This window comes from Mauremys mutica, unplaced genomic scaffold, assembly GCF_020497125.1.
Source record: "Mauremys mutica isolate MM-2020 ecotype Southern unplaced genomic scaffold, ASM2049712v1 Super-Scaffold_100198, whole genome shotgun sequence".
Classification (NCBI taxonomy): Eukaryota; Metazoa; Chordata; order Testudines; family Geoemydidae; genus Mauremys; species Mauremys mutica.
The window spans coordinates 17,327-142,465 of record NW_025423285.1 but is presented as its reverse complement, the minus strand read 5'-3'; the positions used below and the strand labels follow the sequence as shown (position 1 = coordinate 142,465).

Genomic DNA, 125,139 nt, shown 5'->3' with positions numbered 1-125,139 from the left:
GGACAACGTCTTCTCATGGCCGAGGTGCCCAGCTGCCGGGACGTCATGGGCTAACTTCATGACAGCTCGTCGATGACACTGGGGAACGAGGAGCTGGGTCTGAGGCTCCCCTGTCCGGGGGTCCTTCTCCACCCGGTACAGGCGTTCCTGCCGTAACTCAAAGTGGGGCCATTGGGTGGCCTGGCGAGAGTCTATGATGGTGCCGTCGACGACGGCCACCTGTTCATACGGCCGCTTGAGGCTGGGGTCTTCCCGCTGGTCGCGGCAGAAGTCCGTCTGAAGGGGGGGTCCCTCTAGGGTCCCTGAAGTGGAGTCCCCTGACTCGTTCAGCTGCTCAGGGGGTTCGGACGGTTCCTCCTTGCCCTCTACGGCCTCCGGTAGCTTTCCTTCCCAGGCCAGCGTGATCGTCGGGCATTCCCCGGCGTGGCGGCGGAGGACATCCGAAAACTCGGGCCAGTCGCGGCCCAGCATCACTGGGTACGCCAGGCGCGGGGCGAGGCCCGCTACCATCAGTCGGGTGACCCCTTCTATTGTTAGCTGGGCCTGAGCACTGGGATACGGCCGAGTATCCCTGTGGATGCATTGCAACCGGATCGTTCCCAGGAGGGGGTCGGCCCGGGGCCCCAAGCTCTGGCGGACCAGTGTCTGACCGCAGCCAGAATCGATGAGAGCCACCGTTGGGGACCCCTCCAGGACCACGGGCACCGTGATTCTGGCAGCCTGGGGACGCCGGGTGCGGCCTTCCCCGGAGTAAACTTGGCCGAAGTGGCCCTCCATTGTCGGGCAGTCTCGGCGTAGGTGTCCATACTCCCCGCAGGAGAAGCAGGGTCCCAGGTCAGTTCGGCCTGGCTGGGGACATCTTCCTGCGGCCTCCCCCGGAGAGTCCCGCGTGGTCCCCCGCTTTACGGGAAGCGAGGTGGGCCCGGATCGCACCGGGGCCTCCGTGAGTCGGCCTCAGGGCTCGGGCCCCCAAGGGGACTCTCGGGAGTCCATCCGGGCCAGGGGGTCCCTCCTCTCAGGAGCGGGGCGACCCACCCCAGGGGTGGCGATTCGCGGGGCCGGGGCCACGGGGGCCTCCGCCGCAGAAAGTTCTCCATTAAGGAGACGGCAGTTGCCAGTGTCGAGGGCCGATGGCGGAGGACCCAGGCTCTCCCTCGTGGCGGGAGTATATGGAGGAACTGCTCCAACACTATTTGCTCCGTGAGTTCCTCGGGCGTTCGGGTCTCTGTTTGCAGCCACCGCTTACATGTCTCCCATAGTTCCTGGGCCACTATCCGGGGCCGGCCCCCTGTGGGGTAAGTCAAGCCCCTAAACTGCTGGCGAAAGGTCTCCGTGCTCACATCCAGGGCGTCCAGAATCACTGCTTTTACTTGGTGGTAATCTTGGGCGGCCTCCATAGACAGGCCCCGGTAGACCGTCTGGGCGGTCTCCGTTAGGTACGGGGCCAAGAGGGACGCCCACTGGTGCGGAGCCCACCCCGTGACGACGGCGACCCGCTCAAACGTTACCAGGAAGGCCTCTGGGTCATCACTGGGGCTCATCTTGGTCAGCCGGATGGGTGGGTTCGGCTGCGGTGCCCCCTCGGAGCCCTCCGGCTGGGGCTCCATGGGCCGGGGCAGTGCCGCGGCCATCTGGAAGTCCTGATGTCGCGTGGCCAGGTCTTGCATCAGCTGGTGCTGCTGGGCTCCCAGCTGTTCAACCAGCTGCTGCTGTTGCTGTTGCTGGGCGGCCTGCTGCTCTTGCTGTTGCCGGAGCTGGGCCGCCTGCTGTCGTTCCTGGCTTTCGGTCAGGAAGGCGAAGAGCTGAGACAGATCCATGTCTCGGGGTGGGGTTCGCTCCCCCCCAGGTCCCCTCTCAGAAGGATCGAGGGCCCGTGCCCACATATCTGGGCAAGGGTCCCTGGTCAGGTGCCACGTGTAAGGGTCTGTGTCCGGGTCCCCTTGTCAGGTGAGGGGTCGCTCTTCACCTTCGGGGTGCCTGGAAACCAGGCCGCCTCACTACAGGAGGCTGAGTAGCAGTTCAGTCTTACAGTCCACGCCCTAGATCAGGGCGGGGCAACAGGCAGTAGTCCTGGGCTCAGACCCTCAGGCAGGGGCTGAGCAAACACCCAGCAGTTCAGGGGCTCAGGCCCTCAGGCAGGGGCTGAGCGGCAGTTCAGTTTGTAGAGCCCAAGCCCTAGCTCAGGGCGGGGCAGCAACAGGTACAGGGCTCAGGCCCTCAGGCAGGGCTGAGCAGCAAACAGGTAAGTCCAGGCTTCTAAGCCTGAGCATTGGGGGTGAGGGGGAAACGGCCACCCGTGAGTGGGGGTGACAGGGGGGACGCAGGCCCACCCACTCCACCGCATCCCAGCCCGGGGCCCTAGCAGCGGCGGGGATCCGCTGTAGTCAGTGGGGATCCTGGCTGCAACACACTGACATAGGCTCAGGGTCGGCGGCAGCCAGACTGGGGTCAGCTATCCCCGGGCTACTTCCAATCTCCCCCTCCGTTGGTACCTGTATCGTCGTGGATTCGGCAGGGGGGTCCACCAGCATTGGCTCCTCAGGAGACGGGTGGACAGGTGGGCTCGACTCCTCCTCTGTGTACCGGGCTCGGGGCAGGCTCGGCCAGTCCTCCTCTGTGTACCGGGCCCGGGGTAGGCTCGGCCAGTCCTCCTCAGGGTACCGGGCTCGGGGCAGGCTCGATTCCTCCTCTGTGTACCGGGCTCGGGGCAGGCTCTGCCAGTTCTCCTCAAGGTACCGGGCTCGGGGCAGGCTCGACTCCTCCTCAGGGTACCGGGCTCGGGGCAGGCTCGGCCAGTCCTCCTCAGGGTACCGGGCTCGGGGCAGGCTTGGTTCAGCAGGAGCTCGGGCACCAGCGTCTGACCTCTCCAGCGGCCAGGGCGCAACTGAGCGCTGGGCCCGGGCCTTTATACTTCCTGTCCCGCCCCTTGACTTCCGGGGGGCAGGGACAGGCAGCGGTGGTTCCGCCCACTGAGGAGGCTGTTCTGGCTCGTCCCTCTCAGGTGCGGCTGGGAGCCAGGCCGCCTCACTACAGTATGTACACTCCTACATCCATTACAACACCCTCCAAACCCTTATTAAGTAATAGAAATACCCATAGTGTTAGTATACCCACCCCTATCTATTATTCACAGGATTACACATGTCATACAGGTTTCAGAGTAGCAGCCGTGTTAGTCTGTATCCGCAAAAAGAACAGGAGTACTTGTGGCACCTTAGAGACTAACAAATTTATTTTAGCATAAGCTTTCGTGAGCTACAGCTCACTTCTTCGGATGCATAGAATGGAACACACAGACAGGAGATATTTATACATACAGAGAACATGAAAAGGTGGAAGTATGCATACCAACTGGAAGAGTCTAATCAATTGAGAAGAGCTATCATCAGCAGGAGGAAAAAAAACTTTTGAAGTGATAATTGAGATGACCCATAGAAGGTGTGAGGAGAACTTAACATAGGGAAATAGATTCAATTATTGTAATGACCGAACCATTCCCGGTCTCTGTTTAAACCTAAGTTAATTATATCTAATTTGCATATTAATTCGAGTTCAGCAGTCTCTCTTTGGAGTCTGTTTTTGAAGTATTTTTGTTGCAAAATTGCCACCTTCAAGTCTGTCACTGAGTGGTTAGAGAGGTTGAAGTGTTCTCCCACTGGTTTTTGAATGTTATGATTCCTGATGCCAGATTTGTGTCCATTTATTCTTTTGCGTAGAGACTGTCCGGTTTGGCCAACGTACATGGCAGAGGAGCATTGCTGGCACATGATGGCATATATCACATTGGTAGATGTGCAGGTGAACAAGCTCCTGATGGCGTGGCTGATGTGATTAGGTTCTATGATGGTGTCACTTGAATAGATATGTGGACAGAGCTGGCATCGGGCTTTGTTGCAAGGATAGGTTCCTGGGTTAGTGTTTATGTTGTATGGTGTGCGGTTGCTGGTGAGTATTTGCTTCAGGTTTGGGGGCTGTCTGTAAGCGAGGACTGGCCTGTCTCCCAAGATCTGTGAGCGTGAGGGATCATCTTTAAGGATAGGTTGTAAATATTTGATGATGCGCTGGAGAGGTTTTAGTTGGGGGCTGTAGGTGATGGCTAGTGGCGTTTTGTTGTTTTTTTTATTGGGCCTGTCCTGTAGTAGGTGACTTCTGGGTACTCTTCTGGCTCTGTCAATTTGTTTTTTCACTTCAGCAGGTGGGTATTGTAGTTTTAAGAATGCTTGATAGAGATCTTGTAGGTGTTTATCTCTGTCAGAGGGATTGAAGCAAATACGGTTGTATCTTAGAGCTTGGCTGTAGGCAATGGATCGTGTGGTGTGTCGTGGATGGAAACTGGAGGCATGTAGGTAAGTATAGCGGTCAGTGGGTTTCCGGTATAGGGTGGTGTTTATGTGACCATCGTTTATTAGCACAGTAGTGTCTAGGAAATGGACTGCTTGTGTGGATTGGTTTAGACTGAGGTTGATGGTGGAATGGAAATTATTGAAATCATGGTGGAATTCCTCAAGGGCTTCCTTTCCATGGGTCCAGATGATGAAGATGTCATCAATGTAGCGTAAGTAGAGTAGGGGCGTTAGGGAACGAGAGCTAAGGAAGCGTTGTTCTAAGTCAGCCATAAAGATGTTGGCATACAGAGGCACTGCTATGGGTACCCGCTCCACCAAGCCTTTTAAAACTCTTGGATACAAGTTATCTGGACCTGCTGATTTAAACATGTCTAACGTTAATAGCTGCCGTTTAACGTCCTGGTGAGTTCTTGTTGGAATGGAAAGAGTGTCGTCGTCAACATCTTATGATATGAGTTACAGCATCTGTTTTTCTCCAAATCCAGGAGAGAAATATTGATTGAGGACTTTTACCTCTTCTGCATTATTTTTGATAATTCTGCCATTTCCATCTAGTAATTTACTGCTACCAATGTTAGGATTAATTTTGTACTTAATATACTTTTTAAAACTTCCTTCGTATTTCCATTGATTTCTTATAGCCAGTTTTCTACAATTCTGACCTTCTCACTTACACTCTTTACTATTGACTTCCCCTTTCTTCCATATATTTTATTTGGAGAGTGTTGGCATTCCTACCAGGGAGACACCAGCAGGGTCCAGAGACAGCCCCATCTCCTATATCAAGCTCTGGCTAGTAGGTATGTGATAAATGTGAAGACCCTGCCTCTGTCTGTCAGCTGGGAGAGACAAAGGTTCTCTCTTTCTACCCTCTGATGCCTCCTGGATGCTCTAGACAAGGTGGGGTGGGACTCTGTTAACATGTGCCTCGCGGAGCTTCCATTTACCTGGTGCTGCTGTTCTGTGAATAATGGGACTGTGAGTGGGGCAGCAGGTACTGAGTGTTGGACTCTTTCTCTTTCAGGGGCCGGTGACCTTCGAGGAGGTGGCTGTGTATTTCACCAGAGAGGAATGGGCTCTGCTGGACCCCACTCAGAGAGCCCTCTACAGGGATGTCATGCAGGAGAACTATGAGACGGTGGTCTTGCTGGGTGAGGAGTCCTGTCCCCTGGGTTATTAGAAGCTGTGGGGTCTCTAAAGAACCCGAGTAGTGATAACTTTATACCTTGATTTGTCATACAAGTTTTGACAAGTTTCCTTGCCCCCCTTTTTTGCCTTATCTCCCATACGTAAGTATCATTTTTGGACATGTGCCTTTTTGGTTCTTTCAGTCATTTTAAAATTGCATTGAGTGCATCCTTATTGGCTACATTAGCAACTACAGTAATAACTGTAGCTTTCATGCCTTTTCAATAGGAAAATATGCTGGCTGTAGAATTCTACATTGAGTAAATAGGGGTGTGACTCATGCCTGGCTTGTGTGACAGGCAGATGAGCTCCTCTTTTGATAGGAGATGCAGCTAAAGAAGTGAAGTTTTTTACCCACGAAAGCTGATGCCCAAATAAATCGGTTAGTCTTTAAGGTGCCACCACTGGACTCCTTGTTGTTTTTGATAGGAGAGCGTATAATGTTGACATTCAGGACCCCATGGGTGAAGGAAGAACAGAGCTGGGGGTGGGGAGGGGAAAGGGGGGAGTAGATAATTCTGGGGTGCCAGGACATGGAGAGGGGGTGTGCAGGGTTAGAGCTAAGAAGCAGCAGGGAGGAATGAGGTTGTGAGAGACGAGGAGGAAAGGCAAGAAGTTCCCAAGGTGCCGGGAGGTGGGAGAGTAATGGGACGAAGAGGAGGGGAGTGTGGAGGAAGGGCACCCAGGACGTGGGCTGGGTGGGTCAGTGGGAGGGAGGAGAGGTTTAGGGATCTGGAGCTGTGGGGAATCCCAGACCTTTAACCCCGAATCCCTATCCAAGCTTTAGAGCCTACACTCCGGTTTTATTTTTGTTCAGTTTCGCATCATTATACATTTTTTCCCTAAATATTATTATTTTAACTCTTGACCTCCCTCTCCCGCTCATTACTCCCCTCCCCATATAACCTCCCCATCTCTATGCACAGCGACCCTGGCCACCGATCCGGAGTCCTTGCTGCATCCTCCCTCCCATCGCCGGGCCGCTACCCAGGCACAAATGAGCACTTTGTTGATGATGTCACAGGGTGGTGGTGGAGCCTGTACAATGTTTATGCCTATAGGATGACGTATTGGGGTACAGCTTGTCCTTGTACATGGCCACTCACAGTGAATTGAGGGGATGAAATGTGGTGAAACACACAGAAACGTGATTTAATACAGACAGTTATAATGGAAATCATAGGCCAGGCTCAATACACGTAACAATTAGACTAGATAGTAAAGAGGGTCTTGCCCTGTGCATACTTACCAGTTATGGACACCGTTGGAATCAAAGATCAAGGGGCAAGGGAGCCCATCAGAAGGGAGGTCCTGCTTCCGTTGACCCTATCTCAGGGACCCAACAAAATGAAGAAATGGTCACTAGGAAAGGTAATTTATCCACTTTATTATGGTAATAGGATGGCTATGTACCATATCTGCTCCTTTACTCTGATTACAATAATGTCAATAGCTGCCCCAACCCATATGTGGCCTTTGGGAAGTCCATAATTTAGCATCAAGCATTAATACTCATGATTTACATCACTTAGTTATTAATAATTCCAATATATGAATGCGTCCAACTGCTGAGATACTGCATAGCAACCTAATTGCTAAAGCTCACCCCCGCTTTCAGAATCCTGTGGGTATTGCACCTGTTTGTGGTTACTCGTTAGTCTCTCAAAATCAGAGTGCAAAATATCTGACTTGGAATTCTCTCCTTAGGCCTATTCAGGTAAATCCCAGACTTCAGCATAACTACTCCCACAAAGCCTCCACCTAATATACGGCCCTTAACTGTAGCAAGCTTTGGCTATGTTTACACTACTGCAGTCAGTAGTATAAACAGTGCGACCTATGCTGTGCAACTCCAGGTAGGTGAATAAAGTAGCTGGAGTCAGCATACCTTAGATCGCGTTACCACAGGGTGTAAGCTGCAGGGGGTTGACTTACTTTACTCTTCTCATCTGGATAGAGTACAGGGGTCAACTGGAGAGCGATTTGCAGTCGATTTAGCAGGTGTTTAGTGCACCCGCTAAATCGACCATGGGTGGATCGATCTCAGAGCGTCGATCCCGCCTATAGTGTAGACCTGCATCACCTCCTTGCCCCTTCACGCATGTTCCAAGCTAATAAGCAATACTCTGATCATGACATTTTCCCTCTAGCAAGTATAAAATTGCCCACGAGACATGGTGGTCGTAGATGATAAAATCAGGTTGGAGTCAACAGGAGTGAGAGTTTGGAGAGTCTTGTCCCCACTCTCCCCATCTGCAGCAGCCACAAGCTGTCTTCCCTCCAGGCTCCTTGGATCTCTGGGCCTGTCCCTCCGGAGCTTGCATGGCCCAGTTCTTGTTTCTTACATTCTCCTTTTCCAGAAGAATTAGGGGCTGTTGCTCCTGAATTTTAGTGTTTAATTCCCCAGCCTTCTCCTCACACTGGGGGAGTTTAATTCTCCCTCCCATTACACCTGAGTCACTAGATTTCCTAATTCCCCAAAATCTGCTTTTGCGATGTCACAGTTCTGGGGTAGTGAAGCCTTTGACCTGCCTCCATGGTCTGCTCAAGCAATGGCCTCTCGGGTATTAGGCCTCTAGCCAGCCCCTCTCTGTGGGTGGGGACCCACATGCCTCTCCTGTTTGACCAGGGTGTGAGAATTGCAGCTTGTCCTCCACTGTGTTCACTGGACTAACATCCAGTTCCTGTGCTTTGCTTTCTCTCCAAGGGCTGTGAGCAGTGTGTGTGTGATAGAGGCAGGAATTTTGGTGATACTTCTATGATGCCAATATACACCTCAGTTTCCCTCTGTGGTTGGTATTGCTATGATTATAAAGAGGAGGAGACATGCGGTGTTTTGTCACGGAGCTGTCACGGGTGATATGAATGGGTCATTAAGGACAGGCTGGGACCAACGTATATCAATGGAATACCCGACAGAGACAAGGGAATAATTGTCACCTGTCCATGGGAGGATCTCAGCTTTGCTGAGTGTAGCATACATGGACTCATGATGTGCTTGGGAGCAGGAAGAACTGGGTTTGCAGACACAGGGAGCTCTACCGGAGCGAAGACAAACGGACAGGCAAAGTGAAAGGAAACAAAACTGTTTTTAACAGCAGCGTGGCTCAAGAGCATTGGCCAATATGGAGTATATTGTCTTCTTTGCTTCTCTGTCCTAATCTAAAGCCTTTCTAATGCTGTGTTTCAGTTCACTACTAAACCCTGCTATATTTTAACAGTCTGTCCAGTGTCACAGTGTCACGGAGTGTGGGGGAGTCAGGTCCTGCACCCCCGGACTTCCTGCCGATTCACCAGGACTCTCAGCCAGCCAGTAAAGCAGAAGGTTTATTTAGGCGACAGGAACACCGTCCAACACAGGTCTTGCAGGCACAGATAACAGGATCCCCCCGGTTAGGTCCATTTTGGGGCCTTACAGCCCCCCTCGGGGATCAGAGCCCTTTCTCCCTGCTCCCTTGTTTCCCCAGCCAACAACAGTCTGCCCAACCCCCTCTGGCCCCGCCTCTCTCCTCCGCTTCTTTCCCGGGCCAGGAGGTCACCTGACCCCTTTGTCTCCTACACCTTAGCCAGCACCTCTGCAGGGAGGGACCCGGCCATCCGTTGCTAGGAGACAGAGTGTCAGGCATTTGTGCTGCTAGAACTTAGGATCTGTTCCCAGCCCCCAGTAAGACCAGTCCCACTTCGTCACACACAGCAAAAACTTGCTGAGGTGCATTGAAGCTTGAATGAGGAACAGTCTCTGAACAGGAGTGTCGTTCAGCTGGGACCTGCTGGCAGAGCTCACAGGTTGAAATAGGAGTGTTGAATCCTGAGGCTCAGTCTCAAGTGTTGAAGCGACATGGTCTCTCCTTGTGGAAGAGTGGGACCCCTTGGGGGTCCGGCGCACTCCAGGGGAACCTCCCAAGGACTGTTTAAAAGCCAGGGCATCGCACAGATCCTGTGCATCCATGACACTGCGCCGGAGGTTAAGCCTTATGGGAAAAAGATATAAAACAAGAAAAGGATTTAAATGTGTATTTACCATTGCACCCTCATCAGTCCTCGTGGGAATCCCTCATCAGTTACGAAGTGTATTAAAACCTTCCTCTAAGGCTCACCTCTTGGTTATCAGGTCGTGTCAGTTTTGTTAGAGGGCTTTCCCTTCCCCCGCCCACTTCCCTGGTTCTTGTCACGCAGACAGCAAGCAGCGAAAGACCAGAAGTCTGAAGGGCAGATAGTGTGATGTTTATTGGGGTTATTTCCAAGCAAGCAGATTCCGAAGCCCTTCACACCAGTCGGGCTTATAGCTATTCGCCCAGAGAGTCTGTACCCCAGTGTCCCGTTCCCAGCTCTGAGGCTGCAGAGCGTTTACCCTGCGTCCCCCTTCCCAGCTCTGATGCCGCAGAGCCTTGCCTGTGTCCCTGTTCCCAATCCCCTCATTAATAAACCTGATTCCAATTTCCCTTCCCCCTCCTGTTTGACCCCAGTTTATATAGTCATATTCCCAGCTACACCTTAACCAATCATTTTACTGAAATGTAACTAACCAGTCCTAACATATTGTAACATAATTACCTAACCAATTATATCCTACTACCCTAATTAACTTACACCCAGCAAAATTAATTATACCGCAGGCAGAAACAATTAGAGAACCAGAGAAGTGGTGGACATAAAGATAAAACAATACAGAAATGAGGGTACCACAACCGTTGATAAGTGATTTCTTGCCAGACAGGATGCTATCAAACTAAATTTTCTTTAAGCATCTTAAGATCTGTTTCTTTATCTGGTGGTTCTACTCCTTCCCCCATTCTGTGCTTGTCTTCTCTAGTTAGATTGTAAATCATTTAGGGCATGGGCCATCTACTATTCTGTGTTTGTACTTTGCCTAGCACAATGGGGACCCACCGTTAGTTGGTGTTTAGGCACTAAGGTACTGCATATGATTTATAATAATAATAACTCTCCTGCCACTTTGAGCCAAGGAAGCCGGCCTTGGGACGTTACTGCTTAAAAATGAGCTGGGGTTAAAACCGTGGACTATTCTTTGTGACAAGTATCCCACAAATTCCACTGACCTCCCTTGTTTTCTTTTCCTGGCGTAGGGTTTCTAAATTTCAAACCTGATGTGATCTCACAGCTGGAACGAGGGGAAGAGCCGTGGGTCCCAGATCTCCAGAGCTCTGAGAAAGAAGTGCTCCCAAGAGCTGCCTGTACAGGTGAGGGATTGGTTAAACCAACTCAAAAACTCTCCATGAATACAGGAAACATTTGGGATGCCCTACAAAGACCTTGTGAGCTCTCCAAGTTCAGGATTGTTCCCTTCAGATGTGGAATCATTAGGCAGATGTCACTCATGGCTTCCCATCTATCCTGACTAACAACTGGCAGCAGATCCCTACCTGATCCCGCTTTCCCCTGCATGTTCTGGTGAGATGCAGACCAAAACTGATCCCTTCCTTTCTCCTCTGGGGAAGGGTGAGGGGAAAATCAGCTCCTGATAGGTTTGATCTCTCCCGCATATATTTTGGTTTGTTCATCCCTTTTTAAATTCCTGTCTCTGAGATTTCCTTTTTCTCAGGCACAGGGAGTGACCTGTGTCTGGATTCTCTGTCTCCCATCAGGTGATGGGATGGCGAGTGAAAATGAGGAGACACCCCAGCAGGAAGATGCTGAGCAAGTAGAACCACATGGGACGTTATCAGGAAGACCCAAAGGAAATGTTTCCGGGTGTTGTGCACTACCAGAAAAAGCAAAAGCCTGTGAGACTCAGCAGAGGCCAGAGGAAAACTTAAGTAGCCTCTCAGACCTTATTACACACGAGAGAATCAACTTGGAAGAGACACGTTACACATGGCATGAGTGTGGGAAAAGCTTCAATGAGAGCTCAGACCTTTTCACACATCAGGGAATCCACACAGGAGAGCTGCCCTACACATGCTCTGAGTGTGGGAAAAGCTTCAGTTGGAGCTCTACCCTTATCGCACACAGGAGAATCCACACAGGAGAGAGGCCATACACATGCTCTGAGTGCGGGAAAAGCTTCAGTCGCAGCTCTACCCTTATCGCACACAGGAGAATCCACACAGGAGAGAGGCCCTACACATGCTCTGAGTGTGGGAAAAGCTTCAATCAGAGCTCAAACCTTCTCGCACACAGGAGAATCCACACAGGAGAGATGCCCTACACATGCTCTGAGTGCGGGAAAAGCTTCAATCAGAGCTCACACCTTATCGCACATCAGAGAATCCACACCGGAGAGACGCCCTACACATGCTCTGAGTGTGGGAAAAGCTTCAGTCAGAGCTCAAACCTTATCAAACATTGTAGAATCCACACAGAAGAGATGCCCTACACATGCTCTGAGTGTGGGAAAAGCTTCAATCAGAGCTCAAACCTTATCGCACACAGGAGAATCCACACAGGAGAAACGCCTTACACATGCTCTGAGTGCGGGAAAAGCTTCAATTGGAGCTCAGACCTTATCGTACATCAGAGAATCCACACCGGAGAGACGCCCTACACATGCTCTGAGTGTGGGAAAAGCTTCAGTTGGAGCTCTACCCTTATCGCACACAGGAGAATCCACACAGGAGAGAGGCCATACACATGCTCTGAGTGCGGGAAAAGCTTCAGTCGCAGCTCTACCCTTATCGCACACAGGAGAATCCACACAGGAGAGAGGCCCTACACATGCTCTGAATGTGGGAAAAGCTTCAATCAGAGCTCAAACCTTCTCGCACACAGGAGAATCCACACAGGAGAGATGCCCTACACATGCTCTGAGTGCGGGAAAAGCTTCAATCAGAGCTCACACCTTATCGCACATCAGAGAATCCACACCGGAGAGACGCCCTACACATGCTCTGAGTGCGGGAAAAGCTTCAATTGGAGCTCAGACCTTATCGTACATCAGAGAATCCACACCGGAGAGACGCCCTACACATGCTCTGAGTGCGGGAAAAGCTTCAATCAGAGATCAAACCTTATTGCACATCAGAGAATCCACACCAGAGAGACGCCCTACACGTGCTCTGAGTGCGGGAAAAGCTTCAGTCGGAGCTCAAACCTTATTGCACATCAGAGAATCCACATGTGAGAGAGACCCTACACATGCTCTGAATGCGGGAAAAACTTCATTGAGTGCTCAGACCTTGTCAGACATGGTAGAATCCACAGTGGAGAGAGACTCTACACATGCTCTGCATTTGGGAAAAGCTTCAATCAGAGGTCATTCCCTATTAGATATCAGAAAATCCAAATGGGAGGGAACTGTAAGAAATGCCTTGATTAGGGCTGGCCAAAGATTTGTTTTTTAAAAAAATCACATTTGCTAATTCCAATATAGTGATCTTTGCACCATCTTCACGGTGGTCTCAGCTCCCCCAGATCACTTGCCTCCTTCTGCCTTTTGCAGCTCACCCTTGTTTGGGGTCAGTCCTGTGATCTTTTCTATCAACTCCTTTCCTTTTGACTCGTAGGAGCGTGTGTCCCTCCAGCCAGGAATGTTCATCAGCTCCAGGTCGGGGAGAGAGGGTTGATGCCAACAAGCTACCCTGAGGCAAAAGCTACCTGTGTCTTACATCCACTAGGACTGTACATGGAATTGGCTGCTCAAGTTAGTAATTTTGGTGTAAAAAGACAATTATAGTTGTAGAGCAGAAGCAGCCCAGGGAGTGAACCTAACAGGTAATGATCAAGTGATCTCTCTTCTGCCATCCATCTCCACCCTCTGACAAACAGGCTAGGGACACCATTCCTTACCCATCCTGGCTAATAGCCATTCATGGACTTAACCTCCATGAATTTATCCAGTTCTCTTTTAAACCCTGTTATAGTCCTAACGTTCACAACCTCCTCAGGCAAGAGGTTCCACAAGTTGACTATGCGCTGTGTGAAGAACTTCCTTTTATTTATTTTAAACCTGCTGCCCATTAATTTCATTTGGTGGCCCCTAGTTCTTGTATTATGGGAGTAAGTGAATAACTTGTCCTTATCTACTTTCTCCACATCACTCATGATTTTATATACCTCTATCATATTCTCCCTTAGTCTCCTCTTTTCCAAGCTGAAAAGTCCTAGCCTCTTTAATCTCTCCTCATATGGGACCCGTTCCAAACCTCTAATCATTTTAATTGCCCTTCTCTGAACCTTTTCTAATGCCAGTATATCTTTTTTGAGATGAGAAGACCACATCTGTACGTAGTATTCAAGATGTGGGCGTACCATGGAGTTATATAAGGGCAATAATATATCCTCCGTCTTTTATTCTCTATCCCCTTTTTAATGATTCCTAACATCCTGTTTGCTTTTTTGATTGCCTCTGCACACTGCGTGGACATCTTCAGAGAACTATCCATGATGACTCCAAGATCTTTTTCCTGACTCGTAGCTAAATTAGCCCCCATTATATTGTATGTATAATTGGGGTTATTTTTTCCAATGTGCATTACTTTACATTTATCCACATTAAATTTCATTTGCCATTTTGTTGCCCAATCACTTAGTTGTGTGAACTCTTTTTGAAGTTCTTCACAGTCTCCTTTGGTCTTAACAATCTTGAGCAATTTAGTGTCATCTGCAAACTTTGCCACCTCACTTTTTACCCCTTTCTCCAGATCATTTATGAATAAGGTGAATAGGATTGATCCTAGGACTGACCTTTGGGGAACACCACTAGTTACCCCTCTCCATTCTGAGAATTTACCATTAATTCCTACCCTTTGTTCCCTGTCCTTTAACCAGTTCTCAATCCATGAAAGGACCTTCCCTTTTATCCCATGACAACTTAATTTACGTAAGAGCCTTTGGCGAGGGACCTTGTCAAAGGCTTTCTGGAAATCTAAGTACACTATGTCCGCTGGATCCCCCTTGTCCACATGTTTGTTGATCCCTTCAAAGAACTCTAACAGATTAGTAAGACACCATTTCCCTTTACAGAAACCATGTTGACTTTTGCCCAACAATTTATGTTCTTCTATTTGTCTGACAATTTTATTCTATTTATTGTTTCAACTAATTTCCCCAGAACTGACGTTAGACTTACTGGTCTGTAATTGCCGGGATCACCTCTAGAGCGCTTTCTAAATATTGACATTACATTAGCTATCTTCCAGTCATTGAGTACAGAAGCCGATTTAAAGGACAGGTTACAAACCATAGTTAATAGTTCTGCAACTTCACATTTGAGTTCTTTCAGAACTCTTGGGTGAACGCTGTCTGGTTCCTGTGACTTGTTACAGTTAAATTTATCAATTAATTCCAAAACCTCTTCTAGTGACACTTCAGTCTGTGACAGTGCCTCAGATTTGTCACCTACAAAAGCCAGCTCAGGTTTGGGAATCTCCCTAACATCCTCAGCCGTGAAGACTGACACAAAGAATCCATTTAGTTTCTCCTCAATGACTTTATCATCTTTAAGAGCTCCTTTTGTATGTCGATCATCAAGGGGCCCCACTGGTTGTTTAGCAGGCTTTCTGCTTCTGATATACTTAAAAAACATTTTATTACCTTGTGAGTTTTTGGCTAGCCGTTCTTCAAACTCCTCTTTGGCTTTTCTTATTAAATTTTTCACTTAATTTGGCAGTGTTTATGCTCCTTTCTATTTACCTCACTAGGGTTTGACTTCCACTTTTTAAAAGATGCCTTTTTATCTCTCATTGCTTCTTTTACATGGTTGCTAAGCCCCGGTGGCTCTTTTTTAGTTCTTTTACTGTTTTTCTTAATTTGGAGTATACATATAAGTTGGTCTGTGTAGTGGGGCGGACTGCCCCACTCCCTGTGAGAGTGGGCTGTGGCAGGCCAGGGCGCCTGCATAGACAGGGAGCCAATCAGAAAAGGGCTTATTGTGAGCCAATCAGGGCCCAGTTTGGAGACAGCCAATCAGGGCCAGGCTCAAACATATATAAAGGCTGCGCAGGAAGGGAGCAGTCAGTCTGTCCTTGGCCTTTGAGAGGGGAAGGTCAGTCTCCAAGGGTGGAGACTAGCACCACGGACAGCGCAGTGCTGGCCTGGGCTCGGGGAGGCTAGAGAGCTTGAGCCTGTAGCCTGCCAGGCTGCAGGCCCTGAAAGGAAGGGCCTAGCGGGTGCAAGGAGCCATAGGGGAAGTGGCCCAGGGAAACAGACAGCGGAGGGGAGAGAAGGACAGCGAGGCTGACGCCAGAGAGTCCCTGGGCTGGGACCCAGAGTAGAGGGTGACCCTGGGTCCCCCCGCTTCCTCCTTGCAGTACACCCAGCCAATGGCCGTAGGGAGCGGCCATTGTACTACCCCAGATCCCTGACAAGAGGGATTGGACTCAGAGGGCGGTTGGACAGAGTGGCTGGGGTGTAGGATTGCTGATCACCGACCCCCGGAAGCGGGCGCAGATGGACTAAGGGGCACTGCCGAAGTGCAGTGGCCTCGAAGAGGACGCCGCTGAGCAGGCAGCAATGCGGGTCCAGAGACAGCAACAGAGGGCAGAACGATGGACGGGACACCACCAGGAGGGGGCGCTCCACTGGACAGAGCTAATTCCCGGAGTCACCAGTGGGAGGGGCCAGGTCGTGAGTCCCAACCCGTTACAGTCCTCTATTATGGTGTCTTTAAAAAGCATCCATGCAGCTTGCAGGGATTTCACTTTAGTCACTGTACCTTTTAATTTCTGTTTAACTAACCCCCTCATTTTTGCATAGTTCTCCTTTTTTAAATTAAATGCCACAGTGTTGGGCTATTGAGATGTTCTTCCCACCACAGGGATGTTAAATGTTATTATCTTATGCAGTTTATTTTGAGCAACTGCAGTTAGTTGGGAGAGTCCACATGGGCAGAGTTTCCCCTCCTGAGGTAGGTCTCGGTTAGATAAACAGTTAAAGCAAGCATTTATACCTTTTGTGACATACAGTAATGAGCAACAACTGCGTTTTGTTTGTACATATTCCTTTCTGATCTCTTACTTCTCTCAGCAATTTCTGCTACAGTCTGCATTCTATTCTTATCTAACACAAGGTCGAAAACCAGCATCTCTTCCAGTTCTTTTCCACTCGCCCAGGCCCTGCTTGGAAGTCTCGCGTTATTAGCTGTTAGTTAGCCTGGTAAATATCAAAATAAGGAGAAAACACAGTTATACAAAGCAAAATGAAATCACAAACAGAGATGGCATTGGAAATACAAAAATAAAAAAGGGAAATGCAATTCCCATCACTTTATCATGTCTGGGCCATTCCTGTAGCGAGAGCACCTGCTAAGGTCCCTGTGTGCTTACGAGAAACCTGGAGGAACTCGTACCACAGCCTGAACATGAAACTCAACTGCTCCCAGGTGCCACAGGAAAACCCTTTCCCTGCTGTGACGTTGCACTCCATGTGATTTTATGAAAATATGCTAATGAGTGTGAATATAATGTAACTGGAATATGCTTCATGCAAAAGGTCTCTTGTACAGTATCATTAAAAAGCTTATAATCTACTGTGTGTTCATCCTATTTGTATGAACCGATCATTCCTGTATCTGAAACTAGAAATATGAACTATAACTCTGAGGTCCTGTTGTAATGATGCCATTAGTAGTGGTTTGGACTCTTGAATGCTTCCATTAACCAGGACAATTGACCGGAGATGGCTCTGTCCTGCACCATCTGTGAGTCAGGCCCAGAAGAATGAAGGCTTGGAGTCTCACAGGACATATGACCATGTCCCCTGGTAAAGGAATCCATCTTAAACCTGGGGCTTTTCCCCAGAAGAGAGACAAAAGATTCCTGCCTTGTACCAAAGCTGTATAAGGGGGTGAAACAGAAGAAAGGTGGCTGCAGTCATGAGAAATCCCTTAGCTACCACCTGAGCTGGAACACGGACTATACCAGGTGAAAAGATTGGGCCCAGACTAGAAATAAGTCTAGTCTGCAAACGAAGTTTATTGGAAGATCTCTGAGGGTGAGATTTTTATCTGTATTAGGCTTAGACTTGCATGTTTTTGTTTTATTTTGCTCTATGGAGAATAAAAACTCCACATAGAAGAAAAAGTTAATGCCCTAGAAAAGTCTCTCTGTGTGGGTGAGATGGGTGGGAGGGTGTCTAGAAACCACTCTCCTCTAGTTTCTTTTCTCTGATTTCCTGTAGAAAATCTGAAGCCGGGAGCAAAAAACCTCATCTTCTCTGAGGTTTGACCTCAGGCCCTTCAGATTATGAGACTGACACACTGCCAACTGCGCTAAGAAGGCTTGGAAAAACTTTAGGCTCAGTGCATATAGGACCCTTCTACAGCAGTGACTGGGGTAGGGAAAGAGCCAGGGATGTGCTGGAAGACGCAGGGAGCTCTGGTGACCAGAGACTTTTCCTGGCAGCTTTCACAGCAGCAAGGAAATCAATTCATGCTGCCAGTGAACAATCTACTGGAACTAATGGCAGCACAGGGGGGATGTTTCCAAGCTATGCACCTACTTCCACATTTTAGAACTTACTCTCCTTTTCCTAGGAAGGGCACTTTCCATGTGAATTAAGCAAGGCAAGTTGGGGAAACTACACAAGTAATAGAAACCAGGGCGCCAGATAAGGCTTGAATTCATAACCCCAGCAGTATCCTCATCTGCGCTAACCAGTTGCACCACTGCAGGTGCTTGTTAGACAAAGGTGGGAAGCAGGCAGTTATCAGTCTCTGGGGTTCACACCTTTGCCTGGAAATTGAAAAGCTGATGCATCAAACCTAACTCAAGATGCGGCTTTTCAGCCATAAGACTCCAAGACATTTTAACAGGAAGAAAATCTCCTCGATTCTTGTTTAGCCCCATTTGACTTCTTCTGCCTGTCTTCTCCCCCCCTGCCAGTCTCTTTCCTTCCCCACTGGGGCCGCGCAGAGAGTAGTCCCAGTCAGTCTCTGTCACAGAGTCTGTATCCCATAAAAGGAGGGAGGGGTCGCTCCAAAACACTGATAATGGGGCGGGGAGTGGTGTGTGGTTAGCGGGAGAAAGGATGGAGATCTAATGGTGGGTCCCACAGAGATCCCCCCAGATTGGGGAGATCCCCTGCTGCCCCCATCAGCCAGCTGTGGGAAGAACAACTCGATATTGCTTGGGGAAGCCACCTTTAAAAACACAAGTGTAACATGCTAGTTACATTTTAATAAGACCAAAGCCGTCTCAAATCCAGGGTCACAATCATTGGAATGATTTTGCCTTGATATTTTAGCAGCCGCAGACACAAAGCGAGTCAAATTACAGTTTCCGTTTGGAGTCAGTGCGCACACAAGAATCCGGAGGCTTTTAATTCCTTTGGTTCTGCCGCCATTTCATTTGTCTCCTGTTCCAAGATTTATCCTTGTGCAAAGCAACGTTACGCCCTGGGGAGTGTCCCACTCCCTGGTCCTGCCTGCCGCCCCTGGGCAATTAAAAAGGGCCTGGGAACCCCCGCCACCACCGCCAGCAGCACAAGGGGACTAAGGCACTTTCCTGCCCGCCCTCGCTCTGTGAGGCATGCCACTTGCGGAAACGCCTGGCACATCCTTGCGGCCCCTGGGGTGGGAGGGGTCTCTACGCTCTGCTCCCTCCTCGAGTGCCAACTCTGTCAACTGTGGGAATGGGAGCTGCGGGGGTGGAGTCTGCGGGCAGCGGCGCGCAGAGACACCCCCGGCCCTCCTGCTTAGGGGCTGCTGCTGGGGTGGGGTGGGGTGTGGGTTGCTTTTGGAAGATGCCCAAGGTCAATGCTGCACCCCTCACCATCTCCTGCACCCCCAACCCCCTGCCTCAACCCAGACCCCACACCCAAACTCCTTCCAAGACCCTGCACCCCAACCCCCTGACTGAGCCCAGACCCTGCACCCAAACTCTCTCCCAGAGCCCAGCCCCTCTCCCTCCCACACCCAAACTCTCCCCCAGAGCCATAGGCAGGTGTGTGGGGGGGATGGGGCAGGACTTGGTCCCATTCTGGGCACTACCAAAAATTATACAAACCTGCCGCCCCTGTCCAGCCCAACCTTCTGCTGATGCACCTCAGCCCACATCCCTGCAGGGTTTGAAGCTTCCATTGCTTAAATTCCAGGACGCTGAGGGATTTCAGCTTCACTTTGCCCACAGGGAACTTTCACCCCACTCCCAACCAGGTTCTTGTCCATGGGATCACTGTAGGGGGGCTGGGTCCCTCAGTGTCTTTTCTCTCTTTGTGACAGGCCAGGGTGCAATAACTGGGGCATCTGAGCACCCAGGACCTTCTGTGGGGCTGCCATTCCCCTTCCCCTTCTGTGGTCTCATCAGTCATTGATTCCAGCCTTTTTTCTATCCATCGTCAGCACTATCCCAAGCAAGCTGCACTCACCTCAAAAAGACAAAAAGGTCCTGTGGGACCTTACAGAGTAACAGACATATTGGAGCATAAGCTTTCGTGGGTGAATCCCCACTTCATCAGATGAATGTAGTGGAAATTTCCAGGGGCAGGTATAAATATGCAGGCAAGAATCAGTCTAGAGATAAGGAGGTTAGTTCAATCAGGGAGGATGAGACCCTCTTCTAGCAGTTGAGGTGTGAACACCAAGGGAGGAGAAACTGCTTTTGTAGTTGGCTAGCCAGGCACAGAATTCCCACTACATTCATCTGACTAAGTGGGGGTTCACCCACGAAAGCTTATGCTCCTGTACGTCTGTTAGTCTATAAGGTGCCACAGGACTCTGTCTCTTTTTACAGATCCAGACTAACACGGCTGCCCCTGTGATACTCAAAAAGACAGTGTCCCCTGTTGGGTGTAAATCACTGACCTCTCTCCTCTCTGAGCACTGACTGCCCCTCTGTTTCCTCTGTGCAGATGGGACCTCTGTTTCCTCTGTTTCCAGTCTGTGCAGATGGGACCTTTCCCTCCAGTGCTGGAGGATTCGCCCTTCTCATCTACCCTTCTCCCAAGCAGCACAGCGGGTGGGAATCTTAAATGTACCAATGTGACTTAGGAGCAGAAACCGCCCCAGACCTACCATGCAATTGGCACTTGCCCCTCACTGAGCAGGACTGAAACTGGTACAGGGAGATTGCAGGGCCACATCCCCTCTGGGCATCAGCAAAGCAGCAGGGTGAAAAAACAAACCTGGAGAGGCTGGGGATTAAACCCAGGGCCTCATACATGCAAAGCATGTGCTCTACCACTGAGCTACATCCTGAGTTGAACTGCTCGGTGTAAATCACTGACCTGTCTCCTCTCTGAGGGTATGGCTACACTTGCAAATTTGCAGTGCTGCAGCAGGGTGTGAAAAAACACCCTCTGCAGCGCTGCAAATTGCGGCGCTACAAAGCGCCAGTGTAGTCAAAGCCCCAGCGCTGGGAGCCCGGCTCCCAGCGCTGTCCGTTATTCCCCACAGGGAGTTGGAGTACGGACAGCGCTGGGAGAGCTTTCTCCCAGTGCTGGGGCTTTGACTACACTTAGCGCTTCAAAGCGCTGCCGCGGCAGCGCTTTGAAGTGCTAATGTAGCCATAGCCTGAGCACTGACTGCCCCTGTGTTTCCTTGCCTCTCAGTCTGTTAGTTGTTCATAGGGGTCACTTTGCAGCAGAGCCAGATTCTATGTGGGGGGCAGAGGGAGTTTGTGCCCTGGACTCAGGGTACAGAGACACACTCAGCCCTTTCCCCTGCATTGGGTGGGGGGTGCTCCCCCCCCCCCCGCTGCAATGTCATGGTGGGGGACGCTGTGAGCAGCTCAACACCTCACCCTGGCAGCAGAAGTGGGGTGGGGAGTTCTAGGTGTTTCCACCTGCCTGTGAAGTCCAGCTTTCCCCAGCACATTCATTGTGGTGCAATTGGGTCATTGTTTCCATGGCTGCACAGCAAAGAATCACTCCCAGTTTCCCTTCTATCTGCAGCAGGATTAGCCTGTGTCAGTGGTTAATGAGGTGGATCTAGTTGTAGATTGTTATTCACTCCCCGCCTTGACAATTCACACAGTCCCTTTCCTACTCAAATCCCCAGCACCTCGGTGATCCTGATAGCAGGGGTAGGGTCCTGAGACTTTCAGGGTCCTTTTTCCCCTCCACCTGGAGTGAACTCAGCTTTTCCCCCATCCCAGACAATCCATGAAATAACAACAGGGGCATAAAGAAAGAGGGGAGGGAACATCTCACGGCCAAGGCTGGATGTACCCAGGGGCCCCAACTCATCCATTGTTTCCATGGAATTTGGCCCCCTGCTTTGCACAAGGGACAGAGAAAGATCTTGCTGTTCCTGTGTCTGTGCAAGGAAAATTGTGCGTCTGTATGAAAGAGAGGAAGGAAATGGCCCCATGGTGGGACAATATCCTGAGGATTAAGACCTAAGAATTCAGGCTGAGAACTGATATAATTCCACTCATCTGTGATTTAACAAATTGTCTTCCATGGAGCAGGGCCAGATCCAGCATTTTTGCCACCCCAAGTGGGAAAAAATGTATAAAAGCCACAATCAGGGGCAGCTCCACCGCTGCTGCTTTTGGCAGCAAGTCTTTCCCTCCAAGAGGGCTGAATTGCCACCAAAGAGCCTGACACACCTCCCCTTTCCATTGGTCACCCCAGGCACCTGCTTGCTGCACTCCTGCCAGCCCTGCCATGGAGACACTGGGAAGATGCGGGACTCAGGAAAAAGCCATGGATTTGTTTACATTGCAAGTGAAGAATAACTGATTTGTTTTTGGTTTAAAGTCACTCTTCCTTGACTGGCAATTGAACCCAGGCCTTGGCAGTGAAATTGCCAAATCCTAACCACTAGACCACCAGGGAGGTGATGATAATTTTTGTCTCGCTTATGCTACACTTTCTTAGGCTACTTTCTCGCCACTTTCTGAAACTGCTCCATTGTCCATTCCCTGAGGGGCTAAGAGCAGAGAACCCCTGTGCTCAGGGTCACAACCTGAGCCCAACCCAAGCCACTGAAACAAACTCAAATGGTGCTTCCTCCAGCAGAATCACAGAGCAGCACAAAGAAAACCCATCAGGAGCAATCCTCCTCTGCCTTCATTTACCCCATCGCAACCCTCTCAGCAGCCGACTCTTGCAGGAAGGACACTGAGCTGATAGGAGCTCTGGCACAGAAACCAAGGGACGGGTGTTGCTCCCCCTCGCTGTGAGCTAAGCACAGTCTGACTCCATGTAATGGGGCTCTGAGCTTTGCCATGTTGTGAGTTCTGTGTCCTCAACAAGCAACCACAGTGCCGAATCCCCCGGACCCTTCTGCTGTGGTGATTGCACAACAATCCAGAAATTCTGTCCTCTCTATAATCTTAGGCAGATCATGTTTCTTCCTCTCTCTGAGCTCTGTAGACATTTGAACAGAGGCAATATGTAGATCTGCCACTAAGCCATGTTGCCTTTCACCTTGAGCAAGGCAGCAACCAGCAGCATACAGGTGGAAGGCTATGAAATCCGGTTCTCCTCAGAACCCTTCAGCAGCTAGACTTCAGGCATGGAAGAGGCTACTGATCCTTCTCTCCAGGTGGTTAATTCTGAAGACTAGTCTATAGAGCTGGGTGAATGTTTTTTGGATGAATATTTTATTTACTGAAATGTTTTGGTGGCCCAAAAAAGATTTTTTAGTTTTTTTTAGTTTTGTTTCAACAAGAAAACTGAAAAAAAAATTCATCTTGGAGCAACTGAACTATTATTATTATTATGTAGGTTAGGCTAGCTAGCAAGCAAGGAAATAAATGATTTTCCCAGCTCTACTTGTATGAAAAGTCCACAATGGGAACATACGTATGCTCTGTTCTCAGGCCGTTTGATTTTCACTTGGTCTCCAAAACCCATCTGAGCATGATGAAATATCAATTGAGGAGACAAGTGAAGCTATGTATTGAAAAGCTTCTTTCCCTGACGAAATCAAATCAGGGTCGTGGTGGTGAAAGCGCTGAAACCTACTGAATAGACTAGACCACCAGAGAGGTAACAGTGGATGTTTTTTATCACCCGTAGGAAGCTTTCTCTGGCTCCTCTGTCTAATTTTAGAATCTGGTCTATTCTCCATTGCCCTGAGAGGATAAGAACGGAGGGTGAAGGATCCCCTGTGCTCAGGGTCACAAACTGAGCCCAACCAAAGGCTTTGACACAAACTCAAATGACGCTTCAGCTTCCTCCACAAGGATCACCAGAGTAACACAAACAAACCCCAAGAAGAACAATCCTCTTCTGCTTTCATTTAGGCCCATCGCCACCCTCTCCACTTCTTCTTCCTACCACTAGAGGCTCTTCCAGGAAAACCCATGGAGCCAATACTAACTCTTTCCTAGAAGCCCAGGAGGGGTTTTGATACCACCTCACATGAGCTGACAGGAGTTAGATTCTGTGTAACGGAGCCCTTAGCTTTGCCTGCTCCCCAGCCTTGCTCTCCTGAGGCTCTTAGGCAGGAAATGTCTCTTCCTGTCTCTGAGCTTTAGTAGAACAGGAAGTGAGGTCAAATTGACATTTCCATCCTCTGAGAGTGAGGGAGAATTTTCTCCTCTTCTAGCCTAGCTAAGAGAGGGGAAAATAACCCTTCAGGAGCTGACTGTCCCCCTTCAGCCATCTTTAGCGTCTCTACTTCTTCCTACATTGGCTCCAGCTCTGCACTGGGCATATAAGTACTTCGGTGTCATATCCCTCCCAGCCCTTTTTATTGTCATGGAGATTGTTTCAGGCTGCGGACGGAGTCAGCTCTCTGCCTATCGACTGGATCACACTGTCTTCATTTCTTGTATATTTCTCTAACTCCTCGTTACTGCATTTGTGATGATTTATAAAAACCAGCCTGAGAGTAAAACAAGATGGCAATAAAAATCAATATACTGTGCTAAAAATACCAAGGGAACAGTAAGGAGATTTGTAGCTCAGAGCTTGCGTTAACATCGTTTGAAGACATGCAAGATGATGAGGGTTCAAAAATATGATGGGAAAATGTTATTTAAAAAGGGGAAAGTGATGTTGTATGTTAAAAGGAGGGTTTAGAGAGTTCCAATTATTATGTTCTGATTCCTCACACCCCAACCCTGCCTAGCCAGGAGAGTAGCGGAAATGTGATCATCAGTCAATAGATTTCTCTGACATGAAAAGGATACATGAGGCTGTTTGTAGTTAGCTCAACATAAATAAAAGTGAGGGGGAAACTGCTGGCTGGGAGCTAAATATGCAGGACAAAGGGTTGGGATTCTTCTATGCTCAGGTTTGTTATGGAGTTGGCAGTCTCCCAAATGATGGTCTGTTCCTTCCCTCAAAATGCCGGCTAAGCCTCTCCTTTTGAATGTAAAGTTCCATGAAAGGAAAAAAATAATGAGGAAGAAAGCATAGAAGCTATGGATCTAGTTAAGAAAGGACTTGGAGTGATAAAGGACCAAAGGAGAGAAAGCAACACTGTTTCTGCCTGGTTTTGAACCAAGGACTTTTTGCATGTTAGATAAATGTGATCACCACTACACTACAGAAACCAGTTGCTAGCAGCTTTGGGGCCCTTTTCAAGGACTTTCTCAGTAACTGCTAAGCCAGCTGATTTGCCTTTGAAGAACAGGGAAACAAAGGGCATCAAGAACTTACGTTTTTTGGATGACTCAAGAAAAGGGAGTAGCATTGTCCCCCTCGGGTAGCCCCTGTTCAATTCCAGGTCAGAAAACAAAACTCTTCTGCAAGAATATCCAGAAAATATTGTGTTTCACTTCACTTCAGAAGTACAGTTGTGTGGCAATTAAATTATGACCCTAAAGTTTCATAAAAGCAAAGAACGCTAAACAAAATAGTGTGGGAAATACGGATGTATCTGAGAAAATGGCTTGGAATGAAGAAAGACAAAAATTGATCGGTCAAGAGAACAGGCCCTGTTCCCCCTGGTTTGGAGCTTCTCTCACAACTACTGGAATAGAAAAGCTAAGCAAATGGGGTTCTATTGTTGCAAAGGAGATTGAAGTGAGGCCATTTTCTCCAGATAGAAGAAAATTTTCATGTCAGGAGTGGGATTTGAAACCACATCTCTATGCAGAGACCAGAACATCCAAGAGATAGGAAAAAAAGAGCCTTCAAACTAGCACGTTAGACCAGTCCACCATCTTAACACTACAAAAAACATGACTTATCAACCCTAGTTTTCATTAATATTTGATGAACTCTTTAGGGAGGTCAAGATGGCACATCTCTTTCAACTACTAGAGACCTTCTACAGCACAGCTGATTTTTAGACACACTCACCCAGACCTCAAGTTACACGTTTCCTGGTGCTCCATGAGTTCTGTGGTGTTGGAATCTCCCTGCTCACGTTTTAAGTGAACAAAAGATGGGTGCTGGCATTCTGAGAAAGTAATGGTGAACCTCAAAATCCTGCCCTGGGGGCCAGAAAGTTAAGCAACCAGCACCCACAACCTCTACCATGATAGCATCCTGTCTGGGAACAACTTACTTATCAATAGCTGGGGTGTGAAATCCTCATTTCTTTGTTGTTCTATCACTGTAGTCCCCACTTTCCTATTGCTTGTCTGTATAATCTCTGTCTGGTTCTGTGACTGTTTCTGTCTGCTGTATAATTAATTTGTTGGGTGTAAACCAACTAAGGTGATGGGGTATAATTGGTTAGATAATCATGTTACAATATGTTAGGATTGGTTAGTTAAATTTCAGTAAAATGATTGGTTAAGGCATAGCTAAGCAGAACTCAAGTTTTACAATATAGTCTGCAGTCAATCAGGAAGTAAGTGGGGGGGAATGGGAATGGGAATGGGGGTAGGGGAATTGGAATTATGTTTTGCTAATGGGGGGGAATAGGAACAGGGAATTGGAACAGGGACACAGGCAAAGCTCTGTGGTGTCAGAGCTGGGAAGGGGGACACTGAGGAAGGAAATTGGAATCATTGCTTGCTGGAAGTTTACCCCAATAAACATAGAATTGTTTGCACTTTTGAACTTCATGTATTGCTGCTCTCTGGTCATGCGAGAAGGACCAGGGAATGGGAGGGTGATGGGATAAACCCTCTAACAGGTACGTCTTTCAGGGTGTGAGAAACCTCAGAACCAGTATAATTAAGCTGACCTAAGCCATGGTTAGATAGTGCTAAATGAAAGGAAAGATTGTTCTGTCAATGTAGCTTATTACAGGGATGGAAAACCCCTCCCCTCACTCTAGCAACTGTCTTCTCCACAGTGCTACAGCAGCATTTTAAGTGTAGACAGCCTCAGAATGAGACCAGATTTGGCTCTGTGGAGGCTCAGGCACTAACACAACAGCAATGACAATACACTAATGCTTTCACAGTTGGCAAGATTCAAAACTGCTTGGGGAGACCTCAATGGGTTTCTAGTCTATCACTTTAACCACTCGGCCACAACTACTTAATATATGGCTGATTTACTACACAATGACTCTGTTCTCACTGAATTGTCACTTCAAATGGCTCAGACCAGCTTCCCCAGCACACTCACGGCTGTGCATTAGTGTAAGTGTGTCCTTATCTGAACAGCGAGAGTTCCTGCCCATTTCCCTTCCAGCTGGAGCATGATTAGAATGTGTTTGTGGTTAACGACATTGCTGTAGATTGTGGTTCATTCCCCATACTGACAATTCAGACAGTCTGTTTCCCATTCGAATCTCCACCATATCATTCCAGTAGCCGGGGGCAGGATTTTTCTGGGGCACTGAAATGTTTCAGGGGATTGATGCGTGAGCTCAGCCTTGCATTCCATCCCTGATGTTTCATGGACTAACAACAGCAGCAGAAAGAAAGACCCGAGCCAATATCTCCCTGGCAGGGATGCAGGTGGCCATGTCCCCTCTGTCTGAACATCGCCATTGCAGGAGAGAGGGGTTCACTGGAATCGAATGCCCTGGCTCAGACAAGAGACACAGGGAGGTTTTGCTGTGCATGGATCCATGCAAAGGAAATTGTGTCTCTGTGTGAAAATGGGGAGGGAAATGAAACACCCACATGGTGGTGTCTAAGGCAGAAGGGACCCCTATAGGATTAGAACAGGATAAGTTCTCAAGCAGCATGTTTCTTACTTTGCCCATCTGTCAATTTTGATTATTATCGATGGAAATATTTTGCCATTGGGTCGTGTGTTTCCACAGAAATTGACATTTACCAACAAATACGTAATTCTTCCAGTCCTGCTGAGTCTGCCAGTGGTGAGTTTAGAAGGACAGAGTCACTCTTCCCACTCCCCATGCCAGGCCTGTGCTCTCCAGAGTGTCAACTTCCCATACAGCTGGCATCCTTCCCTGATCTCCCTTCAGATGTCTATCCCCCATCCCCACTTCTGGGATCCCCTCTGAACACTGTCCAACTCCCCTGCTGCCCAGATCCCTTCCCATTCCTTTGATTTCCTGCCTCCCCTCTGAGCAAAAGCTCTAGATTGTTCCTACACTGGGAATTGAATCCAGGCTGCCTGCATGAAAACACCAGGAATCCTGGCCACTAGACCATATGGGACTTGCACAAACAGCAATCCATTTACACATTCACTAACACATTCACATATTCACATTCATTAACATTTAAAAGTAGCCATTCAAAAAACTTCAAAAACAGACTTCAAAGAGAATTTGCAGAGTTACAATTTATTTACAAACTTAACACCATTAATTTGAGCTTGAATAGGGATTGGGAGTGGCTGGCTCACCACAAAAGCAATGTTCCCTCTCTTGGTATTGACACCTCCCTATCAATTATTGGGGGTGGACCGCATCCGCCCTGACTGAATTGGCCTTCAGCACTGGTTCTCCCCTTGTAAGGTAACTTCCTTCACTTCATGTTCCGATAAATATTTATGCCTGTAGCTGCAATTTTCACCCCATGCATCTGAAGAAGTGGGTTTTTGACCCATGGACGCTTATGCCCAAATAAATTTGTTAGTCCTTACGGTGCCACCAGACTCCTCGCTGTTTTCGTGAAGTAAAAGCAAAACGCATTCTGAGCTGATCTTAACCCTTTCAATGCCCTTACAAACTTAGATGCTTCTCACCACAGGCTGGCTGGTTGCTTTTCAGCCAGGCTCTCCCCTTTGATCAGCGCTTCAGTCGCTTGGTGTAGGCGGAGCTGGAAGAGAGAGATAAAGCATAGTGAATGTCTCTCCTTTTATCATGTCCTTTCTTCCCTCTTGGCTTTGCCCCCCCACCTTCAGAGTCAGGTTAGCAGCACTGCGTCTCTCCAAGCAAGGCTGAGCAATTCCCCTCGTGTGGCCTTCGTGCAGGTGAGTCATTGCGTTGTAGCTCCCTTGCTGGACAATGGCTGTTGATGGGTTGTTTGACACCCTGTCTGGGCGTTGGTTACTTTCCTTGCTGTTGCCACTGGGGAGCTAATATCTGGCTGATTCCCCCAACTTAGGGTATGGCTACACTGGCGATTTGCAGCGCTGGAAAGCCTCTACCAGCGCTGCAATTAGTAAGTGGCCACACCTGCAAGGCACTTCCAGCGCTGCAACTCCCTGGCTGCAGCGCTGGCCGAACACCCCTCTCGGCATGGGGAATAAGGATTCCAGCGCTGGTGCTGCAGCGCTGGTCATCAAGTGTGGCCACACACCAGCGCTGTGATTGGCCTCCAGGGAATAAGGTGTATCCCAGAATGCCTGTTCAGCCACTCTGCTCATCAGGTCAGAAACTCTACTTCCCTGGCCTCAGGTGACCCGCCCTTTAAATGCCCCGGGAATTTTAAAAATCCCCTTCCTGTTTGCTCAGCCAGGTTTGGAATGCAATCAGTGAATCTTTACAGGTGACCATGCCTCCACGTGGCAAACGAGCCCCAGCATGGAGAAATGGCGAGCTGATGGACCTCATCAGTGTTTGGGGGGAGGAATCTGTCCAGGCACAGCTGCGCTCTAGCTGTAAGAATTATGATACCTTTGCCCAGGTATCGAGAGCCATGATGGAAAGGGGCCATGAGCGTGACACGGTGCAGTGCAGGGTAAAAGTAAAGGAGCTGCGGAGTGCCTATTGCAAAGCACGCGAGGGAAACCGCAGATCCGGCAGTGCCCCCACGACCTGCCGGTTTTACAAGGAGCTGGATTTGATTTATGGGGGTGACCCCTCTGTAAATCCAAGGACCACGATGGACAGTTCAGAGCCGGTAGAGGAGGGGGAGAGGAAGGGGGAGGCAGACAGTGAGGCTACTGTGGTGGGGGAAGCCAGCCCGGAGGAGGCATGCAGTCAGGAGCTCTTCTCAAGCCAGGAGGAAGCTAGCCAGTCGCAGCCCCTGGAACTTGCTGCAGAAGAATCACAGGAGCAGGTCCCAGGTAAGCAGCTTTTATTGCAATGCAAAGGTTTTGGGAGAGGAGGGGGATGGTATGGCTGCATGCCTGCATGCCTAGACATGGAATATCCCATTGATGTGGTCTATCACGTCGCAGTAATCTGCCTCTGTAATCTCTTCAAAAGTTTCTGCAAGAGCATAGGCAATGCGCGTGACCAAGTTTAAAGGGAGAGCCATTGTGGTCCCTGTCCCATTCAGGCTAACGCGTCCGCGCCACTGTTCCAGGACGGGTGGGGGAACCATGCTTGCACAGAGGCACGCTGCATACGGACCCGGGCGGAATCCGCATTGTTGTAGGAGACCCTCCCTTGCTTCTTTGGTAACCCGCAGAAGGGAGATATCTTCCAGTATTAACTCCTGTGGGAAATGGAGGGAGTGTTTCAGTGCTGGTTTCCCCAACTGCATAGCGCGGCAGGCAGTAACCCGAGGGTTAACAAAGCCCCGAAACAGGCAGCCTAGCCATGAAGCAAGAAGCACCCTGCTCGAGCACACCGCGGAAGGCAACCCCAGGGTTAATTCCTGAGGGAGATGGAGGTGCTGCGTTTAACAAATCAGCAGCACCCTGCTCGAGCACACCGCGGAAGGCAACCCCAGGGTTAATTCCTGAGGGAGATGGAGGTGCTGCGTTTAACAAAGCACCAGCACCCTGCTCGAGCACACCGCAGAAGGAAAGCCCAGGGTTAATTCCTGAGGGAGATGGAAGTGCTGCGTTTAACAAAGCACCAGCACCCTGCTCGAGCACACCGTGGAAGGAAAGCCCAGGGTTAATTCCTGAGGGAGATGGAAGTGCTGCGTTTAACAAAGCACCAGCACCCTGCTCGAGCACACCGCGGAAGGAAAGCCCAGGGTTAATTCCTGAGGGAGATGGAAGTGCTGCGTTTAACAAATCAGCAGCACCCTGCCCGAGCACACCGCGAAAGGCAACCCCAGGGTTAAGTACCATTACCATTTCTGGGAGGCTGTGAATTCTCCAGCAGTTGCTGAAATGTGTGAGGAATGCTTGTGAGACTGTAAAATAACTTCAGATTATACACAATGGAAGCTCTCTTAAAATGTATCATTTGCTGCATTTTTACAGTGACCTTGAGTAGTCCTGGGCCAGTCTTATCAGTGACTGAAAGAAAGCTGCAAAACCTGAGGAGGAAACCGAACAAGAGCAAAGAAGAACTGTTGAAGTCAGTAATGAACCAGTGTGCAACAGAGAATAAAAATGCGCAGGAATGGAGAGAAAAGATCCATCACTGGAGGCAAACAGAAAGCAGGAGAAAGGCGTTGACGCTGAAGAAAACCACGAGGCAGCTTATAAACCTCATTGCGCGCCAAAAAGACTGTATGCAGTCAATGGTAGCAATGCAGGCAGAGCACTACCGTGCCAAACCCCCACCCTCCCAAACCTCTTTCCCCTATGCACCAATGTCAGCTCCAAGTCCCGTTCCCCAGCATCCAGGTTCTTACCTACACCATCACCAGCTGCCCCCGACACCTGTACGGTCACCTATGAGCCCAGAGAACTATGACCCTTACCCTCTGCACTCAACCCCCATCACCATGCAACAGTACAATCCTGAGGTGCACAGCACTCCTGGCAGTACATATGCAAAACCATGAATGTACAGTTCAACAACCAACCCCCCTGCCCGTGTACTTCCTTTTTTTTAAATAAATGATTTCTTTGATTATGAATCAGTTTTTATTATTGCATAAAGTGAAAGATAACAAACCCCAATGAAAACACAGGTAACAAACATCAAGGAAAACACAGCCACTTAAAAGCACTGTAACCAGTGCACGTCACTCCTGGTCAAGGCAAAAAAACATTACTGTTGGCTTTCAGTCTCAAATTTCTCCCTCAAGGCATCCCTAATCCTTGTTGCCCTGTGGTGGGCGTCTCTAGTAGCCCTGCTGTCTGGCTGTGCAAATTCAGCCTCCAGGAGTTGCACCTCGTTGGTCCATGCCTGGCTGAATGCTTCACCCTTCCCTTCACAAATATTATGGAGGGTACAGCACGCGGATAGAACCGCAGGGATGCTGCTTTCCCCCAAATCTAGCTTCCCATACAGACATCTCCAGCGAGCTTTTAAACGGCCAAAAGCACACTCCACAGTCATTCGGCATCGGCTCAGCCTGTAGTTGAAACGGTCCTGGCTCCTGTTCAGCTTCCCTGTATATGGTTTCATGAGCCAAGGCATTAATGGGTAAGCGGGGTCCCCAAGGATCACAATGGGCATTTCAACGTCCCTTACTGTTATCTTTCGGTCTGGGAAAAATGTACCTTCCTGCATCTTCCTGAACAGGCCACTGTTCCGAAAGATGCGTGCATCATGCACTTTCCCAGGCCAGCCTGTGTAAATATCAATGAAACAACCACGGTGATCCACAAGCGCCTGGAGAACCATAGAGAAATACCCCTTGCGATTAATGTACTCGTAGGCTAGGTGGGGTGGTGCCAGAATAGGAATATGCGTCCCATCTATTGCCCCTCCACAGTTAGGGAAACCCATTTCTGAAAAGCCATCCACAATGTCCTGCACGTTCCCCACAGTCACGGTTCTCCTCAGCAGGATGCGATTAATGGCCCTGCAAACTTGCATCAACACGATTCCAACGGTCGATTTTCCCACCCCAAACTGGTTCCCGACCGACCGGTAGCTGTCTGGAGTTGCCAGCTTCCAGATTGCAATAGCCACCCGCTTTTCCACCGTCAGGGCAGCTCTCAATCTTGTGTCCTTGCGCCGCAGAGTGGGGGCGAGCTCAGCACACAGTCCCATGAAAGTGGCTTTTCTCATACGAAAGTTCTGCAGCCACTGCTCGTCATCCCAGACTTCCATGACAATGTGATCCCACCACTCACTGCTTGTCTCACGAGCCCAAAAGCGGCGTTCCACGGTGCTGAGCATTTCCGTTACCGCCACAAGCATTTTCATGTCACCCGCTTTAGGAAAATCCATATCATCATCGGACTCCTCACTGTCACTTTGGAGCTGAAGGAGGAATAGCTCAACTGCCAAACGTGATGTGCTGGCGACAGTCAGCAGCAAATTCCTCAGCAGCTCAGGCTCCATTTCACAGCGTGCTGAACTGACAATGGCAAGAAACGTGGACGGCGAAACTGAGACTGCTGGGAAGTGAAGCGATGCACCACGGGGCGTTGGAACAGGAAGCGGAATGACCCACACACTTCCTTCCCCTTCCCACAATACTCAGCGCCAAAACGGCGCCAAAACGGGATGAGGTGCTCTGTGGGATAGCTGCCCACAATGCACCTCTCAGTACAGCGCTGGAAATGCTGCCAATGTGGCCACACTGCAGCGCTGGTAGCTGTCAGTGTGGCCACACTGCAGCGCTGGCCCTGCACAGCTGGACAACCAGCGCTGCAAACTACCAGCGCTGCAACTCGTCAGTGTAGCCATACCCTTACAGCCTAGTGACAACCACACTACACAATTCTCATAACGTCATACGCATGAATGGTATACATAGATGGGTAGAGAAATGACTTGCAGCAGATCATATCCTTTCCCCTGATACCTTACAAGTCATGCTTTATATGTAAGATCACGATTATATGAAAATGAGGAATATGGGGGTTACAGCCCGCTCCCCCAAAGGTCTAGAATGTCACACTGAGATTCGATTTTCATTTCTTATGTAACCAACTTTGACCTCTCTGCCTAACACTTATAATCACTTACAGTCTATCTTTCTGTAGTTAATAAACTTATTTTAATGTTTTACACTGACTTGTGAAATTGTCCAAAGTGCTTGGGAAAGCTGCTCAGATTTAAAAGGCTGGTGTATGTTCACTTTTTTTTTGAGAAAGTGGCGAATTAATTAATAAGCTTGCACTTTTTAAGAGGTTTTGAGCAGTGTAAGATGGTACATTTCTGAGGTGCAAGGCTGAGGGCTGGGGAGATATTCTGGTGTCTCTCTATGTATAATTGAGGAGTGGCTTATAGAACATTCATGCTACTTAGTTGGGTGCATTGCTGCATGTTGTTGGCTGAGTGATCACAGCACATGGAGGGGGTTTTGCTGCTTGTCACTAGTGCAGCATTGTAAGATACAGCCCAGGCTGGAGAAATAAGAGGACAGAGCAGTCCTACTGTTTGGGTTTGTACCCCACAGATCCCACCACACAGAGACTCTCCTATGACCAGCCGTGGTAATATTGTGCTTAGTGCCTTGTAGCTCCAAGAGCTGCAGATGCAAGATGAGTTACAGCGACCTTGATCTTGTTTCCATGTTTATCCGATGCCTCTTTTCTACACTTGTCAGCAAAAAGACACGTTTCTTTTGCAAGCATTTGTATGGCTAGCCAGAGTCGGGCTTCTCCATTAACAAAAAAGATCGACCAAAAGGTGACAAGAGGAGGCACGTTCAGCAAGACAGCACTGGATGCTGGACCTGCTTTTTATCCAGCAGGTCTCTTGGCAAGCTCTGAAATAACAGTAGCTCCAGGTCCCATCAGGGCTGCCCAGATGGTGGAGTAAGTGGGGCAATTTGCCCTGGTCCCCGCAGGGGCCCCAACAAGAGTTTTTTGGGGCTCTTGGAGTGGGGTCCTTCACTAACTCCGGGAGCTCTGGAAAACTCTCGTGGGGTCCGGGCCTCCGGAGATTCTTCCACTCTGGGTCTTCGGCGGCAATTCGGCGGCGGGGGGTCCTTCATGAATGAAAAGTGACTTCATTGAAGTGTTGAAGTGCCTTAATGGAGAGAAAAAATTGGGTATGAAAGGGCTCTTGAATCTCGCAGAGAAAGGCATAACAAGACCCAATGGCTGGAAGGTGAAAAGAGACAAATTCATATTACAACTAAGGCACAAATATTCAACAGCGAGGATGATTCACCACAGGAACAAGCTACCAAGGAAAGTGGTGGATTCTCCATCTCCTGATGTCATTCAATGAAGACTAGATGCCTTTCTGGAATGTGTTTGCTCAAAAAGTATCTATTGTGTCATACAGGAGGCCTGTGATATGCAGGGGGTCAGATTAGCTGCTCTAATGGTCTCTTCTGACCATAAAGTCGAATAATTTCTGAAAAACGGAGTGTAGCATTGGGATCAGCGTCTGATATTTTCCTGTCTAGCCGGCTTGCTTCCTAGAACGAACGCTCCTGGAGTGGAGTGATCCACAGGGAGTAGCTCAAACCTCCAAAGTGCCTGGCCAGGGGCAGGACATTAGCACAGCAAGGGAGGGGTGTGGCAGTGACATCACAAAGGCTTTTTGCAGGACCTCAGACTATTGGTCAAAGGTGGTGGGGAGGTGGTGACCTCACAGAGAGATGCTGACTTCAGCCAGGCAGGACAGGGGTGAGGGGCCAGGGAAACCTCAGAGACCCCTGTGGCTTTGCTTCAGCAAGTCTCCTTCTCCAGGTCTCTCTCTGAGGACTGAGAGAGTATTTGGGTTCAGGTATGTGAGCGCCAGGAGGAACCTCTTTCGAGTTTTCTCCTTCCCTTTTAGTGATTTTACTAGAAAACAGCCGTCCCTGTTTAGAAGGTAAGAGCCTCCTGGAGGGAAAGGGTGTCATGGGGGTGTCACAGTTCAGATGCCGGTGCCTCCCCCAATGTAAGGAAGTTCCTGCCACCCTGCTCTGTGTTCGCAGTGTGGGAGAGAGCAGCATCCACGGCAGTGATTTGCTCCTGGCTGCCAGAGCAGAGCAGCAGGCTCAGCTGTCAGAACTTCCCAGAGCGATGAAAGGGGAGGGGCCTATGGCTCTGTAGCAGGAATGCAGGGCAGCCGAGTTCACGGCAGGCATTGTGGGATACTGGAGGAGGCCAGTTATGGTGATATAATGAACAGCAGCGTCTACTCTGTCACTTTAAGTTTGCTGCAAAAAGCTCTAGCCCTGTCATCGAAGTCGTTTTATTTTGTCACCAAAACAGGGCTGTTTTGTCGCCAGACGTGGCATTGCAGTGTGTGCACCAGCCACAAGCTGCTGACCGAGGGAGCGTTGTGTGTTTTTCACACACCTGAGCAATATAATTCTGCTGAAACAACTTTGTAGTGCAGACCTGGCCAAAGATTGACTCACACACAACTTGCAAGGAAAACCTCACCTGCTCCTCTGCTTTGCAGAATCCAAACACAAGTAAAGCTTGTTAGGCCCCTGTAAAGAGGGCAGGGAGTCAGGTGTGGGCAGGGCCGGCTCTGGCTTTTTTGCCACCCAAGCAAAAAAAAATGGGGTGGGGCCACCGGAGCAACAAAACAGGGGGGAAAGAACGGCACGGGTGGAGCGGCAAAGCGGGGGTGTGGGGGGGGGATACGGCACGGCTGAAGCAGCAAAGCGGGGGGGGACTCGACGTGGCTGGAGTGGCAAAGTGGCGGGGGACAACACAAAAATGGTGGGGCTGGAGCAGCAAAGCTGGGGGGGAGGGACACGGCACAGCTGGAGCAGCAAAGTGGGGGGCAGGGGACAACACAAAAACGGTGGGGCTGGAGCAGCAAAGCAGCGGGGTGGGGGGAAAACAACGGCGCAGCCGGCAAAGCAGGGGAAAAACAAAATAAAAAACCCCACAGGGCGGCCGGAGCCAGGGGACTCCCTGTGCTGCAGAGTGCGCACCCGGTCTAGTGGGGGGGAAGGGGAGGGAACGGGGGGAGAGAGAAGGGGGGTGGCCAGCGCTTCAGCGGGGCACTCACCACGCGGCCCCGACCGCCGCACCGCCTGGCACCCTCACTCCTTCTCTAGACTAACCAGTCCTAATATACTGTAACATGGTTATATTCCACCACCTTCATTGGTTTACACCCAACAAAATGAATTATACAGCAGACAGAAACAATCACAGACCCAGACAGAGGCCATGCAAATAAACATACAAAACAATACAGAAGTGAGGCTTTCACAACTACATCTATACAGACATAAGGGTTTTCCAGCTGCGTCTATTGATAAGTGAGTTCTTGCCAGACAGGATGCTACCAAACTAAGTTTCCCTTTCTCTGGAGGTGACAGGAATATCAGGACAGGATTGTGTCCCTAACAGCCCAATAGCACCTTATTTCAATGTGACTAGTTGGGAATGTGAGGATGTGACCATACACTTCCCACCTTATGGCTGCCTTTGCTGCTTAGCCGAAGAACCAGGCCTCAGACTGTCACAGTAAGAGAAGGCCATTACACAGACAGACAGTGATTTTTTATTCTCTCTTTTATATATTTATAACTAGCTAAGTGATAAAAATACACCTAAATTCTTAAAGTACAGGCCTTTGCAGACAGGCCCGAATCTCTGTATCCTAACAGTCCTCGAGGTCAGGCAGCCTCTGGGTAAGGGGTTGGGGACTCAGATCCTTCCACTGGCCAATTCCACCAGGGTCGTGTATAAACCAGGTAAGTTTGCCACAATAGCCAGACCAGATGCCCCCTTTACACACTTGTGCTCTGTCCTCATTGCTTCTCTGTCTCTCTTCCCCTCATCTCTGCTGCTCCTGCTCTGGGCTTTCTCAGCACCTGGCCCCACAGCACTTCCTGGAGGCCAGAGACTGTGCTTTCTGCACCTGCAGCCTCTCTCCTGATTGCTAAGGAAAGGAACCTTTCCAGGAAATGGCCACAGCTTCTGGGAATCCCTGTGTAGCTGTGAACAGAATTTGGCTCCTGGTACACAAGGCAACTTAAAAGCTGAGTGCTTAGACAGGGGCTTGAACCCTGGACCCTCAGATTAAGAGCCTGATGCTCTACCAATTGAGCTACCTGGGCTTGTTGAAACTGTCTTCACTGTTCAGCACACGAGTGAGCAGGCAGGCAAAAGAGAGGCAAAAAAAGTCCCAGCAACCCCTCCTCTTTTTCTGCACAGCCAGTGCCTGTCAGCAGGATTCCTCCTCCTCCTCAGGGAGACTAAATCTCCGCACCTAGACAGCTGGTCTGTCTGCTGCACCCCAATCCCCCATGCCTGAGCCTCCCTGCCAAAGCCCTGCACCTGGCTCCAGAGAATTAAGTCTCACGTGTCGCTGGGAACTTGACTTCTTGTGCCCAGAGAGTCTCGGCCCCCCTCAGTAGATGACCTGAGAAACACAGTGTCCGGCTTTTCCAAATAAGAGCTTAGACCCCCTCATCATGTGGCCTAAAGGATAAGGCATCTCCCTGTGGATCGGATGATTCAGGATTTGAGTCCCCTCATGGTTGTGCTCACTTTGTGCTGCAAGTCCTGCTCCCTTCAGGGCTGGAACCTCTTCTTGGCCGCTCAGGCCAATGCTCTGGCTTCAGCTAGAGCCCCGGGAAGGACTTGGGGGGTGGGCGTCACAAAGGCTGGGGCATGAGCCCCAGGTGCTTCCAGTCTCGCCTTTGCCCTTCCTGACTTGCCAAAGAAACTGGGCGGCCCCACTGCCAAAGTGAGCACCTGGAGTGGGAACCCTAAGAGGCCCCACCAAGGGGCTGGCCCTGCTTTCCTACCATCTTCTGATGTTGGCCACAGAGCATCAGCAGCTGCCCTGAGGGTGGCCTCCAGTGGGGGTTTGGCATGCCAGGGAGCAGCCTGGCCAGGTATCTATCTGCTGGCCACATACAGGCATGGTTCTCCCCTCCTCTTGCCCTGACCTCTGTTACTCTGAGGCTTTTAAGCCTGCCCTTGGAGCCATCAACACCAGCTGCCTCTGCTCTAGGTGCCCAGAGGAGGAGAGGTGTGCTGGGCTCCAGCCTGAAACTCTTCCTCTTCCTGACTATGAAGCCTGGCCCTGGCACTGCTTTCTTCAAGCGCCAGGTGGGCAAGAGGAACAGCACAGTGGCAAGTGCCAGACTTGTGGGCACCAGGTGAAGCCGTGAGAATCCCAACCCTCAGGTGTCAGTAGCCAGCTCTAGAGCCCTGACCCACTGCAGCCGTCCCACCCAGAGCCTGAGTGGAAAGACTTGTTCTTGTACAACAGGAGGCAGGGAAGTTGAGCACTGGGAGCTCCAGGGCTTTACCACAAGCCAACACAACGTCTAACTGAGATTTGAACTTAGATTGCAGGATTCAGAGTCCTGAGTGCTGCCCGTTATACCATGGGACCAACTTGTGCTGCTTTCTCTGCACATTGGTGACTCTCACGGGGCTGGCTCATGTAAGGGACTGTTGGCCCCTTACTAAAACTTAGTAGGGGGTATGGTTGGCTAGTTCCCAGTCCCAATAGAAGGGTGAAGGGCCAATGGGAAATCAGGCCCCTGAGACTGACAGTCCCCAGGGGCAATGGGGAGAGGCCAAAGCTCCAAGTTAGCCACACTGACAGGCCAGGCAGTGTAATGAGGGAATCACCAGGCCAGGGGGTCCCATCCTCCGTGGGAGCTGGAACTGCCTGGGCCAGAGTGGGGCGGAGCTAAGGAGAGAGCAGGAGCCCGAGAAGAGCCGGGGAGCAGAGCTGCACAGGTGTAGTGCCAGAAACTGCTCCCTGTAGGACTTTGCTACCTGTAGCAGTTACTGACACCTGAGGTTGTTCTTATTTGCTGGCTTGTCCTAATTGGCTAAAACTTGACAGTGGTGGGGGATGGAAGCATAAAGTCTTCGTCCTCCAAACGACCCTGCCTGGTGTCCATCTGTATCTATTACCTCTTAATACCGAATTGTAAAAAATAGAGTGAGGTCATTTAAACATCATTTATTTTGCAGCTTCATTTACTGTGCTAACAATGTAGCATCCTGACACCGATACTTCTGCCCGCGTGCCCTGTGGGTTGGATTCATTTTAGTGGGACATGGGACATGTGGAGGATAATTTAAACTCTTAATTTCCTTATGGTTTCCCTGCAATATACGTCTCTGCTGGTGCGATTTCTGACCATTGCACATCTATTGTATTTATTACAATAGCACAAGTAAGTCACACAAGTGACATAGTCTAGGGGCTTGGCTACACTCAGGGCCAACTTTAGGAAGTGCGGGGCCCAATTTGAAGTTTTGACAGGGCCCCGGCAGGAATGACTTAAAAAAAAACACTTAAAAAAACCACCTTTTATTTCTTACATGTATTATTTACATGTATTATTTACTTTCCATGACTAGATACATAATAACAAAATTATATATTACATACATTACATCATATTGTATATTGCTCTTTTCTTACTCCCACTTGGTACTTTCTACCAATATCTCTTGATCTCTTGCCCATATTGATAGAAGTCACCACATTCTAAAAGAATATTAATTATAGATTTTCATTTTCATATTAGGAAAATAATTTATGTTTTGATAATTGTACAACTGATTTTCTTCAATAATGTTTATTTTATGCCCCCTCCTTCCCCCCAGCACCGCCCGGCCCCATGGAAACACTGCCCACATCTGCACCGCTTGCCTCGCAGAAACAAACCCTCCTTCCTCAAACCCCGTCAAAACAGCTGTGGGCCAAAGAGGAAGGTTTGAGGGGGAGGGGGGAGAAATGGTACACATAGGCAAAAAGAAGTATTCCATTCTATGCATCCGAAGAAGTGGGCTGTAGCCCATGAAAGCTCATGCTGAAATAAATTTGTTAGTCTCTAAGGTGCCACAAGTACTCCTGTTCTTTTTGCAGATACAGACTAACACGGCTGCTAATCTGAAACCTGGCACACTTAGGGTGACCAGATCACAGCAGTAAAATAGGACCCGCCCCCTCCCAGCTGAGCCCCACCATCACACCCCTCTTCACCCCCTAGCCCCCCGCTGGCTTGCTGCATCCCTGCTAGTCAGTCCCCCAGCCACCACTTGCCTCCTTTCACTTTCTTCCTCCCCTGCCAGAAACCCCCTGTGCCCACCCCTAGAACCCCTGCTGGCTCACTGCTCGCCCCTTTGCCCACCCGCCACCTGCCCACCCGCTTGCCCCTGACTCGCCACTGCACCTCCCCGTCCCCCGAGTATATAGCCTCATTCAAAGACCCAGGGTCACTATATTACTGCACACAGCAGTCAATCAATGCAGTTGTAGATAAATCTCTGCATTATGCATTTTTGTATAACTTTTATATGACTTTGTATTGAACCTTGGTAGTATGTTATAGCAGGCCCCTAAGGTAGTATAATTAAGGTAAAAGAAAAATGTCTTTTTGCTAGAAGTAGAATAAGATCTTTCCCCCACTTTGTAATCAGTTGCCCTGTTGAATGGATGAGGTGTGAATGAGGAAGGTGTGGAAGGCAGCACCTCCAGACAGCTGCAACCCTTGGAGAGGGGCTGGGAGCCAGACCAAGGAGCTTTGCCCAGGGCTGAGTGGGACAGAGTTTGGGTGCTGCGTGCAGGCTCTGGGCTGGGGCACGGGGTGGGGTGGAGGAAGGGTGGAGGGGTGCAGGCTCTGGGAGGGAGTGCAGAGGGCTGGGTGCAGGCTCTGGGACAGAGTTTGGGGGCTGGAAGGGGGTGCTGGGGGGAAGGGACTGCCATGTGGCTTCCTTCCTCCCCTGATGCCCCTCACCATAGCCTCAGTGGGGGATGGAGCTGCCCCTTGCCCAGTGTTTGCAGGAGTGGTGGCTGGGGGGAAACCCAGTCAAACTCTGGTTTTACTCTTTCGTTGATGGGTCATTTTAACCCATTACACACCCTTTCCTGCCTCTCTCACCCCGCTTTTCTACTGGACTTGTTTGGTCTTTTCGGTGGAGCCAGATGAAAACCACAAGCCCCAGCGAGAGCAACAGGCTGGAAGACTAGACTGAACCCACCACCCAGCCTAGTCCATCCCAGAGCCCAGAACTGAGGGCAAATGTCCCCTCACCACCAGGCCACCTTCCACTCCTGGCCTCTCCCAGCGCTGCCAATGATTCTGTGTGGCTGCATCGGGTGGGATTTCAAGTGGACCCCTCAACCCCCCGCTAAATTCACCCCTGTTTTGCGACCACTCTGCATCAAGAGCACCTTCCTTCCCTGCCCTAGAGCTGCTGGATGGCTAGAAAGCTGAGCTGGGCATTTGATTGATCTAGAATATTATCATGCCCCCCCCCCAAAACCTTAATATCCACAAAGCTTTTGGGGGGGGCTATTCCCCCCCCAAGCCGGTCTATTTCATTGTTGCAGGGCAAATGAAGGAGCCATGGTTTAATGGAAATATTCAGCCCCTACAGTGATCTTGCAGCAGGGAAAGCAGAGTTGATGGGAAGGGAACTGGTCTGGATAGGAGCCCCAGTCCCCTTCCTTTGCAAAATAATTTGGAGAGGGGAATCTGATCACTCAGTGCCTCAGTTTCCCCTCCTGCGGGGGGGGGAGGGGAGATAAAAGTCTGCCGTGTTGCAGACCTTTCACATTCTCCCCTCTTGATGTATTTGGTTTCCTCCTCCAAACCTCCCTCTCTCTCTCACCTGGAGTTCACAGCACTAAGTACCAGCTCGGGGCTTTTTTCCTGGGTTACATGATCCCAAGACTTTAGTTTTGAAACAGACACAGGAAGGCAGCGACTCACCCTCAAACAGCAACACCACCAAAACCACAAAACCAGCCCAATATTACAACCCTCCGGGGAATCACAGGGTCAAACACTCACCGCTGGAAGCCCCAGCAGCTGTCTGAGATTCCTGTCTCCCACCAGACCAGAAGCTCCCTCGGTGTCTCCTCCAGGTGAGAGCTGGGGGAGGAAGGCTGTGAAGCACATGTGCCTTCTCCCCCCTCCCCACTTCCCCCTCATGACCTGCAAGTACAGCCAGGGCTGCCTCAGCCCTCTGCCAGCCAGCGTCTCTCGTTGCCTAGCAACAACAGCTGCTGCTTCCGGGAGACGCAGAGTTTGCTTCCAGGAGAGACGCTGCCAGTGCAGGGCCCCATTCTGGGAAATCTGGCAAATCGGCCTAAGGCAGGCCCTGATCAGCGACAGGCCAGTAGGAGCTGGGAAAAGAAAGCCATCATGTTTCTGCCTGGTTTCGAACCAAGAACTTTTTGCGTGTAAGGCAAACGTGATAACCACTACACTACAAAAACTCTGTCACAGGACTCTGCCCCTCCCTTTATAAGAACATAAGAATGGCCATACTGGGTCAGACCAAAGGTCCATCCAACCCTGCATCCTGTCTACCAACAGTGGCCAATGCCAGGTGCCCCAGAGGGACTGAACCTAACAGGTAATGAGCAAGTGATCTCTCTCCTGCCATCCATCTCTACCCTCTGACAAACAGAGGCTAGGGACACCATTCTTTACCCATCCTGGCTAATAGCCATTCATGGACTTAACCCCCATTAATTTATCTGCAAAAAGAAAGAGGAGTACTTGTGGCACCTTAGAGACTAACAAATTTATTTGAGCATAAGCTTTTGTGGGCTAAAACCCACTTCATTGGATGCATGCAGTGGAAAATGCAGCAGGAAGATATATATATATATACACAGAGAACATGAAAAAATGGGTGTTGCCATACACACTATAACGAGAGTGAGCAGTTAAGGTGAGCTATTATCAGCAGGAGAAAAAACCTTTTGTAGTGATTATCGGGATGGTCCATTTCCAACAGTTGACAGGAAGGTGTGAGTAACAGTAGAGGGACAAATAAACATGGGGAAATAGTTTGACTTTGTGTAATGACCCATCCACTCCCAGTCTTTATTCAAGCCTAATTTAATGGTGTCCACTTTGCAAATTAATTCCAATTCACTAGTCTCTCATTGGAGTCTGTTTTTGAAGGTTATTTGTTGTAATATTGCGACTTTTAGGTCTATCATCGAATGACCAGGGAGATTGAAGTGTTCTCCGACTGGTTTTTGAATGATATAATTCTTGACATGTGATTTGTGTCCATTTATTATTTTGCATAGATACTGTCTGGTTTGGCCAATGTACATGGCAGAGGGGCATTGCTGGCACATAATAGCATATATCACATTGGTAGATATGCAGGTGAATGAGCCTCTGATAGTGTGGCTGATGTGATTAGGTCCTATAATGGTGTCTCCTGAATAGATATGTGGACAGAGTTGGCAACAGGCTTTGTTGCAAGGATAGGTTCCTGGGTTAGTGTTTTTGTTGTGTGGTTGCTGGTAAGTATTTGCTTCAGATTGGAGGGATGTCTGTAAGCAAGGACTGGCCTGTCTCCCAAGATCTGTGAGAGTGAGGGATCGTCCTTCAGGATAGGTTGTAGATTCTTGATGATGCACTGGAGAGGTTTCAGTTGGAGGCTGAAGGTGACGGCTAGTGGAGTTCTGTTACTTTCTTTGTTGGGCCTGTCCTGGAGTAGGTGACTTCTGGGTACTCTTCTGGCTCTGTCAATCTGTTTCTTCACTTCAGCAGGTGGGTATTGTAGTTGTAAGAACACTTGATAGAGATCTTGTAGGTGTTTGTCTCCATCTGAGGGGTTGGAGCAAATGCGGTTGTATCTTAAGCCTGGTCTACACTAGGCGTTTAAACCGGTTTTAGGAGCGTAAAACCGATTTAACGCCACACCCGTCCACACTGAGAGGCCCTTATATCGGTATAAAGGGCTCTTTAAACTGGTTTCTGTACTCCTCCCTAACGAGAGGAGTAGCGCTAGTATTGGAATTACCATTTCGGATTAGGGTTAGTGTGGCCGCAGATCGATGGTATTGGCCTCCGGGCGGTATCCCACAGTGCACCACTGACCGCTCTGGACAGCAATCTGAACTCGGATGCAGTGGCCAGGTGGACAGGAAAAGCCCCGCGAACTTTTGAATATTTCCTGTTTGCCTAGCGTGGAGCTCAGATCAGCACGTGTGGCGATGCAGTTAAAAATCAAAATAAAGAAAGAGCTCCCGCATGGACCATGCGGACGTGATCGCTGTAAGGGCAGGCAAATCTGTTCTATCAGCGCTCCGTTACAGAAGACGAAATTCAAAATCATTTTTAAAAAATCTCCAGACAGATGCCATAGCAGGGGCTCAGCGCACTGCTGCGTGACAAGCGTAACGGGAAGCCAAAGAATCAAATGGACGCTCATGGATTGGAGGACTCAAGCTATCCCACAGTTCCTGCAGTCTCTGAAAAGCATTTGCATTCTTGGCTGAGCTCCAAATGCTTCTAGGGTCAAAAACAGTGTCCGCGGTGGGTCAGGGCATAGCTAGGCAATTTACGCACCCCCCCACCCACCCCCAGAAGTGAAAGGGAAAACAATCCTCTCTTGACTCTTTTACATGTCACCCTATCTTCACTGAATGCTGCAGATAGACGCGATGGTGCAGCACTCAACACCAACATCCTTGCTCCCGCCACGCTATGGCTGACTGATGGTACAATACGACTGGTATCCGTCCTCGTCATCAGCCTATTGGCACATGGGGCAGTGCAAAAGGACTGGTAACCATGCTGACTAGCATCTGTTAGGTCGATCAAGGGCGCCTGGTCCTAATTTTTCCTGGTAGATGGTGCAATATGGCTGATAACCATCGTCATCATAGCAACAGGGGGCTGAGCTCCATCAGCCCCCACCCTTCATGTGTAAAGAAAAGATTCAAGTGTCCCTGAACTAGCAGAGGGATGCTGGGCTCCTCTCCTCCACACTCCTTACTGTCCTGTCTGGACTATCATAGCAGCTGGAGGCTGCCTTCCACTCATATCTCACTAACAAGTCACTGTGTCTTATTCCTGCATTCTTTATTACTTCATCACACAAGTGGGGGGACAATGCTACGGTAGCCCAGGAAGGCTGAGGGAAGAACGGAATCAACAGGTGGGGTTGTTGCAGGAGCATCTCCTGTGAATAGCATACAGCTCATAATTTCTGCAGGATCTGACACAGAGCAGCTGTGCTCTCTGGTTCTCTGATACAGTGGTTCTCTAGTACACTTGCCCATATTCTAGGCAGGACTGATTCTATTTTTAGATACCAAAAAGGAGGAATTGATTCAGGGAGTCATTCCCAATTTTGGCTTTTGCGCCCCTGGCTAAGAGCAGCCAGGGACACTTATGACAGCAGCAAATGGAACAGTGCAAAAGGACTGGTAGCCACAATCATCTTATTACCAATTTATGGTATGGTAGATGGTACAATATGGCTGATAACCATCTCTGCTATCATGCAAAAGCAAAAGCATGCTGCTGTGTAGCGCTGCTGAATCGCCTCTGTCAGCGGCATCTAGTACACATACGGTGACAGTCACAAAAGGCGAAACAGGCTCCATGATTGCCATGCTATGGCATCTTCCAGGGCAATCCAGGGAAAAAAGGCATGAAATGCTTGTCTGCCGTTGCTTTCCCAGCGGAAGGAGTGACTGACGACATTTACCCAGAACCACCCGCGACAATGATTTTTGCCGCATCAGGCACTGGGATCTCAACCCGGAAATTCAAAGGGGCGGGGGAGGCTGCGGGAACTATGGGATAGCTGTGGAGTAGCTACCCACAGTGCAATGCTCCAGAAATCGACGCTAGCCTCGGACCGTGGACGCACACCACCGATTTAATGTGTTTAGTGTGGCCGCGCACACTCGATTTTATACAATCTGTTTTGTTAAACCGGTTTATGTAAATTCGGAATAATCCCGTAGTGTAGACGTACCCTCAGATTAAGAGTCTGATGCTCTGCCAACTGAGGTAGCCAGGCTCACACAGGAAAACTGCAAATTGGTGCAGAGGTGAAGCTAGTCAAGAAAAAGCAAGCAGGAAACAATAGGGGAAACCTGCTGCTCTCTCTCTCTTCTCAGCCCTGGCCTGGCCTGGTATTAGTGCTGGTTAAAAAGAGGGGAAAATATCGGCATCTACCAGCCTTTCATAGCTGTACAAGACTCAGGCACAATACAGAGGTGCCCATCTGCAAGTGCCGAATGGTTGGATTGGCTAACGCAGCCTGTAGACATCCAGGGCACACTGGGATATAGAGCCAAGTGTCCATCACCATCATCATTTCAAAGGGATAATGATAATGATGGGAAGGTTCACAATTGACTCTGTAGTTGCATACAAAGGTGCATGTTTGGCAATTACATTGGGAAATTCTGGCTCCTTCTCAGGCTCAGGTTGGCCACTCTGGTCTAGATGTAGAAGTTACAACATTTAAACTTGAAAGAGGGGCCAATTTCCCCATCATTTCCCACCTTTACATCCAAACACGATGACTTTCTGAATGAACCCTCCTCGTTCAGCCAGAAGATCTTGGGCTGGGTGTAGGAGTCACTGGGTAAAATTCTCTGGACTCTGTTCTGAATCAGGTCAAAGCAGAGGTACCTAGTGATCTAGTCTGGCTATAAAATCTATATATCAACACCAAATATGGTGTGAAATTAATCCTCAGAAACGGCTGTTCCTCACCCAGACCCCAGCAAAGGGCTCTCCAAGGAAGGGGGCTGTTGAGGAAGGAAAGATGAAAGATGTCCTCTCCCTGGAGGGACTGGGCTCTGCGCTTTGGACAGAAAGGAGGGGAAGGAAATGGCCACACGATGGCAGCGGAACCTAAGAAATGAAACACAACAGGCTTCTGAGCACGTTGCTTCCGAACAGTGAATGAACGTGACTCCGGGACCATGAAAAGCCAAAAAGCCGTTTCTTTCTATGAACGGGAGAAAAGAGTTCCAATCATTCCTGCCCGTTTACTTTTGAATTATTTTACATTATAAAGAAAATTGTAACAAAATTAGTCTGAACTTGAGCTGCCTGTTATTAAAAGCTGGTTCCCCAATTCAGTTCCAACTGCCCTGCTAGAAACACCCCCAGGTCCCTGCTCACCCCAGGAAGAGGAAAAAGAGAAACCCCCACTGGGCACTGCCCTTGGCTCCAGGCTGCTGTCCCGGGGTGCGGGTGGGGACTGATTGTTTGCTGCTGAGGAGGGAGCCAGTAGAGGCCTCTGGTGCTCTGCTCCTAGCACCTGCCCGGCCCAGACTGTCCTCTGCCTCAGCTGCTGCTCCCGGCCTGCTCTAGAGTCAAACACGCAGGGCCCCCAGGGGAACAGAGGCTGGGACAGGGCAGCAGCCTAGGCTGGGCTGGGAAGATGCTGGGAGTTCTCGTTCCCTGAGAACTGGCCTGGCTCCCTTCTCAACAGCAAACAAATCAATTCCACGTCCCCTCCCCAGAAAAACCAGCCTGGGAGCCAAGGGCAGCAGGGGACGATTCCTTCCAGTTCCCACCGAGGCAGGAGAGAAGCCAGGGTGTTTCTAGCAGAGCTTATGGAACTGACCTGGGGAAACCAGCCTTTAATAACAGGCAGTTCCAGTTTAAGCTAAGTGTTTTTAACGATTTCTACAACATGAAATAACCCTTCAATCGTAGTGTCACCATCCATAAAATTGCTTCAGCCTTACAGGTTCCCAAGTGCAAAACTAAACATCTCTTCAAACACAAGGGAGTGGAGATCAGTCAGTGTTCAGAGTCATCCCACATAAAGGAACCATATTGTGATACATACTGGCCCCATCATGTGGCCATCACCTTTCCCTCCTCTCTTCTTAAAAGTTTTAGTATTTTGCACAGAAACTTTCTTCCCTCAGGAGAGACCTGGGAACCAGGACTGCCAGCCAGACAAACACCTTTAAGAGGAGGCATAATCTATCAAAAAATGATCTCCCTTCTTCTGTTCAGTGGCAGCCTGAAATGCTACTTATCCTGGCGGAGCTGGAGGATTGAAAGCAGCTACATGAAGCCCCTGTGTAGCTCACAGGAATGAACACAAACACTCCCTTGTATCTGAAAAGATGTTTAGTTTTACCCTTGGTAAACTACAAGACTAAAGGGAAAGGCAGTGATGGTGTCAGATATAAAGAGTGAAACACGAAACAATCATCATAGTTATGCCTATATTGACTGCAAAATCTTTCTATATTCTTCTTATTATCATCAGTGTATTATTTTCTCTGTCATCTAGACATTGACTAGAGCTTGACCAAGAAATTTGGATCTTGACAAAATATTCACCTACGCCTCTTTAAGGTAATGGACTTGACACCCACTCGGGTGTCTCCACGCAGGTTCAAGTACTAACAACAGTGGCACCTTACAGCCATAGATTTTAATCAGGGCAATACATTGATACAAATTCCTGTTAAATCATTTCTCAGCCAGAGTCCATCACCCACATTCCTTAGGGCATTGGGCCACCATGCAGACGTTTCATTTCCCGCCTAAATTTCACACAGAGACACAATTTCCTTTGCACAGATCCATGAACAGCAAAACCTCCCTGTGTCTCTTGTCTGAGCCAGTGCATTCAATTGTATTGAAACCTTCTCTCCTGCAATGGCGATGGTCAGACAGAGGGGACATGGCCACCTTCACCTCTGACAGTGAGATATTGGCTCAGCTCTTTCTTTCTGCTGCTGTTGTTAGTCCATGAAACATCAAGGGTGGAATGCAAGTCTGAGTTCATGCACCAATCCCCTGAAACATTTCAGTGCCCCAGAGAAATCCTGACCCCTGCTATTGCAATGATATGGTGGAGATTCGAATAGTCGCAGTGTAGAAGGAGCCTGAGGGTGTTTATTTGTGAGCTAAGGTTCCCTGTCTGACATTTGCCTTCTTTCCTGGTTCGTTATGTCTCCAGTGAGCAAACCGGAGCTGTCACAAGGCTGGTTAAATGCTGCTTTTTAGACCAGAGAGCTGGGGTTGATTTAGCATGCTGCCGCCATCAGCTGGTCAGAGTAACCAGGGTGGGAGGGTGGAATTTAGGATTCTCCCACCAAGGGGAGCTGCTGTTGGACTCCTCTAGTGGGGGAGAGTCTGAAAAAGTTTCTCAGCTCCCAGAGACGGGGCAAACAAGCTGGTGCCACACACACATTTTCACAGGGAATCAGGCCCCCTGGGGAAAAACTCAAAAGAAGCCCAGGCCCAGGAGTGTCAGAGAAGGGAATCACTGTTTTCCTTAAGAGGTGGGTTCGGGAAACCTGCAGGTTCTTAGATCCCTCCAGCGCCTGATAGAACCATTTGTGGGGAAGGTCTGGGGAAGCCGAGGAGGACAAGGAAAGGGAAAAAGGGCTGGCAGCTGTTGTGTAATCCCCATGGTCCCAAGCAGAAGGATCTGGAGGGGTCAGCACTGTGGTTGCTTGTTGAGGACACAGAACTCACAAGATGGTGTTGGAAAATCATAGTGCTAATGAAGCCTTTCCGTATTAGGCCTGAGTAAACCAAAGTTATGTTATGCTTGTCCAAACTGTGTTGGAAAGCTTACAGAACTCATTAGACTGAAGGCCGTGTATCTACCTAAGTCAGCTATTTCGCTTATCAGTTTTGTTTGGCTCCCCAAGTATATGTTGGCTCCCCAAGTGTATGCAGCTGCGTTCACATGTATGCATCCAAAGTATCTAGTACAAAGGGTCAACGGATGTATCTTGTGTCCCCTTCAGAATGACAAATGTATCCTCAACAGATGTATCTTGTAGCCCCCACAAAATGATATATGTATCCTGCGTACCCAATTATCCCCTAATAGATACATGTACAGGGTCTATAGGTCAACCAAATGACGTAGACAAACGTAGGCTAAGTTGTTTGTTTCGGGGTATAAAGGTAAGCCCATCTGGCCATGTAAGGTGTGTCTCTTTCTCTGGCACTAGCCGAGAGGAACACCCGCTCAGCTGACCGATCAATAAAGGGTGTGGTACTTGTCTTCCTGTCTCCGTGCCTCCTTGGTGTAATTAGGTAAGCTCCAGGGGGAAACGAGCCCTTTTGGCTAACAAATGGCGACCACGAAGGGACTTCTCTCCCTGTTGGGGGCGCTGACCGGCGGCCGAGGACGGCTCAGGAGAGTGGCCACCTTGAGCTATTGGTTTGCTCGAGCTCCGAGTCGCTGCAATCGACCGGGACGGCTGCGCCCCCTCCATAGAGAACTCCAAATGACACGGAGGCAGGACAGTACCAGAAGAGGGGAGTCCACCTGCCGGACGCGGCCACTCCGGGCGTGGTAAGTGCGTTACCTCCTGGGTTTGAGGATTAACGCCCCCGAAGAGTGAGGGTTGGGACCTTGGGCCCCTAACGGTAAAGGAACCCACAAATAGGAAGGTGTGTGGGTAAAAGCTTTCTGGTTAAGGTACCTAGGTTCAGACACGGCTAATGAATAATTCCATTAACTCCACGAGTCCGTGGGCCGTGCTGAACAATTACTGGGACTTAGAGCAGCCCCAGGGCTGGCTTTTCTTTTTGGTAGGGGTACTTTTGTTTCTTGTTCTATTGGTATGCTGGAAGCCAAAACTGTAACCGGGTCTAGGAGCGTGTGAACCCATCTTCTCTTCCCCCCCCTTCTTTTCCATGTGGGTAAGGGATAGTCTAAACATTCCACCTCACCCCCTAAGGGTACCCCAGCATATTATATGTACGTACATTATGGTTCTAAAACCTGCAGGTATTTAGAGAATTGGAATCTTTATACGCGTGAAGATCCATCTAAACAATGCCCATTAAAAGGTACCTTTAATCTAGATAAGATCATATATCTCAGAGGAGCTTTTAATCACCAAAGAAAAGCCTCTGACACAGTGTGAGCAATTTGTCTAGAAACGGGTTAATTTAAAACTCAGCTTCGCCCAGAGATAAAAAGAGAAAGTTGTTTTATGCTCAAGGTCAAGCAAACCAAAGGCAGTACAAGTTACAGAACTGAGATTACATTTGCAAAGCTTAACTGTTTGGTGAGATCCAACAGTCTGACTTTGTGACGGATGCCGGTGCTGGTGTGGCTTGGTGACACTGGAGAAGCCACAGGTAGCTGACCTGGACTGGAATCTCTGAAAGAGACACCGCAGGAGATTCCAGGGTGTAAAAGAACAGCCCTCCCAAGAGCGGAAGCATGTTGGAAATTCTGAACAAGCTGTATACAGGATAATCTCCCGTCCACCTATTCCCCTTTTCTGAATGTTATATACAGACGTGGCCAGTCTGGATATGTGTAAGTATGGGGCATTTATATTTTTCTTGAGTGATGTGGGAGGATTCCCAACACTCTCCATTGTTGTTTTATTATTTTTAATGAAGCTTTAAAATTTGGTTATATGGTGTGCTTTCTCTATCCACCCCCCCCTCCACCGTCCTGCAGTGTCAGTTTGATCACCTGACATGAGGGATAATTGGTAACAGAAATTTGTCACAGTTTGGTGAGCAATAGAGAATGGGGGAACCCTGTAGAATTTACACCATCTATTTGTTTTACCCTTGTTGTTTTATTTGGTTCTGTTGGTGTTATATGTTGAGGATTGCATAATTAAAGGTGTGCCCATTCTCAGCTGCAGTAAGTCTGAGAACTGGAGAAGGGCTTAGCATTCCTCTCTCCACCCTGGTTGACCAGGAAGGGTGGCAGGTGGATCTACCCCCAGTCATAGCAGGACTGGGCAATAGAGTAGTTGGAGAAAAGGAACAAAATGTGTATTTGATAACTAGAATTAAGCAATTAAGAGCATAGATCATGAACCAGGCAGCAACTCAAACCTGCGCCCAGGGCAAGTTGCAGGCCTTGAGACAGGACTTCCAGTTAGAAAAGGAAGCCCTGGCTAAGCAAGTACCAGTCCTTCAGGGACTTGTTAAAATGTAACCATTCGTGCTCAGCATATGCCGTAACAGCAGTGTGTTTGCTACAAGAGGCAATTAAATAGTTAACGCCAGTGGGCCATGCGTTTTGCCCAGGTGGCAAGCCTCACGAGGGAGGACTCGGGTCGTCTTGTGAATAAAATGTTTTAGGAAAAAAAACCAGAAGGGTGGGGGCAGAAGCCCATGAAAGAAACGGTTCAGCGCAAAAAAAAAAAAAAAAAAAAAAAGGATCGGGCCCAGGCGGGCAGGCAACAGACAGAGAGCTTGGAGAACAGGTTGGAAACTTTTGAGGGTCTAGTGGAAGTAAGAAGTAAGTGAGTGTAAGCATGGGGATTTCAAATACTCATAAGGATATTTGGAATGGTGATTTGAATTGGTAAGTGGCTGTTGGGAGCCAAGCAAGTGATATAAGGAAAGAGCAAGTGATTTGAAGGAGAGTGAAAAGTTAACTCTGTAGTTGCTGGAGGGAATAGTAGTTGAACTTTGTAAAAATGCTAAAGAGAAAAGTTCTTGGTGTTTTTTTTTAAATGTTTGTAAATAAATTCAGGCAAAGAAATTATTAGATTGCAATCATTTGGCTATGAACAATTTTGTTGAATTAGCTAAAAAAATGTATACAGTGCTATGTAAATGAAAATTTATTAGGCTCTAAGGCACTATAAGTGGTGATGTTTTCTTTCAGTGTTTAAAAGCAGGAGTTAAAAGTAAAAAGCAAGCCAGAAAGCATCTGTATTAATGCAAATTATCTAACTGATAAGGTAAAAGCCACTGAAACCTAGGCTGCCTATAACATATATACAAGAAAATATGGGGTAATTCCCCTGTTTTGCCTAAAATCAACAAGGGTATTTGTATATTTTAAGCAATAATTGACTGCCCAGAAGGGGTAGACCTCTGTTTTTGTCTTTCAGATAATCAAAGAAAACTAATGCCAGCTAAACAGCATACAACATACCATGATTTACTGGCAGAGTAAAAATTATGTTTTGTGTTCTATGTTCTGTCTTGTGGTGTCTGTCTCGTGGTCAGAATTGTTGTGTTTAATATTTTCATGGGATGGTCTGGTTTGAAATAAAGCAGAAGGCTTGAATTGAAATGCAGATATTTGTTTTGTTCAACTTAAAATACAAAGTGTTTGGATACATCAGAAAAATGTGATATACTAAAGTCTTATGTATTTTCTTAAGTAAGAGAAAAAAACTGCATTGGCCAAATTGCATACTAACAGTCTTTGGAAGCAAGGACATAAAAAGTTAACCCACTCCCCATATTGTACATGGGATCCTTCTGGCTACCTCAGATTTCTAGCCAGAGGGCTGGGGATGGTGGGAAGCTATTGGACTAGAGGTTGTATTGAATCAACTCATCAAAGTGGGTGTGCTTGTCCTGGCTTGTTGTTCCAAAGCTCTCTAATAAGGTTATTTTAGTAGAAGGGTATATGTGGCATACATTAAATAATAAGACTAATGTACTGTATAACAGCAATGTGTATGTGTTCATTGTTAACAAAAGGTGTATAAGTAAAAAGTAAAAGTTTCCTTTGTAGGTTAAAAAAGGAAGCCAAAAAGGGGAAAAGGAAAAAGAACGAGTTAAATGAGAAAAACTTTAACTAGCAAGCTCAGTCCAAAAAAAAAAAAAAAAAAGAAAAATACACTGACTTCGTTCAAGGACACTTGGCTAACAACCAGAAAAGGGGGGCTTGAATATGCCCAACCAGCTGTACAATCTGCAAAGACACTAATGCAATGTGTTAGGTTTCCTTTTTACACAGGTAAAGACGCACTACCCGAAGACCCTAGCAGCCCTGCCACTCCATGGAACCTGGAGACCGGATCAATGTACAGGTCCACCAACAAAAGATTGCTTTGGCTCCACGCTGGAAAGGCCCTTATTGAGTCCTGCTGATTACCAACACCGCTGTGAAGTGCCAAAGACTGACTGCCTGGACCCATGATTCTCACTGCAAAAAGACCCGTCCACATCAGGAGAACTCTCCTATATGATTAGCCTATTCCTTCTTCTAGCTCCACTGTGCCTTCTGGACAGCAGGGAAAAAGGACAAGGTGACGTGCTAGCTAACCTCTCCCTTGTCTGCTGACAGACCTACTGTGCCTTTGAACTTTTCTAGAAGAATCAAAAACCATTACAGGGTGATGTGCTGATAATCTCTCCCCTGTAGAATGCTAAACTACAATTGTTTTGGGAAAGGAGAAGGAATGCTCACTCCACTGACATTGCCAAAGTCCAGGAATTCCTGACTAAAAAGGACATTGAGAACTGACCCTGGTAAAGAAACAAAAATTCTACACTGGCAGGAAGAAACTTGTGGGATCCTGTTTGGAAATGTGGTATTAATTGAATTTTGGGGTTTATTCTACAGGCTGCGCCCTGTGTTTTGGATAAATCCTTTAGTATGTATTGCCCTCCCTAATTGGATTTTAAATGACATTGCCTTTATCCAGTTTTCAGATCACTTTTACATACCCAGATTGCTCACAAGGGGCTGCCATTAGATTAGCACAACAAAAAGCCTGGGTTATTTCCTATAGAAGGAAAGGGAATTGACCAGATCCCTGTGGGCTGGGGCTAACACTGTAACAGCCATTTGGAATATTCTTAAAGGCCAAGAACATAATAAGAAATTGGGCCGACTAGAAAGGGCCACTAGCCTTATTTTTTTAAGCTCAGCTATCTTAAGTACAGGCTGGAGCTGGTGAGTTACATGTCATTTCCACCCTTAGTTCTATGACCCAGAAGTTACTGACAGAAATGGTGTTAAATATCACTAAGACTGGGAAGGCATTGCAGTGGGATCTAGTATGTTTAGAAATCCAGGATTTCCTGAATGACCAGCTGATGGCCATTTGGAGTAATCTTGAGTACCAGACTTGACCCACTGCCCTTACAGACATATCAGGAGTACCATCTGATCTGTGGTCATGAAGACATACTTGGACACTTTCTGGGTGGAAGTGTGTACATTTACAGTGCTCCTTCCAAGCATTTGGACCGGTTAGGGTGTGGGCTCCCACATACCGAATCCTGCTGGGTCCATGGGAAGGATGCATGTGGGACTTAATACCCCCTCGTTATTAACCCCAGCTCCCTAGAGCTTAATTGCTTTTTTTTGTTGACCTCAAAGTGTGAGAAAACTCAGCCAAAAGGTTTGGTGAGTATTCTCAAAGGGGGGAGTTGTTGGAAAATCATAGTGCTAATGAAGCCTTTCCGTATTAGGCCTGAGTAAACCAAAGTTATGTTATGCTTGTCCAAACTGTGTTGGAAAGCTTACAGAACTCATTAGACTGAAGGCCGTGTATCTACCTAAGTCAGCTATTTCGCTTATCAGTTTTGTTTGGCTCCCCAAGTATATGTTGGCTCCCCAAGTGTATGCAGCTGCGTTCACATGTATGCATCCAAAGTATCTAGTACAAAGGGTCAACGGATGTATCTTGTGTCCCCTTCAGAATGACAAATGTATCCTCAACAGATGTATCTTGTAGCCCCCACAAAATGATATATGTATCCTGCGTACCCAATTATCCCCTAATAGATACATGTACAGGGTCTATAGGTCAACCAAATGACGTAGACAAACGTAGGCTAAGTTGTTTGTTTCGGGGTATAAAGGTAAGCCCATCTGGCCATGTAAGGTGTGTCTCTTTCTCTGGCACTAGCCGAGAGGAACACCCGCTCAGCTGACCGATCAATAAAGGGTGTGGTACTTGTCTTCCTGTCTCCGTGCCTCCTTGGTGTAATTAGGTAAGCTCCAGGGGGAAACGAGCCCTTTTGGCTAACAATGGCAAAGCTCAGAGCCCCGTTACACAGAGTCAGAATGTGATCAGCTCACACCCAGGGGGAGCAACACCCCTTCCTTGGTCTCTATGTCAGGGCTAGTATCAGCTCAGTGTCCTTCCCGCAAGAGTCGGCTGCTGAGAGGGTTGCAATGGGGTAAATGAAGGCAGAGGAGGATTGTTCCTGATGGGTTTTCTTTGTGTTGCTCTGTGATCCTGCTGGAGGAAGCTGAAGCATGATTTGAGTTTTTTTCAGTGGCTTGGGCTGGGCTGAGGTTGTGACCCTGAGCACAGGGGTTCTCTGCTCTTAGCCCCTCAGGACAATGGAGCAGCTTCAGAAATTGGCTAGAAAATAGCCTAAGAAAGTGTAACAGAAGTGAAAAGAAAAATAACATTATTACCTCCCTGGTGGTCTAGGGGTTAGGATTTGGCATTTTCACTGCCACGGCCTGGGTTCAATTCCCAGTCAGGGAAAAGTGACTTTAAACCAAAACTGCTTCAGTTATTCTTCACTTGCAATGTAAATAAATCCACTTTTTTATCCTAATTCTCCCATCTTCCCAGGCCTTGTCTACACTACAAGACTATTTCGAATCAACTTAGTTCGAATTTGTGGATTCGACCTTATGAAGTCGAATTTGTGTATCCATACTAAATACACTAATTCGAATTTCTGAGTCCACATTCACGGGGCCAGCGTCGACTTTGGAAGCGGTGCACTGTGGGAAGCTATCCCACAGTTCCCGCAGTCCCCGCTGCCAGTGGAATGCTGGGTAGAGCCCCCAATGCCTGCTGGGGGAAAAAATGTGTCGAGGGTGGTTTTGGGTAACTGTCGTCATTGAACCGTCAATCACGCCCTCTCTCCTTGAAAGCGCCTGCGGGCAATCTGTTCGTGCACTTTTCTGGTCAGTGACAGCGCGGACGCCACAGCACTGCAAGCACGGAGCCCGCTGCGATCATCGCCGTTTTCTCCTCCTCGCACTTTATCGTCCACGTCTTCCACAGTCAGCTGCTGAGAAATTGGGCTACTTTTCAATGGTGCTGCAAGCACTGGGGGACCATAGGGGACGTTTTACAAACATCAACGTCGGGTGGCCGGGCAAGGTTCATGATGCGTGTGTTTTCAGGAACTGTGGGCTGCTCAGACGCCTGCAGGAAGGTAGTTTCTTCCCGGACCACGAAATAACTGTTATGGATGTGCAGATGCCTATAGTCATCCTCGGGGACCCAGCCTGCCCGCTAATGCACTTGCTCATGAAGCCCTATACAGGCGCCTGGGACAGCGACAAGGAACTCTTCAAATACCAGCGAGCAGCGAGCGGCGTGACCTGTGACTGTTCAGTTTCTTTACAGAGAAGCTGAACCTGCCCCTGTTTCTTTACCCAGTTACTGTTGACTCTCCTCTTCGGTTACATACCCCGTTCACCCCGTTACCCCCACTTCCAGCACACGTGTAAAAATAAAATACATGTCCCATTATTACTTAACAAAGGTTTCTTTATTCATGACTTTTCGTGAAATTGTTGAAACTGGGACGCAGGCTGTGCTGGGTAGGGTGTGCGGTGATGTAAAGACCACCTCTAAACTCAAGGAATGACAGGCTCCTGCTCCTAGAGCGGTCCGCAGTGCCGGAATGCTTCTTTCAACGGAGCCTGCCATCCCTCTTTATGGAATTCTGTGTGCGGGCGGATATGTGACCTTGTGGTGGAGGAGGATGGATACAGATTCCTCAGCTGCGTGACTCAGTGGTCCAGGACAAGGACCGCTGTATAAGATCTGTAACCGCCCTCCCCCGATGCAAAGTCACATCTCCCCCGCCCACACAGATCCTGGAAACCACCTCCAAAAACCGACCAGGTTGCCTACTGACTGCACCGTGTGTGTGACCCGCTGCTGATCCTGCCCCCGTGTCTGTACCCTGGGAAAGGTGACTGTCCTATGCAATTAACCACCCCCTTCCCCACGCCCCCCATTCGAACACAGTCTTCTTTGAAAAAACATAACGGAAACAGTAATTAACAGCAAAGCATTTTTATTAATTAAGTAGACAGTTAGGGGATGGGACTGGGATTGGGACTACTGTGAGTCTGGAAGTGAAGGACTTCGGCAAATATAGGGTATGAGAGCTTTTGGGTACTTGAGCACTGTGCTGTGGTGTATTGACAGTATTCACGTCCCCGGCCGCCCCTCCTCCTGATTATTTTTGGTGAGGGGGGGATGGGACTTTGTGGCGGGGGAGTGCGGTTGCAGATACACTGCAGGGTGTCTCTGTCCTCCTGCGGTCCTGCAGAACATCCACAAGGCGCCTGAGCGTGTCCGTTTGCTCCCTCACTAGTCCAAGCATTGTTTCAGTCGCCTGCTTGTCTTCCTCACGCCACCTCTCCTCCCGTTCGCTGTGTGAGCGCTGGCACAGAGAGACGGTCTCCCTCCACTGGCTCTGCTGGTCCGCCTCTGCTAGGTAGCAGCCCATACGTTCCTCGAACATCTTGTCCCTTGTCTTTTTCTTTCGCCGCCTAATCTTTGCCAGCCTCTGCGAGGGGGATGCTGTGGCAGGTCTGGAGACAGTGGAAGCTGTGAGATGGGAAACAGGGAGTGAATTCCTTGCAAAGATACATTTTTGCGAACAATTAACTGAGTCTAGGCTGTCTCTGTGAATTCTGGGTTGAGACCCCTGTGCCTGCTGGGGCACAAATCATTTTCGCGGTGGATTCTGGGTAAATGTCGCCAGTCATTCCTTCCTCCGGGAAAGCAACGGCAGACAATCATTTCAAGCCCGTTTTCCCAGAATTGCCCTGGCATATGCCATAGCGTGGCAACCATGGACACTGTTTTGCCTTTTGTGTATGTCACCGTATGTGTACTAGATGCCGCTGACAGAGGCGGGCAAGCAGCGCTACACAGCAGCATGCTTTTGCTTTTGCATGACAGCAGAGATGGTTACCAGCCATATTATACCATCAACCATACCATAAATTGGTAATAAGAGGGTAATAAGATGGACATGGTTACCTGTCCTTTTGCACTGCCCCATTTGGTGCTGTCATAAGTGCCCCTGGCCGAGCAGCCAGGGGTGCAAAAGCAAAAATTGGGAATGACTCCCTGAGTCAATCCCCCCTTTTTGGTATCTAAAAATAGAATCAGTCCTGCTTAGATTATGGGCAAGTGTACTAGAGAACCACTGTATCATAGAACCAGAGAGCACAGCTGCTCTGTGTCTGATCCTGCATAAATTATGAGCTGTATGCTATTCACAGGGGGTGCTCCTGCAACAACACCACCTGTTCATTCCGTTCTTACCCCAGCCTTCCTGGGCTACCATACCATTGTCCCCCCACTTGTCTGATGAAGTAATAAAGAATGCAGGAATAAGACACAGTGACTTGTTTGTGAGAAATGAGTGGAAGGAAGCCTCCAGCTGCAATGATAGTCCAGGCAGGACATTAAGGAGTGTGGATGAAGGAGCCCATCATCCCTCTGCTAGTCCAGGGGCAATTGAATCTTTTATTTACAATGAAGGGTGGGGGCTAATGGAGCTCAGCCCCCTGTTGCAATGATGAGGACGGTTACCAACCATATTGTACCATCAGCCATCAAAAATTAGGGACAGGCGCCCTTGATTGACCTTACTGATACTAGTCGGCATGGTTACCAGCCCTTTTGCACTGCCCCATGTGCCAATAGGCTGATGATGAGGATGGATTTCCATCTTATTGTACCATCAGCCATCCATAGCGTGGGGGGAGCAAGGATGTTGGTGTTGAGTGCTGCACCATCGCGTCTATCTGCAGCATTCAGTAAAGATAGGGTGACGTAAAAAAGTCAACAGAGGATTGTTTTCACTTCTGGTGGTGGGTGGGGTGTGTGCGCAAATTGCCGAACTATGCCCTGACCCACCGCAGACACTGTGTTTGACCCTAGAAGCATTTGGAGCTCATCCAAGAATGCAAAAACTTTTCGGAGACAGCAGAAACTGTGGGATACCTTGTGTCCTCATTCCCCCCTCCCTCCATGAGCGTCCATTATATTCTTTGGCTTTCCGTTACGCTCGTCACGCAGCTGCGTCCTGAGTCTGTGCTATGCCGTCTGTCCGTAGATTTCTTAAAAATACTTTGGACCAGGCCTAAAATTACAGTAATTACCCTAATTAGATGCAGGAGTCTCCGAGCGAGATCACCCTGAGGAGGGTCACTGAAGGAGATAGAGTGCGCATGCTGTGTGAAAGCTAGCACGAACCAGGGCCCGATGCAGCCGTGCTCGGGGAGGCAGTGCTCCCTGAGTTCCTCATGAAAGCCTCGCGCGGAAAACTGTGCTACCCCGGAGCACCCAATAAGGCAGCTCTCCCCAGGAACCTCCTGCTGATGCTTTTCGATTAACGCAAGGAGAGCTTCGTGGAGATCTCCAAGGATGATTTCTGTTCTATCCCCATATCTAGAGAGACCTCCTTTTCACACAGTTAAGATTCCTGTTATATTAAGAATAAAAGTTAACATGGTTAAAGCACTTACCGACTGCTCCTTCCCCTGATTCACGGTCCGGGTTAATGGCCGGGGAGGGTTGTTGGGGGATCTCCGTGACGGTGATGAATAGATCCTGGCTGTCGGGGAAACCAGCGTTGTAAGCGCTCTCGCCTGCCTCGTCCTCCACAAACCCTTCCTCATCTTCCCCGTCCGCGAACATCACCGAGGAACTGGCCGTCGACACTGTCCCATCGTCAGAGTCCACGGTCACTGGTGGGGCAGTGTTGGCAGGCTCCGTAGCGTCCGTTTGCCGCTTTGATTTTTTGGTAGCCTTGTCTGGGGTCCTTGATTTTCACACGGTGCTGCGTTGCATCCCGCCTGTATCCTCTGTCTCTCATGGCTTTGGAGACCTTCTCGTAGGTCTTCGCATTCCCTGTTTTGGAGCGCAGCTCCGAAAGCACAGACTCCTCGCCCCACACACCGATCAGATCGAAGAGTTCCCAGTCAGTCTATGCTGGGTCCCTCTTTCTATTTACAGATAACATGAACTCCTCTGCTGGAGAGCTCTGCATCGTTGCAGGTGCTGCGGAGCTCGCCCCGATGTCCAGCCAGGACGTCAGATTCAAAGTGCCCAGACAGGAAAATGAATTCAAATTTTCCCGGGTCATTTCCTGTGTGGCTGGTCAGAGAATCCAAGCTCGGACTGCTGTCCAGAGCGTCAACAGAGTGGTGCACTGTGGGATAGCTCCCGGAGCTACTAAGTTTGATTTGCATCCACACCTAGCCTAATTCGAGCTAGCCATGTCGAATTTAGCGTTACTCCACCTGCCGGGGTGGAGTACCAAATTCGAACTAAAGAGCCCTCTAGTTCGAATTAAATGGCTTCCTGGTGTGGACGGTTGAGCGGTTAGTTCGAATTAACGCTGCTAAATTCGAATTACAGTCCTAGTGTAGACCAGGCCTTAGTCTATAAGGTGCCACAGGATTCTTTGCTGCTTCTACAGAACCAGACTAACACGGCTACCCCTCTGACACATCTTAAACCTGGGGCTCTTCCTCAGGAGAGAGACAAAAGATTCCTGCCTTGTACCAAAGCTGTATAAGGGGGTGGAACTGAACAAACATGGCTGCAGTCATGAGACATCCCCCAGCTACCACCTGAGCTGGAACAAGGGCTATACCAGGTGAAAAGATTGGGCCCAGACAAGAAATAAGTTTAGTCTTTGCCTCTCAGTCTGTGCAGATGGGACCTTTCCCTCCAGTGCTGGAGGATTCTCCCTTCTCATCTACCCTTGTCCCAAGCAGCACAGCAGGTGGGAATCTTACATGTACAGAGGAGCAGAAACCCCACCCACACCTTGCATGCAATTGGCACTTGCCTCTCACCAAGCAGGATTGAAGTTCCTGCAGGGAGACACCTGCTCTGGGCATGAGCAAAGCAGCAGGGTGAAAAGAACCTGGAGATGCAGGGGATTGAACCCAGGACCTCATACATGCAAAGCATGTGCTCTACCACTGAGCTACATCCCCAGATGGGCTGTGTGTGCTATAGGTTACACTCAGAGCCCTCCTGTTTCCAGAGCACCTAGTGGCCTAAAAGCAGCATGAGGGACACATTCCCTGCTCTGAGGGCCAAACCTGCTGTCCTGGAGGCTGTTAGTTCTTAGGGGTCACTTTGCAGCAGGGCCAGATTCGATGTGTGGGGCAGAGAGAGTGGGTGCCCTGGACTCCGGGTGCAGAGATACACTCAGCCCTCTCCCCTGCATTGGGTGGGGGGTGCTGCTACCCTCTGCTGGAAGGAAATGTGTCGGGGCGTGGGCACTGTGAGTCGCTCAACACCTGACCCTGGTGGCAGCAGTGCTGTGGGGAGCTCCAGGTGTTTCTAGGATCTGCTCTTTCTACCTGCCTGTGAAGTCCAGCTTTCCCCAGCACATTCACTGTGGTGCAATTGGGTCACTGTTTCCATGTCTGAACAGCAAAGAATCACTCCCAGTTTCCCTTCTATCGGCAGCAGGATTAGCCTGTGTCAGTGGTTAATGAGGTGGCTCTTGTTGTAAATTGTTATTCATTCCCCACCTTGACAATACACACCATCCCTTTCCCATACAGATTCCCAGCACCTCAGTGATCCTGGTAGCAGGGGTTGGAGCCTGAGACTTTCACCGTTTTTTCCCCCTCCACCTGGAGTGAACTCAGCTTTTCCCCCATCCCAGACAATCCATGAAATAACACCAGGGGCATAAAGAAAGAGGGGAGGGAACATCTCAAGGTCAAGGCTGGATGTGCCCAGGGCCCCCAACTCATCCATTGTTTCCATGGAATTTGGCCCCTGCTTTGCACAAGGGATAGAGAAAGATAATAATTGGAGATATACCAATCTCCTAGAACTGAAAGGGACCTTGAAAGGTCGTTGAGTCCAGCCCCCTGCCTTCACTAGCAGGACCAATTTTTTGCCCCAGATCCCTAAGTGGCCTCCTCAAGGATTGAACTCACAACCCTGGGTTTAGCAGGCCAATGCTCAAACCACTGAGCTATCCCTCCCCCCATACTGAGCTATCCCTCCCCCCAACAGATCTTGCTGTTCCTGTGTCTGTGCAAATAAAATTGTGCTTCCCTAGGAAAGAGAGGTGCGAAATGGCCCCATGATGGGACAATATCCTCAGGATTGAGACCTAAGGACTCAGGCTGAGAACTGATTTAACCCCCCTCATCTGGGATTTAACAAATTCTCTTCCATGGAGACACTGGGAACTTGTGACATTGATCCATACTCTGGGGGTTCGGGCTGCTTTAACTCTTGGTAAAAACATGAACTTGATTCCAAGAAGGGAGAGAGGAGAAGCCTGAAGCTGACTTTAGTCCCAGCCTGGGGTCTCCTGAATGGTGGGAAACATCCTTGGATGCTACCCAGGGACAGCAGCTACTGGCGACATACCAGGGCTGGGATGTGAGGGGAATGTTGCCTGGACTTTATCATACAGGCCCCATCCTGCTTCTCAGAGCCCACAGGCGAGAATCTAGAGAAGGGTGAGTCATTTCTCAGCTGCATTCTCAGGAGAAGCCGGTAGCCGTCCTTGACCAGAGACCCAGGAGAGCAACCACGGCAGTTCTGCGGAGAGCTCTGGCTGCCAGGGGGTCCAGCTAGGAGAGGGAGTGCTGGGGGCTCTGCAGTTTTTGCAGTGGGGCTGTCTCAGGAGTCACAGGTGGCTTTGTTGGGGGGGTGGGGAAGTAGGGACTACAGGATGTGAGGCTGGCTGAAATGAACCTGCACAAAAAACCACCCCCTTTGCTCCAGCTAAGGCCCTACTTTGGCCGCTCCCCTTTCATAAAAATCTCCATATCTGCCCTGGCTCTCAGAAACCCCTTTCTCCCATGGGTATTTTCACAGTTTCTTCCTTTTTTCATGGTCTCGTACAAATATTTTTGCCATGGAAATGATCAAGTACATTTAACATGAGAAAAACAATCAAACAACACATCTGTATCTCCTTCCCCAAGCATGGTGTGTCTCAATTTATCTACTGAAAAGTCTAGGCAGACAGAGTCACCCCTATCTTACTTAGGGGAGGGATAGCTCAGTGGTTTGCTTATTAACTTACTAAATGCAGGGTTGTGAGTTTAATTATTGAGGAGGGCACTTAGGAATCTGGGGCAAAATCAGTCCTCAGTCCTGCTAGTGAAGGCAGGGGGCTGGACTCAATGGTCCCTTCCAGTTAGACCCAGGACTTGCACCCAGCAGTTCTTGGGGCCGTGGGACAGAACTGAGCTCCACTGGCAGCAGTGAGGGAGGACGGTTGGGACTGAGCTGTCTGGGGAATATTTTAATCCTTATCTAATTTTCAGAGGATTAAATCAATGCAGCTTCCACTTCTCCGTCTCTCCCAAGGAAATGATGTTTCTGTGCAAAGTACCCAGACCTTTTAACAATAAGAAGTGAAATGAAATGGCCACATGATGGCAACAGAACCTAAGAAACGTGTTAGTCTCTAAGGTGCCACACGTACTCCTGTTCTTTTTGAGGATACAGAAGAACATGGCTGCTCCTCTGAAACCGAAGAGATGAGAAGCCATGTTCTTGTTCAATATGCATTGAAGCTGGAAAGGGAGATGTTTTCTCTTTGATGTCTAGGCCCCCAACTCTAATCCACTAGACACCCCTTTCCTCCCACAGCCAGGACTAGAACCCCACAGTCATGAGTATTAGCCCCCAACCCTGCTCCCAAAGAGAAGGTCTGCAATCCCTGTGCTGTCCCCTCACCTCCCTGCTTGTGCTGCACTTGAAACTCAGTGAAGTTTCCTTGAGCAGTTTTGACACTCCCAGGAAGGGTATCAGAGGGGTAGCCGTGTTAGTCTGGATCTGTAAAAGCAGCAAAGAATCCTGTGGCACCTTATAGACTAACAAGAGTGGAAATTTCCAGGGGCAGGTATATATAAGCAAACAAGAAGCAAGCTAGAGATAACGAGGTTAGATCAATCAGGGAGGATCAGGCCCTGTTCTAGCAGTTGAGGGGTGCAATTTTAGGAGCAGGTTCCAAATAGTGCGATTAACCAGCCAGAAGGGGCAGCAGATGTCAATGTAGGAGCCATTGAAATAACTCTGCACTTACTTAGATGCAGACATAACAAGCTCTATGGCTGGTAAACTTACAGAGACTCTGCTCCTGCTCATGAACTAGCAGCACATGACCTCTAATCAGCTGCCATTCGAATGCATCTGAAAGTTACAAGGAACAACGATCTGTGTTAAAGGAAGGCTGCCATTTATTAAAGCCCCAGTTGATGCCGTGTGCAGAAACAGAGGATTGAATGTGTAACAGGGAGTTTGTCCACCCCCAGTAGAGTTTTCAGTTCCAATGGCAACTTACTTACCAAATGTAATACAGACTAGTCCATGCCTCCCAAGTGGATGTGGTTCTTGTTCTTCTGCACATTGTAGCCCATGGAGGCCAAGGACCTGCAAATGTGTCTTCATGTGCCTTTGTTTAGTTGATGAAAACAAACCTAGACACTTAGAGGATTGGAACTGATTTCAGCTGGGGGACATGTTTGCTAGGTTTTTATGCATTTGCACAGGAAAACATTGAGTGTGTCCATTCATTTCAGGGATCCCTATTTAGCGGAGCTCCTGAAAATAAAATTACTTTTACTGAAGGACCAAGTTTGTGAGGGGGCACTTGGATTTGAACCAAGAACCACTTAATCTGCAGTCAAACACTCTACCACTGAGCTATACCCCCATGACATTTGCAAAGGCAAGTCAGTGACCTTAAGGATTTTGAAGGACGGGCTCTGCCTCAGAGAGCTCCTTTTCTATTCCCAGGCCTGGTCTACACTACGCGTTTAAACCGGTTTTAGGAGCGTTAAACCGATTTAACACCACACCCGTCCACACTAAGATGCCCTTCATATCGATATAAAGGGCTCTTTAAATCGATTTCTGTACTCCTCCCTAATGATAGGATTAGCGCTAATATCTGGATTAACATATCGGAATATGGTTAGTGTGGCCGCAAATTGACGGTATTGGCCTCCGGGCGGTATCCCACAGTGCACCACTGTGACCACTCTGGACAGCATTCTGAACTCGGATGCGCTGGCCCCGCGAACTTTTGAAATTCATTTCCTGCTTCCCCAGCGTGGAGAGCTCATCAGCACAGGTGACCACGCACAGCTCATCTGCACAGGTAACAATGCAGTCTCCTGAGAATCGAAAAAGAGCTCCAGCATGGACTGCACGGGAGGTACTGGATCTGATCGCTATATGGGGAGAGGATTCAGTGCTAACAGAACTGCGTTCCAAAAGATGAAATGAAAAAGTATTTGAAAGAATTGCAAAGTCTATGCTGGATAAAGGCCACAGCAGGGACTCAGTGCAGTGCAGAGTGAAAGTTAAGGAGCTCAGACAAGCCTACCAGAAAACCAAAGAAGCAAACGGAAAGTCCGTTGCAGGGCCAAAAACATGCTGCTTCTACGCTGAGTTGCATGCAATTTTAGGGGGCTGCGCCACAAGTACCCCACCCCTGTCCTTGGATTCCGACGTGGGGGTTGTAATCGTCATGGCTGAGGATTATGCAGACGGGGAAGAATACGATGAGGAAGCTGACTGAGACGACCTTGCAGAAAGCACACCGCACTCCATTAGCCCCAACAGCCAGGAGCTTTTCCTGACCCAGACAGAATTAGCCTCCCAGCCCTCCCAAGCAACTACAGACAATGAAGCCATGGAAGGGACCTCTGGTGAGTGTACCTTTGCAAATATCAAACATTGTTGTTTAAGCAAGCGTTTTTTAATGATTGATTTGCCCTGAGGACGTGGAATGCATTCACATCCAGTAAAGTTACTTAGAAAAGTTTGTTAACATGTCTGGGGATTGAGTGGAAATCCTCCAGGGACATCTCGATGAAGCGCTCCTGGAGGTACAATATCTTGGTTAAGGATCTGGAGGATTCTGTCTGATTTACCGTCTTCCCAGCTACCCGTCCAAGTTAAAGACCTAGCCCAGTATCCTGTCTGCCGACAGCGGCCAATGCCTGTATAACAACCCTCACCATGTTCCATATCCTCCTCACCCAGATGTGTAAGAACGCGTGGGGGGAGGCTCCTTGCACCCGCCCACTCCACCCCCGTGGACAGCCCAACCAGAAGGCTGTCGTTAATGTGAAATTTTTTTAATGGTCTTCTCCATCCTTCCTATCCTCCTCCCAAACCACACCCTTACTTCTCTCCCTCTTTTTATAATGAATTAATAAAGAATTCATAATTTTTAAATGAGAGTGACTTTATTTGCATAAGTAAGCTGTACTCGAAGGGGGAGGGTGAGTTGCTTACAGGGAATGAGTCAATCAAGGGGGTTGGGTGTTCATCAACAAACACAGCAGTCACACTGTACCCTGGCCATTGATGAAGCTCGTTTTCAAAGCTTCTCTGATGCGCACCGCTTTCTGGTGTGCTCTTCTAATCTCCCTGGTGTCTGGCTGCGCGTAATCAGTGGCCAGGTGATTTGCCTCAGCCTCCCACCCCGCCATAAATGTCTCCCCCTTACTCTCACAGAGATTGTGGAGAATACAGCAAGCAGCAATAACATAGGGGACATTGGTTTGGCTGAGGTCTGAGCGAGTCAGTAATGTGCGCCAGCGTGCCTTTAAACGGCCAAATGCACATTCCACCACCATTCTGCACTTGCTCAGCCTGTAATTGAACAGATCCTGACCACTGTCCAGGCTGCCTGTGTATGGCTTCATGAGCCATGGCATCAAGGGGTAGGCTGGGTCCCCCAGGATAACGACAGGCATTTCAACATCCCCAACTGTTATTTTCTGGTCTGGGAAGTAATTCCCTTGCTGCAGCCGTTTAAACAGAGTAGTGCTTCTGAATACGCGAGTGTCATGAACCCTCCCTGGCCATCCCACGTGGATGTTTGTGAAACGTGCCTTGTGATCCACCAGTGCTTGCAGCACCATTGAAAAGTACCCCTTCCGGTTTACGTACTGGGTGCCCTGGCGCTGCGGTGCCAAGATAGGGATATGGGTTCCATCTATCGCCCCCCCACAGTTAGGGAATCCCAGTGCAGCAAAGCCATCCACTATGGCCTGCTCGTTTCCCAGAGTCACAACCTTTCGTAGCAGCAGCTTAGTGATTGCTTTGGCTACTTGCATCACAGCAGCCCCCACAGTAGATTTTCCAACTCCAAATTGATTCCCAACTGACCGGTAGCTGTCTGGCGCTGCAAGCTTCCACAGGGCTATCGCCACTCAATTCTCCACTGCGAGGGCTGCTCTCATCTTGGTATTATGGCGTTTCAGGGCAGGGGCAAGCAAGTCACAAAGTTCCATGAAAGTGCCCTTACGCATGTGAAAGTTTCGCAGCCACTGGGAATCGTCCCACACCTGCAACACAATGGGGTCCCACCAGTCAGTGCTTGTTTCCCGGGCCCAAAATCGGCGTTCAATGGATAGAATATGCCCCATTACCATCAGGATCTCCAAAGCGCAGGGGCCCGCAGTTTGAGAGAATTCTGTGTCTACGTCCTCATCACTGTCATCGCCGCGCTGCCGTATCCGCCTCCTCCTAGCCTTGGTTTGAAGGTCCTGGTTCAGCATAGACTGCACGAGAGTGCGCGAGGTGTTTAAAACATCCACGATTGCGGTATTGAGCTGAGCAGGGTCCATGCTTGCTGTGCTATGGCGTCTGCACAGTTCACCAAGCAAAAAAGGCGCGAAACGCTTGTCTGCTGCTTTCAGGGAGGGAGGGGTGGGGCTGTACCCAGAACCACCCGCGACAATGATTTTTGCCCCATCAGGCACTGGGATCTCAACCCAGAATTCCAAAGGGTGGGGGAGACTGCAGGAACTGTGGGATAGCTACGGGATGGCTACCCACAGTGCAACGCTCCGGAAATCGACGCTAGCCTTGGAACATGGACGCACACTGCCGAATTAATGTGCGTTGTCTGGCCGCATGCAATCGACTTTATACAATCTGTTTTACAAAACCGGTTTATGTAAATTTGGAATAATCCCGTAGTGTAGACGTACCCAAACATGGCTACCCCTCTGATACTAGTCTCTTTAATCTCTCCTCATATGGGACCCATTCCAAACCCTAATAAGTTTAGTGCTCTTCTCTGAACCTTTTCTAGTGCCAGTATATCTTTTTTGAGATGAGGAGACCACATTTGTATGCAGTATTCAAAAGTGGGTGTACCATGGATATATATAAGGGCAATAAGATATTCTCCATCTTATTCTCTATCCTTTTTTTAATGATTCCTAACATACTGTTTCCTTTTTTAATTACCGCTGCACCCGGTGTGGTTGTCTTCAGAGAGCTATCCATGATGACTCCAAGATCTCCTTCCTGATTAGTTGTAGCTAGCCATTCACAGAATTCCCACTCCATTCATCTGACGAAGTGGGGATTCACCCATGAAAGCTTATGCTCCTATATGTCTGTTAGTCTGTAAGGTGCCACAGGACTCTGTCGCTTTTTACAGATCCAGACTAACACAGCTACCCCTGTGATACTCAAAAAGACAGCGTCCCCTGGTGGGTGTAAATCACTGACCTCTCTCCTCTCTGAGCACTGACTGCCCCTCTGTTTCCTTGCCTCTCAGTCTGAGCAGATGGGACCTTTCCCTCCAGCGCTGGAGGATTCGCCCTTCTCATCTACCCTTGTCCCAAGCAGCACAGCGGGTGGGAATCTTACATGTACCAATGTGACTTTGGAGCAGAACCTCCCCCCCGGACCTTCCATGCAATTGGCACTTGCCCCTCACTGAGCAGGATTGAAACTCCTGCAGGGAGACTGGTGGGTCACATCCCCTCTGGGCATGAGCAAAGCAGCAGGGTGAAAAAATAAACATTGAGAGGCTGGGGATTGAACCCAGGACATAATACATGCAAAGCATGCACTCTATTACTGAGCTACATCCCCAGATGGCCTATATGTCACAGTCAGAGCCTTCCTGTTCCCAGCAAATCCAGTGGCCTAAAAGCTTCATGAGAAGCCCATTCCCCTCTCTGAGGGTCAATCCTGCTCTCCTGGAGCTTACTTGTTCATAGGGGTCACTTTGCAGCAGGGCCAGATTCGATGTGTGGGGCAGAGAGAGTGGGTGTCCTGGACTCAGGGTGCAGAGATATACTCAGCCCTCTCCCCAGCATTGGGTGGGGGGTGCTGCCACCCCATGCTGGAAGGTCATGGTGGGGGGGTGTGTGCTGGGAGTAGCTCAACATCTCACCCTGGTGGCAGAAATGGTGTGCGGGACTCCAGGTATTTCTAGGATCCACTATTTCCACCTGCCTGTGAAGTCCAGCTTTCCCCGGCACATTCACTGCGGTGCAATTGGGTCACTGTTTCCATGGCTGAACAGCAAAGAATAACTCCCAGTTTCCCTTCTATCTGCAGCAGGATTAGCCTGTGTCAGTGGTTAATGAGGTGGATCTAGTTGTAGATTGTTATTCATTCCCCACCTTGACAATTCACACAGTCCCTTTCCCATGCAGATTCCCAGCACCTCAGTGATCCTGGTAGCAGGGGTTGGGGCCTGAGATTTTCAGGGTCCTTTTTCCCCTCCACCTGGAGTGAACTCAGCTTTTCCTCCATCCCAGACAATCCATGAAATAACACCAGGGGCATAAAGAAAGAGGGGAGGGAACATCTCACAGCCAGGGCTGGATGTGCCCAGGGTCCCTGGCTTGACCATTGTTTCCATGGAATTTGGCCCCTGCTTTGCACAAGGGACAGAGAAAGATCTTGCTGTTCCTGTGTCTGTGCAAAGAAATTGTGTTTCCCTAGGAAAGAGAGGCGGGAAATGGCCCCATGATGGGACAATATCCTCAGGATAAAGACCTAAGGACTCAGGCTGAGAACTGATATAATTCCACTCATCTGGGATTTAACAAATTGTCTTCCATGGAGCAGGACCAGTTCCAGCGTTTTTGCCACGCCAAACAGAGACAAAAAAAAACAAAAAAAAAGCTGCAATCGGCCCCAGCTCTACCTCTGCCACTTTTGGTGGCAAGTCCTTTCCTCTGAGAGGGCTGAATTGCTGCTGAAGCCTCCCCTCTCTATTGACTGCCCCAGGGACCTGCTTGTTGCGCTGGTGCCTGGAGCCAGCCATGCCATGGAGACACTGGGAAGATGGGGAATCAAGAAAATAACATGGATTTGTTTACATTGCAAGTGAAGAATAACTGAAGCATTTTTGCTATAAAGTCACTTTTCCCTGACTGGGAATTGAACCCAGGCCTTGGCAGTGAAAGTGCCAAATCCTAACCACTAGACCACCAGGGAAGTGATGATAGGAGCTGTCTCACTTATGCTACACTTTCTTAGGCTACTTTCTATCCAATTTCTGAAGCTGCTCCATTATCCACTCCCTAAGGGGCTAAGAGCAGAGAGTGCAGGAACCCCTGTGCTCAGGGTCACAACCTGAGCTCAACCCAAGCCACTGAAACAAACTCAAATGACGCTTCGTCCAGCAGGATCACAGAGCCACACAAAAAAACCCCATGAGGAACTATCCTCCTCTGCCTTCATTTACCCCATCGCAACCCTCTCAGCAGCTGGCTCTTGCAGGAAGGACTCTGAGCTGATAGGAGCTCTGGCATAGAGACCAAGGGAGGGGAGTTGCTCCCCCTGGGTGTGAGCTGATCACAGTCTGACTCCCTGTAATGGGGCTCTGAGCTTTGCCATCTTGTGAGTTCTGAGTGCTGAGCCCCCCGGACCCTTCTGCTGGGAGCATGGGGATTGCACAACAGCTGCGAGCCCTTTTCCCGTCTCCTTGTCCTCCTCGGCTTCCCCAGACCTTCCCCACAAATGGTTCTATCAGGTGCTGGAGGGATCTAAGGACCTGCAAGTTTCCCTCACCCATCTCCTAAAGCAAACAGTGATTCCCTTCTCTGACACTCCTGGGCCTGAGCTTCTTTTGAGTTTTTCCCCAGGGGACCTGATTCCCTGTGAAAATGTGTGTGTGGGGAACTGGCTTGTCTGCCCCCTCTCTGGGAGCCGAGAAACTTTTTCAGACTCTCCCCCACTAGATGAGTCCAACAGCACCTCCCACTGGTGGGAGAATCCTAAATTCCATCCTCCCACCATGGTTACTCTGACCAGCTGATGGCGACAGCATGCTAAATCAACCCCAGCTCTCTAGGCTAGAGAGCAGCATCTAACCAGCCTTGTGACAGCTCCGGTTTGCTCGCTGGAGACATAACGAACCAGGAAAGAAGGCAAATGTCAGACAGGGAACCTCAGCTCCAGAAATAAATGCCCTCAGGCTCCTTCTACACTGCGACTGGGCAATTGACTGACTTCAAATCTGGCTAACCCAGTTGGTAGAGTGTGAAACTCTTAATCCTGCCATCATGAATTTAGCCCCATATTGGGCAGCAGCAACAGCCCTTAGGTGTTACTCTTCTGCTTATAGTCACAGCCCAGAATGAAAGTGCCGCACCCTGGGATAGGTTTTGCAGCAAGACAAGATAGCACATTAGCCAATGGTTAACAGGTTATATAATGTCTCCGCCCATTGTCTCAAATTAGCAAGTTAACATTTAATGAATACTTTGATAAACTGTTAGTATAAAATATCTATGTTGAATTCTGATCTGGGGTCCATAGGAATGGAGCAACTCCTTTGATTGTCCAACAGGCACATTCCTAGGGGTTAAAGCAAAGACCCAGTGAAAGTATATGGCAATAAAAATTGTTTTCTGTGTGTCTTAAGGCAGGTATTGGTCCCTGGGAAGGGAGGTGGAAGGTTGCCATATCTTATACTGACATGTGCCAACTTCTCATAAACTCAAGGTTGGATCTGTGGGAAGAACGTCTCCCTACAGAGGAGACTAACACAATACGAACAGGGATTCTTTGTTCAATCTGCAACTCTGAATAAGACACAATTATTTAGTTCTTAGCTCCAACACCTATCTTAGCAAGCAAGGCTTTCTGGTTACCCAGCTTTCTCTTAGCTGGTCACGATTTGCTAGGCCTCTGGTCTCTTGACCATACTCTGGACTTAGGGTCTGGAAAAGAGCTGGCACAATCCAAAGACCAGGTTGTTATACAAAATGCACATGGATTTTAACCCTTCACATCCAGTAATGGCAAAGTATAGCTGATGGTCCTTAATTGGGTGATCCACAGGGAGTAGCTCAAACCTCCAAAATGCCTGGCCAGGGGCAGGAAGTTTTTGGTTCAGGCTTGTAGCAGTGATGGAATAAACTGCAGGTTCAAATCAAGTCTCTGGAGTCCATCCATAGCTGGGATGGGTCATTCAGTCCTTTGTACAGAGCTTCAGTTTGTAGCAAAGTCCCTCCAGAGATATGAAGCAGGATTGAAGACAAGATGGAAATGAGGCATCAGCGTTTTATAGTCTCTTGCCATGTGGTCTATGCTTTCTTTGTCCCAAGGACACTCTATCCAGCATGTGGCATAAAAACACCTGAGTTCTGTCCATAGGCAGGTCCCTGCATACCCTGCTGAGTCACAAGGTGTATCTGCCTTCTCTCAATGGGTCAGTTGTATAGCTGATGGTCCTTAATTGGGTGATCCACAGGGAGTAGCTCAAACCTCCAAAGTGCCTGGGCAGGGGCAGGACGTTAGCACAGCAAAGGAGGGGTGTGGCAGTGACATCACAAAGGCCTTTTGCAGGACCTCAGACTATTGGTCAAAGGTGGTGGGGAGGTGGTGACCTCACAGAGAGATGCTGACATCAGCCAGGCAGGACAGGGACGAGGGGCCAGGGAAACCTCAGAGACCCCTGTGGCTTTGCTTCAGCAAGTCTCCTTCTCCAGGTCTCTCTTTGAGGACTGAGAGAGTATTCGGGTTCACGTACGTGAGCGCCAGGAGGAACCTCTTTTGAGTTTTCTCCTTCTCTTTTAGTGATTTTACTAGAAAACAGCCGTCCCTGTTTAGAAGGTAAGAGCCTCCTCGAGGTTTGAAACCTGTTCAGTCTGATCCATCTGGTGACAGTTGAATTCTAGGCATGGAAAACACGAGCTTAAGGAGGCAGAATTTTATTCCGCACCTGGGATTTTGTACCTTAGAATCACTGGGGACATTAGGGTTTGTCCTTTTAGTTTCACCTTTTCCTCCATCCATCCCTTCCTCCAGTGATGAGCTGCCAAATTTTTAACAACGGGTTCCCTCCTCCCTCCAAAATTTTAACAACGGGTTCCCTCCTTCCCCCCCCCTCCGGGGGGGGTGTCGTGCCCCATCCAACCCCTCATGTTCCTTGACACACACACTCCGAGACCCCTGACCCATCCCCCCCTTCCCTGTCCCCTGACTAACCCCTTGCCGCCCCACCCAACCCCTCCTCTCATTCTCAATGACCCCCCAGAACCCCTACCCCATCCAACCACCCCTTCTCTCTGTCCCTGAGTGCCCCCACCACCTCATCCAACCCTGCTCTTTCCTGACTGCTCCCCCGGACCCTTGCCCCCATTCAATCCCCCTGGTCCCTGCCCTCTGACCCCCCCACCCCCAAACTCCCCTACCCTCTCTCCAACACCCCCTCCCTGCCCTCCCTGCCCCCTTACCGCGCTGCCTGGACGTGCCGGGGGGGCGGGTGGCCGGGCAGGGTCGCGGCCGGGAACACGCGGGGGGGGGGGGGACGCGGCCAGGAAGGCCGGTGAGGGTCGGGCGGGGACCCGGGGACGGGGGGGCAGGGCCGCGAACGCGGGGCCGGGAACGCAGGGGGGGACCCGGGGCGGGGGGGGGCCGGGCAGGGTCGCGCCCGGGGACGCGGCCAGGGAGGGTCGGGCGGGGACCCGGGGCCGGGCAGGGTCGCGGCCGGGAATGCGGGGGGGGGGACCCGGGGACGGTAGGTGGGGGCACGGCAGGGACGGGGGGGGGTGCGGCCGGAGCCGGGCGGCCGGGGAGGGGTTTGGGGGGAGTCGGGGACGCGGGCCGGGCAGGGTCGCGGCCGGGGAGGCGGGGACGGGCCGCGGCCAGGGACCGGCCGGGGCACACGCCCCCGTTTCCTACCTTAGGGTCGTCTTCCTGGGCCGGGGAAGCCTGCCTGCTTCTCAGCCCTCCCAGGCTTCCCGCGCGAACAGCTGATTCGCGGGAAGCCGTGGGGGAGGAGAAGCAAGGAGGAGCTTCATGGCAGGAGGTGGAGGCAGAATTTGCAACTGTTCGCGCGAACTGTTTGCTAAAATTAGACGCCGGACAGAGAACTTTAGCAAGCGGTTCGCTGTCCGGCGTCTAATTTTAGCAAACGGTTCGCGCGAACCGTTGCGAACCGTCTGCAGCTCACCCCTGCCTTCCTCCTTTCTCTTTGTCTCTTGCTTCTTTTGTCCTTTCTCCTGTTCCCCTCCCAACACCAGGAGGGGTGTGTGTGTGTGTGTTGCGGGGGAGCAGTGTGGTTTTTCCCCGTGTAGCCAGCACCAGACCTGACACCATCCCCAGCTCTGCCCCCTTCCTGCCACTGCGATCCCATGTCACCTCCTGACCCTGGCTGGGTGCCCCTGGCCCCTCCTAGCAGGGGGCTGTGCAGGGAGATGCAGGGGGGTCTCCTTGCAACCATGAGTGGGTGTCTGGTGGGTGCCGTCACCTCCGACAGAGACCCCCAAGAGACTCACTAGCTTCCTCCTCACTTGCTCCTACTTTCTGACTGGCGGGGGGCGGGGATTCCATGATGTGAGAGCCTGTGGAGGGAGGGGTTTGAATCACGAGTCTGGAGTGGCAGGGCAACCCCCTCCCCCAGTCAGATTCTGCTAGGGGACTGGTCTGGGATCTGTAGGGAGGGAGACACAGGAAAAATCAGCTGCTACTATGGAACCCAGGAGTCCTGGCTCCCGGTCCCCCTGCTCTCACCTCTAGACCCCCCTCTGCTCCCAGAGCCAGGGATAGAACCCAGAGCTCCTGGCACCCAGCCCCCTCCCTGCTCTGACCACTAGACCCCACTCCTCTTTTAGGGTCACTGCCTCTTCTATCCACCCACCCCACCTGTCCATCCCTTTGCTGCAGGTTTTTGGGGTGTCACCCCTGCTCTGCACTCCCCCAGTGCAGCCCAAGGCCTTTCCTCCCCTCAACCACACATCCTCTCCCCCTTGTGCTGGATCATCTGCTTGTCCCCCTGCCCCCTCTCGGGGTGCGCTGTGCGGCCTGGCTGGGGATTGTGCAATGGCCCAGCACCAGGCAACGCAGAACGTAAACCACAAGCCCTGCCCTGCCCCACCGCACTGGAGCTGCCTTCCAGGTGCATTGGAGCCCAGTGCCCTGAACCTCTGCCCTCCTGGCCCACAAGGGGTGAGCTGCAGTCACCACCATGCTCTGCAGCAGAGAGAAGGGTCAAGCCAACCAGCCCATTTAGGATGGAGGAATCAACACCCTTTTTTCTGCACAGCCACTGACCATCAGCAGGATTCCTCCTCCCTCCTGTGCCTCAGTGCAACTAAATCTCCACACCTAGACAGCCGGTCCGTCCGCTGCACCCCAGTTCCCCATGCCTGAGCCTCCCTGCCAAAGCCCTGCACCTGGCTCCAGAGAATTAAGTCTCACATCTCGCTGGGAACTCAACTTCTTCTGCCCAGAGAGTCTCAACCCCTCTCAGTAGATGACCCGAGTCTAGAAACACAGTGTCCGTCTTCTCTAAAGAAGTACTTGGAGAGTTTTTCCTTGTGTGACCACGTGGCCTAATGGATAAAGCATCTGACTTTGGATCAAATGATTGAGAGTTCAAGACCTTTTGTGGTTGTGCTTGTGCAGTTTTACTTTGGGCTGAAAGTCCTGCTCCCTTCAGGGCTGGAACCTCTTCTTGGCCGCTCAGGCCAATGCTCTGGCTTCAGCTAGAGCCCCGGGAAGGAGTTGGGGGCTGGGTGTCACAAAGGCTGGGGCATGAGCCCCAGGCACTTCCAGTCTCGCCTTTGCCCTTCCTGACTTGCCAAAGACAATGGACGGCTGCCCGGGCTAGGGTGAGGAGCAGTTTCTCTCTGTCCCTGTGCTTGAGGGGGTTTGCTACATAGCACCTTGGGAGCCAGGGTGTTTCTCTGCTTCTCCCCAGCTGGGGAAAAGCCTCTTGGGGTAAAATCTCCTGCCCCACTGCAAAAGTGAGCACCTTGAGTGGGAACAGTAAGAGGCCCCACCAGGGGGGCTGGCCCTGCTTTCCTACCATCTTCTGATGTTGGCCACAGCGCATCAGCAGCAGTCTCACAGGCTGGTCTGTGGGTGGCCTTCAGTGGTGGTTTGGCATGGCAGGGAGCAGGCTGGCTAGAGGTCTTTGTCACTGTCTGCTGGCCACGCATAGGCATGGTCAGTGGTGAGCTGGAGTCGGTTCGCACTGGTTCGTAGGAACCGGTTGTTAAATTTAGAAACCCTTTTAGAACCGGTTGTTCCAGGACAACTGGTTCTAAAAAAGCTTTTAAATTTAACAAAAGTGCAGGCAGCTGTCCACCCGGCTCCGGCCCCAGCTCACGTCCCTCTCCTCCCCTGAACACTCTGCCCTCCTTCTCCTTCCCCTTCCCTGCTTCCTGTGAATCAGATGTTCGGGGAGGTCAGAGGGCAGGGAACAGGGGGATTGAATGAGGGCAAGGGTCCCAGGGGGACAGTCACAAAGGAGCAGGGGTTGGATGAGGTGATGGGGGGCAGTCAGGGACAGAGAGAAGGGATGGTTGGATGGGGCAAGAGTCCCAGGGGGCCATCAGGAGTGAGAGGAGGGGTTGGATGGGGTGGCAGGGGGCAGTCAGTGGACAGGGAAGGGGGGTCAATGGGTCAGGGGTCCGCAGGGGGGCATTGGATGGGGCATGACTCCCTGTGGGGGCACGACCCCCTCATGGGGTGAGGAGGAGGGAACCTGTTGTTAATATTTTGGCACCTCATCACTGGGCATGGTCCTCTCCTCCTCTGAACAGCCAGAGTTAGTCTGTGCTTAGAAAGCAGAGACACGGGAGACTCAAGACAAGGGGGTGAGAAAGATTGAGAAAGGACCTATGAAGACAGCAGCCCACACTACAGGGACACTGCCTGGTTAAGGGATGTGGAGGCAATTGAAATGTGCTTGGGAGCATGGTGATGAGGGATTGAAAAAATGTTGGATTCAGTGAAAGATGAGACCAAATGAGGGAAGCTGAATGGCAGCTCCACATAGGGTCATTGTGATCAAACACCCCACCCATGGGCACCTCGAACTGTGCTAGACACAGAGAAAAGGCAAAGAGGGATCCAGCCCCCGAGTGACCCTCTTCTGGGAGAAGAGCCCCTGGATAATTAGGAGGTGGGTTGGGAATGGAGTGGAAGGTCCCTCAGGACGAGAAGAGATGAAGGCCTCAGAGCTGGGGACACTAGGCAATACGAGTGAAAGGGCTTCACACCCTCCAGCAGCAACAGCTGAGGGCTGCAGGTTCGGACTGAGATCCCTGGGGAATGTCTCCATCCTCATCTGGTTTTGGTTTAGATTTAAACAATGATGCAGCCTCTGCTCCTGAGCAAAACCACCGGAACCTCGGTAGAAGTGGGGGAGCCACACAGCCCTGCCCTTCTCCATGGCCCCAACTCTCCTCTTCCCCTGGAGGCCCTGCCCCCAAGCCACGACAGACGCTGAAGCAGGGCCATGGTAAAAGCCACCTAGGGAGCCCAAGCCACTATGGGGAGCTCCAAACCCTTCACCTGCCCTGGGCTAGGGGCCGGGGTGCTGAAGAGCCTGTGGTCATCAGCTGAGGCAGCCAGGAATGCAGCTATGAGACAGCCCAAAGGAGGGAAGGCATCTCTAGCTGGACTCTCAGGTGCAATAGCATGGGGCCATCTGGACCAAAGATCTCCCTTGAGCGGGCATTAGTAACCCAGCAGGAGGGAAAAGAGAGACTTTTGTGCAATTGGGATGCTGAGCAGTAGGGCCTCTGGGGCTTCGTAGCAATACGACGCAGCTCCAGCAGGTCCTGCCAAGCTCTGAACTGGGACTGTGAGAGTCAGAGTCCCAAGGGCCGACCATCACCCCATGGGTCCAGCGGGCTGGGGGCTTTCTGCAGAACACCTGTGACCTCTAGTATTCACAGGGCAGCCTTGTCCACTGCGCTCCTTGGTTCTCTCCAGCTGTTCCCTCCCTCGAGACCCTGTCTCCTCCCCCATCTCTAATTCTCATCTCTGCTCTCACCCCACCCCCTTTGTTTGCTCAGGGACCTAGCCCCACCTTGCCGTGTTGTCCACTATCCCGTTTACCCTTCCAGATCAGCTGGGCCAGGAGCACATTCCCAGGGGGTTCTCCCCTAGGCAGAGAGCAGTGACGGCTGGTGTGTCCTCACGGGAAACCAGCTCCCAGAAACAGAGCCAGGAGCTGGTCCCAGCGCATCCCCCATCCGCTGCGAGGAGAGAAAATCACCCCCAGCCCAAGGCCTAGCTGCAAAGCGCTTGCTGAATTACAGGCTGTCTTGGAAGGCCACTGCACTAGGCTGGGCCCACAAATCCATCTCCCCAGCCACAGGGGGACGTCAGTGCCATCGAACTCAGAGCCGTGGGGAAGGAAGCAGACAGGGTTAAACCCTGTGGTGCTTATGGCCACCACATGCATTGGCCTCCCCTCAGACAGGGGATTTATTGGCCCTGGATCACCTGCACCCCATAGCCTGGATCTCTGACACCCCCAGACCCAACGGGGGAGCTGCTGTTGCAGCCCCTCTGGGGAAGAAGTAGGAGCCACACTCGCCAGTGGCAATAGTCCAGAGGTGGCCACAGACTCTGTGACGCAGGAAGATGGGGGCTTGGCTCTGCATCGCCCCGAGCAGGAAGAACAGAGGCTGAGGGGGGCACAAGAAGGGGCCAAGGTGACAAACAGGAACAGGGGAGATTTTTCTTCTTGTTGCAATTCATCAAAATCTCATCCCTGAAAAGCTCCAGGAGGAGGAAGCTCAGCCCACCAACCACTCAGTGAGCTACATAGATACAGGGCCGTCCTTACCCAGACGCAAACTACGCAGCTGTGTAGGGCGCCAGGAAATCTGAGGCACCAAATTGCTCCAAATTTCCTGGTGCCCTATGCAGCTGCGTACTGCTCCAGCGGCGAACTCGATCCCCCGGCTGGCTGAGCTGGCCACGAAAGCTGCCCCTGCCTCTGCTCTGCCTCTTCCCCAAAGCCCCCCCCCACTGCTCTGCCCCCACCCCCCTCTTCCCACCCCTGCTCCACCCCATCCCCCCCCACTCCGCCCCTTCCCCTGAGCTACACCCCGGTGGAGGGCAGAAGGGATCAGGCGCACCCGGCACTCACCGGGCAGTGGGAAGTGGAACGACCTGGCCCCAGCCTGCTCTGCTCCACCAGCTCCCAGCCGCGCCGCTGGTGAGTGCTGGGGGGTGTTTTCCTCCCACCCCCCCAACTTCCAAGGCTGGGAGCAGAGTGCAGCAGGCTGGGGCCGGATCACTCCATTTCCCGCCGCCCCGTGAGTGTGGGGTCGGGCCTGCCCTGCAATTACCGGGCGACGGGAACAGGGCCGTCCTTAGGATTTCTGGTGCCCTAGGCGAGATTATTAAACTGGTGCCCCTGTGCCTGATCTGCTCTTAGCAACACAAATATAAGCATACAGTATTGGAAAACTTGCCCCATTCACGTTATTAAAACCAGTTTAACTTAATGAAGCACACTGTAATGCTGATGCACTAGCACTAAAGAAGTAGCAATATAGAAAAAATTCTGATTTGACAGAATGATGCAAATAATATAATTTTTTTAATTTGTCAAAATTTTATTGGAAATTTATATGAAGAGGTATTGAAACAAAGATTTTTTTTTTAATTAAAAGCAATCTTTTTGGCTTTTTTGGCTGCAAAATCAGTTTAACAAGCTGAGTTTCCAAAGAGTGGGAAAATATAACCCTAGTTTTACTGGTAGATAAAGCACAAAGTGACCAAAATGAAGTCAGCACAGAATCATCTCATCTAGATTAAGGCAGCACAGAAATGTTACAGAAGTCCTATTGTACCTTATTTTTGTTTGGAAAGACATTAGCAATAGCAGCACATTCACATGATAAAATACATGATAAATCACTGCCTCTAAAGTTCCATCAAAAACTAACATTTTCACAGCTCTAGCATGATCTGCTGTACAGATTCTTCACAAGGAAGTGTCCCTGGCCTTTTTAACTCATATTAACTATGTATTTACTTTATGAAAGTTGGAGAAAACATTGTGAAAACGTAAAACATTGGCTGCCCAACTTCTGGGCTGGCAAAAGCTATACTGACTCACAGGAAAAAAAAATGAAGGAGAATCGTAGTACAACATATGGTCAGTCTATACCAGGGGTCGGCAACCTTTCAGAAGTGGTGTGCCAAGTTCACTGTAATTTAAGGTTTCTCGTGCCAGTAATACATTTTAATGTTTGTAGAAGGTCTCTCTCTATGTCTATATTATATAAATAAACTATTTTTATTATCTGAGGTCCTGGCCACCGGTCCTGCTCAGGCCACTGCCAGCTGAGAAAATGAAACCCCAGACCGGCAGCGGACTGAGCGGGACTGGTGGCTGGAACCCTAGACAAGGATCCCAGGCCCTGCTCAGCCCGCTGCTGGTCTGGGGTTCTGACCACCAACTCCTGCCAGCCAGGATCCCAGCCGCCAACCCCCCTCAGCTCGCTACCAGCCTGGGATTCTGCTCACCCAGGCTGGCAGGAGGCAGAGTGGGGCTGGCGGCTGGGCTCCTGACTGGCAAGGGGCCGGCAGCTGGAACCCTGGAGTAGCAGTAGGCTGAGTGTTGCCGGCACCCCAGACTGGCAGCAGACTGAGCCACTCAACCCCCCACCAGTCCTGCTCAGCCAGCTGCCGGCTGAGTGAATGGAACCCCAGGCTGACAGCAGGTTGAATGGTTCAGCCAGGGTATCAGCCGCCAGCCTGCTCAGCCTGCTGCCAGCCTGGGGTTCCTTGGGGGTCCCCAGGCCAGCAGCAGGTGCTGAGTGGGGCTGGCGGCCGGTATCCCAGCTGGCAATAGGGCAGCAGCCGGAACCCCAGAGCAGTGATGGGCTGAGCCGCTCAGCCTGCCGCTGCGTACCATCAAAAATCAGCTCACCTGCCACCTCTGGTGCATATGCCATAGGTTGCCGACCCCTGCTCTATACACTAGTAAGGAGATGAGCACATTACAGTTGTTGGAGGGCTCTTATCAGGAGTAACAGGCTATAGGAAAGTCAGTCGACATTTTTTGTTTCTCTGATGAAAACTGGCCCACTCCCTGCCTCAAACCAAACCTGTCACTAATAATTGTCAACAACTTAAGTTTCTGTTTTTGGCTAAGATATTGATTTAAAAAAATATTGAAATTGGATTCAGGATTGTTAGCAAGCATTTTTGGCAAACAAAGTTGTTAAATGACAATCTCAAGGGCAACACAGTACTGCTTTCATGCTTGGCTCACCCCCAGCCTGCTGGTCCAACAGCTGCAGTAGACCCCAAAATCCACCTCTTGGGGTGCAGAGTGGCAACAGCAGCAGCAAACCCTCAGGTCCAATCACACGCCAATGGGCACCACCACCAGCCTTAGGGACCATGGTGAAGTTAGCACAACATCTGATCTCAGGGACAGGTCACCCATGGAGCCACAGCAGCTCATCCTGCCCTGTGCAGCTCCCCCCAGATGAGATGGATCACTGGCAGCTGCCAGCCCGGGGGAGAGGCGCTCCCCAGCTAGGGTGACCAGATCCAGATGTCCTGATTTTATAGGGCCAGTCCCGATATTTGGGGCTTTGTCTTATATAGGCACCAATTACCCCCAGCTAGAGTGACCAGACAGCAAGTGTGAAAAATCAGGACAGGGGGTGGGGGTGGGGGTGGGGGTGGGGGGTAAAAGGAGCCTATATAAGAAAAAGACCCCAAAATTGGGCCTGGCCCTATAAAATAGGGATAGCTGCTCACCCTACCCCAACCCCCGTCTTGATTTTTCACACATCTGGCTAACCCCAACCCAGCCCCGTGTGACATTCCAATCCTGGCTCGCGGCCAGGAAGTGAGTTACTTTCACTTTCATTCCTCAGCAGGGAGGCAGCCTCCTCCCCCCACCTACCCCCCAGCACCTCACCCAACCCAGCCCTGACGGAGGGGAGGGAGGGGAGAGAGCGGGATGCTCCTTGGGAGGAGGGAGTAAGGAGGGGGTGCTCCATGGGGCAGGGCGGGAGAAGAATGGATGTTATGGGGGACAACAAAGGATACTGGTTCCAGAGCCTCTGAGCCTGCCTCACCTCACCTCAGCCGGGGGGGAGAGTCACACTCACAGGTGAGCTCCTTCCCCAACCGCTCCCCCTCCCCTTCCCAGAGACCCCAGCAGCCAATCCCCTCCCTCAGCCTGTGCTACATTCGGCTCTCTCTAGGACCCAGCAGCCCTGCTCTTACATGCTCCACTGCTTCCCGTCTGTCCAGCCTCCCAGCAGAGCGGTGCCCCCAGACCTAGTGGTGCCCTAGGCGGCTGCCTATGGCTAAGGGCAGCCCTGGAGACATGAGAGATAGATCAGGCTAGAGCAGAAAGTGGTTGGGGGCGGGGGGTGAAGGGTTTGAAATGCAAGGAGAAGAAAAATCTTTCTCCTGCTCCTTCTCATCAGAGCATCTAAAAACCGGGTGAGAGATACCTCTCCCCCACTGCAGTATCAACTCTGGTGGGCTTGGGCTGAGGGAGGAACTTCTCTCCCCAGCAGCTCCAGCACACCTGAGCTGGGCCATGGACACCTCCCCACACAGATCTGGTGTGCCTGGCCTGGGACAGGGGAGGGGCTCCTCTCCTCTCCATTGGGGACATGGCGGGATGAGAGATGTGACAGGGCTTTATGGGAATTCATTATTTGCCTGATTCATGTGCCAGTCCTAGTCCTTGCTGACCCAAACAAACAGGTTATCCTGCATGCTGATGCCAGTTTGGAGGGTCTGGGAGCACTCTCCTACCAGGAAGTGGAAGGTAAATGTAAATCTGTGGCCTTTGCCAGCTGAGGACTGTCTGATAGCAAAACTCGCTATCCCATCCACCAACTGCAGTTCTTGATCTTGAAATGGGCTATCACTGAGAAATTTCGAGACTACTTGTCCGGTGCTCAGTTTCAGGTATGGACAGAGAACAATCCACTGACTTATGTGTTACCAAGGGCTGAGCTGGATGCTACAGGGCAGAGATGGGTGGCTACTTTTGCTAGCCATAACTTCAGCATTCAATACCAATGAGTTGGTATAACAGGGAGTGTGATTTATCAGGACCACCAATTCTTGGCTTGGGGGAGGATGTAAGCAGGGTCAGAATGAACTCTACCCTGCCATCTGTTGGTGATGTGTTGTAAAGGCTTTTTGTTGCTGATGTGCATGGTCACACCCACCCCGCATTGCATGATAGGGGTGCATGTCCAAGTGGTGATTTTTGGCTGCTGTGAGATCCCCAAACTTTTTCTTCTTATGGCAAGAGTAATAAAGTGTAGTAATCCTGGTGATATGAATCAAGGACAGTAGAACAGTACTTAGCAGTTCTTGATTTAGGGACTCACCCGAACATACATAAAAATCGTTAGACAAGGGACATGGGTTCCAAACAATAGCAAATTAAGAGAGATTGAACATCAATATTTGTGTTTAGCATCATGGGATTTTTTTTTAAATCTCTAAATGCAGATTTTATAGTTTTCTTCTCTCTTTAGTTTAAAAATAGAATTAATTATAATCCTATTAAAAATAAAGAGTTATAGCATACACCTAAAATCTTTGCTGAATAAGTAGAAATTTTAGTCACACTTAAGCAGGTGGTCTCTGATGATACTTAAAAGCAGAAGTTCGTAGGAATAGAGTGCTGAATGAGAACCTGGCAGAAAAGTTTTGCTGGAAGAGTTAGCAGAGCAAGATTGTTAGTCACAGGTCAGTGGGGGGGGGGTATGCAAATTCTGGACTCTGGGACCACAGGGGGCACATGACTATTGCATCACATGCACCCCCTCTGCAACTAACGTTTGTTACCTCACTCCATACCAACACACCTTTCACACCTCAGGACCAAAATACACCCTGAAAAGAAATCTAACGGCATAAGCTTAGGAGGAAACAACTGCAGCACTAACAACAATTTTAAGAGATTCAAAACCGTCTCTGTCTTTCCACACCAGGGACAGCACAAAAGACATCAGCAGGCACTACAACCAACCAACCAACCAATGTTGACTTTTGTTTGAGATCCCGGCTCCTGTTCCTTTGCAAGGTGTGTGCGTTTGCTCCGGGTTTTAGTCTGCTAATACAGCGGGGGGGGGGGGCGATTGAGCCAGAGGTGCTTGCCTGCTGCAGACACGGATCCAAGGCTGAACCTCGTCCCCCACAAGCTTGAAAGCTTAACTGAAAACTGTTTAAGAAGTGCTCCCGTCTCCGGCACTCAGCTACCCAGCTCCCAATGGGGTCCAAACCCCAAATAGATCCTTTTTACCCTGTAGAAGCTGTAAAATCCTGTGACCAGGGGAGCTGCCTAGCAGCCTGCGCATCTGCCTGCCAGCGCGAGAGCGCATAAGGCACTAATCCGGATAGGGGCGGCTAGGTGGCACGGGGAGGGTGTGCAGAACCAGCAGAGTGGCGCAAAGGGAGCGTGCTGGGCCCATAACCCAGAGGTCGATGGATCAAAACCATCCTCTGCTACGCGTGCGCTTGTTTCTTTTCCCTCTGGGCCTTCAAGCGAGCCAGTGACCAGCAGAGCACCAAGAGCCTAGGCCATGAGGCAAGAGGTGGCTGAGGCGAAGCGGCGGCCTGCCAGGGAGCTCCCTGGCACCTCTGGCTGCCTGGGCTGAAGGCAAGAGGCAGGCCTGGGCGTGGTGAGGGCCTCCTGTCCTGGAATGAGGCTGCAGTGCTTCCTGGTCCCCTTTTCCCACCCACACCGGCAGGCGGCTGCTGCGGGAGAACACGAGGGAGGCTCTGGGGGCGCTAGGCAGCGCTGTGTGTGTGGCTGTCAGGGGAAAGAGCCGAGGCTCCTGACTCGACCTGCCATTGACTCGCGTGGCTCTGCGCGCCGTCAGCCGGGGCGGGCCAGGCCGCGGACGTGACTCAGGCTTGGGCCGCATGGCCGCGCTTTCCTGACGAGGCATGAGGCAGGCCAAGAGCTTTGCACAGCGTGCAGGGAAGTGGGAGGGAGGCGTCTTTGAGCCGGCCTGTCTCCTCCGCTTCTCCCTTGCCGCTTGGGCGGAGGCGGGAAGGGAGCGAAATGTTCCCGGCTGAAAGTTTTTGTGCTCGGCCTTGAGGATTAAGCCTGAGCCTCCGGCACGGCTTCTGGCAGATGGGTTTCTGAATGGCATCCAGCCCGCTCTTTGGATCAGCAGCTGAAAGTACTGAAGCCAAGAGGCAGCAAAATGGGACCTTTGAGGCTCCCCCCCCCACAGGCCTCAGGGAAGCAGCACAGGCTTAGCATCGTCTCTGGGTGGGCTCGAACCACCATCCTTTCGGTTAACAGCCGAACGCGCTGACCCATTGCGCCACAGAGACATGGAGGGGCCAGGCTGTATTGAGCCCAAAAGCCGGGAATCAGCTCAGGGCATACGGTATAGCACATGCGTGCAGTGGTTAGCCAAGCAACAGCAAGGAACTGGACTGGTATGGAGCGGAAGTTCTGTGGGAAGGAACCGAAAAGAGCACCGGGGCTGTGGTACAGCACTTGCATACGCTTTCTTCGGCCTTTTTTGCTGGAAGAGTTAGCAGAGCGGGATTGCTAGTCACAGGTCAGTGGGCGGGTTTATGCAAATTCTGGACTCTGGGACCACAGGGGGCACATGACTATTGCAGCACATGCACCCCCTCTGCAACTAACGTTTGCTACCTCACTCCATACCAACACACCTTTCACACCTCAGGACCAAAATACACCGTGAAAGAGATCTAACGGCATAAGCTTAGGGGGAAGCAACTGCAGCACTAACAACAATTTTAAGAGATTCAAAACCGCCTCTGTCGTTCCACACCAGGGACAGCAGAAAGGCAGGGCTGGCTCCAGACCCCAGCGCGCTAAGCAGGCGTGTGGGGCGGCATTTCGTGTCAGGACGGCATTTGGCTCCTGTGGACCTTCAGCAGTCATGCCTGCGGGAGGTCCACCGGAGCCCTGGTCCCCTCTTCCCGCGGCTCCGCTTGAGCTCCCGCAGGCATGACTGCGGCGGGTGCGCTGGTCCCGCGGCTTGGATGGAGCTCCCGCAGGCATTCCTACGGATGCTCCACTGGAGCCGCGGGACCAGCACACCCGCCGCAGACACTTCTGCCCCGGCCGTGGGACAGGGGAAGGGCAGCTCCGCCCTGCTTGGGGCGGCGTAATTTCTAGAGACGCCCCTGCAGAAAGGACATCAGCAGCACCTGCAAGTGACCAACAAACAGACCCCTTGGGCACCCTGACTCTATCTTGCCACCCAGGTGTAGAAGCTGCTGTAACACGCAAGCTCTGTATGTCCTTTAGGGCTAAACTTAGCCAAACAGCCGGGATCCCTTGCTGATGCTTAGAAGGTGTGCCATCTCCCTGAAGTCCAAGCAGCATCGGGGGGGAGGGGAACAACAGTTTCTTCCTGACAGGGATTTTTATTCTATTCCCCCAGAGCTCAAGCTGATGGGGGCAAGTGTTTGTGCAGGGCTCTGCCTCCTCGTAGAGGGGGAGCAATCAACTAAGTCTTTTGTCCACGGATGATCCACAGTGGCTTGTCTGATGTCCCAGTCAGGGCCTTCTCTTGTTGAAAAGGAGATTACGCCTCTTCTGGTAAACTACCATTTCACACTTGGTAATGCTTCTCTCCTGACTGGTGGCGGGGCAGCGGCAAGGGGGTTTACAGCTTTAGTGCCAACGCTTATATATCACCTTACAACATGGGCTACGGCTATTAAAGGTGAGAATAATGCATGCAGCAACTGACGAGCTTGTCATAAACTCTAAACACGTTTTTATAAAGCTGATGCCTGTTTTAACAACACTAACAAACAGGTGAGCAAGACTAGTTTCCAGCCATGCGTTTGTCACTTTTCAGTAAGGCCTAGGGGCCTTGGCATGAGCTGGCACCTGGTCTGCCAGTGTCAGAAGAGGATCTGCCCTCTCTTATCCCCGGGTGTCTGTACTGGGAGCAGTACTGTTCAACTTAGTCATAAATGATCTGGGGAAAGGGCTAAACAGTGAGGTGGCAAAATTTGCAGATGATACAAAATTGCTCAAGATAGTTAAGTCCCAGGCAGACTGCCAAGAGCCACAAAGAGATCTCACAAAACTGGGTGACGGGACAACTGAATGGCAGATGAACGTCGGTGCTCATAAGTGCAAAGTAATGCACATTGGAAAACATAATCCCAACTATCCCTATAAAACGATGGTGTCTAAATTAGCTGTTACCACTCGAGAAAGAGATCTGGGAGTCGTTGTGGATGGTTCCCTGAAAACATCCACTCAATGTGCAGCGGAGCGTTGAGAATCATTAAGAAAGGAACAGCTAAGAAGACAGAAACTATCATATCGCCTCAATAGCAATCCATGGTACGCCCACATCTTGAATACTGCCTGCTGATGCGGTCGCACCAATCTCAAAAAAGATATATGGGAATGGGAAAGATTCAGAAACGGACAACAAAGATGATGAGGGGATATGGACCAGCTTCTGTCTAAGAAGAGATTCATAAGATTGGGACTTTTCATCTTGGAAAAGAGATGACTAAAGGGGGATATGAGGGAGGTCTATAAAACCATGACTGGCATGGAGAAAGTAAATAAGGAAGAGTTATTTACTCCTTCTCATAGCACACGAACTAGGGGGTCACCAAATGAAATTAATAGGCAGCAGCTTTAAAACAAACAAAAGGAAGTCTGTCTTCACGCCCCACACAGTCAACCTGTGGAAGTCTTTGCCAGAGGATGTCGTGAAGGCCAAGACTATAACAGGGTTCAAAAAAGCACTAGATAAATTCATGGAGGATAGGTCCATCTATGGTGCTTCACCAGCGGAGTCCCTAGCTAGGTATCCCTGTTTGCCAGAAGCTGGGCATGGGCAACAGGGGATGGAGCACTTGATGATTCCCTGTTCTGTTCATTCCCTGTTCTGTTCATTCTATCCCCATTACCTGGCTTGCTTATTTATACCTATGACTGTCTTTAACTGTTGTATGGGTGATGTACCCTCACTGCTTGCTGACTGTAGCTTGAACTCACCCACAGTATACCCCACCTTGGGGACATTGCACACTGTATAAGTTATGTGCTGTCCAATACCAAAAGTACTAGCATCCCCCTATACTCTGTATGTCACCCCTGATGACCAGTAACTGATGTTACAAACTCTCTGTATTATCTATTCTTAAACATTTTCTAATAAACATTTAAAACTAAAATCGCCCTATACTCTGTATGTCACCCCCGATGACCAATATCTGACGTTTCAACTCTCTGTATCGTTCATTTTCAAATATTTTCTAATAAACTTTTAAATCTTGGCCTATCCAAGGCCGTGATCAAGTGTCTTGATGTTTTTGGTCTTTTGGCCTCGAGATGAAAACCTTGTCTGTGTCTTGGGAACCTTGAGGTAAAAAATTGTCTAAGTTGTAGCGGCTCCCGTCCCGGGAAGCCAGGCCATCAGAGAGACGACGTGGCCCACCTGCTGCTGGGGAAAGAGTGCAGCTTGCATTTCGCTTCTCTCTCGCTCTCTCCCCACCGGAAGTTGGTCCAATACAAGAATGACCTCCCCTGCCTTGTCTCACGTCAGTTTCTCCTCAGGGCAGAAGGTCGGGTGTTGTCAGCCACTCTCCAGAAACTGGACGGCCACTCGATCCCTTTTGTTACCTGCCAAGTGAGGCTGAGTGCACTGGCAGGCAGCGCCGTTTGAAGAAGTGGAAGATTGGACAAATGACCAGGGAGGAGTATAAAAATATTGCTCAGGCACGCAGGAGTGAAATCAGGAAGGGCAACTCACGCTTGGAGTTGCAGCTAGCAAGAGATGTTAAAAGTAACAACAAGAAGGGTTTCTTCAGGGATGTTAGCAACAAGAAGAAAGTCAAGGAAAGTGTGGGCCCCTCACAGAATGAGGGAGGCGACCTAGTGACAGAGGATGTGGAAAAAGCTAATGTACTCAATGCTTCCCCACCCTCCCCCTTCGTGATTTTGTCTTCACGAACAAAATCAGCTACCAGACTGCTGCTCTGGGCAGCACAGCATGGAGAGGAGGTGACCAGCCCTCTGTGGAGAAAGAAGTGCTTCGGGACTATTTAGAAAAGCTGGATGAGCACAAATCCATGGGGCCGGATGCGCTGCATCCGAGGGTGCTAAAGGAGTTGGCGGGTGTGATTGCAGAGCCACTGGTCATTATCTTTGAAAATTCATGGCCATTGGGGGAGGTCCCAAATGACTGGGAAAAGGCTAATGTAGTGCCCATCTTTAAAAGAGGGAAGAAAGAAGGAGGATCCGGGGAACTACAGGCCAGTCAGCCTCACCTCAGTCCCTGGAAAAATCATGGAGCAGGTCCTCAAGGAATCAATTCTGAAGCACTTAGAGGAGAGGCAAGTGATCAGGAGCGGTCAGCATGGATTCAGCAAGGGCAAGTCACGCCTGACTAACCTAATTGCCTTCTGTGAGGAGAGAACTGGGTCTGTGGATGAGGGGAAAGCAATGGATGTGTTCTTCCTTGACTTTAGCAAAGCTTTTGATACCGTCTCCAACAGTATTCTTGTCGGCAAGTTCAAGAAGTTTGGGCTGGATGAATGGACTATAAGGTGGACTATAAGCTGGCTAGGTCCTCGGGCTCAACGGGTAGTGATCAATGGCTCCACGTCTAATTGGCAGCCGGTCTCAAGCGGCGTGCCCCAAGGCTCGGTCCTGGGGCCGGTTGTGTACAATATCTTGGTTAAGGATCTGGAGGATGGCGTGGACTGCACTCTCAGCAAGTTTGCAGATGACGCTAAACTGGGAGGAGCGGTCGATACGCTGGAGGGTAGGGATAGGCTACAGAGGGACCTAGACAAATTGGAGGATTGGGCCGAAAGAAACCTGATGAGGTTCAACAAGGACAAGTGCCCAGTCCTGCACTTAGGACGGAAGAATCCCGTGCACTGCTCCAGACTAGGGACCGAATGGCTAGGCAGCAGTTCTGCAGAAAAGAACCTAGGGGTTACAGTGGACGAGAAGCTGGATATGAGTCGACAGCGTGCCCTTGTTGCCAAGAAGGCTAACGGCATTTTGGACTGTATACGTAGGGGCATTGCCAGCAGATCGAGGGATGTGGTTGTTCCCTTCTCTTCGACGTTGGTGAGGCCTCATCTGGAGTACCATGTCCGGTTTTGGGCCGCACACTGCAAGAAGGATGTGGAAAAACTGAAAAGAGTCCAGCATAGGGCAACAAAAGTGATTAGGGGGCTGGAAGACATGATTTATGGGGAGAGGCTGAGGGAACTGGGATTGTTTAGTCTGCAGAAGAGAAGAATGAGGGGGGAGTTGATCGCTGCTTTCAACTACCTGAAAGGGGGTTCCAAAGAGGATGGATCGAGACTGTTCTCAGAGGCACCAGATGACAGAACGAGGAGCAATGGTCCCAAGTTGCGGTGGGGAAGATTTAGGTTGGATCTTAGGAAAACCCTTTTTCACTAGGAGGGTGGTGAAGCACTGGAATGGGTTCCCTAGGGAGGTGGTGGAATCTCCTTCCTGAGAGGATTTTAAGGTCAGCCTTGACAAAGCCCTGGCTGGGATGATTTAGTTGGGGATTGGGTTGGACTAGATGACCTCCTGAGGTCCCTTCCAACCCTGATATTCCATGATTTGAAGCTGTTCCCGTGTATCAAGGTGAGCTGCAGCTCAGCGAACCCCAAGGATCTGAGCGAGGTGAGCTACTTTGCAGCAGAGGCAGACCAAGCAGCAGGTACAACGCGGGGTCGCACCCCGGCCGGCAGATAGAATCTCATGTGCGAGATCCCGGCTCCCCTTACTTTGCAAAGTGTGTGCGTTTGCTCCGGGTTTTAGCTGTGGGCCAAGTGCCCTCTGGCTTCTCGTCCGGGCTCCGTCCTCCATGCGCCTGGGCATCAGCGGGACTGTCTCAGGAGAGCACCTGCCCTATCCCAATCTCCGCCCAGCCGGGGAAGGAGCAGAGGCAGCCCGGAGAAAAGACTCCTTTGAGCGCCGGAGACGGCCGGAGCATCTTATTTGCATAGCCACAGTGCATTGCGTGCAGCGAAGCGAGTCCCTGGTCAAGGGGCTGGTTTTGCTCCCTGTGTCCCCGGTTTCGATGATCCAACTCGGGCTGCCAATCGGTTCAATTCCATTTCCTCTGAAAGCTAGCGGTGTAGCGGGCTGGGAGAGTAGTCACCCTGACTTTTGGGAGCGTAGGCGGTTGCCCCGGCAGTGCCTCTGCGGCATGTTCTACATATTCTGCTTTCTCTTCAGTTCATATAAATCTTTCGCCTTTTACTAAGGATTTCTGTGAAGAGGAATGTTGATGAGTTTGTACCCAATTTTTTAAGGCTTTGCTTTGGCAAGGCTGTTGCCTGCTGTGAGAAAAACAGAAGAGTGCTCCCTGAGCTGGTGTCACTGGCTGAAGCTTTTCTATAGTATGAAAAAAAGTATAGTAGGGGGCACCTGGTATTGGCCGCTGTCGGCAGACAGGATAGTGGGCTAGGTCTTTAACTTGGACGGGTAGCTGGGAAGACAGTAAATCAGACAGAACCCGTTCGACAAACCTCTTCATTTCCTTGTTATTGCCTGACTCCTTTAATTCTTTTCCTTTTCCTTATTTCCCAGCAGACCGACTAGCCACCAGATTTGGGTGCTAGCAGAGGGACCCGACGAGCTCCTTCTTTTCGGCAGTGTTGAACATGCCAGGGCACAGTCAGATTCTGGATGCTCATCTGAATGTAACGCCTAGCGCTCACCTTTATATCTGTTTCTTAGCTCTTTTGGGCCATCGATCTTTGGTCTGACCCGTAGGATCCCTGCATTAGGAGAGATGGCTAATTAATGAGCCCACAAACCTTGGAAATCAAATGAAACTTGAAGTCCGTAGAAGACCTCGAAAGGCCCTTGGGGGGTGGAGTGCGAGCTGAGGAAGAGTTCCCTGCACAGCTTACCTCTCCATTCTCGTTTTCCTGTCCTGAGCGCAAAAGCCAGGAAGCAGCTCCGGGTAGGGAGGGGATACCATATGTGTGCAGTGGTTAGACAGGAAACAGCAAGGAACTGGACTCGTATGGAGTGAAACTGTAAGCATCTTCTGTATGCCTGATGACTGCAGGTTTGACAGAGTTATGTGGGAAGTGGAGGCTTTCGGTGGGCTTTCAGAGGAAATGTAATGGAAAGGCAGCCGAAAGTGGAATCCCAGGTTTTTAAACAATCCTCCACTAACACACCAAACAGCTCAGGTCTAGTTACTCATTGAAAATTAGAATAAAGTTACAGCAAGATTTCATCATAAATGAAGTCAAAGCCTAAAGATTTCAGAACGCAACTGCTATAAGGAGCCACGAGGGAAGCAATACAAAGTCAACCTTGCCTCAGAGAAAGGCAGTTAAACAATTTCTCTTTTTTAAAGCAGCATAATCTCCCCAAACGGAAGGGCACTGTTCCCGGAGAAGGGTCCTGGAGAGGGTTTTCCTCGTTGGTGCCGGCCATCCACCTCCCCCAAAGGCGGGAGCTAGGTCGACGGAAGAATTCTTCCGACCAAGGCGCGGACTGATGTAGCCGCGCCGATTTACGTTCCCCGTGCAGCCCAGGCCCGAGGGTCGGTGCGTGCTGAACAGTTAAGTCAAAACAGCTCCATCCGTCAGAGGTGTGCAAAAGGGAAAACCCGCTCCTGGGCGACGCGGCCACGCCGCCCTAACCCCCAGCGTAGCTAAGGGCATTCGGGGAGGCGGTGGGTGGGCCTCAAGCGACGGAAAGCCCTCCTCCAGCATGGGGTTGTGACAGCCTAGTCTCCGTAGCACAGAGACAGGAACAGACAGCGAAAGCCAAAGCGGCCCCAGGGCAGGGGGCGAGGCTGCCTGTTGGACGAGGAGACCAGGCGGGACAGGCGTTTTGGACAGGCCGTCCTCCCGTCAAAGGAGGAAGAGCCTGAGAAGAAGGACCGGGCAAGAAGCTACAAGCAGGGAAAGAAGCAGAGCAGGCAGGCAGCTCCCCTTAGAGCCAAGGAAGGCACCAGTCCAAACCCCCCAAAAGCAGACTAGAGAGCAGAGCAGCTGCAAAAGACCAGGGAAAGCCAAGACCACAGGGAAAGCCTTATAAGACCCAAGTAAAGCTTCAGAGCTGAGCTTTGCTTACAAGGAGGAACATGTGACAAAGATACCTAGAAGTACAGGGCCTGTGGAAAAGAGCACTCCCACAGGACCAGAATAACAACTGCTTTCCTGAGAATCTGCTATGCAGCGCACTAAGCCTAAACAACCCACTGTCTGTTTTCTGTTGTTCAAACTAATCCCCAGGGGAGAGGGCAAACGCAGTCCCCCACTACCACAAATTATGCAGTTGAGTTTCCCACATTTGGGGAAATCACAGGGGTCAGCACACCCACAGTGCAATGGATGAGCCTCACCCTGGGAAAACCACCTTCATGATCATGGTATCTCCCCTGCCAGGTAAGTATGAGTTCCTGCTGCCCGCCCGCCGCCCGCCCTCGCTCGCCCCGCACTTATAACACACGGGGCGGACCGCCGCGCCCCCACCGCCGGCCTCGCCCACACTGGCCCCCACTGCCGACAGCTGCCCCGACGCGGCCCCCGGAGACCGTCTCTTCCCCACGCCAAGCTCCCGGTGCCAAAGTCGGGCCCTGCCTGGCAGCCTGCGTCCGCTCCCACAATGCTCTGCTCGCACACAGATCTGCATACCCGCTCACGCGGCTCCGCCCCTCCGCTCGGGCCCCTCCCCCTTCCCGCCCGGGCCGCCGCTCTTGCGTGCTCAGCTCTTTGAGCTCAGATGGGGTGTAGTGCTCAGATCGAGTGCGACAGACCTTAACTTTGCCATGTGACGGTCATTCTATCCCCATTACCTGGCTTGCTTATTTATACCTATGACTGTCTTTAACTGTTGTATGTGTGATGTACCCTCACTGCTTGCTGACTGTATCTTGAACTCACCCACAGTATACCCCACATTGGGGACATTGCACACTGTATAAGTTATGTGCTGTCCAATACCAAAAGTACTAGCATCCCCCTATACTCTGTATGTCACCCCTGATGACCAGTAACTGATGTTACAAACTCTCTGTATTATCAATTCTTAAACATTTTCTAATAAACATTTAAAACTAAAATTGCCCTATACTCTGTATGTCACACCCGATGACCAATATCTGACGTTTCAACTCTCTGGATTGTTCATTTTCAAATATTTTCAAATAAACTTTTAAATCTTGGCCTATCCAAGGCCGTGATCAAGTGTCTTGATGTTTTTGGTCTTTTGGCCTCGAGATGAAAACCTTGTCTGTGTCTTGGGAACCTTGAGGTAAAAAATTGTCTAAGTTGTAGCGGGTCCCGTCCCGGGAAGCCAGGCCATCAGAGAGACGACGTGGCCCACCTGCTGCTGGGGAAAGAGTGCAGCTTGCATTTCGCTTCTCTCTCGCTCTCTCTCGCTCTCTCCCCACCGGAAGTTGGTCCAATACAAGAATGACCTCCCCTGCCTTGTCTCACGTCAGTTTCTCCTCAGGGCAGAAGGTCCGGTGTTGTTAGCCACTCTCCAGAAACTGGACGGCAACTCGATCCCTTTTGTTACCTGCCAAGTGAGGCTGAGTGCACTGGCAACTGGCAGGCAGCTCCACATGGAGCTTCCCACCTAGACATCCCTGGATGAGGTGAGGTGGTGCATTGGCAAAGGGGGCGGTTTGAGCAGGGTGTTGTTTGTGTGTGTGTGTGTGTGTGTGTGTATGTGTAATTTTGGGAAGTGATGTCACAAACTGCTGGGGCTGGTTTCCTATTGGTGTGACCGATTTTTGCAAAGCTTCCCCCCCAATCTTCTTTTGGCACTAGGGCTTTCTGTGCTGCTGTTGACAAGGGCAGTGGCACAAGGGGCTCAGGGTGGAGAATCAGGGAGCCGGCGGGGTGGGGGAGAAAGGGTGCACGGGGGTGTGTGTGTCACAAGGATAAGAATCACATTTAGCCCTTGCACGGCAATGGTGGTGCACTCATGCACTGCCACAGCTTCTAGTACCATGATTATTTATCTGTACAACAGCAGCACCTACAGACACCGGGGCAGAATCAAGGCCCCCGTTGGGCCAGGCGCTGCCCAGACACAGCGAGAGACAGGCCATGCCCCACAGAGTTTACAGGCTCCACACCCAAAAAGTGGGAGAAGAAACAGAGGCCCAGTGTCACACAAAAGCAGTGAGAGTAAAACCCAGGACTCCTGGCTCCTCCTGCTCTAACCACTAGACCCCACTCTGCTCCCAGAGTTGGGGACAGAACCCAGGAGTCCTGGCTTCCCAAAAGGGCAGGAGTGGGGTCTAGTGGTTAGAGAAAAGGAAGATGGGTGTCAGGACTCCTAGGTTCCAGTCCCAGTGCTGGGGTTAGAGTGGAGTCTCATACGTTAGCACAGGTGGGGCTGGGAGCCAGGACTCCTGGGTTCTTCCCGTCCCGCACTGAACCACCTTGCACAGCAGGAGGGGGCTGGGCAGGAAGCGATGATGGGATGAAAACTACCAAGAAATGCAAATCCTGGAAGGAGCCTGTGTCAGGAACTGGGTGGTACAGAAACCACGGCCCCCATCTCATCTCTAACCCCCCCTTGGCTGGCACTGGATCATGCCCCCTGTGCCCCCCCAAACCACCCCCTGTGAGCCCTGGGGGGAAGGGAATAGCCATGGTGCTGGGCCCCCCATCCAATTGACGTATTCATTGTCGCAGTGACTCAAGGTGTGTGCACAGAATGGGGATGGAGTGTGTGTGTGGATGGATGGATTTCTGCATGTGTTTGTGTGGTTTTCTGTGAGGCGTTGGGTGGGGGGTGTTATTACAGCTGTGGGGGTTTTGTTTGTGGCTGTGCAAGTGTGTGTGTTCATGTGGCTGGATTTGTGATGTGTTTGCATCTGTTAGCAGTTGTGTTGATGTTGGCTGGATTTGTGTGGGTGTTTGTGTATATTAGCAAGTGTGTGTGGCTGCATTCATGCATGTGTTTGTGTATGTTTGCAATTGTGTGTGTGTGTGTGTGTGTGTGCTCTGCTGCCCTTTTTCGGCGCAACAACTGTTTCTCTGTATGTCACAGCCCCCATACTGTCGACCCCGGTGGTGATTTCCCCATGTTACAAGGGCTGGCTGGCCTGACCCTTCTCCCCTCTGCGGAGTGTGGTGGGGCTGCAGCTCACTCCCTGTGGGGCAGGAGTGCCAAGGTGCGGGGCACTGGGCTGCGATGCACCTGGAGAGCAGCTCAGGTGAGGTGGGGCAGGGCGTGTGGTGTCCGTTCTGTGTTGCCTGGTGCTGGGCCATTGCACAATCCCCAGCCACACCGCACAGTGCACCCCGAGAGGGGGCAGGAGGCCAAGCAGACTATCCAGCATGAGGGGGAGAGGATGTGTGGTTGTGGGGAGGAAAAGCCTTGGGCTGCTCTGGGGGAATGCAGAGCAGGGGTGACACCCCAGAAACCTGCAGCAAAGGGATGGACAGGTGGGGTGGGTGGATAGAAGAGGCAGCGAGCCTAAAAACTAAAAGGGGAGTGTGGGGTCTAGTGGTCAGAGCGGGGGAGGGGGGCTGGTGGTCAGAATTCCTGGGTTCTATCTCCAGCCCTGGGAGGGGAGTGGGAGCCAGTGGTTAGGGTGTGTGTCAGGGGGAGAGCCAGGACTCCTGGGTTCTCTCCCTGGCTCTGACTCTCTCTTGTGCAATCCCTCGGCAGTAACCCAACTCACCAGCGTGTGGGAGCGAGGGGCTGGGGCCGGGTTGTGACACAGCCCAGAGTCCGTACTGCCCCTTTGTTACCCAACCAGGGCAGGGTGGGGGATGGCCTGGGAGACCCGCTAAGAAAGGGGCTTCTGGTGGGTTTGTGTGTGGGTCACGCTGCCCCCTGCTGGATAGACCCCTCTAGGTCAGAACCAGTCTCAGCCCGGGTCAGACCCTGGGAGCCCAGCCCCCTCTGTCGCCATGGCCATGTCTATTGGTCTCCTGGAAAGGTCCATTCTCATGGGTAGCTGTCCAGTGGCAGTGAGTTCCACAGGCCTCGGCACAGGCTGTGTGGGGTAGGAGGTCCTTGTGTTGGGAGCAGTGGGAGTGAACTGTGTGCGGTTGTGTCTCTGAGCACAATTGCGAATATTCTGGTGTGTGTGTGTGATTGTGAGTGTGGCTCGGGGTGTGATTGTTTCTCTCTTTGGGGGTTGGGCTAGCATGCCCCTCTGGGTGTGTTGTGTGTGAGTGTTCTTGGGATTGTGTGAGTCCCTTTCTGCGTCAATGTGTGTGTGTGTGTGTCACTTGCTGCAGGATACAAAATCCTGCAAAGCCACCACACACACACACACACAGAGTGTGGCTCAGCCCCACCAGCAGGGGGCAGCAGGGACACACACGTCTCTCCTGGGCCAGCTTGGACAATTTCCCATCACGACCCGGCACAGTGCTGGTGCCCCCACACGGGGGTGGGCAGTGACTGGGCGGAGTGGGGGGCAGATGTGCTGGATTCAGAAGGAAGCACTTGGGAAAATCATTCACGGCCCTTAGCAGAGCTGGGACACAGACCCAGTGACCCCTGCACCACCCTGGGAGGGGAGTGGGGTTGAGTGGTCAGAGCAGGAGGGGCTGGGCACCAGGACCCCTGGGTTCTACCCCTGGTCCTGGGAGTGGAGGGGGTCTAGAGCAGGGGGACTGGGAGCTAGGACTCCTGGGTTCCATAGGGGAGACTGTTTTTTCTTGTACTTCCCTCCCTAGAAATCCAAGCCCAGCCTCCTAGTGGAGAGTGAGTGGGAGCGGGGGAAGTTGGTTTCCCACTTCAGAAACATGATTCAACCTCCCCTCCACCATGGGCTGTGACATCATGGACCTCCCCCAGGCAGACAGTAGAAGCCCCACCCCACCAGAGAAGGGGGGCGGGGGTCTAGTTGCACCCACAACAATACCACTCATGGTTGCAAAGAAACCCCCAAATCCCCACAAACCACTGCTAGGACAGGATCTGCTGCTTTCTTTTCACCAGGAGCTGCTCCCCGCCAGGCACCACACCCCATTCACACGCCTTTGGTCAATATGCAGCTCAGTGGCAATCACTGCCCCGCAGTGACTCCGGCGCAGGCACCCACAGCACGAACTCCCCACACCGGATTCTGTCCACACGCAGAGAATTCTCTCCGCCGGGCTCCTTCGGTTCCTCTCGCTGCTCCCTGTCCTGCCGCCAGACACTGCTCATCTGCATAACCCCGCCCATGGACACGTGACACCTTCTGTCGTTTTGGTCTCCAATGAATGAGTCGCCTGCAGAGAGTGAACATGTCACCGCACGTCACAGCCGCCGGGCGGGGATTGTCTGTGAGCCCCGCGCCGGGGGCGGGGTTTCAGGGAGAGACCCAGCCCCATAGACAGCCTGGGGCAGGGAGATATTGGGGGAAGGGATGGGGGGAGAAGGGGGAAGGGAGAGACCCACCCCCATAGACCTTCAGGGGCAGGGTATATTGGGGTCAGGAGGGGAGAAGGGGGATTGGCAGAGACCCAGCCTGGGGTGCAGGAGAAATGGGGTGGGGTGGAGGGAGACATGTGGGGTGGGGGTGTGTGAAATGTTGGTCCAGGGAATCTGAGTCACTCCCAGGACATGCTGTGCAGGGGGGAGCACAGGGGCAGGGAGAGAGCCCCAGCCCCAGCCCCACAGAGCCCCAGAGGGATATTGGGGGCAGCGGAGGGGATGGAGGGGGGAGAGACCCAGCCCCATAGAGGCAGCGGGATATGGGGGGGGCAGGAGAGGGGATGGCAGAGAAGACACCCATCTCCATAGACCCCCAGAGGCAGGACATGAGGGGAGAAGGGGGGAGGGAGGGATCCAGCCCTATAGACCTGTAGGGGCAGGGAGATATTGGGGGCAGGAGGGGAGAAGGGGGGTTGGCAGAGACCCAGCCCGGGGTGCAGGGGAAATGGGGTGGTTTGGAGGGAACTGGGGAGGAGAAGAGACACAGGGCAGGACACATGTTGGGACAGGGAAACTGACTCACTCCGAATACATGCAGGGCGGGGGCAGATCATGCTGGTCCCAAGGTAATTTCAGGGGGTTCTGCTGCCCCACTCAGCCGGGGGGCTCCCCTCTGGGCTGAGGAGCCCTGGGGTGGGGCGGGTGCAGGGGCTGGGTGTGTGTGTCAGGCTGGGGGAGCTGCCTGGGCAGAGGGGCTGGAACTGGGGGGGCTGCAGGCACCAGCACACCCAGCGCCTGGTTGGAGTGTCGGCAAGCTGCAGGGGGGGGGGCTCTGCTGGTCGCCGCGAGGGCAGCAGGAACCCAAACCCCTCCCCCACTCCCCTCCCAGAGCTGGGGGGAGAACCCAGGAGTCCTGGCTCCCAGCCCCGCCCCCGAGTGGGGAAAGACGAGGCCAAGGGAGAAGCAGGCGGGGCCGGGGCTCTCTGGGAGGCGGGGCGGGGATGAGGAGTTGCATTGGCGGGGGAGGTGTCAGGTTGACCCAGGGACCCGCCGTCACCTGGGCTGGAGAGGACGGAGGCGCCCCGGGGCAGGCTGGGAGTTGTAGTTCCTGGCTCGTCTCAGAGCGGAAGTGACGGACAATTTGCTCAGACAACGCGCCCCCTCCCGGTGCACACTGGGAAGCGTAGTTCTCTCTCTCTCTCTCTCTCACACGCGGCCTCTATTGGAGGAGGGGCCGTAACTCGTCACTTCGCCGGGTCCCTCCCCGCTCCCTGATTGGCGGAGAGAGCGCGGGACAGAGACTCGGCGCGTGGGGGGAGGCCCCGGTTTCCTCGCCCCGAGGCTGCGCTGCCCCCGCCCCCGGGCGCGCGCTGCGGCCGTTGGGATTCGAATCCCGCGTGGGATCCGGGGGGGGGCACAGGGCAGAGGCAGCGCGGAGTGAAAGGGCTTCACCCCCCCCCCAGCTGGGCCTGTGGGGCAGCAGCGGGGGGGGGGGGGCTGAGCTGCCTGGGAGCAGCCCCACAAGCGGCAGCCTGGGGCCGCGGGGCCCCTCAGCCCCCCCCAACCTGCCCCTGCAGTGTCCCCCCCCTGCTGTGACCCTCCCACCAGCCCCGCCCCCGGCGTCCCCTCCCCCACCCTGTCCGCTCTGCCCGGCCTTTCCCTTCGCACCCCCCGTCCTCATCGCCCCGCCCCCGACCTCCTCCTCCCCCTCATCACCCCGCCCCTAATTGATTCCAGCCCATTTCTCCATTGCTGGGCCCCCCCCACTTTCCCATCCCCCCCACTCCCCCAGTCCATCCCCAGGGTGTGAGGTTCCTCATCTCCAATCTCTGCTACCCCCAAACCTGCCGGGTTCCCCTTTTCAGCCACTGAGGGGTCCTCCAACCCGCCCCCACCCACCCACTCTGGGCTCTCTAAATCCCACATTCCCACAATGCACCTTGGTAACCCCACCCTCCTCGATCCCTAATCCCCCTAGTCCCTTCCCGTGGGTCCCCCTGGACACCCCAACCCACAGTCCGGCCCCCACATACATCCCAGTCACTCATTCACATGCTGAGCTAGTTCTTCAGGGGCCCCCACAGCCCACCAAACTCCTCCATCCATGAGCCCCGTGGACCTGTGGCCGGGAAGTGGGGGAAGCTCCCACTTTGGCTGGGCTGGGTGTGGGTGTTAATCTTTTCCTGGCTTGTGTGTGCTGAGCTCACAAATGCTTTTTGCTCCCTCGGGGTGGGGTGGGGTTTTGGCCAAAGATGACGAGGTTTGGTAGCCCTGTGAATGCTGCGTGGTGTCTGGAATGGGGTGTGTGTGTTCCCATCATGCCCCTTCCCCTCTGCCTGCAGAGCTGAGCACAGACAGGTCTGAGGAGCAGAGCAGGAGCTCTGGGAAGGAGAAGAGCAATAGGAAGATGGAATCTAAGACGAGGCCAGGTGACTTCTGTGGAGGGAGACATGCTGGACAGCGCCAAGGATTGGGGAGACAACCAGGTGTGAGCCCCGGGCTCAGATTTCTGATTGTAGCTGTGATGGCAGAATGGGAGGAGGGTTGAAGCCGGAGCCCTGGGGTGCGGGAGTAGCGAGAAGAGGAGCCTCGCCACCATTGCTTTTTCTTTTCCTCTTGTGTTGTGTTCATACCGAGGGAAAAGAAGTTGCGGGGATGGAGTCCAGCCCCGAGGTGAGATGGCAAGTGAGCGAGAGCAGTGACAGGGTGAATCCTGTTGGTGCCAGGCAAGACCTGCCCAGCTGGGATGAGAGTAGCTGTCTCTGTCGCTGAGAGAAGTATCTGGTTTGGGGAGGGCTCTGGTCACAGCCCCCCTGGCTCCAGGCAGGGACGTCCCGTTACCTGGGTGTGGGTTTCTGGACTAGCTGTGGCTTCAAGGGAGATGATGTTGCCATTTGCGGGGGCTGATCATCTCTCTGGCCAGGAGTGGTGTGTGCTCCCTAGCAGAAAGTTGGATCCATGAGGGTGACTCCCTGTTCTGAGTTTCTTTCTTCCTCCGAGGTTTCTCTCTCTGTGTTGGCCAACTTACACTCAAACTCTCTCTCTCCTTTCATGGACACCTGTCATGTTCAGTTGCCTTCATCCTCTTCCTCTGCTCCCCCTCCCCCAGTCTCCTATGGGCTCAGCTGGGTCTATCTGCCCACGGGCAAGGTCTCTGCCATACTGGGAAGGATGTGTCCTGCCTGCCAGGATAAGGGGGTTGCTCCTCCCACCCCCTATCTTCAGGGAGACCTCATTGCTGTCACTGGGTCACAGCTTGAGTGGCCAGTCATGGCTTTGGGGCTGTGGGGGCTGAGACAGAGGGGTGGGCTCGCAGTCATGGCTTTGGGCACAGGAGAAGTGGAGCTGGGATTAGAGATGCCCAAAACCCCCCTAATCACCCGCTAGCTCCATTACTGCATCACCCAAAAGCCTCGCTCAGGGTCCACTATGCCTCCTTGTGCTGGGCACTGCAGGGACAATCAGAGGGACAGCAGGATGCATGAGGAAATAGATGAGTGTGTGAGGCAGATGGGTGAAAGGGGGTGTGTGGCATACATTGGGGACGGATGGGGGGTTGAGAGTTGGACGGACAGCGGGACAGATGGAGAGCTGCAGGGACGGATGGTGACATCACAGGCTGGACTTGTGATGGGTTCAGCTCATGGCCGCTGGCCCTGTCATCTCCTGCCCCCGTCTGACTCTGCCCCTGTCTCTCGCAGGCAGCACTCAGCAGAGTCTGGCCCTGTCGTTACATTGGTGCCTACATCCAGTGCACACCTGTGTGTTATGTGCTCCTGGAGAGCTCAGGCAGGGACAAGCGTGCGGCTCACGGCTGCTGAACCAGCTACTCCAAAGCCTGCCACAGATCTCCCCCTCCTTGGGCAGCAAGACCCTGGCCGGGGGGTTCCCTGTCCCTCCTCGCTGCCAAAGCAGCCTGCTCAGCACAGAGACCGAGGTCACCTGCCTCCGCCCAGCCTCTAGCTGGAGCTGCTCCAGCCCCGAATTGCTGGTCTCCAGCCTGGCCGGAGTTGGTGCGATGTACTAGCGGAGTCCGTTCTTTCTCCCCTGTAGATGACGATTTTCCCCACTGCAGTTAGTTGCTCTTTCTCTGCTTCCCCGTAGCCCCTCCCCAGTGATAGTGACCCCTGCTGGCCAGGCACGGGAGTGTCCTGTAGGTGCCTTCTTGTAGGAGCAGTGACTCCTGGTGGCGAGGAGCAGCAATGCCTGGCTTGTATCCCCCCCAGCATTGCTGCAGCGCCCCCTGGTGGCCACTGAGGGCAGTTCCCTATGTGACCCCACCACTGCCATTGCGCCTGTGAGCGCTGGTGGGTAGGTGAGGCAGGGCCCTGTATGTATATCAGCCATTGGGGCAGTGCCCTCTGCATATCCCACTCTCATCTCGGTGACTCGTGTTGTCCCAGTGGGGCAGTCCCCTGTGTGTATTTACTCCCCCCAACCCCTGCATTGGGCCAGTGACCACTGGTAGCCAGAGGAGTCAGTGCCTGAGGTGTGTTCTTCACCTCCCCCAAGGTGGCAGGGTGCCTGGGTGGCCGTGTCAGGCAGTGCCCTGGGTATCTTCCAACCCCTTTGTGGCAGTGAGCCCTGCTCCTGGTGTGCGTCACTCCCCCACTAGGGATGTGCACTGGTGGCCAAGTATGGCAGTGCCCTGTGTGTAGCCCCCTCTCTCCCTGCCCCCGCCCCCCAGGGTGACCAGATAGAAAGTGTGAAGAATCAGGACGGGGTGGAGGGTAATAGGCACCTACATAAGAAAAAGCCCCGAATATCGGGACTGTCCCTATAAAATCGGGACATCTGGTCACCCTATCCCTTCTACCCCTGTGCCAGGTATGGCAGGCACTGATCCCTGGCATCCCCGTGGGGCAATACCCTCTGTATATCCCCCAATTGGGGCAGTGACCCCTGCTGGTCAGGTGGGGCAGTGCCCTGTGTGTGTGTCCCCCTATTTAGGTAGTGACCCCTGGTGGCTAAGTGAGGCAGTGGCCTTTGATTTCCTCTTCTCTCCCCAGCCCCCTCTCTCTCTGGGGTAGGGCCCCCATTTGGGGCACTACCCGATGTGTATCTTTACTAATTGGAGCAGTGACCTCCCCGTGGTGCCCTGGTGTGGCAGTGCCCTATTGGTATCTCCCTCCCCCTCTCCCCACACCATTGTGGTAGTGGCCACTTCAGGCAGTGGCCTGTTTATCATCCCCCCACACCACCACCACCACCATTGCAGCAGTGCCCCCTGGTGGCCATGTGCGGCAGTGCCCTGCATGTATCACCCCCAACCATTGCTGCAGTGACCCCAGGTGCCCAGTTTGAGTAGTAGCCTGTGTGTACCTCACCTCTTGGGGCAGTAACTTGTGGGACCAGCTAAGACAGTGCACAGTCTGTGATATCTGGTGGCCACGTACGGCAGTGGCCTGTATGTACCATCTCCTCTGGAGCAGTGACCACTGGTGTCTTGGTGCTAAGATGCAGCCACCTCTGGGTTACATGGTGGGGCTGTTTACAGGACAATGGGGACAGGCCCCCCTGTTCCAGGAAGTAGGGGAATGTCTGGTGTTCGGGGCAGAGCATTCCTCCTATTGAACTGTGATGCTCTGAGCGGTAGCGGAGTCGACATGGGGCTGGCACAATCCATAGACCAGGTTGTTATATAAAATGCACATGGATTTTAACCCTTCACATACAGTAATGGCAAAATTCTTGGTTCAGGCTTGTAGCAGTGATGGAATAAACTGCAGGTTCAAATCAAGTCTCTGGAGTCCATCCACAGCTGGGATGGGCCATTCAGTCCTTTGTATAGAGCTTCAGTTTGTAGCAAAGTCCCTCCAGGGGTATGAAGCAGGATTGAAGACAAAATGGAGAAGAGGCATCAGCCTTGTATAGTCTCTTGCCAAGTGGTCTTTGCTTTCTTTTTCCCAAGGACACTCTACCCAGCATGAGGCATAGAAAAACCTTAGAGTTCTGTCCATAGGCAGGTCCCTGCATACCTTGCTGAGTGACAAGGGATAGCTGGCTTCTCTCAATGGGTCGATTGTATAGATGATGGTCCTTAATGGGCCATCAAGCAGGTTAGGCAGAACTGACACCAACTTGTCTGGCTGGGGTGTTCCCTGGAAGCAGAGCACAAGTTTAAAATATGGACAGTATATTCATAACGTCAACTACAAGAATGATACACATCTAGAGATAGCATAATTATAATCACCCAATCAGAACCTCTCCATAGACCCCATACACGACAACCTTTCTATAATATTGGCTGCAAATATAGAACAGTGGTCCCAACGGTGATCTATACAGTTACAGATTATGTCAATAACATCACAGGAGGTGACACGGCATCAGTGAGACTGATGCTGGAATACTGCCTCCAGTTTTGGTGTCCTCATTTGAAAAAGATGTTGTGAAATTGGAGCTGGGGCAACAAACAGCCACCAAACGTTCTGAGGGCTGGAGAAAAATGCCTTCTAGTGAGCTATTGAAAGAGCTCAACCTGTTTAGCTTATCAAAATAAGATTGAAAGGTGACTTCATTGAAGTGTTGAAGGGCCTTAATCGAGAGAAAAGATTGGGTATTAAAGCAGAGAAAGGCATAACAAGCCCCAATGGCTGGATGGTGAAAAGAGACAAATTCATATTACAACTAAGGCACAAATATTAACCAGCGAGGATGATTCACCACAGGAACAAACTATCAAGGAAAGTGGTGGATTCTCCATCTCCTGATGTCATTTGATGAAGACTAGATTCCTTTCTGGAATATGTTTGCCCCAAAAGTAGCTCTTGTGTCATACAGGAGGCCTGTGATATGCAGGGGGTCAGATTAGATGCTCTAATGGTCCCTTCTGGCCATAAAGTCGAATAATTTCTGAAAAATTGAGTGTAGCATTGGGAGCAGCATCTGATGTTTTCCTGTCTCGCCGGCTTGCTTCCTAGAATGAACGCTTCTTGAGTGGGGTGATCCACAGGGAGTAGCTCAAACCTCCAAAGTGCCTGGGCAGGGGCAGGACATTAGCACAGCAAGGGAGGGGTGTGGCAGTGACATCACAAAGGCCTTTTGCAAAACCTCAGTTTATTGGTCAAAGGTGGTGGGGAGGTGGTGACCTCACAGAGAGATGCTGACATCAGCCAGGCAGGACAGGGGCGAGAGGCCAGAGAAACCTCAGAGACCCCTGTGGCTTTGCTTCAGCAAGTCTCCTTCTCGAGGTCTCTTTTTGAGGACTGAGAGAGTATTCGGGTTCATGGACGTGAGCGCCAGGAGGAACCTCTTTCGACTTTTCTCCTTCCGTTTTCCTGTTTTACTAGAAAACAGCCATCCCTGTTTAGAAGGTAAGAGCCTCCTCGAGGTTTGAAACCTGTTCAGTCTGATCCATCTGGTGACAGTTGAATTCTAGGCATGGAAAACACGAGCTTAAGGAGGCAGAATTTTATTCTGCACCTGGGATTTTGTCCCTTAGAATCACTGGGGACATTAGGGTTTGTCCTTTTGGTTTCACCTTTTCCTCCATCCATCCCTTCCTCCTTTCTCTTTGTCTCTTGCTTCTTTTGTCCTCTCTCCTGTTCCCCTCCCAAGACCAGGAGTTGTGTGTGTGTGTGTGTGTGTGTGTGTGTGTTGCGGGGGAGCAGTGTGGTTTTTCCCCGTGAAGCCAGCACCAGACCTGGCACCACTCCCAGCTCTGCCCCCTTCCTGCCACTGCAACCCCATCTCACCTCCTGACCCTGGCTGGGCGCCCCTGGCCCCTCATAGCATGGGGCTGTGCAGGGGGGTCTCCTTGCAACCATGAGTGGGTGTCTGGTGGGTGCTGTCATCTCCACCAGAGACCCCCCAAGAAACTCACTAGCTTCCTCCGCATGCGGGGAGGGGCTCCTACTTTCTGTCTTGAGGGGGAAGATTCCGTGATGTCAGAACCTATGGTGAGAGGGGTTCGAATCACGAGTAGCAGGGCAACCCCCTCCCCCAGTCAGATTCTGCTAGGGGGCTGGGCTGGGAGCTGTAGGGAGGAAGACACAGGAAAAAGCAGCCGCCACAATGGAACCCAGGAGTACTGGCTCCCAGTCCCCCTGCTATGACCTCTAGACCCACCTCTGCTCCCAGAGCCAGGGATAGAACCCAGAGGTCCCTGGCGCCCAGCCCCCTCCCCCCTCTGACCACTAGACCCCACTCCTCTTTTAGGCTCGCTGCCTCTTCTATCCACCCACCCCACCTGTCCATCCCTTTGCTGCAGGTTTCTGGGGTGTCACCCCTGCTCTGCGCTCCCCCAGTGCAGCCCAAGGCCTTTCCTCCCCCCAACCACACATCCTCTCCCCCCTTGTGCTGGATCATCTGCTTGGCCCCCCACCTCCTCTCGGGGTGCACTGTGCGGCATGGCTGGGGATTGTGCAATGGCCCAGCACCAGGCAACGCAGAACGGACACCACAGGCCCTGCCCTGCCCCACCGCACTGGAGCTGCCTTCCAGGTGCATTGGAGCCCAGTGCCCTGCACCTGTGCCCTCCTGCCCCACAAGAGGGTGAGCTGCAGTCCCCACCATGCTCCGCAGAGGGGAGAAGGGTCAAGCCAACCAGCCCATTTAGGATGGGGGAATCAACACCCTTTTTTCTGCACAGCCACTGACCATCAGCAGGATTCCTCCTCCCTCCTGTGCCTCAGTGCAATTAAATCTCCACACCTAGTCAGCTGGTCCATCCGCTGCACCTCAATCCCCCATGCCTGAGCCTCCCTGCCAAAGCCCTGCACCTGGCTCCAGAGAATTAAGTCTCACATCTCGCTGGGAGCTCGACTTCTGTGCCCAGAGAGTCTCAACCCCCCTCAGTAGATGACCTGAGTCTGAGAAACACAGTGTCCGTCTTCTCTAAAGAAGTACTTGGAGAGATTTTTTCTTGTGTGACCATGTGGCCTAATGGATAAGGTGTCTGACTTCGGATCAGGCGATTGAGGATTCAAGTCCCTTCGTGGTTGTGTTTGTTCAGTTTTACCTTTGGGCTGAACGTCCTGCTCCCTTCAGGGCTGGAACCTCTTCTTGGCCGCTCAGGCCAATGCTCTGGCTTCAGCTAGAGCCCCGGGAAGGAGTTGGGGGTTGGGCGTCACAAAGGCTGGGGCATGAGCCCCAGGCGCTTCCAGTCTCGCCTTTGCCCTTCCTGACTTGCCAAAGAAAATGGGCGGCTGCCCGGGCTAGCGTGTGGAGCAGTTTCCCTCTTCCAAGTGTGCGCCTGTCCCTGTGCTGGAGGGGGGTTGCTACATAGCGCCTTGGGAGCCTGGGTGTTTCTCTGCTTCTCACCAGCTGGGGAAAAGCCTCTTGGGGAAAAATCTCCTGCCCCACTGCCAAAGTGAGCACCTGGAGTGGGAACGGTAAGAGGCCCCACCAAGGGGGCTGGCCCTGCTTTCCTACCGTCTTCTGATGTTGGCCACAGAGCATCAGCAGCCGCCCCCACATGCTGGTCTGCGGGTGGCCTTCAGTGGGGGTTTGGCATGGAAGGGAGCAGGCTGGCTAGGGGTCTTTGTCGCTGTCTGCTGGCCACACATAGGCATGGTTCTCCCCTCCTCTGAACAGCCAGAGTTAGTCTGTGCTTAGAAAGCAGAGACACAGGAGACTCAAGACAAGAGGGTGAGAAAGATTGAGAAAGGACCTATGCAGACAGCCCACACTACAGGGACACTGCCTGGTTAAGGGATGTGGAGGCACCAAATTGCCCCAAATTTCCCGGTGCCCTACGCAGCTGGGTACTGCTCCAGCGGCGACCTCGATCCCCCGACTGGCTGAGCCGGCCAGGAAAGCTGCCCCTGCCCCTGCTCCACCTCTTCCCACAGCCCCCCACCCCTGGTCTGCCCCCACCCCCCTCTTCCCCCCCCGCTCCACTCCATCCACCCCCCACTCCGCTCCTTCCCCTGAGCTACACCCCGGTGGACGGCAGGAGGGATCAGGCGCACCCAGCACTCACCGAGCGGTGGGAAATGGAACGACCTGGCCCCAGCCTGCTCTGCTCCACCAGCTCCCAGCCACACCACTGGTGAGTGCTGGGGGGCATTTCCCCCCCATGTTCCAAGGCTGGGAGCAGAGTGCAGCAGGCTGGGGCTGGATCACTCCACTTTCCGCCGCCCCGTGAGTGTGGGGTCAGGCCTGCCCTGCAATTACCGGGCGGCGGGAAGTGGAGTGACCTGGCCCCAGCCCGCTCCGCTCTGCCAGCTCGGGCTGGGGGACAGGGGTGCCGTGTAGGGCACCAAAATGTCTAGGGACAACCCTGAATAGATCATTTTCCCACAGGGACCGATGGCTGTTAGAATAGAGATATTCAGGCTGCCTGCACAGGCCTAGACTTTAAGAACTGCGGTGTCAGAGCTGGGAAGGGGGACACTGGGGAACAGACTCTGTCGGTCTATAGAGATAAGCCCGACTGGTGTGAAGGGCTTTGGAATCTGCTTGCTGGGAAACTAACCCCAGTAAACATCCTGTTGTCTGCGCTTCCCACTTCTGGTCTTTTGCTGCTTGCTGTCTGTGTGACAAGAGCCAGGGAAGTGGGCGGGGGAAGGGAAAGCCCTCTAACAATGGCTCCTTGCTCCTCTCCCTCCAGGCTCAGGGGTCAAGGATGGGCAGGATTCCAGGCTCTGCTTGAGGGATCCTGGCACAGGGGCTGCGGGGGGAGGGGGGGGAAGGATTGCAGGTTCTGACCTGTGCTCTGGAGAGGAGGTAATAGGTGAAGGGGGTGTTTTTGACTATTCCCTTCCTCAGTGTCCCCAGGGCTGGAAATCTACCTTCCACAGGGCCAAATAAGGGGGTGAAGCCATTTGGCTAATGAAAACCAGTGCTTCAGGTGAGGCTTGAACTCACAACCTCAGTATAGCTTCTCTCAGCACTGCCCTATAAGTACTGTGCGCTAACCAATTGCGCCACTGGAGCACCTGCTAGTTATCATTCTCTGAGACCCCTAGGTTGATACAGGCGAGGAGTGACCCCAAAACATTCTCAGTGGGGCTGAGAGCAGGTAGCGACAAGTGTTGGTACTTGGGGGGGGTGGATTCTTCTTAAGGGTTCCAGGCCCCATTTCACCCTTTTGTTCTTCCCTGTGTAATAACAGAGCTGGTTAAGACTCAATGGAGAGTCTTGCTGCAGACCAACAGATCTGAAATCACTGAGAACCAGCTCTAAGCATTAGTCCTGCTTTGGGACAGCGTCTCTCATGCAAGAAACTGCCCAGTCTGTGCTAGCAGTGAGGCTCCCTCACTAACAGCTGAAATCAGGGAGAGCTGTGTGAAGTGCAGGGCCCCAGGGGTGCCTGAACAGGGGGGAACAACACCCCAGGACTTTTAAACATGGGAGGGCTCTGCCTTGCCACTTTGTAATGACCGTAAGGTCGAGTGAGGGTGGGGAGGGGATGGAGAGCAGTGAGCGGGAGGAGGGGTCTTGGGGGAGGAGGCAGCGCAGGAGCGGGGCCTTGGGGAGAAGGGGTGGGGCAGGGGCGTGGCCTCGAGTGGAAGGGGTGGGGCTACTGTTTGGGCTCTAGTGGCTGCTACTTTTAGGCAGGGCAAGTGCGGGGGGCAAGTGGGGCAATTTGCCCCACAAGCCCTGGCCAAGAATCCCTTCCCTGGCTAGAGGCGCCTTTTTAATTTTTACTCACCCGGCAGCGGTCCGGGTCTTCGGCAACACTTCAGCGGCGGGTCCTTCAGTTCTGCTGAAGACGCGGAGCGAGTGAAGGACCCGCTGCCACTGAAGACTCGGATGCCATCCAGTGAGTACAAGCGCCACAGCGGGTGGCACCTTTTTTATGTCTGCTCCCCCGCTTTGCTGCAGGCCCTCGAATCCTCTGGGCGGCCCTGCTTTTAGGGAGCCTGCCCCGCTCCTGGTGGGACCACAAGGTGTCAAATGGTGCCTGGAACCATTAAGAAGGATCCACCCCACCGAGTACAACACTTGTCGCTACCGGCTCTCACCTCCACTGAGAATGTTTTGGGGTCACTCCTTGCCTGTATCAGCCTAGGGGGGTCTCAGAATTGTAATTAACAGGTGCTCTAGTGGTGCAATTGGTTAGTGTGCAGTACTTACAGGGCAGTACTGAGAAGAGCTATGCTGGGGTTGTGAGTTCAAACCTCACCTGGAGCACTGGTTTTCATTGACCACATGGCATCACCCCCTTATTTGGCCCTGTGGAATGTAGAATTCTAGCCCTGGGGACCCTGAGGCAGGGGAATAGTCAAAAACACCCCCTTCAATTATTACCTCCTCTCCAGAGCACAGGTCAGAACCTGCAATCCTTTCTGCCCCCCTCCCTCCTGCAGCCCCTGTGCCAGGATCCCTCAAGCAGAGCCTGGAGTCCTGCCCCTGGCGTCTGTACTATTGACAAACTCTAAGTGACAGGGACAAAACACTCAAATCCCGCCTGGTGCGGGGAGCCAGGTTTCCTCTTCAAATTCTGTCGTAGGTACATTTCCAGGTCTGGGAATGTCCCACAACAGTATTTAATGGGAAGCTGCCTGAAGAACAGTTACACTGCACAGAGCTCCTGTGGAGGAGGGGTGGGAATTAGTAACATTTTGAGGATCGTTTGGGAAATGAGCCTTTGCTGACAAGGTTTGTCTCTGTCCATATTTCACCTTCAGGTGTTATGTTGAGGGATCTTTAGTGTATTTTTGTGAGGTTAATAACTATCTCCTCAACTTTATTTACTCAACTTGAAAATTGGTGTCACTTGATTTTTGCATCTCCCTGTGAAAATACAACTGACACGTGTGGCTTTCTACAGGGGGCCATGATGTTAAAGTTGGGGAATTCAGTCTCTGTACTTCTGGGGGGGGGGGCGGGTGTTGCTTTTTTAACAGCTGCCTCACGGCCAGGCACACTGGGCTGTTAGCTGCACCCACTGTCCTTGCCAGGGCCCCTGCTGAACCCTGGGCGGCTGCACTGCCGTGCTGGGGTGACTCTGCAGGTGGAGAAGCTGCTGTGGAGCCATGTAGAGCAGGTGCAGGAAGGAGACGAGGTCACTATTCACATTCTGAACTGCATAGTTTTCACTCCCAGCCCTACCGGTGCCCCTCAGTCCCAACCCGCAGCCCCCTGGGCTCCCCGCTGAGCTCCCCAGTCACTGAGCGGCTGGTGCTCCTCACTCCCGACCTGCAGCCCCTGCTATCCCAGCCCTGACTTCCAGACTCACAGGTCTGCTGGTGCCCCTCACTCCCGACCCGCAGCCCCCTGGGTTCCCCCCAGCTATAGCGGTGCCCCTCACTCCTGACCCGCAGCCCCCTTGGCTCCCCACTTTGCTCCCCAGTCACTGCGTGGCTGGTGCCTCTCACTCCCAACCTGCAGCCCCCTGGGCTTCCCTCAGATCTACCGGTGCCCCTCACTCCCGACCCGCAGCCCCTGCTATCCCAGTCCTGACCTCCAGACTCACAGCTCTGCTGGTGCCCCTCACTCCCTACTTGCAGCCCCCTGGGCTCCCGCTGAGCTCCCCAGTCACTGCACTGCTGGTGACCCTCACGCCCGACCCGCTACACCTGCTATCCCAGTCCTGACCTCCAGATTCACAGCTCTGCTGGTGCCCCTCACTCCCGACCTGCAGCCCCTGCTATCACAGTCCTGACCTCCAGACTCACAGCTCTGCTGGTGCCCCTCACTCCCGACCCGCAGCCCCTCGGCTTCCCCCAGCCCTACCGGTGCCCCTCACTCCCGACTCGCAGGCCCCTGGGCTCCCTCCAGCTCTGACGGTGCCCCTCACTCCTGACCCGCAGCCCTTGCTATCCCAGTCCTGACCTCCAGACTCACAGCTGATTGCTTTGAGAGACTGGTAGTGAGTTGGGTGTGGTGGCTAGAGAACAGACAAAGTGGTTACTGGTTTATGATTTTCTGTTTGCTCCTTTCGGGTAAGGGAAATAGGGAAAGAAAAATAAGCAAACTAATGAAGAGTGAAGAGCAGAAGAAGCTGGAACTGCACAGGTTGCAAGTTGCTGCCCAGAAAGGCTGAACACTGGGCGCTGGGAAAGTCTCTGTTAACTAAGAAGCCCCCTGAGCTGAGTGCATCCCAGTTTCAGTGAACTGCAGAGGGGGTGTCTCAGCACAAGAAAGGAGGAAAATGACTACCAGAGAGGCAGCTACTTAACTAGAGCTGGCCAGACTGGAAGCAGAAGAGAAGGCAAAGGACCGGGAGTTTCAATTGAAGCTCAAAGAAGCAGAGGCACCTGTGCACAGAAGGGCTATGGAAGCAGAGGCAGCCAGGGAGGGAGCTGCTCACACAAGAGCCCTGGAGTTAAGAGACAGAGAAATAGAGGCCCAAACTGAGGCCCAGAAGCATGGACTGGCTGTTATGGAGTGGAAGAGACAAAACCTTCCAGCAGCTGGCTCCACTTCCCCAAAAATCCACAAATGGGAGTGACTATGTCCACAGTATGATGAATCCAGTGATATTGCTGAATATTTCATCACCTTTGAGAGACTCTGCACCTCTGTGAAATCCCTGGTGATCAAAAAATGGTCATATTGGTAGCCAAATTGACTGGAAGAGCTATGGACATATTGAATGAGATGCCTATTGATGATGCTACAAACTATGGTAAATGTAAGGAACTAGTTTTAAAACAGTTTCAGATTACACCTGAAACCTACAGGGTTAAATTCAGGAGTCTTAAGAGGGGATCTGGATTCAGTAATGTGGCTTATGTAAATGAAATGAGAGATTTGTTAGCTACGTGGGTGAGGGGAAAAGACATGACAAGCTTTGAAGGAATGTGTGATTTGGGCCAAGGGCAGGCATGGTTGCAGTGCACCCTTCCTTGCCAACACCTCAAACACATGCCTGAATTTAAAACCTTCTCCAAAGAGGCAGAACAATCTGCATCAGAGCACTTACGAGGGTACACAAAGGAATTGGGAAATGTAATAGACACTAAACAAGCTAAATTGTGTGAACAAAACCTGTCCGCCGTAGATTTGCTGTTAATCTGGGGGTCTTTTGCTACGTCATCAAGCCCAAGGAGTTAATACTAGTGGTAAACGCTTTAAAGATGTGGGACATACCTGTTTTGTGGGGAAAAAAAAACTTTTATACATGCTAGGGATGGTGACAAGACAGTCCCACAAGAATTGTTTCTTTTCATCTCATACCTGTAAACAGGCTGGAAGCTTGGCACAGCAGCAAAAGCATAACAGGCCTACGCTGCTGTGTGGGAGGGGAAACTGAGGCACACTGCCTTATGCCATTGGTGGCTAAATGCCAAGACACCTACACGTTAACAGATATTGCTGTCTGCACTCTGTTAGCAATACCACACCCCAACATGTTTTCAGGCAGCCGGGGACCAGGAACCCTATACCTTGCTAGACCACCCATGTAGGATATCATACATTTAAAGGTATTGAAAGGGGGTGTGACCAGAGACAAGCAGGGATTTTAGGTGTACCGCCTCTACCATGGACAGTGTCCAAGCCTCTGGCAGTAAGTTCAGGAGGAGGGTGTGACATTGCACACACACCCCCATCCAGGCCCGCCCTTCAGCATTCCTGGGGAAAGACCAACATGGCCAACATGACTTTGGGCCAGTAGGTCAACCAAGGGGGCTGTCTTCTGGGTTTACTCGGCGTTCTGCAGCTGGGCTGCAGCCAGGCACAGGAGGCCGCCCTCTTGGTTGACCTACTGGCCCAAAGTCACTTTGGCGGGGTTGGTCTTTCCCTAGGAATGCTGAAGCACAGGCCTGAGGGAGGGAGACTCAATCCTCCTCCCTATTGGTCAGGGCGGAAGAGGCGGCTGTAAGAGCGGCCAGGTTCCTGAGCTGGGCCTGCCAGCGTTTGGGGAGGGAGGAGCTGACTGGGGCAAGGTGCTGGCAAAATGCCTCAGGGCGCTGGCGGGAGGAGCAGGCCAGGGCTAGGGCTGGGAAGAGAGAGAGAGAGACCAGCAGGTTTCCTCTATTGTTTCCTGCTCTTTTTCTTCCATAGTTTCTCCTCTGCATGAACTGACTTACTCTCTCTGTGAGCCTGGCTAGCTCAGTTGGCAGCACATCAGACTTTTAATCTGAGGGTCCAGGGTTCAAGTCCCTGGTCAGACACTCAACTATTCCCCAAGGTCTTAAAAAGCTCTGTCTCTGGAGTCCTTCTTGATGTCACTTTTTCTCTTCAGGATTTTGCCTTTCCTCAGAAGGGGTTTTGTGAGTGGGATTGAAGGGGCAACTTCCTGACACCCCCTCTGTCCTTGCAGGCTGGAGGAATAAAGGCCTCTGGGCAGGAGCAGCCCTAGACTAGCTGCCAGCACCTGGCGCCCTAGGCGAACCCTGCTATCAGTGCCCCCACCCCCAAACCCCAAGGGCAGAGCTAGGCTGAGGTATTTTGGTAAACGGGAAACATTTTGCCCCTTTTTTCCTTTTAATGTTTTTAAGCGTTTTTGTGGATTTTTTTAAACAGAGGCTTAATTATTCGGTTTGTCCATCCGTCCGTCTGTCCAACCAATGTTTCTTTCTTCATCCTTCTGGTTCTGGCTGCCCCTTACTACAGCCATAACTTTGGTCTTGAACTTTATAGAGTAGTGAGGTACCTTAAGGGTTAAATGCTAAATACCAAACCCAAACAACACTAGTTACCTGTGTCTGGCAAAAGGTGTCTGGCAGTTTTGCCACTTGGAATGATTCAAATGGATTTTCAGAGGCATTATATAAAAATCCCAAAAAAGCAGAACCAAACCAATTCATCTTAAACCTTCAAAACAAGAGTTTTACAAACCATGAGTGTCAGTTTAGGCCCTTAAAACCTTACATCATCACACACAAAGTTCTCTTTTGTCTAACATCCCTTGCACTGTGATTACTCTTTTTTACACAACTGAAGCCCGATTACACGTCCATCTTGTACAACCAGAGCCAGCCAGGGGCAGCCGAGTTAAGTGCCAATAGAAACCCTGGACATTCCTTTAGTGATTTTGCTTACATTACCCAGGAGTCAAATCATTTTGATGAGATTATCTCTCCACCTGCTGCCTGGAGCAGTCCCCTATAGACCATTTCTGTGGGCAAAGGGCCCATTTCCCCTCAGAATGGCTGTAAAGGCTTCGCAGGACAAAACATAGTGGTGGTAGTAGCCACTTTACCTGACCCTCTTGTATAATTTAATTACCAAACTTCTATCAAATGTGACTGCACAGAGCTGCACATACAGTTACATTCAGTGAAAGTGAGCAACTGTCCCCAGAACTCACTGCCGGGAGCCTTAAAGTATCTGCCAGTGGCACAGGTACCTTTTAAGTACCGAGACGTGAAGTGACATCTTTCATGGGAACTGGCCGGCGTGTGCACGGCCGGCGTGTGCAGAGCAAAGGTTGCCCATGGGTGCTGTGTCAGGCTCTGGCACCGCGTGAGACAATGGACCACTTTCTGGTGGCTGGTTTGTTTCCCCGGCAGGTGTGCGGACTTCTGGCTACATGATGGCGGCTGCCAGACGTGGTTGGACAGGATTCTTTGCAGCTCACCTGAGGCTTGTTCCTGGCCGAACGAGGGCAACCACAGGGCTCCAGCAGAACCAGCTGCAGCAATGGCGCCCTCTGCAGGGGCCGGCGTATAGCGGGCGGGTGTCACGGGACACACTGCACCTGTTCAATGTCAGAAAATCCCCTTCAGACTAAACCAGTTTGTTTCTCGAAATCAAAACAAGTGGGATGAAAGTTCTTTGCACAAATATTTTGTTGCAAAACAAAAGCATCTCCTGTTTGTCACAGTGTGTTAAATTGTCTCGTCACACACAGAGGGGAGACACTTAGACCACAAACATTAGATAAGATGCTTCAGTCAGAGCTAAGTAGTTGCTGCTCTTAACAATTTCAAAACAAAAATCAAATAGACTATTTCAGCTATTCTAATATGTCATAATCTGCTCTGAGTAAATGTGATAGGACACCTCATATTATGCACTATTCCTAGTGACACTCTCCAATGGATCCTCATCCTCCACCCACCGTGAGGTAGCTAGGAGCAGATCATTATTATCCCTACTTGAAAGAGGGAGAAGCTAAGGCTGAGAAAGGAGAATTGACTTGTCTTAGGTCACACAGCCAGCCAGGGGCAGAGTTGGAAATAGGACCCAAGAGCCTTGATTTTCAAACTAACCATCAGATCTTGAATTTCAAACATTGAATGACTTGAGTAAAGTGCTCTCGGATGAGCTCCAGACCAACAACAGTGCCCAGTAATTATTCAGCATGTATTTTAGGAGAACTGCAATGTTAGAGAGAATCATGAACTGCTCAGAGACCATTAATACAGCGAAGCAGCAAAATTTGTCAAACATATGACTGGTTCTGACTTATTTACTTGGTCTTAAAAGAGAACAACAAGGACCTGAGTCTCCTCCCTGTCAATAACCCCCTGCTCAGCCAATCAGGGTAGAGACTGAGGATGGGAGGCTGAGGGTTCTCACCAGAGAGCCCAAAGGATGGCCCAGGTCACCGGTGGGATCACTGCCCGAGCACTATTTCAGCCCCACATTTTTGGGTGGACCTCCCACAGTGGGAGCTGCCACTCCACACACACACCAAACCACACACACACACACACACACACACACCTCCTGGTGTTGGGAGGGGAACAGGAGAAAGGACAAAAGAAGCAAGAGAAGAAGAGAAAGGAGGGGGGGAGGGATGCAGGAAAAGGTGAAACAAAAAGGACAAACAATAATCCCCAGTGTTTCTAAGGGACAAAATCCCAGGTGCGGAATAAAATTCTGCCTCCTTAAGCTCGTGTTTTCCATGCCTAGAATTCAACTGTCACCGGATGGATCAGACCGAACAGGTTTCAAACCTCGAGGAGGCTCTTACCTTCTAAACAGGGACGGCTGTTTTCTAGTAAAATCACTAAAAGGGAAGGAGAAAACTCGAAAGAGGTTCCTCCTGGCGCTCATGTCCGTGAACCCGAATACTCTCTCAGTCCTCAAAGAGAGACCTGGAGAAGGAGACTTGCTGAAGCAAAGCCACAGGGGTCTCTGAGGTTTCCCTGGCCCCTCACCCCTGTCCTGCCTGGCTGATGTCAGCATCTTTCTGTGAGGTCACCACCTCCCCACCACCTTTGACCAATAGTCTGAGGTCCTGCAAAAGGCCTTTGTGATGTCACTGCCACACCCCTCCCTTGCTGGGCTAATGTCCTGCCCCTGGCCAGGCACTTTGCAGGTTTGAGCTACTCCCTGTGGATCACCCCACTCAAGGAGCGTTCGTTCTAGGAAGCAAGCCGGCTAGACAGTAAAACATCAGACGCTGCTCCCAATGCTACACTCAGTTTTTCAGAAATTAGTCGACTTTATGGCCAGAAGAGACCATTAGAGCATCTAATCTGACCCCCTGCATATCACAGGCCCTCTGGATGACACAAGAGCTGTCGTGAAAGGGGTCTATGGAGAGGTTTTGATTGGCTGATTAGAATTATGCTATCTCTAGATGTGTATCAATTTTTGTAGTTGACGTTATAAATATTGGCTCAATGCTGCCCATATTTCAAACTTGTGCTATGCTTCCGGGGAACACCCCAGCCAGACAAGTTGGTGTCAGTTCTGCCTAGCCTGCTTGATGGCCCATTAAGGACCATGAGCTATACAATCGACCCATTGAGAGAAGGCAGATACACCTTGTGCCTCAGCAAGGTATGCAGGGACCTGCCTATGGACAGAACTTTAAGGTTTTTCTATGTCACATGCTGGATAAAGTGTCCTTGGGACAAAGAAAGCGAAGACCACATGGCAAGAGACTATAAAATGCTCATGCCTCATCTCCATCTTGTCTTCAATCCTGCTTCATACCTCTGCAGGGACTTTGCTACAAACTGAAGCTCTCTAAAAAGGACTGATGACCCATCCCAACTGTGGATGTACTCCAGAGTCTTGATTTCAACCTGCAGTTTCTTCCATCATTGCTACAAGCCTGAACCAAGAACTTTGCCATTACTGTATGTGAAGGGTTCAAATCCATGTGCAGTTTATATAACAACCTGGTCTATGGATTATGCCAGCTCTTTTCCAGACCCAAAGTTCAGAGTATGGTCAAGAGACCAGATGCCTAACACATCGTGATTAGCTAAGAGAAAGCTGGATAAACAGAAAGCCTTGCTTGCTAAGATAGGCCTAGTCAGCAAATTGCCAGGTGTTGGAGCTAAGAACTAAATAATTGTGTCTTATTCAAAGTTGCAGATTGAACAAAGAATCCCTTTTCCTATTGCATCCGAAGAAGTGAGCTGTAGCTCACGAAAGCTCATGCTAAAATAAATTTGTTAGTCTTTAAGGTGCCACAAGTACTCCTGTTCTTTTTGCAGATACAGACTAACACGGCTGCTACTCTGAAACTTTTCCTATTGTGTTAGTCTCTTCTGTAGGGAGATGTTCTTCCCACAGATCCAACCTTGAGTTTATGAGAAGTTGGCACATGTCAGTATAAGATATGGCATCCTTCCACCTCCCTTCCCAGGAATCAATGCCTTGCCTTTAGACACACAAAAAACAATCTTTATTGCCATATACTTTCACCGTTTCTTTGCTTTAACCCCTAGTAATGTACCTGTTGGACAATCAAAGGAGTTGCTCCATTCCTGTGGACCCCAAATCAGAATTCAACATACATATTTTATATTAATAACATTTTATCAAAGTATTCATTAAATGTTAACTTGCTAACTTGAGACCATGAGCGGAGACATTATGTAACCTCTTAACCATTGGCTACTGTGCTATCTTGTCTTGCTGCAAAACCTAAGCTGGGGTGCGGAGCTGCCTATCCCGTCACTTTCCCCCGCCCATGGAAAATCTATATATTCTGTTGTAATCAATTGACTGACAGTGCCTCTGAGCCTAATAAGCCAGGTGACACTCCGCCAGCGCGCTGTGTGTAATAAACTCCTCTGCTTGACCTCTACAGGGTGTGGATTTACGTCCTTCAGAGAACAAAGAAAGAGCTGGAGGCCAGATGAGCAGGTTGCCAGGGAAACAGAACAAAGGACAGAAGAGGGGCAAAGGGCCTGGCTGTGTTGGGCTGTTGGGAGCAAAGAGTCTGCTGGTTTGGGGACTCCAGGGGAGAGCCCAGGCTCTGAGTTCGGGGTCCCCCCAAGATGGACGTTGCTGAATCTTCCTGCTTCCTGTGCTAACACAGAACTTTCCCAGGCTGGATTCCAGACCACTAATAAACCTTCTGTTTTACAGCGCTGGCTGAGAGTCACTGGTGATTGTGGAAGTTGGGGGTGCAGGACTCCTTTGCGGGGTGGGGGGGTGTAAGGCTTTCCCAGGTGCCCTGCTAAGGTGACTCACTACAGGAAGCTCCTGGCATGGAACAGGGGGGCTGAAAGCTCCAAGGTCAGTCCCAGGACGTGCGGAAGGCCAGGAGGTTTCCCGCAGTGACAGCGTCCCCTGGGCGGTGTCACACTGATGAGGACTCTGCCTGGGTTTGGTTCAGAGCTGTTCCAGAGCACTGAGCCTGTGTCAGCCCCCAGCATGTGACCTGCAGGCTCCACTCTGGCAAAGCTCCCTGTCCCTGGGCTTTGGCATCACTAGCCCCTGCTTAGTGACTAGGGGTCAGTTTAGGGGAGTGATTCCCAAAATGTGGGGCATGCCTCCTAGGGGGGCACAGAGGAATGTTCATGGGGGCACCTCAGGGCCCGAGCCAGCCCCCATGGAGGGCAGGGAGGGAGCACCACTCAGCCCCACTCTGCCCCAGCTCTTCGCCCCCCCCCCCCCCCCCACCCCACCCTCAGCCTGAGCCTGAGCCCCCGGCCCAGCCGCGACCCCCTTACCTGTGTCTGCACCCCTCTCCCCAGCAAGCCACAGCCCCACTCCCAGCCCTGGTTCTCGACCGCGGCTTCCGGGGGGCCTTAGCCATGGCTAAGAGGGCACAGTGTGAAAAGTTTGGGGACCACTGGTTTAGGGTGACGTCCTCAATTGCTTCTATGCAGTCCAATAAAAGCTATTCCTCACCAACCCACCCCTCCATCAGGACCGACTAGGTATGTTCTGCAAGTCTCCTTCTCCAGGTCTCTCTTTGAGGACTGAGAGAGTATTCGGGTGCATGTATGTGAGCGCCAGGAGGAACCTCTTTTGAGTTTTCTCCTTCCCTTTTCATGATTTTACTAGAAAACAGAAGTCCCTGTTTAGAAGGTAAGAGCCTCCTCGAGGGAAGGGATGTCCTGGGCGTGTCACAGTTCGGATGCCAGTGGTCCCCCTACACTGTAAGGAAGCTCCCGCTGCCGGCTCTGTGTTCGCAGTGCGGGAGAGAGCAGCATCCACGGCAGTGATTTGCTCCTGGCTGCCGGAGCAGAGCAGCAGGCTCAGCTGTCAGAACTTCCCAGAGCGATGAAAGGGGAGGGGCCATGGCTCTGTAGCAGGAATGCAGGGCAGGCTTGTTCACAGCAGGCATTGTGGGATACTGGGGAAGGCCAGTTATGGTGATATAATGAACAGCAGCGTTTACTCTGTTACTTTAAGTTTGCTGCAAAAAGCTCTCGCATTGAAGTCGTTTTATTTTGTCAGCAGAACAGGGCACTTTTGTCGCCAGACGTGGCATTGCAGTGTGTACACCAGGCACAAGCTACCGACCGAGAGAGTGTTGTGTGTTTTTCACACACCTGAGCAATATAATTCTGCTGAAACAACTTTGTAGTGCAGACCTGGCCAAAGATTCACTCACACACAGCTTGCAAGGAAAACCTCACCTGCTCCTCTGCTTTGCAGAATCCAAACACAAGCAAAGCTTGTCAGGCCCTGGTGGGGATGGCAGGGAGTCAGGTGTGGGCAGACAGGCAGCATGGCTTAGCTGGCTAAAACTTCTGTTTTGTAAACAGGAGATCCTGGGTTCAACTCCCAGTGGTGCCTTGTTGACTGGTTGTTGGGGCACCTGGTATTGGCTACTGTCAGAAGACAAGGTTCAGAGCTAGATGGGCCTTTGGTCTGGCCCAGTGTGGGTTTTCTTATGGTTTAAATAACACTCACAGGCACTGATAACAGAGTTACTGAACGTTTGGGAGTTAGGAGCGGGTAGGTCAGTGGTCCAGTCCCCACATAGATGACCCCTGTCTCCCTCTGGGACAGGGGCAGGTCTGAGCTCTCACCCAAATGCTCATTGTGGCTGCCAGAATCTGTGAGCAGCTTGTTTAGTTTACAGCAAAGGTTGAGTTCTGCTTTGTGCACCGTGTGTGAGAATGAAAATCCTAAACCGCCCTTTGAAATAACGAATGCAGCAGGACGTGTTACTGTCCCTGCCCCAAAGCAGACAGACCAATGGAGAAAAGCCGTCGAGTCCAAGGTAATACTCCCCTGCCATTTTACCTTTTTTGCTGGCTAAACTCCTTCTTATCTGACCGGCCCAGGCTGTCCTCTGCCTCAGCTGCTGCTCCTGGCCTGCTCTAGAGTCAAACACGCAGGGCCCCCAGGGGAACAGAGGCTGGGACAGGGCAGCAGCCTGGGCTGGGCTGGGAAGATGCTGGGAGTTCTCGTTCCCTGAGAACTGGCCTGGCTCCCTTCTCAACAGCAAACAAATCAATTCCACGTCCCCTCCCCAGAAAAACCAGCCTGGAGCCAAGGGCAGCAGGGGACCATTCCCTCCAGTTCCCACCGAGGCAGGAGAGAACCCAGGGTGTTTCTAGCAGACCTTATGGAACTGACGTGGGGAAACCAGCCTTTAATAACAGGCAGTTCCAGTTTAAGCTCAGTGTTTTTAACAATTTCTACAACATTAAATTACCCTTCAATCATAGTGTCACCATCCATAACATTGCTTCAGCCTTACAGGTTCCCAAGTGCAAAACTAAACATCTCTTCAAATCCAAGGGAGTGGAGATCAGTCAGTGTTCAGAGTCATCCCATATAAAAGAACCATGTAGTGGTACATACTGGCCCCATCATGTGGCCATCGCCTTTCCCTCCTCTCTGTTAAAAGTTTTAGTATTTTGCACAGAAACTTTCTTCCCTCAGGAGAGTCCTGGGAACCAGGGCTGCCAGCCAGACAAACACCTTTAAGAGGCGGCATAATCTGTCAAAAAATGATCTCCCTCCTTCAGTTCAGTGACATCCTGAAATGTTACTTATCAGGGCAGAGCCAGAGGATTGAAAGCAGCTACATGAAACCCCTGTGTAGCTAACAGGAATGAACACAAACACTCCCTTGTATCAGAAGAGATGTTTAGTTTTACCCTTGGTAAACTACAAGACTAAAGGGCAAGGCAGTGGTGCCAGATATAAAGAGTGAAACACGAAACAATCATCATAGTTATGCCCATAGTGACTGCAAATTATTTCTAAATTCTTCTTATTATCATCAGTGTATTATTTTCTCTGGAGTCTAGACATCGACTATATCTTGACCAAGAAATTTAGATCTTGATAAAATAATCGACTATCCCTGGTTAAGGCAATGGACTTGATGCCCACTGGGGTGTCCCTACACAGGTTCAAGTACTAACAACAGTGGCTGCCTTTTAGCCATAGATTTTAATCAGGGCAATAAATTGATACGAACTCCTGTAAAATCATTTTCCAGCCCGACTCCTTCACCCACATTCGTTAGGGCATTGGGCCACCATGTGAACATTTCATTTTCCTCCTCAATTTCACACAGAGACACAATTTCCTTTGCACAGATCCATGAACAGCAAAACCTCCCTGTGTCTCTTGCTGAGCCAGGGCATTCGATTCCATTGAAACCTTCTCTCCTGCAATGGCGATGGTCAGACAGAGGGGACGTGGCCACCTTCACCTCTGACAGTGAGATATTGGCTCAGCTCTTTCTTTCTGCTGCTGCTGTTAGTCCATGAAACATCAGGGATGGAATGCAAGGCTGAGCTCACACACCAATCCCCTGAAACATTTCAGTGCCCCAGAGAAATCCTGACCCCGGCTGTTGGAATGATATGGTGGAGATTCGAATAGGAAAGGGACTGTCTGAATTGTCAGTGTGGGGAATGAACAACAACCTATAGCAATGTCATTAACACAAACACACTCTCATCATGCTCCAGCTGGAAGGGAAATGGGCAGGAACTCTTGCTGTTCAGCCATGGACACACTTACACTAATGCAGCCGTGAGTCTGCTGGGGAAGCTGGTCTGAGCCATTTGAAGTGACAATTCTGTGAGAACAGAATCATGGTGTAGTGAAGCAACTGTACATTAAGTACTTGAGGCTGAGTGGCTAAGGTGATAGACTAGAAATCCATTGGGGTCTCCTCACGCAGGTTTGAATCCTGGCAACTATGGAGGCATTAGTATGTTGCTAGTTCCTGAGTGTCCACAGAGCCAGATTTGGTCTCATTGTGAGGCTGGCTATACTTAAAATGCTGCTGTGACACTGCTCTAGCACTGTGGAATAGACAGCTGCTACAGTGACTGGGGGGGTTTTCCATCCCTGTAATAGCTACATTGGCAGGACAATCTTTCCTTTCATTTAGCACTATCTAACCACGGCTTAGGTCAGCTTAATTATACTGGTTTTGGGGTTTTTCACACCCTGAAAGACCATCATGCTCTACCAACTGAGCTAGCTAGATTTAAAGTCAGTCAACTGCCCAGTCGCAGTGTAGAAGGAGCCTGAGGGTGTTTATTTGTGAGCTGAGGTTCCCTGTCTGACATTTGCCTTCTTTCCTGGTCCGTTATGTCTCCAGCGAGCAAACCGGAGCTGTCACAAGGCTGGTTAGATGCTGCTTTCTAGCCCAGAGAGCTGGGGTTGATTTAACATGCTGTCGCCATTAGCTGGTCAGAGTAACCAGGGTGGGAGGGTGGAATTTAGGATTCTCCCACCAAGTGGAGGTGCTGTTGGACTCATCTAGTGGGGGAGAGTCTGAGTCTGAGTTCCCCACACGCCACACACACATTTTCACAGGGAATCAGGCCCCCTGCGGAAAAACTCAAAAGAAGCCCAGGCCCAGGAGTGTCAGAGAAGGGAATCACTGTTTGCCTTAAGAGGTGGGTCAGGGAAACCTGCAGGTGCTTAGATCCCTCCAGCGCCTGATAGAACCATTTGTGGGGAAGGTCGGGGGAAGCCGAGGAGGACAAGGAGACGGGAAAAGGGCTTGCAGCTGTTGT

The 125,139-nt window shown here is 51.1% G+C and overlaps 10 non-coding genes across 10 annotated transcripts; 2 read left to right on the top strand and 8 right to left on the bottom strand.

The window, feature by feature from the left end:
• Positions 1-37,299: 37,299 nt before the first annotated feature.
• TRNAK-CUU lies at positions 37,300-37,372 on the bottom strand. The gene has a single exon. It is a non-coding gene; the product is annotated as a tRNA-Lys (tRNA).
• Positions 37,373-42,443: 5,071 nt separating this feature from the next.
• On the bottom strand, positions 42,444-42,516 carry TRNAV-UAC. Its single transcript has one exon. It is a non-coding gene; the product is annotated as a tRNA-Val (tRNA).
• A 13,653-nt stretch (positions 42,517-56,169) lies between these two features.
• On the top strand, positions 56,170-56,241 carry TRNAE-UUC. The gene has a single exon. It is a non-coding gene; the product is annotated as a tRNA-Glu (tRNA).
• A 5,441-nt stretch (positions 56,242-61,682) lies between these two features.
• TRNAA-UGC lies at positions 61,683-61,754 on the bottom strand. The gene has a single exon. It is a non-coding gene; the product is annotated as a tRNA-Ala (tRNA).
• Positions 61,755-65,389: 3,635 nt separating this feature from the next.
• On the bottom strand, positions 65,390-65,461 carry TRNAC-GCA. The gene has a single exon. It is a non-coding gene; the product is annotated as a tRNA-Cys (tRNA).
• A 5,483-nt stretch (positions 65,462-70,944) lies between these two features.
• On the bottom strand, positions 70,945-71,016 carry TRNAE-UUC. The gene has a single exon. It is a non-coding gene; the product is annotated as a tRNA-Glu (tRNA).
• A 15,037-nt stretch (positions 71,017-86,053) lies between these two features.
• TRNAN-GUU lies at positions 86,054-86,127 on the bottom strand. Its single transcript has one exon. It is a non-coding gene; the product is annotated as a tRNA-Asn (tRNA).
• Positions 86,128-92,000: 5,873 nt separating this feature from the next.
• LOC123359840 lies at positions 92,001-92,116 on the top strand. The gene has a single exon (XR_006575931.1). It is a non-coding gene; the product is annotated as a U5 spliceosomal RNA (small nuclear RNA).
• Positions 92,117-94,041: 1,925 nt separating this feature from the next.
• LOC123359837 lies at positions 94,042-94,205 on the bottom strand. The gene has a single exon (XR_006575928.1). It is a non-coding gene; the product is annotated as a U1 spliceosomal RNA (small nuclear RNA).
• Positions 94,206-109,941: 15,736 nt separating this feature from the next.
• Positions 109,942-110,035, bottom strand: TRNAI-UAU. Its single transcript has 2 exons — positions 109,998-110,035; positions 109,942-109,977 (listed from the first exon to the last, which is right to left on the bottom strand). It is a non-coding gene; the product is annotated as a tRNA-Ile (tRNA).
• Between the last annotated feature and the right edge of the window lie 15,104 nt (positions 110,036-125,139).